This window comes from Argiope bruennichi, chromosome X1 (assembly GCF_947563725.1).
Source record: "Argiope bruennichi chromosome X1, qqArgBrue1.1, whole genome shotgun sequence".
NCBI classification, from domain to species: Eukaryota; Metazoa; Arthropoda; class Arachnida; order Araneae; family Araneidae; genus Argiope; species Argiope bruennichi.
Genome location: NC_079162.1, coordinates 18,259,521 through 18,403,699, shown reverse-complemented (window position 1 = coordinate 18,403,699; position 144,179 = coordinate 18,259,521). Strand labels below are relative to the sequence as shown.

The 144,179-nt window shown below is 30.5% G+C and overlaps 4 protein-coding genes across 4 annotated transcripts in view; 1 reads left to right on the top strand and 3 right to left on the bottom strand.

Annotated features, from left to right (window-relative positions):
* Positions 1-33,893, top strand: part of LOC129958569 (inactive tyrosine-protein kinase 7-like) — an 85,222-nt gene extending 51,329 nt beyond the window's left edge. The window contains exons 2-12 of the mRNA XM_056071131.1: positions 7,112-7,393; positions 7,757-7,898; positions 9,086-9,222; positions 9,777-10,073; positions 12,847-13,128; positions 13,232-13,501; positions 14,945-15,217; positions 16,773-16,967; positions 18,869-19,030; positions 21,700-21,932; positions 25,330-33,893. Of these exons, the coding sequence (XP_055927106.1) occupies positions 7,112-7,393; positions 7,757-7,898; positions 9,086-9,222; positions 9,777-10,073; positions 12,847-13,128; positions 13,232-13,501; positions 14,945-15,217; positions 16,773-16,967; positions 18,869-19,030; positions 21,700-21,932; positions 25,330-25,905 (2,849 nt within the window). The 3' untranslated portion in view covers positions 25,906-33,893. The remainder of the gene's footprint in view (positions 1-7,111; positions 7,394-7,756; positions 7,899-9,085; positions 9,223-9,776; positions 10,074-12,846; positions 13,129-13,231; positions 13,502-14,944; positions 15,218-16,772; positions 16,968-18,868; positions 19,031-21,699; positions 21,933-25,329) is intronic.
* Positions 33,894-40,485: 6,592 nt separating this feature from the next.
* Positions 40,486-45,302, bottom strand: LOC129959145 (uncharacterized). Its single transcript, XM_056071968.1, has 3 exons — positions 45,131-45,302; positions 42,496-43,270; positions 40,486-40,563 (listed from the first exon to the last, which is right to left on the bottom strand). The coding sequence occupies exons 1-2, from the start codon at positions 45,140-45,142 to the stop codon at positions 42,509-42,511; spliced, it is 774 nt and encodes a 257-aa protein (XP_055927943.1). The 5' UTR covers positions 45,143-45,302; the 3' UTR covers positions 40,486-40,563; positions 42,496-42,508.
* Positions 45,303-56,515: 11,213 nt separating this feature from the next.
* Positions 56,516-58,046, bottom strand: LOC129958511 (uncharacterized). Its single transcript, XM_056071037.1, has one exon. It carries the CDS (start codon positions 57,644-57,646, stop codon positions 56,516-56,518), a length of 1,131 nt encoding a protein of 376 aa, XP_055927012.1. The 5' UTR covers positions 57,647-58,046.
* Positions 58,047-68,197: 10,151 nt separating this feature from the next.
* On the bottom strand, positions 68,198-137,399 carry LOC129958806 (uncharacterized). The gene is made up of 6 exons (XM_056071495.1): positions 137,311-137,399; positions 94,914-95,223; positions 88,583-88,841; positions 83,222-83,802; positions 74,622-74,761; positions 68,198-68,646 (listed from the first exon to the last, which is right to left on the bottom strand). Exons 2-6 carry the CDS (start codon positions 95,202-95,204, stop codon positions 68,457-68,459), a joined length of 1,461 nt encoding a protein of 486 aa, XP_055927470.1. The 5' UTR covers positions 95,205-95,223; positions 137,311-137,399; the 3' UTR covers positions 68,198-68,456.
* Positions 137,400-144,179: the final 6,780 nt, after the last annotated feature.

Genomic DNA, 144,179 nt, shown 5'->3' with positions numbered 1-144,179 from the left:
ATGTCCATTCTTGTGCCTTTTAAGGAGGAGAAGAAGGAATTTCCTATTCACAAAAGAACATTTACACAAAGTTTCATTTCACATGTGTTGTTTTTTACCAATAATACAAAGAAACCCATGTTAGGACATGTGCATAACATATATTATATGTTTAGAAAGCATTTTATGAGACATGATTAGGCTTTCACACTGTAATTTTATCTTGCATTAAAAACGCTGATACTAATCTCTCTTAAATATATTATTCTAGGGTGATCCGAAAGACTTCAAAGGCTTATGTATTTTTTTATTCCAGATTGTTTGAGATCACATTTAAAGCTTAATTCTTATACTAAATTTTTAACTTCAACATGCAACTGAAAATTTCAATTTGGCGCTGCCTCTTTTATATTTGTTTATATCTGGAACAGAGAATTTGAAACTATCTGCTATACTAATTATGAGCAAAACTTTTTTTTTCCTCGTGGAAAAATCAAGCTACATATCTGGGCTATATTTATTTGTTAATAGTATATTATCTTACTGCGAGATATAATATTTGTATTCTTTAATAAAAGAAGTTGCATTTTAATTTCAAGTTTATTAAGTTGCAATCTCAGTGCCCTTGGTTGCCTAAAACAACAATACAAAGCTAAAAAAATGCCAATTTGGGCAGTAAAAATGTTAAAAAATTTATTATAGTAAATTAAAATTGAACTTTAAAAAACTCATTAGATCAAAAATTTTCAAAAACAGGAGTTTCGTTTAAATCGAATTTTTTAAAAATTTAGTTTTTTGCTTTACAATGTATATACGTAAATTAATTTTAATTACAAAATTTAGACTTATAAAAACTTGTATAGAAAGAATGAAACAAAAAAAATGTTTGAAAAATTATGGCAACGTTCGAATTAAATATATTTGCTCTGAATTTCAAACTGAAATGTATTTTTAATGATATAATAATAATATTTTAACTGCACCGTAATTTCATAATTGGATAAATGCTATTTTTTAAGATTTTTTAATTAAATAATGTTTAACATTTTTTTCTGAACAGATACATTTAGAGTTCAATTATTTGTATGATTTCTAAATGTTATTCTTAAAAGTATTAAAAATTTTTACAGAACTGCTTTATCATTATTTCTGGAGGATATTTCGCTTGTTTAGAATGAATAAAGCATAAAAAATATTGCTTGAATTGTAAATATAAATGAAATAATTAAAAGATATATAATTCTTTAATATATTTAATTGTAAATTTGTTGATGGTATCATTCCGTTAGGGAACAAAAAACAGTTTATTCCAAAACGACATATTTAAAACAAGTGTTTCTATATATCAGAATATGGCAGTATTTATAGAAATATTTACAAAAATTAAGTATGAAGGTGAAAAACAATGAGGAGCAACAAAAATAAACATTAACCGGAAACCGAAACGAAATCGATTGTGAATATCGATTTATTCTATCGTAATTCATTGTGATCCATGATTCATGATTACGATGCCGATAAATTGATATTTTTCAAAAAATGAAATCAAAAAATCGATTTCTCAAAAATATCGATTTTATTTCTTTCAATAAATCGAAAATTGGCACAGCCCAAATTCCAAATCACTTCAAAGAGGATAAATTTAATTCATGACTGATTTAATGTAAAAATAATGTGAAGCGTATCAGGTGGTAGTTAAGCATAATTTTTATTTTTAATTTAGTACATACATCGAACGCATCGTAAAGTGTAATATTTTTTTATTTATTATCAGTTTCGCTTATATATTTAATACCTCCCGGAGTACTGTCTATTTTTATGCCAATTGATATTCCTGTTCTAAAATTTAGATCACACTTTATCAGTTTTAATGCCCCCAAAAATATAATACATATATTTTTAAATGAATTTAGGAAAATAAAAATGAAAAAAAGTCGCAAATTTTTGAAAAACAGACGTGACAAAGTTATATTTACAAAATATAAATACTCATATTTAATATATATAAATATGTGACTCATGTACAGGGTGTTTAAAAAAGTGGAACAAACATTTACTTCCTTAAATATTGCCGTCTCCAAAGTGTAAAAGGGTTTGTTATTAAAATATTTCTTTTGCATTCATGTATAAACACGCAAAATTTCATACTTCTGTCTACAAAAATTTAGAGAAGCTTATCAGAAATTTAGATTTAAAAATTCATTTCAGAAATACAAATTTATTCAATTCAAAAGAACTGCCTTATGCAAGTACTTGTCTCTTGATGTATCATTCAATCATCATAATTTGAAAGAAATTTACGAATTACCCGTTTCTTTTCTTTCTTTCTTTCACTCTCTCTTTCTCTCTCTCTCTCTTTTGCTTTGATTGTTCTTTTAGTTGCATTTTAGGCTTTATAAAGAAATTTAAAAAAAACGAGAAATTAAAAGCATCTCAGAGAAATTGTAGAATATCGAAAAAGAAACTACAATTGTTTACTTGCAATTATGTGCTTGATATTAAGTTTTCGAAAAGAATGACGTATTTCAGTAACAAGGGACGTTTTAAAACTACAGAAGTTTTACTTCCCCCCGGGGAGGATGAGGCGTTATGCACGTGATAAAGGAATTTTCATTTTGATTTATTTACTTTTCAAATAATCCGCATGCCAGTATATGAACAACCAGTTCAGAACTCAACATTTAAAAAGGTATTACAGTGCCATAAAAAATTATTGTAATTGTTAGAAACTAAATTATTGTAAGAATTCATTTGAAATTTTTTTGAAACCCACTCAAAAAATAATAACAGTTTTTCTTAAATTTTTAAAAATATCTATAACAATAGTGTTATGAAAAGAAAAGGTAAAATTCATGAGACCTATCGAAATCGATGAATGCGCAAGGGACACGTGACATGAACAACACCGACAGGTAAAAGACAATTCATTAGTGTCTTCTTCATTCCAGTAAATTTAATCAGTGTGTGCACAAGAGGCTTGCTTTCATTTGTTAAAATTACATAGCAGTCAGTTTGAACTGGGGCCCTTGTAGATATTATTTTACTGCAGTTATTTTGTGATGGATACGTGTTTTTCGCATATTTCGAATTTTCAGCTCGTATTTCATTGATTTAAACACTGACTTAAGAGAAAATAACTGTGCATAAGTTAAATGGATTTATTGCATTATTCTGTTGGAAAATGTATAAGGCTTCAAAATAGGTAATTCATTAAGAAATTCTGATACTTATTTGATAGAATACGCGTACAAAATTTAGCTTTAATATTCTTTTTTGACGCCTTTTCTTTGATGCCCTGATGATACTAATAAAGGCATATGTAATCGTTTTCCATTCTGAGTCCAGACTTGGGAGCTCACGAATCGAAAACTAATTCCACCAGAGATTTGTGGAACGCCTAATCAGCGTGAACACCTAGTCACGCTAATTTTGCCATCGTAGACTTGCTTAAATCCATATTTATTGTTTAGTTCAGTTATATTAACATCTCGTTTTAAAGCAACACTAGGGCTATTTTGAAACAGACTTAGTAATTTTGAACCGAGGTCAGATGACGAGGACGACACCTAAACTTGTACCCCCTCTCCAAACTTCCACACCACACCAGCTTGAGAACGTTTGACACCGATGGATTTAGCGTGCACTAGATACGCTTACTCGACGGTTCTTCGGTGGAATCGGGTCTCGAGTCTGAAACCCTCCGGTTACGACGTCGAGACCTTATCACCAGGAAACCACTGCCCTCCATGTTTGTTGAAGAACCTTGCTTTTTGCACTCATTAAAACTATGGAGTGTTGTTATTCCGTTGTAACTAACACACGAGTACTGTTCGCGCATTGCCTCTTACATTGCATATATGTACAGGAAAAACTATGGGGAAATTTTTTTCCAGTTTTGAGCGACAACCCTGTTATTTTTTTTCTTGATTTTTTTTCTGACTCTCAGATCCCGTTTTTAGTATTAGCTGTATAATGAGCAATAAATACTAACGGCTGTTTCATTTAAAAGGCATAATAATAATATATCAAAAAATGTTTTTAAAAATTTTAAAGTCGTTTTGAATGTGTTTAAGAAAATTTTATTCCTTATACTCAAGGAAAATTCTTTTCGCAGGAAAGGTTTGATATCTAAATAGTTTAAGCCACTAAAAAATTAAATAAGAAATTCTATTATTTGAGTGAAAAATCTTGGTATATTATAAAAATATGAAAACAATATTTAATCCGTTGATCTTGATAGCTCGTATGCTTGCTGAAAGCCTTTTTGAAAAAAACAAGTATAATGAATATTTTACTTTGTTAGTCATTACATTTTAAAATATAATTTCAAATACTTTTGCACATTTTTACTACATTTTTGTTATTAATTGCATTTATAATTGCTATATTACTTTATAAAAAATAAGAGTTTAATTAATATATTTGAATAATTAGTCTGCATTGACCAGTTGCCTTAGCTTATTTTTATTGGAAAAAAGCTTTATATTCTATAATTATTTAGATTTAACTTCCAGCTCCCACATAAGTATAACGTTTTTTTAGAGGGAATAAAGATTGTAGTTTAAGAAAATTGAGTTGAAACTCAGTTTTGGTATTTGTACAGGCCCCATTTTATGTAAATATGTCTCTGATTTGGCAAAATTCATTATTTTATGAAGTTTAGCTTTTTTTTTTCTTTTTGTTTCAAGCCTCCCTCATGTCTGTAAAACCCTTGCATAGCAAAGCAAAACGTTAATCTAATTAAATAAAACGTAATCGAACCATATTATATGACCCAGTCGTTGAAGAAATGCAGCGCTGAAAATCTGAATTTCAAAATATGATTTTCCATTCTTTTATTTTTTCTATGTTGCCATAACTCATAAATAAAAAAAAGAAACATTTATGCAATAACATTCCAAACCTTTATCCAATAACTTTTTTACCTTCAAAAGGAATTAATTGCTTTATGTTGGTAGTCTTGATTTTTGACTTTCTCGTATAAGAAGTATAGAGAAAAGTACTGTAAGCCGGCTTCCTGGCATAGGGGTTGCGCGTCTTCCTCGTGATCTGGGCGTCTTGGGTTCGAGTCCCGGTTTGGGCATAGTTTTTCTTCCGTTGTTCTATCTGTGAGATGTGTGAATGTGCCCTCCTGTAAACAGGGGTTGTGCAAGCGAATGAGTGATGCGTGAGTAGCAAAGTCGCGCTGTTGACCCTAGTTGGGGCTACTAAAAATATAAGAGACGGTCCCCCACCGGCTTAAATCGCCGTCTTCGTAACAGCAGGCTTGTCCATGGCAAATGCCATAAGAAACAACAACAACAGTACTGTAATCGTCAGACAATTTGAACTCGGGATTTTTATAAATCTCAACGTTTTAGAGTCTCTGATTTGGCCCTGAGTTCAAAAAACGCATTTTTGGAATATGTCTGTCTGTGACGTAGATAACTCAAAAAGCTGTGAACTGGACGGACGAAATTTGGTGTATGATCATTTCACTAAATTTGTAGATTTCTATCAAATTTAGAGCAAAATCTATTCAAAGGAAGTCTGTCGGTTCGAATGTAAGTTAACACGATAATTGCAAAATAAGAGGTTAAAATTCGGCACATATATATAGCATCTATACTGTCAAATTTTGAGCCAAACGCCAACAAGGCACTGAACGGCTTTCGTCTATACTTTTAGAAGCATGTAAACGCGATAACTCAAAAACTTAATGACTTTTAAATATATCAAATTTGGTATGTGAATTTGGGATTTTATTTGTAGTTTTGTATCAAATTTCGGTTTCTGTCCGCGTCTAAAACACAAATTTGATTTTCGGATACTATTAACTGCATACTAGGGATTAATTGCCGAAACTCTTGCTAAGGATCACACAATAGATTTAGTAAAGATGTGAAATTCGCGCAAAAAGTTAAGATTTCATAACTAAAGTACACCAAGGGTATACAAGCGATGCGCATGCCATTGGGGACTATTGAGCATACCGATTACCCAAGATCCACAATAAGGGATAAGTTTCACTATTGTATATGGATATTCACATACTTATAACATCCAATGCACATTTCTCTTTTTTTTAAAAAAAAAAGAAAAAAAGAAACCTTACCAGTGAAAGAAGGTATCATTAATGGTTTTTGGTGTGGTGTGGCTTATTTACGGGGTTTCTGGCAGAAAATCCTTTTAATCCTATTTATTTATACCTTCTTACAGTAGCTTAATACTAGGTGCATGACATTTAAATATTTTTGTATTTGAAAAATAGAACTTTTGCTGATTTTTGTTGCAAGTGTTAGAGTACTATTAGTGGCGGTAACTGAAGAATGTTTACTGCAATCGAAAGTTCTTTTCTAACATATTGAGAAGCCAAGTAGAACAACAAGTTAGTTACCTAGTCTGGTACAACAACTAAAGGCGTGATATCATTCATTCAAATATTACATCATAGCTGAACCATTTAACATTTTCCTGTTACCCCCTTTTTTTGCTGATTTTTTTTTGTGGTGTAGCCTACCTGTTAACCATATAACTACTATCTTCGTATAAAATGTGGTCTATGGTTAATATAAAACGATTTTAAATGTTATTTCTGCAACTTTTGGAAATTATAGTCAAATAAATGTTGAAGACATTTATTCTCTTATAAACTGACATACTCTCTGGGTGTTTTAATCTTTCTTTGCACACTTTTATTTAACTTGATTTGTTTCATGTTTGTAATGATAAAATTTTGTAATCAATCTGTCGCTTACTTCTTAATATTCCGAAATTTTTCAAAAGCATAGTTTTGTGTCTCGATGGCAATATACTATTTTAATAGTTTTAGACCTTAATTAGCTATTAAACAATTTATATAAGTAAATTTAAGTTTTTCTTATGTGTTACGCCATCTAATTGCGAGTTTGAGAAAAAAAAAATAATTTCAAAATTCCATTATATCTATAGTAATGAACCATAAATTAAATACTAAAATAATTATATTTTTAATCCCTTCATAAAAGTATGTTTTTAAGATTGTTTTTATTTCAATTTCAATTAAACCATTTTTTTTCTTCTTTAAAACTGTTTTACAAATTTTATATTATTAGCTATTCAATGTAGAAGGAATGTAAGTATGAAAATTTCAATGTGTATCTTTTTTGTTTAGGGATCACAGACTCGGTGAGTGTTATCGCAGCAGATTCTTCCGATGATCTCTCAATTGGTGAAGAATTAGTTTTGCGTTGTAAAGCCGAAGGCAATCCAGAAACCCAAATCACATGGTACAGAAATGGTGTCCGTTTATTTCGAAATGAAAAAATTTCTTTGAAATCAAATAAACTGCACATTACAGATTTAGCGTTAGAAGATAATGGCATTTATTCATGTAAAGCAGTTAATGACGTTGGCTCTGTGAATAGCAGTGAAAATTTTGCTCTCAGATTATCAGGTATGGTCTTTTCCTCTTCTTATTTCTTAAGATATAGCTACTGATCTAGATTAAATTTTAAATGCCAAAGTTTCAAAGATTCGTCCCCACTGACATGCACATAAGAATTTTTTTTGAATTAATATTTAATTCTCATTTTCTTCCTCTTTTTCGGAAATCAGTATATTTCTTCCCGTACGATGCTATTGGCTGTTACTACGAATGCGTTCAATTGAGACAAAATCTTGTTCCGACAATTTCCGATTTCGAATCTAACGTTGCTGTGTAAACTGAGCCTCTTTCATAATGTTTAAGTAACTGTGTTGGTGTAAATAGATGCTTTCTTTATCAAATTAATCTGCAATATTCATTTTCCTCTTCTAGATGGTGAAAGTCCTTTTATTTCTGTCGTACCACGGGATGTCATAGCGCGGGAAAATGGAGCTGCCTATTTTGAATGTTCTTATGAAAATGCTGCTTCTACTCAATGGTTTTTCCAAAGTGAACCACTTGAAAATAATAGCAAGTTAGTTTTATTTTCTTTCCATTTCTATATAATAATTCGAGAATGGTTTTTAACAAAAAAAAAAAAAATCATTTTTAGAAGAATGTCATTTTTTCAGTGAACTTAATTGTTGTTTGATTAAGCACTTTACTGTAGAATTCCAAAATAGTTTTTTTTTTAAATGGATTCCCAAAATCTTGTTTAATTTAAGTTGCTTGATATAATACTAGCCGTGGGTATTCTAGCGTAATCTTCATATTCTTGACGAAAAGTTATGTATCGTATTCTTCATATTTTTACAAAAGTCTGTGTTATTCTGAAATGCCACATTATACATAAGATGTTGATGAATTCTTAAGTCATATTTTTAACAGATTTCTTCTTTTATTAATGTTTGTGATTATTCTTTAAAAAACAAGTTAATGACTGTCATTCGGAAAGATTTATACTCATTGTACTCCTTTGCATTTTTAATGTATATAAATATGCGAACTAATTTCAATTTTATTCGATTATTTATATGTTTAATTGCAAATATCATTTCACATTTGCCACATTTTCTCAACTTGTATATAAAATAAACGATGATGGAATTCTGCTGCTAAGCATACTAAAAACAATTGTCTGCTTGGTTTATTATTTTAGATTTTTAATTTTGTGCAGAATGTCCACCGGCCACGAAAAAGTTGCACATTTCTGTACAAATTTGTGATATTACTTTAGTCGGCGATAATTGTTAAAAAATTTTGGGCTATGCCTTTTCAAAATAGCTTTTTTTGTTTGTTTGTTTTAATATGAAGCTGAAAATAAATGATAGATGTTTTCTTAGTTTTGGGCGGTTGTTAAATTTTCTTTCTTCTTTTCTGAAAGAATATATCATTTTCTTTCCTTTCAAATTCACGATGTGTTGCTATGCATTAGATTCCTTCTTTTAAATAAATTATATTAGCAGAAAGGAATATTTTATAATAGATGCGTTGTGCTTAGTTGTCGTGTCTCTGAATTATTAGCTCTAAATAATTATTGTAAATTATTTCTTGATTCGTTTCTAAATTATTAGCTAATTACTTATACTAACTACTATATAATAATTATTAATATAGGCATATTACTCTGTTTTGTATATTTGTTAATGAATTTCCTATTGATTTATTCCAGAAAGAACGAAATCTACTGTTTTTCATTTTGAGGTTTAATTATCTTTATAGGTATACCATTTTTCCAAATGGAAGCCTAAGTATCTCTTTTGTAGAAACTGAAGATGCAGGTATTTATGAATGCAAAGGTGAAAGTGCTGATTCAGCTTATCCTGATCAAGTCTATGCCGTACAGTTAAAAATAGCATGTAAGTTGTAGTAGGTAAAACGATTATTAAACTTTCTTTTTAAAAAAAGTTTTTTGTTCTAAATATTTAAATAAATGTGGCTGTTTTAACTGTTTCGCATTGAACTTTATACCTTTGTTTTTTTAATGAAAAGAAGACCCTGAATACATTTAGACCTCTATAGCTCTATTTTTATAAGAGTTTCAAATCTTTTTATGAGAATAAATTTGTCTTTCGCAATGTGCCTCGTTTCTGAATATGTGGGATAGGATCAAACTTAGATTTCCATATAACCAGAATTAAAAAAGAAGTAAATTGCATTCTCTACTATTTTCTTTTCATATTTTTTCGACATCTTTTCATAAAAGTGACAATACGTTAATTTCAGTTTGAAAGCATACTGTGAATTGTAAACATTATTTACTTTTTGAAATAAGGTTAAACATAAGACAAATTATTTCCTTTAATAAACCAGGCATTTCCGACAGTCTCTGCTGTCATTAAAATTTGGAAATAATATTTAAAATGTTGTTACAATAAAAGGGCTTGAATAATAACATTCAATAAAATTCCAGATATTGACAATATGACTTCAGAATCATTAGAACCTCAACCCCGTGAAGATCAGACTGCTGTTGTCACGGTTCATGATCCATACGATGTAACTTGCCTTGCTCCAGATGGTCTGCCTAAACCAAAAATGTGGTGGGAAAATGCCAAAGGTCATGTGATCAACGATAGCGGCCGTGTATATGTTGAAGATATGAGACTCATTTTTTCAGAAGTTGAAGAATCTGATGCTGGAGAATATGTTTGTGTGGCTGAAAATGTGGCTGAGAAAAGGAAAGTCGGTTTTACTCTAGTTGTATCAGGTAAGTAGGCTGGCATATATGCAATCGATCCTCTATATAGCGGGACATTCGATACCCAGAAATGCATGATGCAAAATATTTCTTGCAAGGTGTCAACTATGCATAGTGAATTATTCTGGAATTTAAAAAAAATCTTTAAAAAATTATACTATCAAGGTAAATGAAAAAAAAAAAAGAAATATGTCTGTAAATTTACTTGCAAATCACTAAAAAAATTCATATTCATATTGAAAAACGAAATTAGATTTTTATGTATCTTTGTATAAAATTGTCAGTAACCTTAAGGATAAATTTCAAGTCCTGTCAGACTAATTGAAATGCTTCCATTTTTTTTAAAAAAACATTTTCTAAATGTTTTTCTTTTTTAATAATTTGTCTTCATTACCATCGTCATGTTTGGGTTCATTTTGATTTAAAATAAATAAATAAATAAATAAAAAAACACCCAGTATGTTTAAAGCGGTGTTTAATTCAGATTATCACCCCGAACCCGAATCAAGCTCTTTGACCAGGCCAAATTAAGCTTTGTAGGTGCCCTTAGAATACTTAGCAGAATAAAATACTTTCGAGAATTGAGGTATTAACAAATTAAAAACGTAAATTTAAAATATTTTAGTTACTCACAATTTCCAGTTCATTTGTTTAAGTGTAAATAAAAATTTCTTAATTTGTATCTGTCTTTTGCGTTCGTATTGGTCATAAGAAAGGTTATTCTTATGACCTTAAGAAGATTCTTATGGAATCAAATTTTTTTTAGTGAATTTTGTGTTTCGGTTAAAGAATGAATTCGTTTGTGATATCAGCAACCTTTAGCTAGAGTGAAACAGCTTTTTTTAACTGGACTAAATGTCCATCTCTATCGGTTTAGTATTAGCTAGTTCAGCCATTCCAAGAGTAAACACATTGTATGTGTGTGTATGTATATGTGCATATATGTGTGTGTATGTATATGTGCATATATATGTGTGTATGTCTTTGTGCAACTATATTTCTTAATTTAATTTAAATCCTAATTAATTTCTTATTATTGCTTAAATTTTTCATGACTCATGATAAACAGAATAAAGTAGTGAATACCTCAGAGGAAACTTTCCACGTCTTGATTGTAATTAAATTATCCTCTGTTTTCTCTTGTGTCAGAACACATTCATGTTTCAATGTGCATACACAAATGTTTTATTTTCAAGCCCACACTTTATTCCAACCCACACAAACAAACATTTTAACACCATTTATTTGACAACTAATATTTATTAAAAGAGTATTAAATCTTGTGTCTATTATTTTCATTTTCAAGAATTCTATATGAAATTTTTAAATCTTATTTTTTTTTTCTCAGTCGGAAATGTTTTAGATGAAGTCATAACTATATTGAAATTTTATTTAATAATTTACTATTTGTTTTCTACATTGATAATTTTGTTGAGTCAAATTTCGTAATATTTAAGAATAATGTAGCCAAACATACTATAGACTGTCCTTCTCAAGTAAAGATTATCAGCTGAACTTCTACAGAAAAATGGCCAGGATCCATCTATGTGCTATAATTTTTAACTTATTTATATTTTTGTTATTGTTTATTGTTGATTTTCTAAGTCTAAATAATATTTTTACAAGTTTAATTCATAATTATATTTTTATGTCATTAGTCTTGTTGAAATGATTTTTATATTAATGTAATGGTAATAGAAACTTAGATATCTCTTTTAAGATACTTTTAAATTTTAACCTCTTACTTGGACGCCTCTATGTGTAGGGTAGTCTGCCTGACGCACTTCCATTTCTTGCGGTGGGGAGGGGAGGGGAGGGGGGGGGGGGAGAATTGAAATGATAATTTTTATTCTATTTCAAATCTTAAATTTCCTGATTTTTATCATAAATTAGCCCATATTACTATATTATAAATTTTTTTCTTATTTCTTAATCCAAATTTCACTTTTTTATTTAATTATTTCTAATATGCGCTCTAGAAAATTGACGAATATTGCAATTTCTCATATTCCAGTGAAGGGGCAAAATCCTTACACTTACGCGTTCCTTTCAAATGTACCTAAGATTCCCTTTCCTGCGTCTACACATGTGAAAAGGGGGGAAAATCCCTAAAAGAATTTCTTAGTAAAATCACCGAGGGAATTTTTATTTTGCTTAATTTTACGAGTTTTATGAATTTGTAAAGTTTTTACGGACTTTTCGTCAACCCGGTATATATATATATATATATATATATATATATATATATATATATATATATATATATATATATATATATATATATATATAGTCCGCACGGCTGATTAGGAGGGGAGAAATTATCGTAAATCGTATTTTCCTTCAGCAAAATGTCTACATTTTAGCGGCCTTTAAAAATTCCCTATTAAAACTGTGGCTAATAACCTCTGTAATATGCTAAACACTGCGGTGCAGGAAACAGAAGATATTGTAGAAAAGCATTCACAGCTTATTTACGTTCAAGTTGGGAATTTTACCGAAATGTAGCTGCACTGTTTATAGGCGCATGATTTTCACATGTTATTGCACTATAACACTGAACAACTAGTTATAGTAATTAGATCCTTAAAAGCAAGGGAAAGGCCAGAAGACCATGCAATTCAGAAGTGTTTATTTTTATTTATTTTTCATGATTAAATTTAAATGGTTAGAAAGCTATTTTAAGAATGCAGTTCTGATAAATTGAATTTTCTAAAAGCATCTTTTGGAAAGAAAATCCAAAAATGTATTAGATAAGAATACATTTTGTTTCTTTTTTTTTTAGTTGCACCAGTTATTGTCAAACATCCAGTGGATATTACAGTTGATGAAGGTGAAACTGCAAGTTTTCAATGCAATTTTAAAAATTCCTCTTCAGCTGTTGTTTACTGGTTGAAAGATGACAATTATTTAAAGGATTTAGGGAACCATATAATTTTCAATGAGCAGAATAGTAGCTTGACAGTTCGTAATGTTGTCCCTTCCGATTCGGGTATTTATCAGTGCGAAATCAATAGTGAAGGATTTCCACCAGTTCTTTCCGAAAAAGCTGCCCTTGTAGTTAGAGGTATGTTTATCTAATATTTATATTTTCTCTTTATCTTTTTGTCAAATCGTTGACATTTCCCCTGAATATTATTACTTTAAAAAATATTCTTTGTTTTATATAGAGAAGTTAAAATTCATGCCCGCTCCTGTCAACAGAAAACTTGAGCTTGGTTCAAATGCCAAAATATACTGTAAAGCTGGAGGATCAACCCCTCCTATTGTTAAATGGAGTAGAATTGATATTCGTTCTTCAGAATGGCCTCCACATATTAAAGATGATAATGGTACTTTGCACTTCAATCGTGTTCTGAGCACTGATACAGGCAAATACATGTGTGTTGCTACCAATACTCAAGGAATTATTAATGCTACCATAGATGTGGACGTTATAGGTAAATATTTATAAAATTTATTTTCTCTACCAACATTTTAATGTGTCTCCTAGATTTATAGTAATAAAAACTTAGAGTTTCAGTATGCAGTTTCAATATGTGTTTCTTGTTACAGATTTTTAAAGATATGTATAAGCGTTCATATTTACTGCTTTAATTTTCTGTAATCCTTACATTAAAAGGATATAATTTCGGCATTGCTCAAGGCAAAAACGAGATTTCTTTGGGGATAATATACAATAGAGTATATTTTCTAGAAGACAAATGCAAAAGTGGGAAACCATCGTACATTTACAAGCAGGCAAAATTGCTATTTATATTCATATTAAGATTTTGTTTTCTAATTATAAATCGCTTCCAAAGCTATTTATATTCATATTAAGATTTTGTTTTCTAATCATAAATCGCTTCCAAAGTAATCTTTGATATTAAACTTGGCTAAATTTAACTCGTGTTTCGAGAATTTCGTTACTTCATAGGGAAATCAAAACATTTATTCATTATATGTGAGATAAAAATTTTACAGCATGTATTCCATAATTATTATTTTTCTTTTAATATAGGGTTTCATTACATCTGTTGTTCATTATGAAAATTAGATTTTCATTAAGAACTACTATCTTCGTATTTGTAGCAAATTTGAATTTCTTTTTACTGCCAGATTTTTGATACCTCATGAAATTTCCGTTCAGTCCAAAAGTAAATTATAATCTTTAATAAAAGAGTAATCTCAAATGAGTTGAAAATAGATTTTAAAATGGGAAGAAAGTATTTTTTTTTTTATCGTTTGTTCGGTATCAGTTTACACAGAAACGTTCTACTGGAGATATTAATAAAATAAAAGCATTGGAAATGTGATAATTTTTATTTATATATTTTATTGTGTTTGCATTAGAAGGTGTTAAAATTGTTTAGAATCATAAAAATAAAAATAGAGAGGAAACCATCAAAAATATGGAGGTCAAAAGGAAATCATAAAAGTGTGGGGCGTTGATAAAAGATATTCTTAAGAAAAGTGGAAATTTGATAATAATTAGGATATATTCTTAATTTGTTTAAAACGATCTCCTTAGTTTTTGACAAAAGGTTTTTTCCTCCCTATATTTTAGTACATCAATAAAGGAGTAATTTTTAAAGCTTTTATTATGTTTTTGTCTTTTATATATCTATAATTCACCATTATAAATATTGCGGAGCTTGTACGCAATTCTGACTCACTACGAAACGACGTTTTTGGCTCGAAATCAAAATTTAATCAAATTAATCAATTAACTGACAACTTAGCTTTGAAAATATTGAAATATGATTTTAAGCTTTGAGAAAAATGAAGTCAAGATTAAAATGTGTTTTAAACATTATTAATCGTTTTTCATATTTTTCTGAATTCCCTGATTAGCTATTTAATTTTTTTTATTTCTTTTGAATTGTGTTTGTATTAAACAGTTATGCCGAAGTTTAGTGTACAGCCATCAGATACAGTTGCTAATGAAGGAGATCCAGTTATTCTCCACTGTTTGGCGGAGGGAGATCCTATTCCTATCATACAATGGGACAAAAACAATGAGCTTAATGGTTTTAACCACCAGAGATTCAAGGTTTTAGAAAATGGATCCCTGTATGCATCTGAAATAAACGCTGATGACGAAGGAAAATATGGCTGTACGGCTGGAAATAGTGGAGGATTAAGAAGACACGAAGTTAGCTTGATTGTTAAAGGTAAGTTAAGTTTATAAGTTTTTATGAAGAAAAACTCAGCATTTTGTGCTGCTAGAGAAAATGGTTTGTAATATTTAGTGAACAAATGTTTCCGTTCTCTGCTATTAGATTGTGGTTAACATTTGTAGTATTCTAATCATTTTTTTATATCAAATGAGTAGTATTAACAGAAAATTGCCAGGTCTTAACTTTTTTATATTTACAAATTATGACAGAATATTAAATAAAACGCGAATGTACTAAAGATGCTTCAACTGTTCCAAATAATAGATAATTTTGTTTTAGCAAAAAAAAAAAAAAAAAAAAAAAAGACTGCAGACTCTTTATATTCAATTTCGATCTCAGTTTGCTTTTAGCTGAGGCTTACTATCAGTACTTCAAGGTTTTTTTTTTAATCTCTTTTTTCGCAATATTTTTGTAGTATTTTTAATAAGCTATTTAAGACCGAATTGAATTATATTTTACTTCTACAAAATTTCAAAATAAGTTAAAGGATAACATATCATTTATAAATTTTTTCTTAGTAAAATTAGTTTTCATTATGATTTTGTCTTTAATATTGTTTCTTATTTTACTCTAATAAAGCGAATATGTCTAATTAGAATAATAGAAGAATAACGTCAATGTAATAAAAGAAGAATAACATCAATGTAATAAAAGAAGAATAACGTCAATATAATAACAGAAGAATAACATCGACACACATAAAAAAATATTGTTTTTATATTTATGAATAACAATATCTTTTTACGTTATTAATTTATATAATCTTATCCTATATATACTTTTTGAAATTAACATTCTAACTGTTATTTTAAATATTTGAAGATTTGTTTGAAAAAAATATATATAAAAAATATTGTTCTTATATTTATGAATAACAATATCTTTTTACGTTATTAATTTATATAATCTTATCCTATATATACTTTTTGAAATTAACATTCTAACTGTTATTTTAAATATTTGAAGATTTGTTTGAAAAAAAAATATATTTAGTGTTGTAAAAGTCATTACCTAGTAATCAATGAAAACAGTTTTAACTTCTTTTCTGTGTCTTCTTCTTTTAAAGTGTAAAATTATTTTTATTTTTGTCATATAAAAATTTCTGACAATTCTTGAAAAGTTTAAAAGAGCTTTTACTAGATTTATTTAAAAGATTTCATTGTCTATATGTTTTGAATATTAATTACATTTTCATTTTACTGCTTTGTGTAACTGAATAAAAGTTAGTTACATAGTCAAAAAAATTGCTGTGGCATTTTTGTTTAACATATTATTGGATTTCCAGGCATAAATTATGATTTATATTTTGAAAATTTCCATATTTCGGTACACAAATACAGATATTTTATGAATTTCTTTTCTTGCTTGAAAGAAACTGATTGATCAAAGAAAAAAAAAAGCTTGATTAGTAAGAGCTGAGGAGCTAATACTTTTGAAATAGATGATTATTTCCTAGATAATATATTAGAACTATTTTTCTATTTTAGGAATTACTTGAATATGTTACATTTTTTTTTCTTACTTTTTTATATAATGGTCCTTTCTGCAGCCAAAGAACTGAATACGAATAGAATTGGACGTGGTGGATTCGGAAATGAGGAAGAAAGCACTATGACGAAGACGGTTACAATTACTCTTGGAGCAGCTGGTGTTTACATTATCCTTGTAGTTGGTTTAATGATGTGGTGCAGATATCGAAGAGCTAGAAGAAAAGCTTTGATGCTTGCACAGGCTATTGCAGATGGTAAAGAGTACTGCATTTATATTTTATATTCACTGTACTTTTAAAATTTTTGTTTCAATCATATAGTACATTTAACAGCTATACAATTAATTTAACGCATACCTTTAAAATTTATTCAAGATTATATGCTGTAATATAGAAAATAATATATTTTGATCATCGGGGGAAAAAAAAAGTACCTCGACTCTGATAAAATTTGCAGATTAATTGATGTGACTATTTTTTAATTAGGTGATGCCGTGTTTTAATTTGATTATAACTGAAGAATCTCCTTTTCTTCCTTTTCTTATACAGCATACCACATAGTTTTTTATGTAATAATAAAAAATAGAAATGATTTCCACAAGAGCTTTTATGAATCACGTCTTTCATACAACAAAGTGCATAGCGTCATTAAAAGTCCTTAAAATCTGCTTATTTTTAATGTTTCTTATATAAGGACCTTTAAAGTGCTTATTTTTTTAAGAGGAAAAAAATAAAATTTCACAATATTACATAATCATGCTAAGTCTGCTGATTATATGACTGCAGTTTCTTTGCGATGAAAGAATATTAATGAATCCAAAAGTCTGTGGAAAAGGTTTTTTTCAGTTTAGGGAAATACTGATAATAAGGAGAAAATATATTTCTTGTATTTGTTTAAATGCCTTTTTTTTTCATTTCCTTTTCCTTATTTAGAGAGGCAGAAAAGTATTCATTTTTAGGGTGGATTTTATGTGTTCATGTAAAACCATATGAATTCATTTTTAATAGTGATTTCTGCAAGTCATTATATGCTTTTTTACAATTGTTGTTTGTTGCTTTGCATTTATTAGCTTTAGTAGTTTTATAATCAAAAATTTTATATTAATATTGGTTCTTACTTTTCTCTAAAGATGCTTAAAAAGTGCCGATAAAGTGCTTATTTTTTAAGATAAAATTTGATTATACTCTGTACCAGAAAGAAACCCTACATATGCCAAAGCCAAAACGGAAAAAATAGGCTGCTATGAAGCATCCCATCGGGTAGGAAAGCATCAAAGAAAATAATAGGTCACATGTCTTTCATAAAAATAAAGATTCTTTGCATATAATATTACCAGAACCCTCACGACGTTTTCCAATAATGAATGTTAGCAAAACTAAACCGCAATATTTCCTTCAATTTTTCCGTTCCATCAATAAAATGTTCAATCATATACAGTGTAACAACAAATCTTCCACTCAGCCCAATTTTCCTGTAAATCTTACTGTTACCAACAATTAGTTGTAAAAAGTATAAAATATATGCAATCATCTTGTCACTGGTGCAGCAAGGATAGGTGGCGTTGTGTGTGTGTGTGTGTGTGTGTTGCCCTTAATAATAATTGGGGCCTTATCGAAAAAGGTGGTACCCCGGATACTTTTCGCCTTTCATCATGTTTTATTTCAAAAAATGGAATAAATGCACAAAATACTTTGTCTCCATGCCGTCCTCGAAGACTAGAGCTTGAAACAGCTATAACCCCCTTGTTCCCACTGGTCGCCATGAAGCTGCATTGTTTGTTGAAAAATTAAATAAAGGGAGAAAGAAAACACAATATTTTTCAATCAAGTACAACTCTCAAATTAAATACAATTCTCTTTCATTATCTAAAAGCATGCATCTTTTGCAAAAGATCTGTCATAACAAAAGCGCAACATTCAGTCGGCTAACCATGATAATAATGTCTGATGATATTATTAAAAACATTCGCATTTAACTATGCACATCGCAAAAGATACAGCGTTTTTTTTAAAAAATAAATTTGAGTAATTTAATATTAATTCTGCACACAAAAGAAAACATTTTTATTCACACGCATGTAAACACTTCCTTTTATAAGTATAGATTAAAAAAGTTTTGTATTATTATTTTTTTATGTAAAATATTTTTCCCACAGCTGAAAATAGTGATGTTCATGACATGGAACTAAAGGATCGGAACCCGCAAAAAACATATAATGGTACAAATCCAGGCGAAGAAAATGCAGAACTGATGAAAAATGCAGATTTTAATAAGCTTCTTTTTCCAAGAGAAAAGCTTTCTACTGTGATGCTTCTAGGTAAGCTGCCTATTTCACTTTATTGTGAGAGTTATTGATGTTACTTATACACAATACGCTCACTAGCTCATTTTACTGTTTTTAGGTATTTCCAATGATTAACAATGCAATAAATAAAACGGTCAAAAAGAACAAAAGATGGATCCCCCCTTTTCTTTATGTGTATATGAATTTGTCTACGATTCATCCTTCTATAAAAAAATGTATTTAATGTGAGGAGAGGTTTTCCCCCTCTTTGTTACAATAATAAAGAACTTGATATTGGCGAGAATTTTTTGAAATGAGTCATTTTAATTCTTATCCAGTAATATAATAATGGTGGTGCATAGAGGACACAAGTGCCGGTGGTCCTATGGTAATAAAACGTTAGTGCATATTTTCAGCTTTTAAAGAGAAATATGTTCAGGGGCCGAAAAAATGTTTTGCTCTGGGCGCCATTTATACTCACAAGACATTGCATCGGCATTTCATTTAACAGAATAGTTCAGTGGCTATCCATAGTTTTGAATAACTATCCATAATTTTATTTAATTAGAAATACGTATGTCTATCAAAGCAAACGAATTGAATAGTCTTTGAAAGTAATTTGATATGTAGTTATTTGCCACAATTCTTCATCAATATTTATCGTTTCTGTCTTGAACATGTAGTTAATGTATGTAATTTTAAGTTTACTTTATGATTTTGTTGTTAATATTTTTAAATATTTGTAATAATTCATGAAAATGTTACCATTTGCTGCTTGTCAATCGATATCACATAAAAGAGCCAAATATATATTTTTAGTGCTTTCTAACAGATGTCAGTAGCTTGAAATGTTTGTCTATTCTTAAAGTTTATTAATTAAATTTTTTTTCATCTAAATTTCAATAAATTTTTAAAGTAAACTTTGCTTTTAAAGTTAAAAAATAGCTTTCTATTGACAAAAAGTTTGTATGAGTTAGTGTTTTTTTTCCCCCTTTAGTTTTAATAATTGTTGAGAAATAAGTTTTCGACACAGTTTATAAGAATGATTTTTACTATCATGAAATTCAAAATATCATTGCTTCTTCGAATCGTTGAATTACATTATTTTGTAGCTGTTAAAGTTGTAATAAAAGAAAAAAATGTTTTCTTTGCTTTTATTTAAACATAAAAAAAAATTTAATCATTGAATAAAATTCTTTATTTGATGAGTTTTGTTAAATCTTGAAGCAATGATAGAAGCTAGTTAAATCTTGAAGCAAGCGATATATAGTCCCGGAATGGCTTCAAGAAATACTTTTTTAAAAAAATGCTTCAATTGTCATTTTTTCTTTCAAATACAAATTTAGAGAAAGTATTGCAATCATCAAAAAATTCGAACTCGAGGTTTCGAATCTCCATGTTTCAAACCTCCTTAAATTCGAAAAATGTTTGTCTGTAACAAAGATAACACAAAAATAATTTGAGCTAGACGGATGAAATTTCGAACGCGATCTTCATACCAAATTTGTAGATTTCTATTAAATTTTAAGCAACACCCGTTTAGAGGAAGTCTGTTTTCTGTCCTTCTGTTCGAATATACGTTAGCATGATAACTACAAAACGAAGAGTGCATGAATTTTATCTGGGACAGGCCTAAAATAGTTTAGTATCCCTGGCTTCTTATTGTCAAACTTCGCAACTAATTTTTATCCCCTTTGATTAGCGCTGCTATTTTTTTAATAATTTCAGATCACAAGAAATATTACCAAACTCTTTGACTTCATAATAAAGTTTTTAAAATAAAGTGGATTATTATTATTATTTTGAGACAGTAATGTGCCAGCATTTAATGCTGAAAGGAAGGATGGTATAAGATTTTGTCAAATCTTTCAATGGAACATTAATATAGTTATTTCAGTTTCTTATCATGAAATTTACAAGGAAATATCTTGATTAGTCAATTAGTAATTAATTAATTAATTTAAATAATGATCGATTTTATGTAATATGCTGAATTAATTTCTTTCCTTAAATCAATCTCAGTTCCAAAATGAATGTATGTTACTAAAAAAATAGCCCTTTAAAGGCTTAAGTTCTACAAAACAGGCTAAGTGTTTAGATTTTTTTTATGTATGCAGTGAGAAATGTAATTCCTAATTGTATCCAATTTAATTGTATCAAGTTTAAGTTTCTATACTAAAACGTCTCTAATTTAATTAAAATGCAAACAGGCACATTTATAAGAAATTTGATGTATACAGATATGATTGTATTTTGTATACATCAAATGTAATTTGGTACATATGAATACATTTGAATTTGATACATTTGAATGTACATGTAAATTTGATATATTTGATTTGATACAAATGATTTAGTTATAAATCATTTGTATTGCATTCCTTGATATAAGTTGCACAAATCTGAATATAATTTGTCGTTTTCTGTCGTTGTCATTGTAACTTCAGATGCAATGATTCCTATCTATCCATGATCTGTGCGATCTATTCATGAAATAATCACTTCAAACAAGAGAAAAAAGATTGTCATAGAAGCTAAATTTGCTTTTCAAAAATACTATTATTGAACTTGCGGCCAAACTTCTAAATCTGCCTTCTCATATCTATAGCTGAGTTAATGAATTTTTAATAATATCTTTGAATTTTACGTAACATTGTACCATTATTTCGTAATTGCATGAATTTTGTTTGTTTATCTGTTAGGTCATGGGGAATACGGGGAAGTATTTCTTGCGAAAGCAGAAGGTCTGACAGGAGACAATTCAGATTCTGTTGTAATGGTAAAAGCTTTAGAAAACAAGAGTGATAATATTATTGCTGAATTCAACAAGGAGTTAACAATGTATTCAAAAATGAAGCATGAAAATGTTGGAACTCTTCTTGGAATATGTCAAGATACGAAACCACATTGTCTGATTATGGATTATACTGACTGGGTAAGCCATTTTACCTTGTTATTTTCATATTTGTAACTTTGCATCTAAAATCACCAATCTAATTTGAGTAAAGAAAGTTCCGGGGGAAAATATTTCAGTTCAAATATTCTTTAGTCTTTACAACTGAAATAAATTGATAAAATCTTTTTCGATTTTAAAATATTCGCAACATATTTAACTTATATAGGAGTAATGAATTGTTGCGCGTATTTGTAGCACACATATCACTATGAAATGCCCTGCTTTTAAGTAAATGTCGTTGGTTGCATTAAACGATCATGATTTTTTAGTACATTATGTGATTAAAAGTATCCAGACACCTTCACATTTAGGAATTTTTCTCGAATTTCTCTATAAAGACTATGTAAAATCTACTTTGACTAACATTTAACCAAGAAGGCTCTGTCCCGAGGACATTTAAGGAACCAACTAGAAATTGATAGAGAAGATAATGGTTTTGCTTCACCCAATTTTGCAGAATCCAGATAATTATTTGAAACTTTCAACAATGGCTATATTTGCCATGAACAACATTTACAGCCCTTTGTGGAAATAACATTTATATACTAGCAGATATAAAGATGTTTTTTTTTTTAATTCCAAGTTGTCCCGCAAATATTTGCATATAAAATGAAGTGTTTTCAACCAAATTATTCAAAACCCACAGAATATGTGCATCATTATTATTAAAGCATCAAATTAATATCAGAAATGAATTCTACAAATATAAAAGGAAATATGAGCGATTTCAGTAAATAAATTTTGATTGCATTTGCGCGAGATATAGCATATTTTTGCTTTCATAATATAAAGTCAGATACATGAGACAGATATAAAATTTTACATTGGAATACCATTAAGATTTATAAAGATAACAGCATTGCAATACGTGGAATTTCTGCGACCCTCTATGAGAAACTAAATTACGTTTCTCATAGAATGGATATTCTTTAATCTTAAATTTTCTAATAGTTATATTGAATTATATAAGAGGTGAAAAATATATTTAGTGTTCCTTCTACTCAAATTATAAATATGAAAAGATATTTAATATATATCAGATATAAATTACAATAAAGTTGTATATATAAACAGTAAATTAGGCGCCATAAAGAACGGAAAAAATTTCGTAACAGTAAATTAGGCGCCATAAAGAACGGAAAAAATTATTGTGGTATTCAGTTTTATATCCACAATCATTAGATTTCTAACATCATGTAATTTGATTTACAATATAATTAAAAGGCTCTCGATATCTTATGTTTTTTTATCCCCCCGGGAAGGCACGTCGAAAAGAAGATGAGATGCTTCCGATATGGTGGTTGGACCTCGCCACCCTGGTGGGTACATAAACAGGTGTGGGATCTGGCTCCTCCCATGGATGACGGGACATACTTCCTTCGGGATGGATTGTACTGTGGCCGGTGATGTCCCTTAGGACTTAACCACAGTTTCCTTCGATGTTGTTGTTGCGGCGGTCCGGGAAATCAGTTTTCTTTATCCGTTTACCTTCGGGCGGTTCGGAGGGTCAGTTATATGACTATGACTTATGTTTTGTTTATTCTAAAGATGTGCCATTTTACTTATGTGAGGTAGCACCACATTTTACCTCATTAATGTTTGCTTCTTTGTGGAAGATCACCCTCTAATTTTCGGAATGTTTCTGTGAGAAATGCACATCATTCTTGTAAAAGAAAACTGGAATGTCCTGTCACTGATGTGGAATGGGGTGGTCTGGACTGGGTTAGAAGTTCCAATGTATTCCACTGGTGTTAAGAAATTTGATTGACCTGAGCTCCATTATCCGTACCTGAATCTCTTTAACATATGTGAGATTAAATATAAATCTTCCGTTATTCCCATAGGAATAATTCTATGTGATATTAGCATACCTTGCATGCAATTCTTGCGGAAACATTTCAAAAACTATTGGATTGCCTTTCTCATGAAGTAACAACCGTCGTTCTTGCAAAACGTGGGCTCATTTCATAACAGTAAATTGGTACATCTATAGGATAAGCAAAGCGTAAAGATGTTTGGATGCCTTTAATTATATCGTAAATCAAGTTGTATGATGTTAGAAGTGCTAACGTTTGTGGAAATAATAATAAAAACCTGTTTTGGGGGTATTTAAGGTGGCTAAATTACAACAATTCGTGCTATGTACTTTATTAATGATTGTAAAAGGATATTTATTTTAAGCTTTAATAATATTAATTAGTGGAGAATCCATATCGTTTAACTTATTTTAGCCAATAACTGAAATTCAACTCAATGCAGTGGCACTATCTTTCTGAATCTTAACGATGTTATTCTGAAATTTTACTATAGATAGCCTTATATATTTTGCTGTAAAATTATGAAAGCGAAAATGTGCAATATCTCATGCAGCCCAGTTGAAATTTATTTATTAGAATAATCATAATTCTTTGTTTATCAGTAGAATTAACTTCCCATTATAATTTAATGCTTTAATAAGAATATGTCGCATATGCTGTAGGCTTTGCTTAGTTTGGTTGAAAACTCTTCATTCTATATAAAAAAAATTTGTCCGAAAATTTGGGATTAAAAAAAAAATTACATCTTACTCAATGTGATTGCTGTTTTTACAAATGTTGTCCATGGCCAATAAAGCCATTATTGTAAATTTGAAATTATTATCTGCTTTCTGGGAAATAGGGTTAACGAAAATGTTATTATTATTATTATTTTTTCATCAATTACTAGTCAGTCTCCAAATACAGTGCCCTCGAGACCAAATTTTCTGAGTAAAATATGAATTAAATTACATTTTTCACATCGTTAAAGTTCAAAGAATCTTAGTGTTTGCAGAAAAATTCAGAAAAATATGCAAATCCTAAAGTGTACCTATATCATACAGCATATTTCAGAAATGTTTATGCTTTTGTTGGTGTGCCTTTTCTTACTTTTCTTGGTCCCCTTACCTATTTGAACATTAATTTAAAAAAAATATTGATTTCCCCTGTTTTTGGATATTTTTGGTCAATTCCAAAACAAAAAAAAATATTTCTATTTGAAAATGCACAATTTTTTCATGAAGATTATAAAATGAGAAGCATATGTAACTTGCTCTCTTATTTACTTCTTTCGAATCAAAATTCTGGCCCCACAGAAAAACCCTTTTCTTTGATATGTTTAAAACCTGAAGTTTGAATTTTTTTTTTAATGTAATGCTAAACATTTGTTAAGGTTAATTTACTGTATTGGTATTTAGAAAAAAATAAGCTTCTCTAAGTTAAAAAATTATTTGTTTTTAATTTACTGTCATGTAGTGTTATTGTTTATATGATAGAGGTATATATATATATATATATATATATATATATATATATATATATATATATATATATATAATCTTTTCTTCAAATTTTTTTAGGGAGATTTGAAGCAATTCTTATTAGCAACTAGACCAGAAGAAGTTTCAAAAGCACCCAAGCAAGCGCCTCTATCAGTTCCTCAAAATTTGATCATATGCCAGCAGGTAGCTGTTGGAATGGAGTATTTGGCTAAACAATTTACTCATAAAGATTTAGCTGCTAGAAATTGTTTAATTTCTTCAAATATGAAGATTAAAATCAGCAGTCCTTGTTTATCACTGGATACTTATGCACAAGAGTACTTTCAATATCAATCAAAAGTCATTCCACTCCGCTGGGCCCCTTCAGAAGCCGTAATGGGAAATAATTGGTCGGCCAAAAGTGACGTATGGTCCTTTGCTTGTTTGGTGTGGGAAGTTTTCAATAAAGCCGAATTGCCGTATTTAGAAATGTCTAATGAAGATGTTTTACAAAAACTCCAAGCTGGTAAACTTAAACTTTCTATTCCTGAAGAAGCACCTGAAAGCCTAGTCAAACTTTTAGAAAGATGTTGGTCCCAGAATCCAAGTGAACGACCCTCTTTCTCTGAAGTGGTGGCAGTGTTTGTAGAACTGAGTGTTGCTGTACAAATGTGATATCTTTCTCTACATTCTTCTGTAAATGAGATCTGATTATCATGCATAGGTAGCTGCATGAGAAATTGAACTCCCTCTTTTGATTTGAAAATCGATGAAGGAGAGGACTATTTATTTCTGTCTAGCATTTGTGAACAGTTTTGCTATTGCTCTGAAGTGTCTGCTTGTATACGTCTTAAGTGAATGTGATGGAGTCAATTCATCTGAAATTCCTTTTTACAAATTTCATGAAATGTCATTTTCTTGTCTCATATTTTTTAAAACATGCATTTTATAGAAAATTTGCAGCTATTATGAAGACGTTTTGTGTAATTTTAATTAGGGAATGTTAGATTAGTATACTATCATATGCATATGTAGTTTTAAATCGATGCATTTATATATATTCATTTGCTTTTTTCATTGTAATTTTCTTTATAAGAGCCGAAGATTTTTAAAGGTGCAGAACGAGGATTTAAATTAGAATCACTGACTTTTGTGAAATACAAGTTTTAGATGAAGTTTGATATTAAGTAGTGTAGAAAAAGCCAAAATGCGCATAAAATAATATTTATGTTTGGAATACTTTTCATAAAATTAAGTAGTGTAAAAAGAGCCAAAATGCTCATAAAATAATATTTATGTTTGGAATACTTTTCATAAAACCTCATAGATAAATATTCTTACATTTTAGAAATATTCATAAGTCATTTCTTGGATCCGATACGTGTTAAACATTCCTCACAATTTCGTCAATCGAAATTGTTTTCAACTTAAATAAGTATACTTTTGGAAGATATTTAAACAGTCATTTCAACAAGTATATTTCCTTTTTCTCAGGAAATGATTTGTTAATGAACATTATTTGAATATATAAAACAGCTGATTATTTACGTTGAACACAAACGTGATAATAATTAATTCTTCTCTCTCGTTTAAATTCATGTTTCAATTCATAATTCAATTTATTCATTCAATTCATGATTCAATTTTCAATTCAGTGAAACCTCGCTTTACGAGCATAATTCTTTCTCGAAGCAGTCTTTAAGTGGGTGATTTTTTTTCCATAGGAATCTATGTAAAATAGGACAGCATACTCCCTCAAACAAATTTAAACAAATTCATAATGTAATTTATTATTTATAGTGCATGCCTTTTTACAAGAAAATTGTCTAAAGATATGTGTCTTTGGTTACGCTTCAAAATTTGGCGAAAATGAGACACAGCATTATTTCTAAAGGAGTAGCATGCATAGCTACTGCGTTATCAGAATGATACTTCTCAGCATACAATGAAATAATTGTCCATACTTTCAGCATTTCCCTTATATTTTCCCTTCAGCAGTCTCCTTCACAACTCTGTTCTTCCACCAATTCATCGATTTCGTTGCTATCCAACCTGACCTCAAAATCTTGTCCGAAGACAAAATCTCATGGATTAAGGCACCATAGGCACTTGTTCAGAACCCCTTGACGTCACGTTCGAGCCGTTATACGGCCAAAACTTCTGACTGGTAGATATACAGTTTTTTTTTTTTTTTTTTTTTTTTTTTTTTTACAGTAGTTTAAGTAAAAACAGTTCCCAGAAATTAGTTTTGCAAAAATATTTATCAAAAAATGCTACTTTACCCATAAATAGCATAAAATTTTTAATTTCGTTACTCGATATGAAATTTGCTGTTATGTTGCTATACCTGTTACATTCCTTAAATCTCTCACCACTAACTCGGCTATGAAAGTTCTATAAGTCTATTTCTAGTTTCTATTTCAAACGCTGGGTGTAGAATGTAAAGCAAGGGTATCCGTGGTGATAACTTATTTTCATCCTGCACCTCTGATTTAAAACAAAAAACTGGTCCACCAGCTTAAAACTTACATGACTGGGATTGTAGTGAATGGATTGATTTTTTTTTCAGAATTTCTATATTTTTTTAATCATTTTAGATTTTTTTTTTCATTCATTTTATGGTACAAATGATTTATCATCAGTAAATCATTCATACCATGAACAGTCCATGCATCGTCTCTTCTATGAAATAAATATTTGAAACAATATAATGCATTTTTTGCTGTATAGCCGTATGACCAACCATGTTTAGAATAAATATCGCTGTAAATTTTTCGCTGGTACGTGGTTTTTCTTCAAGGAGAATTTGAAACAAAGCTCAAATCCGACTTAGAGTGGCTGTATTTTTGTATATTCATTCATTCTCTCAATGAAAGCTGCGAAAACAGAATTTTTTGAAGATAGGTTACATTCATCGTTATTATATGTAATAATAATAATTGATCCCTCTTTATAAAAATTTTCACCTAGATAACATTTTAAAAGTTGTCTACACATCTTTTTTTTTTTTTTTTCAAAGAACGATCTTTTATAAAAGATGTTTATTAAATGAAACAAATATGTTTCAACTAAGACAACCAGAAGCAAAATCGAAATTCATAAGCAGCATGTGAGAGAAAGTAGAAGGAAAGAAAAACGCTGAAAGAACGAATGTGAATTTTGGAGAGGGCTGGAAAAAGAAAAGGATCAGAATTGCAATTCCACCAGACCCGCGCTTCAAGGCGTGTCTGATGGAATTGTAGCTCTAGATATTCTTTAATTCAAAGGGAGAAAAGGCTGGTTTTAGTCATCAAATGAGTCAATCAATTGTATACGCAGCGGATTCTCATAGACTTCAAAATAATTATATCCGACCTGCGTTTTTCTTTCTTGTTGATTTACTTTCTGTACTCACGTTTTTTCTTCCCCGTTGATTTTAGAACTCTTAGAATAATAAAATAAGTTTTAAACAACGAACCTTCGAGTAGGGAAATGTTCTTAAATTTATTTTTTTCATATAAGCGAAAAATGACACAAAGAAAATATTGTCGGAGTCAGTTGCCACTGGTTCCATATTTATTGATTTTGTTTAAGTCACATTCTTGGGTACGAGGATTAAAAGTAATACGGTAAGCTAAGAAAGAATTGTAAATCAGAATAGGAAGATACTAGTATCTTGAAACTTATGCATATAAAATTTCAAGAGAAGTTTGTTATATTAAAAAAATAAATTATTCTTTTTTATAGATTTTCCTGAAACAATATTTCTAATAAACCCTATGTTCTGAGGGCTTCTGTAAATTATAAACCTAGTTTGAACGACGTGCATAGCATCTGCATAATTATACTCAAATTTTAGCTCAGGCAGTCAATTTCATAAAATGATTATATAACCTCTCCCAATTCATGTATAAAATTCCGTCGACCAGGAAATTTGGCGCAAACTCCACCAAAATGACAATGACTCCTCCAGTGCTTATTTAAAAGAATTAAAACTAAAAATTAACTTAAAAAATGTTGAAACTATTATTTTTAGAACATACGATACACAATTTGTGGCAATATTTATTAGCAGAAAAAAATAGCTATTTAAACATAAAAAGAATAATATTATATTGGCGGCCAAAACTATCTTATAGCATTCAAAATCACTATAAATTAGTCTTCTTCTTTATGAAGACGGACGGCGTCACATAATTATTTCAAATAAATACGAGTCTAAGCACCATTATTATTTGCCATTTTGCTGAGCCGCATAATCTTTCAGTTTGTGCATCAGTATCCTGGTCGACAAAATTATAACTGATTCACCTTGAAATGTTCGAAATGTGCAGCTCTTAATTCATTAGTCTTGTATGCCTTCCATGAGTCAGAACAAAACAATAGATCCTTCTTCAATATTTTCTTTAATTACTTTAGTTTGACCGTCGTTCTATCAGGAACTCTTATGGTGAAACTCTCGTTATTCTCTCCACAAATTCCTCCAAACATCCATTGTTCTGTAAGTATACTACCTACTTGGCTTTTGGTATTGTGAAAAGACTTATTTCTACTATGTCGTTAGGTTATCCGATTGTTTTCTTCTTTGGTCTTGACAAAAAGTTGTGAGGGCACACTTCTCTTAGGTAACTTTTCCAGTTTATTACTGTCTTGTTACTCAAATCTAATAGAACATATCCCTATTCAAGAATTGTTAGCTCTTCGCATTAACAGTAAATAAATCTGAGTGCAATAAGAGAAGTGTCAGAAAAGCAATATTGGAACCCTGCAACCAAGTTCCTTTTCGAATAGATACTCGCCTGGCACAGTTTTTAACGTCACAACGCCATTATTTGACACAAATAAAATTTCATATAGTGCTCGTTGGCGCATTTTTTATGCCAAAATTCCATAATGTTGAAAATACTCAATCGCATTCTGCTCTGTAGTAGGTAGGTCCCAAATTTTTATCATTTTATTGTGTAAAAGCAGAGAAATAACTACTACACTGAACTCTTGTTTAAAGAAACATAAATGGTTTATCATATTAACAACCATATATTTCGAAATAATTTTCCATTATTGGTGAAAATCATGTTTTTTGGCGTCATTTTTTGGTTTTAGCGAAAATGATAGACGGGATTTTACACATATGCCCCTTCCTCTTTCTCTTATGGGAAAAGGTTACTCATCAATGTATCTTCAAACAAAAGGCTTATTTACATATTTTTCAAAGATGTTTTGCTTGAGCATATATGTTTATCAACAGTTGAACAAATAAATAAATTTTTAAATAATATAAATAATTTTACTTTGTAAGGATGGTGTTAGCACTTAGGCGAGAATATAGGAAATGAAAATTTAGAATATCCTACAATGTAAATATTCTTCCTTTCACATCTTTAGTAACTAAAAATAGCTGTTTCTTCTTCATTGCATTTGAATTTCATTTGTATTTTATAACAATTTTTTTAAAGTTGTATCAAATTATGTTTTCATAATGAATTTAGAAGGTTTTTGATCATGCTGCATTTATATATATATATAATTTATTAGAAGCGAACTCATTCAACAAAATTTCATAATTTTCGTTTTTGTTCTAGAAGTAGCCTTATTAAATTTCAGTTTTAATACAACATTATTCAATTTATTTTCGAGGAAAGAAGAAAAGAAAGTTTCGAGAAAAGAAATTTTTTTTTAATCCCTTGGTTTTTCGTTATGATATTGTTTTGTCTTTTAACATGTTGAGTTTATGAGGACAGTTATTGTGCAATGTGTTTTAGTTGCTGAAGAAATGTCAGTGAAAAATAAAAATATTTTACATACAGCATCATTGATCATTATATCAGTACTGAAATTTTTGTTTAGATAACCTACATGAGGAATTTTAAAACTTATGATTGAGAAATTATAATTTTCTCAATATATGCAAGCTCTGTTGTCATGTGAGTTATAGCTTACAATTCAAGCGCGTTAATTTATAACATTTTCATGCTATGAAAATCTTTTACTTATTAATTATGATTTTCCTATTCTTTTAATGCATGTTTATATGATGTTTTAATAACAGTTAGTTAAGGTAAGTTCACTTAGCATTCTTTTTGAGCTTTTCTACATTGTGTCTTGGAACTACGAAAATGATTTTTCAGGATTCTGAGCTCAAAAAAATAGTGTTCCTATTTGATTCAGGGTTGCCACGCCAGCGGGAGAGCAGGGAAAACCGAGAAAACACAGGGAATTAAAAAATCATCTAAAAAAACCGGGAAAATGCAGGAAAATTCGAAATTTTTTATAAAAACCAGGAAAATTTGAAATTTTTTTTATAAAACCTGGGAAAATACAGGGGATTTCAAGTTTCTTAGTTATTTTTTCCCATTTAAGAAATGCCGATTTCTAAAGATTGCAAGAATAAAAGATTGTAGTTATAGCTTCCAAAAACGAAACCATACCATTCGTGATTGTGCAATACGGAAACTCACCTTTTTTTTTCTATTCTCTCCCCTTTTTTTCCGTTTAGATCATTCCAGTTTCGATTTGCCAGGCAGTTGTTCTTCTTCCATGCGATTCCCGAATTGAAGCTAATGAGCATGCACGAGACATGTTTTAGACTACCATACCTGAGTTTATTAAATGATTTGTTTATTGTTTGAGAAACTGCGAGCTTGTTCAAAGCAGATTGGAGATTTTTTTTTTAAACAACTATAATCGGCTCAAAATTTAATTCGAATTTAATACGAATTGGATGGATTAAAAAAGAAGATTAATCCTGATTTTCCTGAATGGGCTCGGGAAGTTCCGCCAAATTCATTTGTTGCGCACTGCTTCATTTATAAAAAAATAATAAGCTTAAGTAATATGGGAAAATATGCACTTACTAGTCATGCTAAAAGAGGAAAACATACAAGACTGCTTGCCCGTTCAAAAGTCATCATTGATGTTGGACTTAGTATCTAAAAGGAATACATGAAAAGATGACATGTCAAATCCGTGAATAAACCGGTTTCGAACTTTTTAGTTCAAGAACAATAATTTAAAGCTGAATTTTTATGAACATTAAAACTTGTTACGTCACATTCGTCCTTTAATGCATTCAATGATATATCGAAATATTTTCACATAGGTTCATACGAAAATAAAATTGGTGAAAAATATACATTAGGCCGTTTAAAAATGTCGTACCTTATTTATTAAGGATTAGCTCCATGAAACTGATTTCTGAAAAATCTGATGAAATTGATGCACAAATACATGAATTTGCAAAAATTAATTTAAAAAAAAAAAGAAATCTTGCTTTGTAATGTTTTGCGTTTTATTTCACCCGACTTCTTAATTTTGGGGGGACTTAAAGAGGATGAGAGGTAATATATCCCCCTTCCCTACTTAATATATAAATTTTGTCTTGCTAAATTCTATATAATAAATAATGAAAAATTGTCTTTTTTTTGTAAATATAAATCTACTTTTAATTTGCTATTATTTTGTATAATATTAAATTGTTGCTTCCTTTCCGTGCTTTTTCCACTCATTAAAATCATATTTCATTATGACTAGCACATGAGTGCTATTGTCTCTTTTTCTCGTAATCCTGAATCTGCGTACAGGGAAAACACAGGGAATTTTTTTCCCAGCTTTGAGTGGCAACCCTCTGATTCTACATTGTAAAAAAAAAAAAAAAAAAAAAAAAAAGATCATTCTTATCGGATGATAATAATTTTTCATTTAAATCCCTGCAATTAGACAAAGATTTAAACTAAAAGTTTCTTACGGCATCCTTTTTACAAATAAAAATAAACATTTATGCGCCATGATTCATAAATGGATAAAAGCATTTATTTTTCCTGTATAAAAATAATTTACGATTTGTATATATTTTTTACATTGTTGTAATATTAATTAAAAGTATGCATTTTTATACAATTTCTCTATCCAATATATTTTTGAAGTTATTTCTTTTTGAAATGTTTGCTCACTCATGATTTTAATACATGTTACATGAAATTTCGGTATTTTTGTAATATAATCTCTATTAAGGCTTATTTTTGTTTTCTTAAAAAACTGTTTAGATTTTGCTAAGAATTGACGCTGTTTTGAGTAACCTACTTGATGAAAATGCGTAATAGGAAATTTTGGAAAGTTTTATGTAATAGTAATCTGATGTAATTCAGTGTGAATACACTTGTTGATAAACAATTTATAATTGTAATTTTGACTCTTAATTTGTTAAAATATTGCATTCTTAATAGAAGATAGGATTTAATGTTTGAAAACACCTGTTTTTTTTTTGTTGTTAACATGTGATATTTTTTAAAGTTTTATTTATTTTTTATATTGTTAGAACTGAAATTTCAAAAAGAATTTTGATATTATATTGGTTAGCTGAATTAGAATCTAAATATTTTATATTTATTATAATCATGTGCAGACACATCAGTGGTCAATATTCAAAGTAAATACATACTAGTGTAGGTTATAATGCAAGATTGTTTTTAAATGTTTGAATCTCATGCTGATGTTTATATATTATTGACATGCAATTAAAATAAGTTTAAGTGCTGTACTTTTTCTTGTTTGGGCATTATATCCAAATAAATTAAGCAGTATTACAGATGTAAAGCACAATATTTATTTTAATGTATTTTGCTATACAAACTTTTTTCTTTAATGTGTGTATACCTAACTCGCTTCCATATGATCCTGCAACATGTGTTTATAAACCATTTTTTCTGTAAATAAATTCTCTAATTTAAAATCTGCCTCGTTCTTTTTATTTGTGATTTTACTAAATTGTATTGTATTTTAGTATTTTATTTAAGTATTACATAATATATTATAGATTTTAACCACTCAAAACTTAAAACATTTAACATATTTACCCGAAAACAAATGTTTTTGTCAGGAATTCTACGCTATTATAAATCTAGAAATTATTATGCCCAGGCGGGTGATTCTGGGAATAAGCTAAATCTCAAATATGGTGTATTCCACTAATCCGTTTCTTTTCCCATTTTTTTTTCTTTCATTTTTAAGCATTCAATAATATGACTATATTCATAGAAAATGTTAATGCATCATAATTTAACATTAATGCATTTTCCTTCATTTATGAAAATAAGTGCCATGTAACTCATAAAAACTTCTGATTTATTTTTACAGATTAATAGATTTCTAGATTTATTATAGTACAGTTTTAAATATGTAGATAATCACTTATAAGCATTATTATGTACAATAATCCCTTATTTGAGGCACACCATCTTTTAATATACACTAATACCTTAAAAGTGGTATTTTTCGTTTTTATATGCAACGAGCAAGACAAAAAGAATCGACAAAAGAGAAAGAGAGACAGACCTAGATAACCTCCTTTTTTTTTTTTTTTTTCCTCCGCAACAGTACATTTTATACATCAGCAATCTATGATTCAAGAGGAGCAGAAAAAACTAATAGTTCTGAAGAATTTAATTCTCCTCTACAGCAATCTCATAATCCAACACTTTTATATCTCCAAAAGACTTCCATCCAATATTCATCTTCACGTCCTTGTTTGCGAATTTCCTTTAAAAATGCTCTCATTAAACGAATCCTTGGAAAGGAAGTAAAGTGCAAGTCACCATCATTTGAGAGGCCATCAATTTTTAAATTTTTTTTTCAAGCATAGCTATAATAGAACCTGCTCCGAAAAAAGCGGAAATCTGATGAACAAAAAGAAGTTTCTTCTTGTTAGAAGATAACGAAGAACCTCCATAAGTGTTAATTGATCGATATCGTAGCAGTGGTGGCCAAGAAGTTAATGATGCCCATTGTTCAATTTGTGCGGGACTTTATTCAAATGATTAACATGAAAAAACATGGCTAAAATGTAGAATATGCAACAAATGGTCTGATTTTAAAAAGTCGGTGAAAGGGAATTTAAAGAAAGCAAAAAATTAATGCGTGTGAAGTATGTTCCAAAGATCTTTGATTGTGCACTTAGAAAAGGCGTTAAAGAGTATGTTAGCTATATTCTTAAAAATAAAAAATAAAAATCATTGTTTCTAATTTTGTTCTTTATTTTCACATTTAACTAAGAAATTATGATCATAACATCAATAGAACTTTATTTGAACAAAATTTAGATGTAGGCGATGTTAGAAACATTTTTAATAGGAATTTAAATTTTTTGGCGTGTGTGTGTGTTAAAATAATGTGTTAGTAATGAATTCAAATTATTTTTAGATAATAGGTTAGAACTATTAATAAGAAAATGATACATACTCTGCCTCTTTGATTAAAATAGCCTAAGTGGGATATTTTGACTCCCAACTTCATATGAATAACAATGATGCTTTAAACCTCCTTAAAATAATAAATAAATAAACAATTATTTGATATTGAATTCACCTATCTGTGAAAATGGAAACTCGAAAATGGAGATAGTTAGAGCAATAAAATTTCATATGTGGTCTTTTCACCGAAAGCATCATTTTTAGACCTCCCTGGAGGGAAAAAAACTCATTCAAATTTATGTTTGCCTCTCTCTACCTGTGAAAATGGAAATTCAAAAAAGGAATAAGTTAGAGTTATTAAAATTTCGTATTTAGTCTGTGCATCAAAAATCATTGGTATCATGGGTAGTGAGTCTGTATTGCATCAAGTTTTGATAAAATAAAAATAACGGAAGCTATCATGTTTCTCTATACGACCACGTGCATGAAAACAAGACTAGGTGGATGATATCTAGTATAAGGTTTTATCATCAAAGATCGGTATAAAAGTTTGGACCAACTCTATCAAACGGTTGACTGCCTGTTGGTCTGCCAATTCCTGAGTGTTTAAACGAGATTGCTTAAGGATGTAATAAGCTAGATATATATACAATTTGGCATGTCATGTGTTGAATTTTTGATTCAATCAATTTATGCGAGAACAATATTTTTATTACTATAAAGTAACAAGAAAATCAATTGCAGTTTTAAATATTTTCAGTAACGGTATTCATTTGCAATACAGACACAATATGTATATAATGTATGCAGTCGTAAAGGCACTCGCAGTGAAAAAATAATAAATTAAAGGATCAAATGGCCATTAATTTGCTTATGAATGCTTATGCTTATGATTTTACGATATTTTCTATTTAAAGGGAAAATAAAATTGTTTTCCCCAACCCCATCAGATTATGTAGAACATGCCCCTAGAAAGGTGTGCAGATTGAATACAGTTCTTATCATTGTGAATTTTAATTTGTATTTTCATGTATTACAGTTTCATGTGTTTAATGATAATAAATAACGGAAAAACGGTATCTGTTTTACCCATTAAAACTAATTCAACACAGTGATGACGCTACATCCAATCAAAATATATTTAAAGTGACATACTATGTATAAAAAATACAATAAAATAAAAGGGTATTAAATGAATAAAATTGAAGAAAGAAACGATAAGTCATAATAAATGGATCGTGGCATTCTGAATATAAAGCAATAAAAGAAAGATTATTCGAATCCTGACTCTGTTATGAAAATTAAATTAATCAAAAGTCAGTGATAATTTTCTGTGTACAATTAAAACTAAAAATTGGAATATCTTAATAATTGTAACTTTTAGATATGATCATAATAAAAAATAAAGAAAGCACCTGAATTATTTTTTTTTCGCTTATTCAACCTGAAATATCTGTTCATAGTTTCTTTTTCCTTGGAAACTATATTTTTCTGTTCTAAATCTAGTTTTTTTCAACGTGCATTTAAGTTCCGAACTCTGATAAACTAAACATTGTGCCTCTTCACTTTTGTATGTATTTTCGAGATGCAATCATCCCTCAAATTACATAAAAAATGCATTCTGGACACTTTTGAATTTTGCGTAAGGTGGATTTGTACACGCAAACTATGTATGTGCGAATATTAATTTTTACATACAATAAATTACATTAAATATTTTAATTGATTTGGATTGCCTATTAAAAGAAATCCTCTTCATTAGATGTTAATGCTGTAATGCCTTTCACATAAGAGTCAATTATTTATATTTCATGTCAATCCATTTAATACGGTGTATTGAAAATGTATTTATCTCTAATTCAAAAAACAAACAGTGAAATGAAAGAAAGATTCGCTCCATTTCTTTCTCGGAAACAACTATGACTAGCTTGAAATGCCATCTCGATGTCTCTGAAACTTTAGGTAAAGATCTCGGATAATCAGAAAACTCAACGGTATCGGTCTTTGTAGAATCAACCATTTTCCCATGTCAGTCTGATGGGCCGCGGTGGCCTGTTTGTAAGGTCTCGGCCTCGGAACCGGAGGGTTTCGGGTTTGAGACCCAATTACACCAAAGGGCCGTCGTGTAAGGGGGTCTGTTGCCCGTTAAATCCGTCATGACCAAACGTCCTCCCGCTGGTGTGGAGAGGGGGGGGTGCCAGCACGGGTGTCGTCCTCATCATCTGACCGTGGTTCAAAATTGCGAGGTCCGTCCCCAAATAGCCCTAGTGTTTCTTCAAACGGGACCTTAATATAACCAAACCTAGCCAAGCCCATTTCTGTCTGCTTTATTGCAATGCGAACTTGATCCTTCACGAACTGTATGCACGGTAGATATCCCAAGCTATACTGGATAGAACTTTCTCCTCATCATACATACAAATTATTTTCAGTTTTGAAACGCTTTTGTAAGTCTTCATTCTGGTTACATTTCTATTTATATTTTCTAAATAAAATTTAAAAAAAAACTGGACAGATGATAAAACAATATTATTGAGAATACCAAGGGATTTTTACCATTTTGAAATTCTTCTTTCTCTTATCTCATTGTTTTCTCATTAAGAGCATTTAACACATTTCAAAGTACAAAATAATGCACATATTACTGAATCAACAAATAAAATTTCATTAAAATATGTTTTTTGTTGTATTATATGTCTGTATGTGTGAACTTTCAAGTTTCCAAACATTAAATCAGCAAATCATTGAAACAACTTTACTCTTATAGATATTTATCTTTTTTCACAACAACGCAACTTTATCAATGGAAACTGAAATAATAATAAAAAAAATTGATTCAGAAAAATAGTTAGTGATAAGGCTTATAACGAATTGTTCTTTGATGTTTATAACGAATTTATAATAAATTCTGAAACGGAAAATACATGTTGAGACTATGCTTGTTGATGTTGGAAAATTTTCTGCACATAACTGCTTTTCTGTATTGTTTCCGTACCCTAAATACTTTTCTTCCATCACTACATGTCCATTGCAGAATTAAAAAAAATGATAATAAAGTGATTGACATATAAATTCTAATAAGTCAAAAAAGTGTAATCAAACACAGTTATTTGAAAGAAAGTTAGCTAAAATAATTGATAAATATTCTAAAACAGTTAATGATAGATATTCTTAAAATTTAGCAATTAATTATTTTAACTAATATCATTAGTTAAGATAATTAATTTATTTTTGAATAAGAATGAATTACTTGTTAGCTGGAGTAATAATTAGCTTTGCCGTAGTATAATTTTTGAGATTGTTAAGCAATCTCCTAACTTTGTCATTCGGGGACACTTTAAATTGTTTCATCGAATAACTCATTATTTCCTTTTTGCAATCATAGCTGTCTAAATTCAAAACCTACTGTGGAAGAGCCGTAAATGATCTTTCCATTCTGAAATATTTTATTCCATTCTAATGCATTCTTCAATGAATGCATTACTGAACATTTTTCAAATTTAAGAAGAGTTAATAAATGCATTATTACTTCCCGATTCATCTCTTTTAATAAATTATTTTGATACGTGTATTATCCCTTATATAAGAGTCATTTGAACACCTGTCTGGAACCAGAAAAAAATAATTAATTTGTATTTTAAAAGCTCTGAAAATTTTACAAATAGAAGTCTTTGTATGTGCATAGTTCAATGCAAGAGAAAAATTTAGTAATTGACACTTTTACACTATGGATAAATTATAAAAAATAATTTTGAAACTTATTACTATCAACCGCCTTAGAAGCCAAAGTATATTCATACAACTGCCCACTTTATTTAATGAAACTTTGTGCAATAGTTAAGAAAATAAACGGGCATTCCCCTTTTTGGGGTGTTTAGCATAACATCACTGTTTTAATATCTTGATAATATTGATTTATTTTATTGTTGATTCTTTTTCTTTATTTCAATCACTAATATTGCAAAACATTTCATTCTTTAACTTGCATACGTTCTAAGTTTCATGTGATTTCTGCATTGATTTAATTTTAATATGGACTTACTATTAAAACAGTTTCAATGAATTTTAATGGTCTTTACATATTACTAATGAAATTTAATTTAAACTTTGTCTCGAAAATCAGAGCCAATCTTACAATAAACAATACCATATTCGGAATCAACACCATAAAATATATTCTATTTGTTCTTTTAAATTGGAACCACTGAAGAAATTTCGTCTAATATAAGAAGGCGTACACCTTTCAAAACCTGTCTTCTTTATACACACTTTCATTTAACTTCACTTGTTTCATATTTATTTTCACTCCTTTTATAATGTGTTGGAATTTTAAACAAAAAATACTTTTTGTGCTTTTGATGACGAATTATATCCATTATAGTTCTGTGACGTTGCCAATAATTACAAATGTAATGAAAATAATTTCATAATTAAAAAAAAAATAAGAAGAATCGTTCAGTATCGGATTTGGGCATTACTGCTAAATATTTGTATAACTACTTAATAAATTGAAGGGACCTTGTGTACAGATTCGACGGAAACAACCTCAAGTTAATAATGCGATGATGAGTATTATTATATTTAAAGTTATGTGGCAGGATAGAAAGTGGCGTTTATAAACGGAAAAGCAATTATTTTTAAAAATGCTGGCTTCAGAAACTAATCACCAGGAAAGAGAGTCAACAATAAAGAAACTATTCTATAAAAGTCACAAATAATTTTAGATGGAAAAAATTGATAATTTGAGAAAAAATTTGAAGCAAAGACAAATCTAAGATAATTTTGCTTTTTTCATTATTTCCAAAATTCGGTGGTCTAATTCTCACTTTCTAAAAGGCTTTCTCTTTCTGTTGGAATATAATACAAAAATTTTATTGTGGAAGGTGAAATGGTATTGCATGTTAAATTTTATTTCATCATCAGATAGTGTTTTGAAAGAATAAGAATAGAGTATTTGAGCTCGCACAATTGTCTTCCTCCACTGTTCAGAAAACGAAAATAAAGAAAAGTCACCATTTTTTTTAAATAATTTATTTTTAAATTTTATATAGAGGAAAAATGTACATAAAAAAGACACGTTTAAGGAATATTTGGAATGAGACAACAAGCATAAATAAATAAGTTTCCAGATATTTTCTTGAGGTAAGTCTTCATCTGTCATAGCTGCAATCTGTCAAAAGAAAAAAAAACATCAATTAAGAACCATACCTTTATGAAATATTTTGATATAACTTCGCAATTGTTCATTCCTATTATATGTCGGTCAGTGTAAAGTAAATTACTTTAAATTGGCAAAAGAACATTTGATTTCAAAACATTTCTAATACTGAATTCTTCATGAATTATGTTTATAATTTATGTTGCATGCATAAGGATTTGATGTGATAAAGCGGATAAAGAGTAAAATAGAACCAAAGTATTTTTTGTGTGGTTTATTACGACAGATAAATCTCGTTGTCACTTTTATTTCATGACTTTTGAATAAAAGTGGTCTTAAGAAATCAACGTAAAAATAGGATAAAGAAGCATATTTAATGTGTTGGAAATTTTTACAATTATTTATCCAGTATTATGATATTGGTTGCAATTTTTTTAATATTCTTTGAACAGTATTGTTAATCACTATTCAAATAAGAAACAAAGCTGATTTTTCACATCATAGCATCCTTTTTCCACATATCTTCAGAGGAAGTGAAAGAAATAAGACAAAGCCTCCTAATGGGTCGATTCGTCATTAACCCATTCATTGCCCATTTTATTAAAAAAAATTTTTTAACTGGATAAGTTATATACATGCACAAACAGTTGTGTAACAGTATAATTATATTCAAATTATGTTATATTTAATTATTTATTATATTCAAATTATTTATTTTTGAAGAAGTGTATCATTATAAAGTGATCAATAAAATTATTTCAATAAAAAATAATATACTGAGGAAGTAACAAATCGTTACTATAAACTCTAAATTACATATTTATATACGGAATTTCATTATAATGTAATCCAAAATATAAAAATAAATCCAAAAATATAATGTTTCAAATATGACAGTTTTGTTCCGTTCAACTTAAGACGAATTTCAAATTTAGTCGTTTGTTGTAAAGAAACGAAGCACAGAATACACACTTTCTGCTACACGCAATATTGACTGATATATATAGAACGGAACTAAATTAACAGGGGTACTAATTATATTTTTGGCACCGAGTGGTATATATAAAATTCTAAAAAACACCAAATGGGGATCGTGGCAGCCAATGGGTTAATCAGAAAAGCAAAATATCAAAAAGGGCAAATATGTTTTTTCATATATGTCTGCACAGAAAAGAATTAAAAGCTGCAGCACCCTCACAATCACATGAAATAACCAACTGCTGAGTAAATGTAAAAATACTATTTATCCATGTCTATTCAATTCCTAAGCACATACCATTAGGAATAATTTATAATTTCAAATTAATAAAATGCAATCACATCTTGCTTAGCGAGCATCTTTCATAACGAACAAAATAAAATGTTAAAAAGTGAATCGCTTAACAAGCATTATTTCACAGGACGAGCAGCGAGGAGATATCATCATGTCACATGCTGGATTGGATAAATCAAGGGCTTTAAATTCCTTTTTACTTTATTATATTAATATCTGCAAGTAAAATCAAGATGCATAAAAAATTGAATTTTTCTTGCACTTGTTAAACATTGCAAGAAATTGCAATGTTTAAGCAATGAAATTGCAATGAAAGTGCAATGCAAGAAATTGCAAGAAATTGCATTTTCTTGCACTTGTTAAACATTGCAAGTAACAACATTGTTAAAACTGAAATCGACGAATTACTTAAAGAATTATGTCAAGAAATGATATGATAAAGTGACAAATTTTTTAGAAGATCTTTAATCTCCTTTTACGCTGATGATAATTTAAAAATGTATGAGTTTCTGAAATCATTGAAACTTCAATAAACTTAAGCTATAAGTTTTTTTAAATATATATGTATTTTGTAATGCTCCATTATTAGATTAATTTTTAATATAGAAAATAAATATCTCAAAACCGAGATAAGTAGAAATATGAAATGAAAGTATTCCTGATCTACTTACTCAAGTTGTGTTGTCAGTGATATCCATATCCATAAACTGGTGAATAGCTGTATCCTTGCTGCTTACTGCCATTGTTTGTGTAGCCATATTTTTCAAATAAAGATTTAGTGTAAGATTCTGAGCTGCTCCCTTCTTTATTGTGAGCACCTTGCTGCTCCCGAAGATTAGTGCTGTGAGACCCTACATTATGGTGTCCCTGCTTGGCTTGGGAAGCATATTCGTTGGTTTGGCCAGCGTTATGTGCATCGATATCGTGATAACCCATAGCTCTGTCATAAGAATAGGATTTTTCAAATCCGCTGCCTGTGTCACTTGAATAAGATCCGACATTACTATAAGCATCTTGTTGGTTGGATTTGGCTCCTTGGATTCCGTGTGTTTGATGTGCTCCAGTGTTGTGCTGCCCGTGACTCTGATAGCCTCTTCCGGAGTGTGTAGCCGAATCGGCATATTCACTTGCAGCATGAGAATTGCTGCCAGATGACTGTTGACCGGAGGCTCCGTGAGAGCTAGTGGCTGCTAATTGATGGATGGAAGGCTCTACCTTTGCATAAGTTACTGGGATATTTTGATAGTGGGGTTGTTGCAGACTTTGATGCTGAACGGGAGCAACCTGAACATGTGATGGGGCACTATGATATTGCGTGGGTGCAGCTTGATATTGTATTGGTGCATACTGTTGTTGAGGAGCTGCATGATGAAGGTACTGTGGTTGATTATAAACGGCTGGATAGGCTGATGTTGCTCTGCTTAGTAAAGCAATAGCAAAACACACCTGCAATGAAAATAACATTATCAAGAAAAGAATGTTCAACAAGAATTTTGTATCAGGGTTATCTCTAAAATTTTAAGTTAATCTTAAAAATAAATGAAATAAATATAGCTGTACACGAGTTTCCTTAAGAATTATCAGGCTCCCTGAAATTAAAATGTTACAAATCTATTAAAAAAATTCAGTTAGAATCTATACTACAGCTTAAAATGAAAGGGTTAAGATTTGAAATGAGCTCAGTTTAATAAACAGGAATAATACTGTGACTTTCAGGTAACTACAGTTAGATAGAGGCATGATTTATTAATATTTCGATTTAAATTTGTTGATAGAATAATACACCTACTCTACTAAGAGTTTTAAAAGAAAATTTATTATTTTCACAATTCGCATTTAATACTTATTAACTGAACTGCATCATGTATAAAACACGAAGATATTTTAATGATACATAAATGATATTTGATTTGCAGTCTATCAAAAGGCTAATATAAAAGGCTAGTCTCATAAAGGCTAATAATCGCAGATTAAAATCAATGTAATTCTAAAAAAATTATCTCTAAAAGTGCAGGCAATTTTTGATTATGCAAATTCATCCTAACTCGAGCTTTTCAAATTACAAAATCAAATTTGGATTGCAAATTAACATTCTTCAGATTTAATTAACTAAAAGAATATGTAAAATTGTACCATTTCAAAAAGAGGAATAATGAATTACGGGCAGTTGGAATATAGGGCTCTCTTTATTAAATGAAGGCTACGGTATTTTCGACGTGTTTCAAGCTATAATGGATTTCTTCTGTAATTCCTACTTTATATTAAATTGATACCTAACATGAACCAAAAAATTTCTATCATTTTGATTCGATACACCACGAAATTATATTCCACGAAACTCCCCGAATATAGCCATTTTCATTTTTTTTCTAAGGGTTGTTGCAATTTAACAAAATAATTAACAGGGATGAGAGAAACTTTCAAAATTCCTGTTTCTAAGGTTAGGATGGAACAAGATTTTCTTTATAAAGGAATGTTATTAATAGTCCTTGTTTTAGCCGGCGTAGAATGGAAAGTTTTTCTGCATGATTCTGCCTCATTTCCTTTTTCGTTGATGAAAATAAAGGTTGCCTTTTTCTGCCGTTGCTAAAAAATGCATTAAAAACATTAATGTTTAGTATTATGTTCCATTATTATAGCTATGATTATGATAGCCATTAACCCTACTAATATTGCAGTACATTAATTAAAAATCAAGCGTAGTTTTAAAAATTCAGTATGTTCTAAGTATTTTTTAGCGTCAGTTACCATACTCCAATGACTTCCTCAAGAAGTCATTTGATTCAAAAGATGTGGTATTAAAATAACCCTTTTGGGCAAGAAAAAAAATGTGTTTTAAATTTAGAGAACTTTCTACTGCTTCAAATATAAATAAACAAAATTCTAAAGAACTCAAGATTACGAAGAATGCATATTAGTGTGCAGTTTGTATTGAAGTGCCTATATCTATACGACAGAGGCGTTATATTGTACGAAAGAGAAAATTAGTTCGAACTTTTTGATTGAAATAAAATTTACTTATAACAGAACTGAAGTTTTAAAGAATTCCGACAAATATTTAAAAGCTTTATTACTAGAGGAAAAGAAAAGGAGAAATTATGAAAATAAACAAATATTTAAAGTCCATGTGTTTACATGAATTTTTGGTAAAGAAAAATGATTCATCCCTGAATAATATTTCCTTATATTTATCTTCTAAGCTTCAGCTTTAATTTAAGAAAAAATGACTCAACCATTAAATGAAAATACACACATATATATATATATAGGAAAATCCAATTCTACAAGAAAGAGATTTCTACCTACCTGAAGATACATGTTGGGGAAACTACAGATTGATCGACTGTGGCTGCATCACTTTTCAAATGTAATTTATACTATAGAATTTTACCTTGGAGAAAACTCCATTAACATCAAATAGGTTAATTGAGCCTTGAACTGTTTAATCAACTTGGGGTCATTCTCTCTCCAAAGTAGTTTCTTCTTACTGACTGCCCTGCAATCATGAAGTGAAAACAGGAAATGTCTTCATTTCATTCTTGATCTGTATATGACCTTGCCAAGGGTCGTTTACAGATCTTATTTGCTTTCGAAAGCTTACAGAGCAAAGCAATTTTTAAAAATCAGTTTGCAAAAAACAAAACAGAATAATAGCTTTAGTTATTATTATTATTATTTTGATATCAATGCGAACTAGGGAAAATATTCATTTTACGTGGTAATACGTAAATTTAATTTTTTTAATAAGTGCCTCAAAGAGTTCTAGTTTCCAACTAATTTTTTTTAGGATTATCTCTTATGTAGAGTAATTTTTGTTTATTCAATTCTTAGGAATCAAAACCTTCTTTGACTTTCAATGCAATGGTTTAAGTTAAATCAGATAAAATATACTACTTAAATAACGTTATTTTTATTTGGGGGGGGTCAATTTTTCAGATTTGGATTTTGTAGCTGGTTAAGTAAGTTAATGTCTAATTTTGAACTAAACGAAGATTCATTTGGAATGAATTTTGTAATTTAGAATCTTGAAACATATTACATAAGTTTATTCGAACCATCCAAAACCTGTAACAAAAACAGAACAGAACAATTATTTAAATGTTTAGTTGGATTTCTTCTGATCTTAGTCAATTTTTGCAGTCTTCTGTGAACCCGTTTTTTCTACTAATTGATTAGCCACTCTTCTTAGCCGTCCAAAAAAAAAAGGAAACTTTTTTTTTCGCTCTTTAAGTGGCAATTTCGGTTTTAAAATCAGTGACAAGTTCTGGACTTTGTGATAGCTACTACAATACTTTTATTTGTTTTTCAAAAGCAGTATTCGGCATTGTGTATTTGGGGTCGTTACCTTATTAAAAAAACATATCGTCGATCCATAAACAGAATCGAAAAGAATTTTTCAGATTATAGAACAGGATATCGATCTTTCCGATGTCGATCTACTTCCAATCTTTATATCATCAGTTACCATAATTTCACTAGCCACTTTAGAGAAAAAATACTCCTCATATCATCCGCTCATTCTAGGATATTCATTTGTTTAAGCGCCTCATCTGATGTCCGCTACACTTTTTATGCCATTTATTTTAATCTAAATATCTCGCATTTTCTTTAGATTGGGCATTTAACATTGTCTCAGAAAGTCCAAGCATGCTCAATGAAGTCCAAACACTTTGCCATTTTATTGTTTTCAGATTTATGTTTTTTTCTCTTGGTAACATCTAATGAACCCTGAATTTTTGATTAGACACTGCAATGACCTGACACCTTCAATTTTAAATCTTTCACAACCTCTCTTGAAGGCATGTTGTTCTTTCATTGTGTCAATCTTTTAGTCATAGGGTCTTTTTTTGCATTTATTTTCAGCTTATTGCGTCTCTCTGTCTGGTTTTCGACTGATTTTATCATCTTGTACTTCTTCTACGAATAATAAATACTCAATTTTGACAATTTGTGCTTTTTTACCATTAGTTTTTTCGTTTTTCAATGAAACGATGGCGAAGATCTTTAATCCCTAGGACATGGATTTAACTGTCTCACAAACAAAAAATTATAAAATAAATCCATCTTTTAAAATTTATAAAATTTACTAAAATAAAAATAAATCCAATTCGTACTTGCTTTAATAAATTTCGTCATCAAACGTTCGAATAATTAGGAAGAGATAAAATATACTATTTAAAAAAATTACTATATTTCTAAAAAATGTTGATGCTTTAAGATGAAATTAAAAATTTATACACATTTATGGAGGGCAAAATAGCTTACTAACAAATCATAACAAAATCCAACCCATTAATTTTTTGGAACTGTATGAGCAAAGATGAAATTTTAATAGACCTTTCTAATAAATATGAACAACGATTTATGAATGAGAAAATACAATATCATTGCCATGGAAATACAAAAAAGTTAACTTTTTCTCTGTGGAATCAAGAAGATTTAAATTATTTTCTAAACAAAAAGTAATTGCTGTTCCTAGCAGTAATTCTGTTGTGTTATATGACAAATGTTTCAAATATTATGTTACGTCTCTTATATTACTTCTTATTTTACTTTAAACTTATATAGCTCATTCTTAAGAAATTTCAATACTGATAAATATGCGCTGAATTTATCTGGAGTTAGAACAAAATTTCTATAAATTTTTATTAATAGAAGTCCATAACACCTGCAAGAATCCCTCAAACAATTTTCTTTACATTTCATGGATAATGAAATAATTCCAGTACAGATATCGATATCGTTTCAACGTCTGGATTTTTAATTTAATACTCTATATGATTCTTTAAAAATTTTCTTTTCAATGAGCCTGAGAAGAAAGACATATCATATCTCCTTGGAGAGCTGTTTGTTTTTGTATCATTATTAAAGAACTTTAAGAAGGACGAGGAAACAGAACTGCGTTGGGCGAGGGCAACCAATGGCCTCCTTTTTTCTTATTATAATATTTGAGAGGTCATTCATTATCTTTCTGAAAAGAAACACCGTTTCTCAAATTCAGACATATAAGAATAAATGTATCAACTTTGCAAGAATGTGCGGTTACTTCGATGTGAATGAATCATGAATCATAATGAAGTTTGGCGCTCACATCTTTCATAAGTCTGATCTCTTTAAAGTGTTTAAGAGGAAGAAATTCTTATCGCTTCAATTTTAACACCATTCTTTTATGAATATATACGTGCATCGAACTATAGCTTTAAAAAGTTTCATTTGAATACTCATTCAACAGTTTGATTTTGATCTGTTTCTTTCAATATTAAAGTGAATTAGAAAAGAATGAATTTAGACCATTATTAAATTAAAGCCATTTGCATTCTTTATTCCAACCTAGAACACTAAACTCCGTTCGACAAAACGCTGAATGTATTGGTTTCATAAAAGTAACTCAGTTCTGTAAACTAATTCGCTGATTTTTTTTTTTTCTTTTTTTTTCGTACTTTCAGTTTTACTCTGAAATGGGAATTTTTATATTGTTTAATTCAAATTTTTATAACTTTTAAAAAACTCCAGAATAAGTAGAAATATTTTTAAATATATCTTAGTTGACAATTTGCTGGCTGAAAAATTGTCTCTATTTCTGTTAAAATATTAGATGTTGGACAAGTTTATTTAAACAAAATATCAGAAATGAATATTAAAACTGAAATAAGAGAAATTAAATTTGAAAAAAAATATCATTACCAGTTCGAAATATATCATTCATAAAGTATCTTTATTTTTATGAAAATTTTTTAATTAAGAATTTTTCAGGGAACGTTTTATAGATTTTAAAAGAATTTCCCCTTTTTTTTTAAAAAAAAATGTTCGACCATCGAATTTACTTGTGAAGATCAATGAAGATTTGTAAATTGAGTTTACGAAGTTCTTTTATATACCTCTCAGTTTACTGAGTTGTTTTAAAAAGTTTAGAAACAAGTGTATTTCCTATTCCTCCTTAAAGCAATTCAAATGATAATAGTTGCTGCAAACAAGAATGCCTTTTAAGAGTATACAAACTACCATGATAAATGCTCCTGGAGCTCATCATCTGCTCCAATGGATGCCAAAGAATGAGAATCAATTTTCTCCCCAAATAGTACTTTTCTTCTTGAATGCTTATTTTATCTCAAAATACTGTAAAAATTACTTCCTTTCTCACTTGTTTCTTACCAAAAGAACAAACAACAACAGGAGACGATTCAAGAGAAGACAATCTTTTTCTTTTCAATTAAAAAACAAAAACACACCAAAAAAAAATCTCTACAGAATATTAAGCAGCGAGAAGCGAGAAATAATTCTTTCGAAAAATAGTGGCACTTTAACAATTCAGATGCATGTGTGCATGCATTATACGTATATAAATACAAAAGGACATAAACAATAAATGCCATCTGCCGAACTCCGAAGTTAAAGTTACAGAAGTCAAAATTACAGCTTATCAATATATATATATATGTGAGGGGGTGGGGGGGGTGCGCGTGAGAGAGAGAGAGAGAGAGCACAATTTTACAGATGTGTGGCTGGGATTGCACAGGAGGCGTCTTAGGTACCACGGAAAATCGATGAGACAACGTGACAATTTGCATCGTGACACAAGCGCAAAAGAGGAAGAAATTTGTCCCTTGAGTGATTTTACTATGAGATTCTGCTATTTATTTCTTTGCCAAGTGCCAACTTAGGTAAGGTAATCTGAGGTATCTTTTTAAAAAGATGCGTAGGTGTTAAGGATTGTTTTCCCTTCGCTCCCAGCGTGGGAACCACGGAATCAACAATTTTGTTAAGCTCGAGCATCATAAAAAATAATTCAATAAAAAGTGAATTTGGATTAGAAAAATAAGAAAACATTTTAGAATGAAGTTAACATGGGCTTACTTAAAATAAAGTTATTAAAATAGTTGATTTAAATTAAATTAAGAAATATCATTATAATCCTCCCCCACCGCAAAATGTGGAAGTGCCGCGGGACCCTTCTACACACAATCCTGCCTTACAGTGGCTTCTGCCCAAGCAAGAGGGTTAAAGGTGTATTGAAAGTGATACCAAAATTTCCTTTACCTTTACATTGATATAAAAATCCATTTCAATGTGGAAATTAGATATAAAAATACAATAAAGTTTTATACTTGTGAAAATATTATGTAAACCTAAAATACTTGTATCTTTTTTACTTGTATTCTATTGTGTAAATTCATATTGTATCTTTTATACTTGTTTTGTATTGTGTAAACAGTAACAGAAATAATAATATGTAATAATAAATGTGTAATGTAAAATTCAGCTAATAATCTTTACATGGTGAGGATTGTCTAGTGGGTACGCTTGCATACAATGCCCTTTAACAGTAAAAACTTGGATGCAAAATGATCAATTTAGAAATAAAAGAGTGGAATAGTAAAATTTAACTCATATTTTGATAAAATATCAACATAAATATGATTTTATATAAAATATTTTGGTATGAAGATAATAAATATGAAATTCAAAACAGTCTTATAATAAATATTAACACTGAATTAAATGGTATAAAAGTGTAAAGTATTTGTGTAAGTTTGAAAAAACATTTATCCCACTAGGTAGCTGACTAGCATTTTTAGTAGTGGGTAATACTCAATAGTCTAAAAATTAGCTCATCAAGAAAGGGAATCTAATTCTTGTTCTCTTTCTACTCTCATTCAGGAATATTCGTTTCCAGAGAGGAAAACAGAATATCTCGGGTTAAAATAGAAGGGGATAGAAACTAATCGGGAAATTGACCATATACTCACACCTCAATAAAATACTCACTCCTCGATTTGCTATGTTTAATACTTGTTGTGATGGCATTTATCACAATTACGTCATCATCATGAAGAAAAAGAAAGCAAAACTCTTAAGAGCGGAGACAACAGGTCAACCTAAGATGGGGTATATGTGAAAAAAGATGGGAAATAATTTTTTTTTTTAAATTTAAAGTATTATTCATGACTTAACTTTAATTTTTCTGGTGGATAATAGGTTCTTTATTTTGACACATTGAAAATGTCAGTATCTTTGTTTGTTAATGGATTTGGTTTAGTTATTTCATAATTTACATCTGGGAGTTTAGTTACTCTTTTGTATGGACCTGAAAAAATTGGAGATAATTTTCTGCGATTTGAATAATCAAATTCCTCAGAAATTACTGTGTCACTAGGTTTGAATGGAGAATCAACGAATCTAGCAACATGTCTTATTTTATTTTTATCATGATATTTTATGGTATTATCTTTGGCAAATTTTCCAGCTTTTTCTACTGGAGGATAGAATTGATTTTGAGTCAAGAGGAGAATAAGGTAAAGAGCAAAATAGCAAATATGTAGGAGGAAATCCTGTAACTGAATGGGGTGTTAAATTATATTCATTGATTACTTGTTCTAAAAGTCTAGTCCAAGGAATTTTAGTTGAAGAAGAATTAACCTTACACTTTAATTTAGTAGCTATTGACTGGTTAACTCTTTCACATTTCCTATTAGTTTGTGGATGATGTGAAAAGGTTAACAGATGCTTGACACTGTACTTTCTGAGGAAATACTTGAATTTAGATGAGTTAAAAGCATCATTTCAATCAAATAATTTCGAAATTTCTTGAATTTGGAAAACCTGTTTTAATATATTAATATAAATTTCAGAATTTTCATTTTTGAAAGGAAAAGCCCAAACATATCTATTTGCATGATCAATTACTATATGAAGAAATTTTTTTAGCTGAATTGTAATAATTAAATCCACCAACAGTATCGACAGAAAGGCATTCAGAAGGACGATCTGTGGGGGGCACTGCCTGTAAAAGGCCAAATCTTTTTTGCCTTATCTTTTTATTTAGTTGACAAGCATCACAATGATTGACAAAAAGGGAAGTAATATCTTGAGTAATATGAGGCCAATAATATTGAGGAGTAATTATATTAATCAATTTTTTAGTGCCTGGATGCCCAAATTGTTCATAAGAATTTTGTAAAACTTTTCTCTTCAGAGAAAAAGGTACAATTATTTTAAGCAAATTTTTCTTTTTAACTACAAGTACATCATTAATATTCTTATATTTAGTATTATCCAAATTGTCTAAATTTTGAAATTGTTTTATCTCCTTCAATTCCAATAAATGAGCAGAATGCTGGAGATATTGAGCAGTATAAAGGGAACATCTAATATTAACTTCAATATTAGATGTTCCCTTTAAATATTTTACTTCATAATCAAACATGCTTAGTTTTAAAGACCAACGAAATAGTCTTCCCCTTAAATTTTTAAGTCAAACAACAGCAGCATGATCAATATGAATTATAAATTTTTTCCCATGTAAATAATAATAAAATTTACCAAGAGCATCTACTATTGCTAAACATTCCAACTCAGTTATAAAACTTTTTTTTTTCATAAGGGCGTCAAGTTCTTGAATAATAATATACAGGATGTAATTTACCAGAACACTCAGGCTGTTTTAGAACAGCTCCAATGACTACCTGAGATGCATCACAAAAAATATGAAGTGATAAATTAGAGTTATATAGCTGTAACACTGGTTTAGTTATAAATTTATTTTTTAATATTTCAAAAGCTTTTTGACATTCTTCTCTCCACTGCCATGGTGTATCTTTTTTAAGGAGTTTATTTAAGGATTCTCTACTTTTGACATACGAATCAAAAAGCATTATAAACACTTAAAGAACCAAGAAAACATTGAAGTTGTTTAACATTTTTTAGAGGTTGCAATTTTTTTATACTTTTGATATTGTCACGAAGATTGGAAATAACAAGGCTGTTAGGTTGAACAAGTAATCAGATTTATTCAAGCAAAGTAACTCTCAAGCGTACAGGACCGATAACTCGATCACAACTGGTGACACTTGACTTTATATACACTCTCAGAATGTTCGAGAAACATCCAGATAGAACATTTAAAGAAAGATCTAGAATCAACTAGAAACTAGAGAAATAATAAATAACATTTTAAATTAAAATTCCAGTCTTTGGATAAAACTGACTTGGCTGGTATTCGAACCTGGGTCGTGAAGGTCTACAGTCTCGTGTCTTGCCAACCAAGCCACAGGAACTGATATCAGTAGTTCATTATGCGGCATTACTCCCCTCCAAAGAAAGACAGCGCCCCGCTGTCAATCAGGTTAAGGGCTTTTACTCTGGAACGTGTCATGGGACCCTTGTAAATTTCTTGATTTTCGGCAGGTACGACATTTTCATTTTGACTGTCCTCAATTTCAATTTGCTTGTCGGGATCATGGTATGGTTTCATTCGCAGTACATGGACAACGTCTCTTGGTCGTCTTCTTCGGGATTCAGGGTCAAAATCTTGCACCTCGTATGTTACGTCTGATAAACGGCGTAAAACCTGGTAAGGCCCAAAGTACCTCCTTAAGAGCTTCTCGGAGAGTCCAACTTTTCGGACTGGAGTATAAATCCATACGAGATTTCCAGGAGCATAAGATACCATTCGGTGTTTGGCGTTGTAACGTCGACGGTCTTTATCTTGGGCACTCAGGGTTCGCACTCGGGCTAACTGTCTTGATTCTTCAGCCCTGGCAACAATCTTAGCGACGTAATCATCATCTACATCATTGGGAGAGAATGGCAACATTGTATCTAACGTCGTTTCGGCGTCGCGTCCATGAAGTAAAAAGAAAGGCGTAAAACCTGTCGTCTCCTGTTTAGCGGTATTATAAGCAAAGGACACAAACGGTAAAATTTCGTCCCAATTTTTCTGCTCTGTATCCACATACATAGACAGCATGTCGGTCAAAGTTTTATTAAAGCGTTCTGTCAGTCCATTTGTTTGAGGGTGATACGCCGTCGTGAAACGATGATCGATATTGCACAGGTCAACAAGGGTGGAAACAAGTCTTGCTCGGAAAACGGCTCCCCGATCCGAAATAATTACTCGTGGAGCTCCATGCTTTAGAATAATTTCTTCGAGCAAGAACTTTGCTACTTCTTCGACTTCGGCGGTCGGCAAGGCTTTTGTTATGGCATATCGTGTCAAATAATCTGTGCAGACTATGATCCATTTGTTTCCCCGACCAGATTTTGGAAATCTTCCGAGGAGATCAACCCCAATGCGATGGAAAGGTGCTATAGCTGGAGGGATGGAAACTAATCGTCCAGGTGGTCGTTGAGGAATAGGTTTTCGTCTTTGGCAATCCCGACAATGCATGACATATCGGACAACATTTCGGTACATCCCTGGCCACCAAAATCTTTTGCGGATTCGGTCGTAAGTTTTTGCGAAACCAAGGTGGCCTGCCGTAGGAGCGTCATGGAAGTGTCGAAGTATGTCGACTCGTAGATGTTTCGGAATGACTGGTAGCCACTTTTGTCCAGCTGGATCAAAATTCTTTCTGTATAGAACCCCGTCAATTAATTCAAATCCTTTCTTTTCTATGGATCGGCTGTTGTTGTCAATGTTAATTTTTACAAGGTCTGGATCTTTTTTCTGTTCTATTGCAAGGTTCATACTCGTGGTAACGGCTAGGGATTTGTCTGTTGTATGAGTCTCATCTTCCACTGGATTTCTCGAGAGAGTGTCGGCATCCCTGTGCTTCTTACCGGTTTTATATTGAATGGAAAAATCATGTTCTTGAAGTCGAAGGGCCCATCTTGCAAGCCTTCCTGAAGGATCCTTTAAACTCATAAGCCAGCACAACGAATGATGGTCGGTTTTAACTGTAAAATGTTTTCCGAATATATATGGCCTAAATTTGTTGATTGCCCACACAATGGCGAGGCATTCCCGTTCGGTAGTGGAATAATTTCTTTCGGCTTTTGTCAAAGTTCTGGAGGCGTATGCGATTACTTTTTCAGCTTTATTCTGGATTTGCACCAAGACAGCTCCAATACCATAACCACTGGCATCCGTATGAATTTCTGTAGGGGCATTTTCGTCGTACATTCCTAATACAGGATCAGACGTAAGCGCTTTCTTCAGACTGTTAAAAGCTTTCATTTCTTCATGACCCCAATGAAACTCCGCACCACCTTTTAGCAGCATCTGCAAGGGTTCAGCGAGATAACAAAAGTTCTTGATAAATCGCCGGAAGTATGAGCAAAGGCCAAGAAAACTCCGTATATCATGTTCGTTTTTGGGGGTAGGAAAATTGCTAACGGCTTTCACTTTGTCAGGATCAGGACGAACGCCACTACTAGATACAAGATGGCCCAGTATTTTTACTTCTCTGGCCGCGAAAAGACACTTCTTCGGGTTGAGTTTAAGACCAGCATCTTGAAGGCTTTTTAAAATAAGTCTTAATCGAGTGAGATGGTCATCAAAAGTTTCCGAGAACACTATTATATCGTCTAGATAACAGAGACACATAATCCATTTGAAATGGCGCAACAAATTGTCCATCATTCTCTCGAATGTCGCGGGGGCATTACAAAGTCCGAACGGCATGACTTTAAACTCGTATAATCCTTCGGGTGTTATAAATGCCGTCTTTTCACGATCAGCCTCGTCTACTTCTATCTGCCAGTATCCAGAGCGAAGGTCCATGGAAGAAAAGAACTTGGCGCCCTTCAGACAGTCTAATGTATCATCGATACGAGGAAGAGGATACACATCTTTCTTCGTGATCGCATTGAGCTTGCGATAATCAACGCAAAAACGCCAGCTTCCATCTTTTTTCCTCACGAGTACAACGGGTGAAGACCAGGGACTTTCAGACGGCTGGACGATATCGTTATCGAGCATCTTTTGAACTTCTTCACGAATGATGCGTCTTTCGGTCGATGAGACTCGGTAGGCTCGTTGGCTGATTGGAGTATGATCACCCGTGTGAATCCGGTGTCTCACATTCGTCCGTGCAGCTGTCTGCTTGTCAGTCTTCGTGAAGATTGCAGTAAAACGTCGTAGCAGTTTAGCTAGTTTGTTTTTCTGTTCATTGTTCAACTCTGGTGACAACATCGGTGAACAATCCATTTCGACGTTTGGCGTCTCTTGCTGTGCATCGATGTCATCTGACTTGCTAGAAATTACACATAAATGTCCCCCATCCAGTGGTTCGGCTTGGCCTATGCACATTCCTCTAGGGATTACTCTGTTCGTGGACTGCAAGTTGGCAACCCAAATTTCACTTTTCCTGTTATGGTATAAGGATACCATGGATGGCACGGCGATGTTTCTCTCAAAGAGCAGCTGCTTATTACCATCAATGACTACGTTTAGGTCTCCTTGAACATGGTATCCTGATACTGCTACTTTTGTCACAGAATGGGGTTTAAGTGTGTAGTCTTTTGTGGCATACAATTTCCATGTGTCTGGTGTGGCAACGTCTTGGCAAATGTCTTCTACGTATAGTTCACTTTGACCACAGTCGATCACGGCTTGCGAAGCTTTTAAAAAGTCCCATCCAAGGATTATTTCGTGACTACAATGCGGCACAACAATAAATTCAAACGGCAGTTCTCGGCTGTTTATCCGAACACGCAGGATACATTTTCCGATCGGTCGGATGAAACTTCCATCAGCGACTTTCAGTACAAGGTTTTTGGTGTCAGAAAACAAAACCTTCTTTAACGACCGTCGATACTTATCGGAAATGATCGAAAATGAGGCTCCAGAATCGACTAGAGCACGTATAGGTTTCTTATCTATAATGACGTCCAGTTGATTTCCCGTCATCTTGGCGGCCGATGGAGGATTTCCGTTGCATGCGGCCTCACCTCCTAGGAAGGTCGCTCCGTTCAGTTTTCCTCATTTCTGCGGCTTGGCGACTGACTGGATCGACGATACGGTGACGGTGATCTGAAACGGCGTGTAGGGGATCGGCCTCTAGATGGACTGGGTGTGGAACGGCGGATGGTATTTGGTCGGCGGTATTCTTCTTCTTCAGCGTCAGTTTCGAAGTTCTGTTGGCGGCGTCGATAATTGTCAAATACAGCTTTCCGTTCTCTGCAATAGCGCACAACATGTCCTGGACGGCCACAGTGGAAACAAACTGGTCTATTGTCGGCAGTTCTCCAAATATCAGTTTTTCTTGACTGTACGGGCAACCTCTGAGCAGGGGAGCTGGTTCGTCTGGCCACAGCTGCATAAGATGGTCTTGGTCGAGGTTCGGTTGGTTTTGCTGAAACCGGTGCCAAAGCTTTTACGACTTCGTCTTGCACCAGGTCCTCTAACGACTGGGAATATGGTTCTGAAGGTGCTTTAAGTTCGGTAACCAACCGCTGAACTTCCTCCTGCACTATTCTGCGAATGAGGGACGTCAAATCTGGCTCGTCCTCCATGGATGCTACAGGTACGACGTTTGGTAGCCTCTCAAATCTCTGTCGTTTTACTCTCTTTTGCTTCATATCCTCTATATAGTTGCACCATTTTGTGAAATCAGCTATAGTGGTGATTTCTTTCATTAAAAGGGCCTGATAAATGTCTTCGGCAATACCTTTCATTAGGTGTGACACTTTTTCGCAGTCAGACATCGATGGATTAACCTCTAGGCAGAGACCTAATACGCTCTGAATATAGGACTGCGTACTCTCCCCTGGGCGCTGGGCTCTGTATTTAAGTTGTTCTTCGGCTTTCTTGGTGTGTTTTTGACGGTCACCAAAAAGTCCTAGTAATCCATTTTTAAACGCTTCCCAAGAATTCAAGTTGTCTTCGTTGTTTTCAAACCACTGCTTAGCAGTGCCATCTAGGAAGAAATATACATTGGCGAGACACACCATGTCATCCCACTTGTTGAAATGGGCAACTCGATCATACTCCTTTAGCCATTTAAGAGGGTCCTCTCCAGGCGTTCCGGAGAATGTCGATGGGCTCCTCAGTTGTTGGGGCGTAGGAACAGTCACTACTACGGGCTTGGCTTCTACCGACATTTTTGTCCTTTTTCTGCTTTCTGGAGAGTAAAATCCAAATTCGGGAGATAATCCTCTCAATCGAAGGCTCCTCCGTAGGTTTTCGCTATCGTCCACGGTTGCAGGAATAAGTACCCGGCGCCTCCACCAAACTTGTCACGAAGATTGGAAATAACAAGGCTGTTAGGTTGAACAAGTAATCAGATTTATTCAAGCAAAGTAACTCTCAAGCGTACAGGACCGATAACTCGATCACAACTGGTGACACTTGACTTTATATACACTCTCAGAATGTTCGAGAAACATCCAGATAGAACATTTAAAGAAAGATCTAGAATCAACTAGAAACTAGAGAAATAATAAATAACATTTTAAATTAAAATTCCAGTCTTTGGATAAAACTGACTTGGCTGGTATTCGAACCTGGGTCGTGAAGGTCTACAGTCTCGTGTCTTGCCAACCAAGCCACAGGAACTGATATCAGTAGTTCATTATGCGGCAATATTATAAATATCAAGAGAAATGCATTCTTCTTTGGCTTTATACCCTAAGAAATTAATTTTATCTTGAGCAAAGGCACATTTAGAAAAAAATTTTAATAAATGTTTTCTTTTTCACACTGTTGGAAAATCTCTTTTAAATTATCATAGTGTTCCTCTAATGAATTAGAAAAAAAACTACTATGTCATCAAAATAGTGACATGCAAAATTTGAAAACTTATGTTTATTTAAAATTCCACGAATAGTGCGATTAACTATTGCAGGTGCATTTTTAAAACCAAAAGGTAGTACTTGAAGTTCGTATAAAACTTCAGTAGTTACAAATGCCAATTTATGTTTTCCGTGTGTGCAAGATAGATGCAGGATCCCAAGTTGAACAAATTTTAGTAATAGGTACTTAATTTATCTTGTAAAATGTATATTCTAGATAGTGGTTCTGCCTCAGTTTTACAAAGGGAATTAATTTTACGATAATCGATACAAAGACGATTTTTTCTATTTTCATCTCTTTTATATGCTAAAGTTACAGGGGAGGAATAATTGCTAGTAGATTCTTTTACTAAACTGGCTATTAACAAATTTTTGATTTGCTTATTTATTTCTATTTCATCGGTAGCAGAGGTTCTATAAGCCCTTTTTGAAACTGGTAAATCAGATGTTAAATTTTTTCTAGGGGTTCCATTCTTATTCTGCCAACATCATATTCATTTTTTTCAAACACATGAGAATATTATGACACAAGAGATAACAGAGGTTCAGACAGTTTGTTTACAATCAGAAATGAAAAAGTTTTCTCTGAGGCATTCACTATTTTATCCTGATTATCACCAGTATTGTCATTATTTTCAACAATATGCAAAGATATTGGATTATTATTGGTATGTAAGTTTATAGTAATTTTTTTTTTTTCATTTTGTCTAGGATAGAACTCAATCGCAAACTTCTAGAAGTCGATTGTGTAATTGTTCATGTAACTGTTATATCAGTTCTTGAACTGTATGAAAGCCAATTATTAATTTAAAATATATTCTCGGCATTGTCAGTTTTTGACAATGTTGAACTATAGACTACCTGTTAGTTCACTAGCAAGATGGTAACTTGAAAAATAAATCAAAATTTCTGCATCGCATGCATAACGCTTCATCTTTCCCTTCTCTCTCCGGAAAAGTAAGGGTCTTGTAATTAGTGATTGCTAAACTGTACTGTAAACATATTTTCTATAAGAATGCCCGGAATTCGAAAAACGACGTGTATATTCTTTTACAACTAGGCCGTCATTACGATTACTTATTGCATGAATTGTATTACTTTTTGCATGAAGGATATTCAAGCTTTCGTTGCTACTGAAATATCTTATTATTTTAGAAAGCATCAAGTGCGAACGAAGAATTTTTTTTTTTTTTTTTGTTCTCGCATTCCAGTAATTCTTAAATGTCCAGTTTATCAAGTTTCTCTTCCCTTATTTTCTTCTTGAAGTTGCAACTACCGACCATTCAAAATGAACAATATTATGCCTGACAAGCAATTTTTTTTTGAAATCATTATGATTGAATGATATACTATAGGACAATATTTACACACAAGAGTTTTCTGTATTGAATAAATTTGCAATTTTTTAATCAATGTTTTAATCTAAATTTGTTATTGGTCTCTCTTTAACTAAAGATAACCAAGTCTCCGAAAATTTTATAAATAGAAATGGGAAACTTTGTGAGTGCATGGATGAATGTAAGAAACATTTTATGATTTGACCCTTTTACACAACGAAGGACTTAAAAAAATTAATTTTATAACTTTTTATTAAACATCTTCTTAGAAGCCCCAGTGTTTACATACTATTTCCCACTTTATTTTATTGAAAATTTGTATTTCGAAACATGTGTCTATGTGCAACATTTGTAGAAATAAACGCTAATTCCACTCTTTTGGACATATATTCGCAGTGATTATGATTTAAATTGTCCTTTCAAAGGGCATGAAAAGAAGAACTACTGGTCAGAGTGACCTGATATTTCATCTGATTATATGTGAAGCAATGGAAATTTCTTTTGCGGAAAAAAGAAAAATAGTTTAAAGGTTGTCCGATAAATGGCGCTGTAGTCGCCATAAGATGCTCGAAAAACAGTTGCTTTAAAGATATGTTAAATTTAAGATGGAGATTAAAATACATGCTCACGGCACATTACACTTGTGATAAGAAAGGAGGGGAACATGCAGTTCATATTATTCTGCCTCTGAAATGGTAGTCATGACTCTATAATTGAAGGATGTGAAACTTTTTTACAAGAAGGATGGGTGTGCAGCAATGTATTGTAGAAATTCAGGACATTTAAATAGCGGCTCGAGTCCGGTAACTACATTCGGTCTAAAGACGATGATTGATTATTCGAAAAGATGGAATAATTTGACGTGAAATGTGGCAAAGGGAGGAAAGCAATTGCTTCTGTCATGGAACATGCTGTTTTGTGCTTTCTGTTAGCAGACGAAAATGGTGGACAGCATATTGAACATTTCTTAAGCATGTCGTCGACGGCTTCCTATTCTTGATGATTTTTTACTTTTTCTACGGTTTCTGGCCTAAGGAATATTGAAACCAATTTTTTCCTATCTGCAGTGGCACTCGCCATTTTGTTATGGTGGATGGGTTTTGGAAAAGAGTGCCGCAGCAGCATGTCTTTATGACCAGTGGTTCTTTTTTTACAGGCCTTTGAAAGGTAACTAAAATTATTATCACCCTATATATATATATATATATATATATTTCTTACTTTGATTTTTCCCTTTCAAAACTTTTCTGAACAACATACAGATTGAAAGATGTCTAGATTTTTCATGGACGGGAAAATCGTCTATTTCATATAAATGCTACAATTAGCTGCCACATGATAAGAGTTACTTTTCTTATTTTTTTTTGTTATTCATTGTATTATTTGTGTTCAAGCACCTCAAAGCAATATTTCAATACAACCTTTTTAAATGTACATATAAAAAATTGTTTCTAGTAAAGGTAGCAGCTATAATTTCTTCAAAAGAACTTTATTTTTCTCATTTCTTGGTAACTCCAAGATCAGGGAAAAGTACACTTCGAATAGAACAGCAGAAGGCGGGAAAAGGAAGGTGTTAAAATGTATTCAGAACTTATATAGCTTCAGAAAGGAATTTTCCTCAAATTTAGGTGAGACAGCCTTTACTTTACGATCATAGACTGAAGACCGTGAAAAATAAAACCGTTCACAATTCAGAAATACAAACTAAAATTTACTCGATTAGAAAAATATTTAAAGTACGCGGGTGAATGAAAATGATTACAAATATATTTTTTAACGTTATGTTTCTCAGAGATTTATTCAGAATCATGCAAATTTTTTGAAAAACTATACAATTCCACCAAAGAATTAATGGCCATCCTATAATAAAGTTTTACTATAAGCGTCATTAAAAACTAGTAATGTCGTAATCCAATATATTTTCAACAGAAGATACCTACCAAACATTTAAAAAAGTGTTTTACGAAGCTTGAAAAACTTCATTAGGAAACCGTAGAAAGGCAGGGAAAAAATCTTTCAAATAGGTCTTAATAATTAGCAGGCTATACCTTAATATAAATAAAAGTTATTGTGACTGTGCATTTAGGTTCTAGATAACTTTCTAAACAACTGGGTCAAATTCAACCAAATTTTGCAAACTTATTATTCAAAATATAATTTGAACATTGTTAACTTTCTAAAGGTATAAATTAATTAAATATCTACTTAATTAGAATTTTACCGAAAATTTTCAATTTTTTTTATTTTTATCATTTTTTTTTCAATTTAATTTCCATTTTTTTTATTTTTTAAAAAATTTAACTTTGGAGCAAATAATCTAATAAAAAATATTATTATATCATCTTGAAAATCAAAATTTTATCTTTTCAGTGATATCCATTTCATAAAAAATTTTCTACATATTTTGTTAATTTTTCAAAATCTAGTAAGTAATTGAAAAATTCAGACAAATTTGAAGCAAGAAAGTTTATTGACTCTCCGTTGCTTGGTAGCAGTGAGATTTTGAACTACTTTATTTCTTATGTTTCTTTAATTTTTAAATACTTTTTTGCGATGCTTTTTATTAGTTTGAAAAGAATTTATACCAAGAACCGATATAAGAACACATAAGTAGAATTCCGGAAAAATACTAAAAGAAACCATTAAAAGCAGAAAATTAATAGTTTATATCAGGAAAATTAATGATTTGGTGAATTTTCATGTTTTTTTATTAATGGAAAATGAATAATTTATCTTAAAACATTCATTAAAACCTTTCTTACATTTGTGATCAAAATTTGAAGCACATATTAATTTATCAAGAAAATTGGTTATTGGTGGCTTTGAAAAGAATCATCTTACCCATTCATATTTTCATTTTAAATTTTTAAAAATGCTTCGGACTATAAAAGGTATTTGTATATTAAAATATTTTATACAAAAACAGTTCTTACATTAAAAATATCGGACAGGAAAGAATTTTAATCCCTAACAAAACCGGATATGTATGTTTGTTAAAATAAATATGAATGACCTCTATCTGGTTTCAACTTTTCTTCCTCAGCAATCACCAAACCACGACATTAAAACATTCTAATGGTTTTGTCGAATCACATTTCATATTTTGAGGCTCTCCAGAAAAAATTCTTCTTAGGATAGCACCTTTTTTAAGAAGCATCCGATGATTCATAATTATTGCTGATTTTATATATTTTTCATTTGTCAAAAAGTTGGGGAAGTGAAGCTAGGAAAACAAATAAAAATGTTCTGAATTCTTATTTTATAGCTTCCGATGTTTAGAGGAAGAAAACTGTTTTTTGAATACTTTAGAACTGACGAGGTAAGCTCTAATGTTATCGATCGAACTGAAACATTGCCAATCTCGTTTTTATATTAATTACAATTTTTTAGAAATTCTTGTCAAAGAATTTCAGACACTGATTTCTTGCAACCACCCTAATGGATAATCATAACTATGGGATTTTAATAATCTTTCACATGAAAAAATTTATGATGAATGCATACAAATTTCATTTTATTTACAATAAATAAATACAATAATATTGAAATATAAATAGATGTCTGAAGGCCTTTGTATTTTTTAGAATACAAAGTAATAAGTAAAGTAAAGTACAAAGTTTAATAAGAATAACTGTTACACAAATAATAATAATTGCAAAGTCATTTGCATTATATACCTAATCCATAATATTTGGAGAAGTTTTAACTAAATGTTTTTATAGGTTACCATGCCAGCACAGCTCAAATGCTAAAAGGAAATGACAAAAGGCAAATAAATATTTAAAAATGGAAATATTAAACAATTAATTGCTTCCATTGGCAATATCAACTTCTATTAAAATAAATAACTAATATTTTATGCTATTTTGTTGGTATTAAGTATATGTTAAAGATTTCATTTCTATTCATTTTGGAAATTTCGATTTTCTGTTGTAAAGCGGCATTTTTGCCAGATATTTTATAGACAGTCATGACAATACACTGAAATTCTGGTAAGTAATAGATAAATTGTTAAAGTAATGTTCTGATAACAGATATATGATGGAGATTTTATTCTTGAATACAAAGTAATTATAGCATATATGATCAAGATCTGTGGTGACTTTTGCTGTGCATTTCGACAATTAGTGTTACATTCGAAAGATTACAGATTGTATTAATGTACATTATTCAAGACACAGATTAGATTTCAGCGCATAAATACAGGAATTAGAACTTAATTATCTGATAAAATTAATTATTATATTTCCTTGGAAAGAATAACTTGCGTATACAAAAGAAAAATATTGAAAACACTGACAGCTCATAATCCCCAATGCCCTTTTAAAAGATTAAACATAATTTATGCTTGCTATTGCATTTATTTGCTATTGCGTGTACATTTTCCGCACACGATTTTCACGCAAGAGACACACATTTTTTTTAGTTGTATTTCCATTACACTCTTTAATTTTGCTCTTTTGGCGTTTTAGTGAATTTGTAATTCCTTTAAATTCAGTATTTATTACTGGAATATTATCAATTCCATCTGCACTTTCTTCAGACTCTTCGCAGTCACTTTCACGTAATCTTAAGTCTTCACTGGAATCTAAATTAGAAAAAGACAGCTCACCACCATCCGATTCATTCTCAGAAAGCTCTAGTAACAAAGTAACAATTTCATCAGGACTTAGACCTTTTCTACGAGTTTCAGGGTGCCTGCTCAAGTTTCTGCTTAAGGTTCGAAAATCGAGTGAAATTAATTTTTTTTATGAGCAAATAAGCAAAAGCTATGTAATGAAACACTTAGACACAACAGTTTTAGTATAATTGATTCATTTCCGCTGTGAACCCAAAAACAATACATTCAAGGTCAAACAAATGTGCGATAGTACTTTGGGAAGTTTGTTTTACTACAGGTATATGCTTTTTGTTTAACGACAGGTCTTTATAATGATAAATTGCCTTGGGGTCGAAACGACACCACCGGACGTTAGCGGTATATTTAGTTGTAAAATATCTCCGAATTAATCTCCTAATTCACAAAACTTCTTCTGTGTAATCACCATGGAGAAAATGATTAAAAGTTCCGAAAAATTTTCAAATTCTCTGCATAAATGTGGAAAGAAGAACAAACTAAACAGGCTCCTGTGTCCAATCAACACCGACGGACGTTCTAGCGTTATACGAAACTATGGCAGAAGGCAGATAGGGGTACAAAGATAAAAATGTTTACTAACATTTCCAGAAACAGCATAAGTTGTGACTTTTTTTTATTGCGAAAGGTGGCTTGTAAATATGAATTAATTTCATAACACTCCAGAGATTCTGCAATATAGTGAATAGTGGTGTTTGTGATTCTCATCCTTGTCATTTCATGATTTAATTTATTTTATGAGTAATTAAGTTAATTAAACAACATAAATACATTTTATTATTTTTATATATTACATTGATAAATTACATTGATGAGCTCTTTTCTTACACATTCAGTGCCTAGCATTGACTAAAATAATTCGATAAATCTTTAGAAATGAACAGGAGACGGAGCTTCAATAGTATATAGATAGCTTCGAAGCTATACTACGGTCTTTCTACAAAGAAAATAAAAACAATGACGTATCAGCATGCAGTTAAAAATCATCCCAGTAGAATCGAGTCAATGAGTAAAGGCTTCAAGTAATTGGCTGCTAGATTTTCTAAAACATAAGAAGTCTCTACAATTCGCACTCCGCAGGCGACTAGACACAGTGTGAAAATCTTCTGTAATCTTACTCGTGTCTGTCATTGAAGGAAATTCCAGTGATCGGCTGCATGCCCGAAATATTCTGTCGGGTGGCATCGATGGCACGCGTGCCACTGGTTCGCCATCCCTGACCTATATAATAGAAGATGAAAAACCTGAACTTGTTTTTGATGATTCCGATGAAGAATATGACGGAGGTGCTGAAGTCAATGATTTCGGCTTAAGAAGTATAAACTGGGAAATATAATTGACTTTCAAATACATTCTGTCCAAAATGCAAAATTTCCATTCTCTCATAAAAAAAATACGAATTGTAGCTAAGTTGTTTCGCAAATTATTAGCAAAAAAAAAAAAAAAAAAAAAAACGATGCATTAAAAAATAACATATAAATGAAGAAATGGAAGGAAAATTCCTTAATTCTAGACTGTAAAACGCGATGGAATAGCGTTATGGCTATATTTTTTATAAAATTCGAAGTTGTGTCGGGATCTGATAAAATTGGATATTAATTTTTACAAATGTCAGCTTTAGTTGTTATCTGATGCAATACCATTCTTGTAACCACTTAAAGTTACTGTTGAAACACTTTGCTTTGGAAAAGTTTATTTTCTTCCACAAAATTAGAATCTTGACACTATAAATAAAGGATCAGTCAAAATGGCTGCTCGATCTCTGATAGAATCTATATCTATGCCCATCTCTGGTAGAATCTATATCTATGCCCACCTCTGGTAGAATCTATGTCTATCTCGGTCTCTGGTAGTTCTAGTGTTAATGTTTAATATATTTGTTCATAATGTTGATAGATTTACTCACATCCAGAGAGCAGCACTAATCACCCGAATATAAATTATGTAACATCCTTCTTGACTGTCCCTGCGCGTGTGTTCTTAACACTTTCAACGCTACCAAAGAGATATCTCGTCTTTCAGACACTTTAATTACAGGTTTCTGTAGGCTAAAATTTGTCTCTTGTGTTAATTTAGATAGGTTGAACTTCCTAATACATATGTGAAGAATACCTTTACTTCTATCTATAAAAAAAGATAAAAGTCTATAAAAAAACAAAAGTCTATAAAAAAGATAAAAGTAAAGGTATTCTTCAGATATGTATTAGAAAGTCCAACCTATCTAAACTGGCAGACCAGACAAATTTTAGCCCACAAAAACATGCAATTGAAGTATCTGAAAGACGAGATATCTCATCGGTAGCGTTGAAAGTGTTAATGCACTAACGGAAAAAGCGCAGTCAAAATTTAATTTCACTTCGAAATAGCCGCACGCCCGCTTTCCGATTTCCGTTGGAATAAGAGCTATTCATTTGATTTAAATATGCTCTAATATTCCTATATAGATCTTTCTTGCTTGTGCATAGGTTGTTTATTACTGATTTCTCGATCCTATACAACCAAGTTCATAAATATTCAACATATATTATGTATATTACCTAAAATTCATGCTAGACGATCTAACTGATCAGAATACGACGTTAACTTTAAGTTTAGGAAAACTTGATATATAGTATAAAAAATGACAAACTGTTTATTCGGATGCATTTTTTTTCTATACTGATCTTAATAAGCGGAAACTTGAGGATTATGGATTTTTTAATTAAAATAAGTCCAACTGCAATCAAAAATAAATGGAATTTATTAATACCATTACAAATGATGAATGCTGTGGTTTCCGAAAATTCAGTATGCAATTCCTTTGTCATTTGCAATGATTTTATCCCATGAAGGAGAAACTTATTGATTCAAAGAAAAACGTAAATGCAACATAATTCATCTCAAAATAATTGTTATTATTTAACCAACAAATATGGAATTCGCAAGAACTTTTTTTATGTATTTTGTACAAAATTAGACCATAACTGGAAGATCAAAGAATTTATCAGTTATGTTTTTACAAGCGTATTTTTTAAAAACATATTGACAAACAGATTGCATGTTTAATTATGTATTTTATAATTGAATAATTATTCATGTATAAAAATTCTTTTTAATATGTTGTAAAGTTATTGAATTTTCTTCATATTATTCATGTTCAGAGTGCGATTTACTTTTCACATACTTTGTCACAGCATACATGTATCAAAAGAAATGTCTTATTAATAGGAATTTTATTTTATATTCATGTTTTAAAGTATTCTCGATAATTTACGACTGGTGTTGATTGAAAACATTACTGATAGTAAGAAATGTCGACACATTTGTAATTACTAGAATTGTTTACCATTTTACAGCTTAAAGAATGTTAGACATTTTGTTCATCTAAATATTCTTCAAATATGTTTAATTAAATTCACCCTTCCAGAAAATTCTACAAATCATGAAAAAATTTAATTAATAGGTGTGCGTTACATGTGCAATATCCAGTTACATTTTATAGGTGAGGATAAGTCATTTATATCTGAATCTAATTCAATTTTGAGTAATTTGCTTCTACATTTGTGAATAGTGGTATGATAACACGGGCATATTTTTAATTCACAATTTGAGAAACATGAACCATGTACTGGTGATTTCAGTTTACGTTCTTTCAATCAACTTTAAAAAGAAGACTGATTTTTGAAGTATGATAACCAGTTACGTACTGTAACGATGTAGATTTGAAACAATGAAAACTTCTCTTAATATAAAGTAAAAATAATATGCATTTTATTGAAAATTGTCATTTTTTTCCTTTGTGTTTTTATGGAAGATTTTTTAACAAAATGTTTAATTGTTTCTTAAAAAGACTGCGATAAAGATAACACAAGTAAAATTAGGGAAATAGGAATTTATTGAAATGTCAGGAGTATATTTTGGTGATAAAGCAGTGATTTATGGTACAGCCAGTAGCAAAAAAGAAGCGCAATGCTCAAAAATCTTAGCACATACACACGGACGCACATATACACGCATGCACACATACACACACACATACATACACATACACACATACCTATTATATATATATAAACAGAGAGCGGAAAAATTGCTTGATGTTTTTAAAAAGTTCCCAAAAAATTGCATCAATAATGGTAGGCACTTCATAAGAGATCTGTTTCCTTTCTCAGATATATTTGACTTCGGGAAAACTCTCCCCTTGCAGAGGGGTTCGGAAGGGCTCTTCCACGGCGTCTTCTTGGGGCAGACCTTCTGGAGGTTGGCCACGCGAATTCACGATAGAAATCGACTTTTGATAGCTGAACAGCTGCCTCTCTAGGCTATAATTCTCCGCTTGCAATGCCATGATCTCTCTTCTGGAAGAAAGTACAGGAATTCAATCACTTATTTTCTATAATTCTGAAATCAGTAGGATAGCGGTAAATTAAAGAAAAAATCATCCAAATTCGCTTCAGTACAAATTTTTCAATGGTTACATTTTACATTATTAAACGATCACTTCTGTGCTTTAGTTGTGAATAATAGATATTCATTATCTAGATAATAAATGACATTTCAAATTTATCGCTATATGTATTTGTTGCAAATAGGGTTCACTGGTACATGAATTTCAGTTGACCTTCGAATTATTTATTCTTCTTAAAATTTTCAAATAACTATATACATTTTTTTACGATAAAATAATTCCGATGATAAATTCCGATGAGTGTATATTATTAGGCTACCCTGGCGACTTCCATCCAGACGTTTCCGATTCCAACCAGATAAGTGAAGCAAAGCTTACTTTAAGAAGGCGGTCAGGAGCGCCATCTAGAGGAAGAGAAATTTGTAACACTCCCCACCTGAATTCGCAAGAATTCACTTATTTTAAACTCCATTTGAAACTTGTACAGTAGAAAGTACAAAGAATATTGTATCAAACATCAATCAAAACAAATCAGTAGAAAATCTTTTAGAGCATTCTTATATAAACAGTTACAATATCAATATCTTAGAAAGAAACGGAAGTTTAGCATTTCAGTTAAACTTACATAATTAGGATTTATTTCAAGATTACCAACAAGTTAAACTAATCGTTACCTTTAGGAGTTTTAATAAGAAAGGAATGGGCATTTCCATCTTGTCGCGGATACAGTTCCAAAATCTTTCCCATCATCTATATATTTCTGGGATAGCGCTCATCATTCATCAAAACAATATCATTCACCTTAAAGGAAGAAATTTTGCCTGGCTGTGGAAAAATATAGGCTGATCGCAAATTAAAGAAATATTCTTCCCTATCACCTGCTTCAGAAATGATGCTGGTATTTAAACCTCTTTGCAATAGAATTTCTGTTTATAATTAAATAATTTCTATTTATATTTAAATTCTTACTGTTAGGTTGGATGACAGGTAAAGACAATGTTTTCCTTACTAAAAATGAGGATAAGGCTACGTGATAAGGCTAGAATTAACCATGCCTTCAATTTCTATAAACAAAATTTTCAGGCCTCCAAGAGAAAGAGAGGATTTACCAATAATTTTCTTTAAACAAGTTTTAATAGTGCGTCTGTGTTTCCCAGAAACCTCCCTATTATTTATTCTTTTTAACAATACATTTCCAAATAATAATTTTGGAAGTAAACATAATTTTAACTTCAAGATGATTCATACAACTTCAAAAATTTTTCAATTTATGATTTGCCTTTTTAAAGGTTTTTGCATTATCAGAATATAACATAGAATAAAAACCTCTATGAAAATTGAATTGCCTAAAACTTTATAAAAATGCATCATTAGAGGAGCATTGTAACACGCGCGCACGCATTGTAACACATAATTGTAACACGCCCGCAAAGCGGTGGATTTAAAAACTTTTAAACAGAAGTAAGCTAAGCGCGATTTTTATGACCTATCTTATTATCAGCGCCCAACCAAAATGTGTACTGAGAAGCTGTGAACACACGCTAGTAAATGGAAAACAAAATATTTCGTAAATTTTGATTTAAGATAATACAAATCCTCTTTTTAAAAATGTTTCTAATTTTTTACTTTTTCTGTATCTTATAACTTTAAACTAGCAATTCTTGTATATATATATATAAACACAATTTTTTTATAATTAGCTATTAAAATAAGTATATTCAACTTCCGCTCCGCTATATCACTTGCTTGAGTTAATTGCAATTCGAATTCAGATTGACTTTTATGTTGATTGGCTACAGAATTTATTTTTTAATTTTTTTTTACTGTAAATTACTTGATAACACTTATTACCATTATGCTAAGTGGTAATAATTATCAAATATGTACTGTAATTAATAAAAAAAAATGGTAACAAGAAAATTATAATGAATTTTTCTGTTTTTATTGTTACAAATTATCCCACGATTGTTACAACTTGCCCCATATCCGAGCAAGTTTTAACAACCATCAAGTTTTGAAAGAATATTTTTGATGTTAAAATGAACGAATTCATTATCAAACATACATGCTCACAACTTTCGTCTGAATTATTCCCTTTCCCAACCCCACCGAATAATCATACAAAACAACAATTAGATATTTTCACTCATTATTATTTTTTCTTCATAAACCACATCCCAAAATGAGTCACTTCCTACAACAACAAGAAATTAAGTCAAGAGTATTCTTTTCGCAGGCATCAGCAAGTTGTATATTTTTTGCTTCCGCGGCATTCAAATAGAGCCGACTGGCATATGAATTCTGGAATATTCAAGGATAAATTGAATAGAACTTGTATTATGAGTGCTTCGAACTGATAGAACTTCGAACTTTCATGCCTATAGAGTTTTTCTTTTATCCGAACCCGCATTAATAGAACACGCTTGCAAAAAAAAAAAAAAAAAAAGTTTTATTTTTTGAGCAAATTGTTGAAATATGCTCAACAATAAATAATACGAAGGGCGTTTTTTAGAAGCGTTTATTATTTCTTCTGCAGACGGACTCGGTGAAGGGCATCGTTTACAAAGAATCTATTCGTGTGATTTTTCTTGAAACAGTTCTCTTCTACCTTTAGTTTATTTTCTGTGCAATATTCAAAAAGTTGGAATAAAAGGAATCGTGACCATTTATGAAATTGCACTCTTTATCTACGTATGTAATGACACAGCGGTTGATGCATTTTTAGGGTTTAAATAATTTCTCTAATTCGTTTGATTGCTGTGAAAATTTTGAGAATAAGTTTAATTCCACAATTTTGAGGCTACTGATAACAAACTTGCAAATTTCCCTCGATTCTATCCCAGTCTTCGAAAAGGACATTATTTCCGAAACTTCACAATTTGCTGCTCTATTTCGTTTTTCGTGAAAATCCAAAACCAAATCTTGGGGTAGAAATTTCAATAATAAAGATCATACGATCCCTCTGTAATATTTAGAGATTTTAATTTTCTTATGTTTACATCAGTCTCATCATATAATCTGTGCAAACCATTATTATTTCTTGACGATTCCTATCAATTTAATGTTAGAATTTATAATAAAGTAAATTTGTCCGTAACGCTGTTTTAAAAGTTCTGAGACAAGAATAGTAGTTTCTCAAATCCAGCAAGTAATATATAAATATCGAATTTTTTCTATTTTAGAAAGAGACTCATTAGAACCAATTGCACTATCAAAGGAATTCCATGAAATTCAAATCACTAGTAAAATGTGGAAGTTTATATTTTAACAATACTAGAGCCGAAACAAAATTTTGTGACAAATTAGATTTGTTAAGGCTGAAATGGAATGCTTGAAAAGTTTTTTCTGCAAACTGCTTGAGTATATTTTTGAATTTTACTTTAGAGCTTAAAATTTTACCATCGCATTCTTCTGACCCATGTAATTCAAGTTTAAATTTTATCTGGATCATATATAAGGTCCTTTAAATCTGATTTTTACCAAAATTTCTTCTTTCATTTGAAAAGATTTGAAACACAGGGAAATAGAAATGAAATTTTCAGTTTCTTTAGCTGAAGTTTGAAGACTGTTAACTAAGTTTGTCGCACTGCTTCGAGCACAGCTCTTTTTTTCAATAACCTTTTATAGTTTATTTATTATTTTTTTAAAAATATCATAAGAACCTTACCCTGCAAATAAATTAATCCAATCTGGAGATGTGTCCAGTTACATGCACCAGAGGTTGCACATATGATTCAACGATACATGAATTACAGATTGAATAAATTATTTATTCTTCGTAAAAGTTAATTCAAACTATATAATTATTTTCACTAAAATAATTCCTATGTGTATAAATTATTAAGCAGCCTTCTATCTAAACGTTTCTTATGCCTACCACACAAGTGACGCAAGGCTTATATCAAATTTTAGAAGACACTTAACTTGCAGGAGCAGAAATCTATAACAATATGTGTCATGTTAGTTATTTTCTAAAGAGAGATAGATTTTAGATAGTTATCTTCAAATAATGAACCTTGGGCCTGAATTTCGAAAAGCAGGGGAAAAAAAGAGGACATAAACGTAGCAATACAATTTGATAACTGAAATGATTTTAAAAAAAATTTAAACCAAAATAATTAAGCATACATTCAGGTAACAAAAAATAAAAAGGCATCTTTATACATATTAAAAAAATTAAATTGCTGTTAATTACTTGAATTTTATTGGAAGGGAGAATTGTGCCGTGGTGATATGGAAAATCGAGTTATAGTATTTAATATCTAAGAACTACAAGAGCGATAAAATATATGGAATAGTAGATGAAGTATTGATGTTAAGAATTTCATAAATTGATGCTCGATAAATTTCAGTTGGAAGTTATATTTGTTTAACATAATAGATAAAGCACGCTGCAAATAAAATCCTATTTCTATTTCTTATTTTTGACAATCATAGTTTAAAGCTAGTATACAACATTTAAAAATAAGTTGATTAACTGTTTAATTTCTTGCACACAAATTTAAATAGTTCTTTAATCTGAAATCATAGGTATAAAAACGCGTTCCGCGTAGTCATTGACAAATGCCTTTATGAAATGAAATGATTTTAAGGTAACACTGACAAAAATTAAAAACTTGTGAGGATATTCTGATGAAGATGAAATGGATGAAAGGAATTTGGTTTGTCGAAAGTGATAAAAAAGAATTGGTAAATGCTCTGCAAAGGTAAATGCCAAAAAGGGGTGGGGGCATAGTAAAATTTAAGAAATTCTTTTCAACTAAGTAACTTAGCTGAAAAGAATTTCAGCTAAGTTAACTTAGTTAAGTTAATTCAGCTGAAATCCTTTTCAGTTTAAATTCTGTTCCAAATTTTTTCTGATATGAGTTATTCTTAGCAATCTTTAGAATATAGAATTTTTTTTTTGTTTTATTGAATATAGGAATAAAAATAAAAGGCCACAACTGAAGTTTCTAAAAACATTTCATGTTTGAAATATATATATATATATATATATATATATATATATATATATATATATTCCAAAGAAAAGCTACTTTACACTTGAAACTTAGAGGCAGTTAAAAGAGACCTACTTATATGACTTCACCATCTACTGAATTCGAAACAAATTATGTCTTTTTTTCAGAATGAGACAGAAAAAAGTTTCTAAATTTCAATGAGTTGATGAAAACATATTGTCAAAGATTGAGAAAATCTCAGTTTATCTTTTTTTTGTCATCATTCGAGCGATGGTAGCCTGGTGATTGGGTCCTGGCTTTCGCACTGGTGGTCTTCAAGTTCGGAACATCATTTCTTCGGAGAATTAAAGTGTAAGTGGACGTGGCACAATTTAAATAATTTGGAGTCGAATGTCCTCGCGCTGATGGAGCACATAAACATGGGGAGAAAGGAAGTAGCTCATGCGTCAGCTTCGTCATCTGACCACGATTCAAAATCATGGGCTCTTTTCCAAGAGTACCCCTGTGTTGCTACTAAATGGAACATAAATATAACTGAACTAAACTTTTCTTCATTCGGAAAATCTTGAAAATTTATAAGTAACATTGTTTCAGCCTGCAGTGATTTCTTTATTTTTAACTCACAAGCCGCTACTCTTCGTTCCCTTTTTGGGCGCATCAATGTCTATTTTCTTCAAGAGCGTTTCTTTTGGAAGATTTGAACAGTTCTATATAATGTTGATATATAGCGCTGAATTCATACAACAAGCAACAAGGAATTCATATAACAAAATCATTATAGGTGTATTTACTGAAATTGATCTCAAATTATCTTTTAATTTCTTCCTAAGACCTATTTTCTTTGTTTCTGAATCCACTGAGGAAAACTCGTAAGGAATTAATATTTAATAAACTATATGTTATAAATTTTCATCTGAATTTTTCAGCGAATAACCTGTAACTCTAAAATCTTTTTGACACTTACTTCATCTGGTGACAATGAAGACGACGAATGTCGTCGTATTTGTGATAGATGGCGCTGAAAAGAAGAAGTGAATCGAGCCACTCGATTTCTATGGACACGCTCTTGTTTGTCTCCTTACAGTTGATAGTCAGATCATCTACCTAAGAGGAGAAAATAATGCAATTCATTCCAAATCGAAATCAATTGAGCTTTAAAAAAAGATCAGACTGAAAGATGCGCGAAAATTAGATCTTTTGAAGTAAACACGCATTTCTTGAAGGAAGAAATTCGATTAATAATTTACGAATATAATCCTTAACAAAATTATAAACTACAACACATCAATAAACAAAATACGAAATTCATGGCAAGCTAAGAATCTCACCTATCTAGATGCCAAAAATCTCACATATCTAGATATTTAGGGTATTTTTTGAGAAAACGTTTTTACAAATGTTATTTTACCTATTCTTATACCTTATTTATACGAAAAATAATAAATGTATATAGTAGTTTTCAAAGTACAGAGAACGTTTGCTCATTCTTACATAAAATTCTTTCGTTTTAAATTATCTTTTTGACATTCTTAACTATTATTTCATATCTTAATTATTATGATGATAGCGTTTATTTTGATAATAAAATGCTTTCTCATATTTTTCATTTATAGTTTTAACAATACTTGCACTACATACTTGTTACTTGCACTAACCCAAAAGGCTAAGCCAGTGTCCTGAGAATTTCTTCTATAATAGAATGCGACTCATTTTGTGCATTTTAGACATATTTCTCTCAACCAATTTTGTTCGCAATTTAAATACTCATCTAAAATTTTGAAAACATACCGATTTTTATTTATATAAGTAATTGCTCTCACATGCACACAAATATATAACCGACTGACAGAGTGGGTACAAAATTTGATACAGATCTAGAATTCTCAAAATAAAACCGTATGCGAAATTTCATCCAACTTAACTCTACATTTTTTGGAATTATTACATTCGCATACAACAAGAATTATACAGTCATAAGTATAAGTATATAGTTTCATTATACAGATTTCGTTCAAAATTTAATGGAAATCAGGGAGCAAGCGGAACATTTACCTCCCCATCGTAGAAAAATTAATAGTTTTCGTCGATGTCACCGTACCGGAAGTGAGGTATGGAGAACTGAGTATCAAAGATACTGATAATTTAAGTTTTAATTATATGATAAACAATCGAAAAAAGAGATATTTTTTTCCGAATTTTACAATCCCACGAGCAATAGATAGGTCTACAAAATATCGGACTTCTGATTCTGCCTGTTCAACACATGTTGTCGTCCGTTCTGCCTGTAGTGGACACTACTTGACATAACGACAAGGTGAATCAGATATCGAGTTCAGCCGATTTTTTTTTAATCAGTTGACGGAAAAATCAATACGACGGGTGAAAAATTTGCATACATTTTAAGATTTAAAGACTATTTAGTTCATTAGGTCTTCGTTTTTGTTAGGGAAAAGGGGTACATCAGTTTTATACAAAATCAAAGCTTTCGGATAATGTAACAAATGGATGGACGCCTTTGGACTTGTTTTTCTCCATTTAAATTTTACTGAATATTTAAGAAATGATATTTTATTTATCCAATTGTTACTTTTTATTGCAATAAATTTTCAATGTTTTATAATTCATTATATTTTACTTCTATATGATATTCCCTTGTCTGGTGAATGGCTAAAGGCAATCTAATATAAACGGTAGCAACTGCGGTCACTAGTCTCTTGCAGCGTAGGCTTCCTAAGAAGAATTGCTTTGTTGTTGTCAAATAATATGAATTCAACATAAACCAATGATTTAAGTTAAATGTCTAAATGTAAATTAGATTTACTTAAATATAAAATACCAGTTTTTGAGTTTTTATTTATAATATTACAATTATTTCACTAATAAAATATTATTAATTGCAATTTGACGACAAAAAGTAAGTATATATAATACGGTAGACTATTATCCACTGTTAACGAATTTATACAAGAACGCATAAATTTGTTGAAGACATTCAGATTTTATATTCACTATTATGAATAATAAATCTGAATTTTTTTTCCTTCTGTCTATTGCTTCTTGACAAAAACTATATTATTCCAAACGTTTCTTTTATGGATAAACATGTCTTGTTATACTGTTGATAAATAATAAAAAAAAAGGTTGATAGAATGTCCACGTCTATTACACAGGGAAGATTGAACAAAAAAAAAAAAAAAAAAAAAAAAACACTATTTTTAAGAACATTCACGCTAGCAGTAGTCCCATGAAAAGTTTCTTAAAGATGCTTAAGAAATTTCCGTCGTGTTTAAAAGAAATGACAAGTGTGGTCAAAATTAAGACAAGAATTTTTTTTTTTTGAATAAATTTATTCCAGTTAAAAATTTTTATTTAAAAAATTATTTTAATTAACTTTTAAATAAAATGCTACAACATAATCCATAACATAAAGCCCTAAAAAATTTTTTGAAAAGAAATACAAATTAAAGTACGAAAATAGTTTTTTTTTAAAGAAAATTTTCATCAAAGATCCGTTTAGAAAAGCAATTAGTGCTTCAAGAAGCCAGTCATTTCCATTACTGATTGAAGAGTTCTAAATTCCGAATTCTTGCTACAGAAAATTCTAAAAAAGTTATTCTCAGAGACAATTTAACTTTGTTCAGACCTTAAAACCGGTTCGAATGTTCCAGGCACACTTGGTCACTGTTTTTCGATGAAGGGGGAAAAGAAAACACAGTGTTGCTGTCCACTATTTGAAGAAAAATTCAGCTGATAAAATTCAATATATTCCTTGTTTCAAAATCTATTACAATCAGGGTAAAAGATTTCAGTTGCGAACTAACGTTTCTATTGTGATTCTGTCTATATCTCAATTTATATATGATGAATTTTTTTTTCACAAGGAAAAGAAGTTTCATAAAGATAAAACTGAAAGCCATTCATCGTACAATCTGACATTTCGATAGACATATAATCAGAGTGCATCAGTTTTCAGGAAATGACGGGATATTTTCGCTTTTCTTATTAAATGTGTGAGAACTTTTTCCAGCATCTGTAAATTAATCGCAAGTACTTATTAAAAAGTAGTCTGTTACATCTGCCCTTCATTGCTTAATCAATAAATTTGTATCTAGGACATTAGATCTGTGAAACACGACGGGGAGCTCAAGAAGTCTTTCTGAAAACTTACTTTACAATTAAAGAGTTATTTCGTACACGGAATATTAGCTTTGATGCAAAACAAAATATTCTGTATTTGTAAATTTCATCTATGTCATTTCATTGTCTTTTTTATATTTGATCTCTGATATTTCCAAGAAGAATATTCAAATATTATAATAGATTACCAGTTTTATAAAAGACATCAAATACTACGTGTTTACTCTTTGCTATAGTATTCTAATATATTTGTTATTCGTAATAATAACATACATTTCAAATAAAAGATTATTTCTAACTAAAACAGATTTTGCTTTCTATTCTTTCATTTAGTTTCTTTTTTTTTTCATTATAAAATGTCAGTTATTTCGAACATTTTTTTAATTGTTTCGAAACAACATTTTAAAATTATTCAGATGAATTATAAAATATGTTAAGTATTTTGGAGACTAACCCAATTTAACTGTCCTAAACCGAAAATATGAGCAAGGGTTGTATGATTTTAAGCAAGTTTGTGATAAATTGAATATCCTTTTAAAAATTTTATTTCCTTTGAATAGTTCTATAACACTAACATTTCTTGTTTTTAAATATAAAAGAAAAGAATTCATTCAATTTTTAAGTTTATTGTTATATCTAATTGCGAAGAGCACTAAGTACTACGGCATGAAATGTTATAAGAACAATGAACACCATCATAACTTGGCAGAAGATGCGCTAGGGAGATTATTATAGTTAAAGGTAATTTTATAATTTAAGGTAATAAACCTGTATAATTGAAGATATTTTTAAGTTTCTTCAACTTCAATGTTTTGAAACTGTTTTTGCATTTTATAACAAAATTTTAACACTGTAATTTATGTTCTCAAACTCAGTCTTTTTTACTGTTACCTTTTAACTGCCATCAAACTAATTTATAAAGCATTGAAAAAAAATTGAAATGTTTAAGATTCATATGGCTTTTTCATTATATAAATATTGCTTCTTTACTACAATTCTTATTTTTAAAAGAATTTACAGCTGATTTTGTTTGAGGGCTTAAAAAATACAAACTTACCATTAAAAAATATTTAACGTTTATCAATTTATCAGAAAAAAAATTATTCTCTCTAAAATAATTTTCATTAAAAAATTTGGCATTAATACTCTGATTTTAATTAAGAAATATGATTTTTATTTTAAATAGATTAAAAATAATAGCAGTAACTATAATTAATACTTCTTTAACAACCCAAATTTGATTTTGAGAAGTTCGTTATCTTTGATTTGATTGATTGACTTCATATAGTGTCAAACAATATCACTATAATTAACATAATTTGAATGCTTAACATATATCGTAATATTTATCTTCCAATAGGCAAGTTTAATAATAATGATCTTTTGTTGGATAGTATCTTATTTTGTTATCAAATTTAAGTAATGTGAAACATTATTTCCAGTATATTCTTCGTTTTCTTGTTCTAATATTCTTATTCCATGGCACAATACAAATACTTAATTACTAAAAATAATTATATATTATAATTAAATTAGATAATAAATACTTAATTACCTTGATAAATAGGAAATTAGTTTGTTTCATTTTGAAGTAAAATGAGAGAAAATTACCAAATCTCATCAGCATGTCATTGGAGTTATCATCTTCACAAACAGACCGACCAATATAGTTTCAAAAATGATTTTTGAGGGATGTCAAAAATGTGGAAACTTATAAAAATCATTAAGTCAAACTTTTTGACAATTTCAATAATTTATCTTTGTTTACTTTGTGTATAAGAGTTTTAAAAAAATAAAGGATAAGGCACTTAAAGATGAAATTAAATATTCCTTTATGTTCAGTTCCTGCCATTTAATTATAGTGACATTTTTCAACCTTCACTTTTCAGTTACGGCGAATTTCCATTTTTAAATGTCCACTGTATCCAAATGGGAAATGAATATAAGAAGAAATTAAATGCATATTGAATTTCCGCAATGATAAAGGAGATTATTGTTAAATATGACAACATTGTAAACTTTTCTTTCGAGAAGTAATTGTACTTTCATCTAAATTTATTTTCTTTAACCCTTTAAAGGGCCATTCTTTTCTAGTCATATTAGGTTAAAATATTTTTAGGCTTGAAATTAGAATAAGAAAAGGGATTCATTTAGCTTATTAGATAAATTTAATTTAAATAATTAATTAATTTGGTTAATTAATAATTAAGTAACAAATCAAGACACATCATTTTGTCTGAGATAAAGAACTGAAGCATCTAAGTTTCTGACTTACTAAAAAAATTTGTCAGAACTTATGCCAACCTACATAATTTCATACAAAGATTGATAAATTTGGTGGGAAGCATACTTCCCACGGCCCTAGAAAGGGTTAAATCGAGATTGATTTCTTTTCACATGTATTCAGTTACTGAATTGAACTAAGGAAAAGAGGACTGGTCAGCATTTTACATTTTCTTTCTTGCAGTTTGATGTTTTCGCCTGAATGAAATCATTCACTTTCGCAGTTCAAGGCGTATCATCGAAAAAAAAAAGGCGTGACCTCAAATTTTCGGGAGTATCGTATGATGACTAGATGTTAATGAAACAGTGACCCTTAGGGCAGGCTATCATCTCAAGGATAGACAAGAAGAATTTCTTATTTCGATTTCTTTTTCTTTAATGAGAAACTTGGATTTCTTTATACATTAAAAAAACATTCTAATCAATTCTCTTTCATTATAGATTTCTCGAAACATATATATATTTCCACACTAATAGATTTTTTAAAGAATTATTCAAATAGTAACAAGAAAATTTACAATAATGGATCTAGCACGAATATTTCAAGACATATAGTAAAAAAAATTAGTAAAGTTACTTTTGCTCAGTTCATTTAGCAATGAAATATCGATAGTTAATAACAAAATTTCGGTTCTTGATAATATATCTTTAAAATTAGATCTTAGAGCAATAGTGAGAATAATCTTGCAATGCATTATTTACTTTAAAAACTCTTTCAATTAGGAATTGTTTAAATGTACTGGTACGGGAAAAAAATGTCACTTTTAGCTAGTTTAAAGTTCTTTCCTAAAAAAAAAGTGTGTAAAAATATACAAGACTTATTGCATATATATGATTAATAACATGCGTAATTCAAATAAATATATGTATTTTTTCAGTTATCATTGGACGAATGGTTCTTCTGACACAAATATTACTTGAAGCTTAAAAATTCCATCATCATTTATCAGCTGTTTGAAATGAAACGAATTATTCACCAAGATATAGCTTTTTAAAAATTATATCACGAAAGAAAACATCATAAAGGAAAGCATTTCCAGATATTCAACATTACAAAACAAGTGATTTGTTAAAATTTTACAGCATGGAAAATCATGCAAGCGAATGATTTTATGTTTTCTAATTTTCCCATTCAAATATTTAAGCAAAGAATGATTTTATGTTTATTTTTCTGAAACGGTTTAAAGCCACAACTTGTTTTTTTTAAGACTTTGATATTAGATTCATTATAAAAAGGACCGGTAACATCATATGGATTCTATTCGCCTCTTGATAGTGCAAAATAATAACCTGCAGTGCTCGAATGGTAGAATCTTGGCTTTGGGGCCGGAAAGTTCCAGACACGACACCCATTTCACTAAAAACACACCTGTATTGTTAAAGCTAGAGTAAATCGTCTTTCCGCTGGTGGAGAGCAGAAGATTGCAGAGAGACAGATATCGTTCGCTGACCGACACAAAACAGTTGTGTTGTTCGAAGTAGGACTAAATTAAATTGAGATCATTTCATAATGTTCCATCCCATGTATTCTATTTCATGCATTGTTGATCAAAATTGAATGCAATCTTGCAAGTCTTTGAATAATTCCATTATCGAATTTATCTCTCAACTGCTAAGAAAATGTAGGCAATATACTAATAAAATCATTATAGATATGTATATATTTAGTCTCTTGAATTGCCATTATTTCATCCAAGCTGTTATGATTTTACATAAGCTTTCCCATTGAATATAATTTCTTTTAACCTTTTGACTTCTTTTTTCAATTATTTGTTCGAATAAATGATGCAATACATGAATTATTTAAAGTTTGATAGGTTTCGTTTGTTAGATGAATGCCAAATTTTGAAACAAAGCGAAAATCGTAATTTTTTAACTGTAGTCGAATAATGAGGGCGTCTCTCCTCATTTGAAGCCATAATTTGCAGTTGCTTGTTAGATCACAAACATATATCAGTTAATATCGTATAAATATTCGTCTCAAATAATTTACTGAAAAGCAATTCATCACTGTAGATAGTGAATCATGTCTCTAGTATATCCAAACAAAGCAACAAAATTATATTTTATTATGCACAAAACAGTAGATAATATCCTTTAGTTTTTCAGCAAAATAATTCTAAGAGGTTATTTTGCATGGAATTCTATTTTAGTGATAATTCCAAAGCATATCACTATATTGAAAAATTATGACCATTTACAATTATAATAACTTACATATAGCTTACGTATAGAAAAACGTAGCATGGCAGAATTACTAAAAAAAAATTCCTAAATCTGGAATTCAGAAAAACTGGTTCTAAAAATGAGAATAGTAAAAGAAAATTGCGATTTTAATACTAAAAAAGGTAATTAAAGATTGATTTCTTTGTTAACGACGTTTAATAAATAAATGAAAAGTAAGAAACTTAAAATGGTAATAATTAGAATAAAAAAATCATTAATATGCAATATAATCATTTTAATAAAGCATTTACTAATAGATATAAGTTATTCTAAATATCACAGTTCGGCAAAAGATTTCAAATTGAATCTTACTATTCGCATCTATCATATTTAAAGCATTTGAAAAAACGAAAGAACATTTTATTGGTTTTTGGCTGAATAAATTGCCACATAAAATAGACGATGGATAAACGGTATGATCGCATTTCACTAACAAAAGTGAACTAAAGGAAACTTAAAGGATTTTTAATAATTTTTAACATTTGGTTAATTATGAAGTAAAAGGACTAAAAAAAACTGAATTAGCTCTCTCTATATAAATAATTGTGATTTCACAGCTGGAAAACACAAGCTTAAGTTGATTTCACTTTAATCAGTTAATTTTCAGTTCTATTTTATCCCATTATCCGTTAAAATAATTCAAAATTTTAACATCTATGACATGGGGAATATAAAATGCCGGCAACTTAAAGGGAGCGAGCATATTTTAAGAAAGTCGCATAAAAGTGATTTACTAAAGATAAATATGAAAAACTATGGCGCTTTGGCATCAGGTAACTACTTGAAAATGTTTAATTTCTAGAAGAGGCGGTAATTTTACTACAAACACTGTAAGAGTTATCATCATAACCCTTTGAGCAAAGCTATGACATTTTTAATCGGCATAGTATTAAAACTAAGCAATAAGTGGAGCCTTACCACGGACACAGGAATGTCTGTTTCCATCACGATTCCCATATCAACTCCTTCCTGAATATAATAATTCCAGTGGGGTGCATTCAGAACCATCATATTCTTTTCCTTGGTCGCTTCGTTGTTATCATTTCTGACAACGTAGGCATTCCATGAGACGTACCTGAGATGATTTCGTGGTACGTGATGCAAGTCCGAGCAGAAGAGCTTCAGCTTGAGACACTCGCCCTCGATGTCCCCTTCAGCTAACCAGGCATGTTTTTCCCTGTCGTAACAATTGGGAGTGGTGTCGCTGGGATCTCGATTCTGTAAAGGAATGAGCACTTCGCTGATGGCATTGGCAAACATCATTTCGACATAAATTCTGAGAATACCGCGATGCAGGAGGTCAGGGAGGCCGCACTTGAGAGGAAAGCCGCGGATCTTGCCAGTGACATCGGAGGTCTGGCACAGGACACCAGAATCGAACACTCGGTCCGCGTCACCCAGAACAATACGGTATTGAACACGGACAGCATGGTCGAAGCCAGTTAGACGGTTTAGGAGTATTTTAGGACGGTTGCTGGTTTCTTGGTCTTCGGGAATGCCTACAAGATAAAAATGTTCTACTTTTAATCGTAAATGAATTATTCATACTTGAAACATTATCAGAAGGAAGCGTTTATTCACTCTTCTCTACTTCATAAAGACAAGCAAAAGCCCAACTGCAATAGAATTTCGGGAATGATAATTCCCGTCATTCATTACTTATTATTTTTAGAGATAAATTTTTTTTTTTCAATAATTCAAATTTCATTATTTTTCCTTTTCTTGTAACTGAAAGACAACTATTCTCATTCTTTTTATTCACATTAAAATTAATTTTTCCTAGTTTGCTGTCATAAACATCTTTTATTGAATCTTAATTAATACACATTTTTCCATTTTCTCATTATTCGAATCACGTAAACAATGAAATAATCTTCCGGTTACGAACTGCAATTCAGAAAAATGGATCCAAGCTGTTTCAAACTGCCATTTGATCCAATTAGATTTTTAATTTTTTATGGGTGCAAAAGCCAGATTTGACTATACTGCGACGTACAAAGGATAAAAACAAATGTAAAACCATGTAATAAAATTTATAAACAGAGGAGGATGACGCAAGATAAAACTGTAAAGCAATCGTCAAATGGTTGCATGTATGACAATAAAAGAACACGAATAATAAAATTTCAAGGATGTACAGCTTGTAAAAACATCTTAAACAGACAAAATAAAATGATAATTGACAAATCTTTTTTGGATAAAAAGCCGATATTTTTAGGAAAGGCAAACACTTTTTTTCTATCGTTTCAGTCTGTTTCTCACCAATTCCTTCAAATCTAAAATTATTGTATTAAAAAATCGTAAACGCAAGGAGATGAAATCAAGACATTTTGTTAATATATGATCAACTATTTCTGGAACTCTGCAAGAGATATTCGTTGGAATTGAATTTTTAAGCAGCAAATATTTATGACTGTGACTAGTGACCCAATTAGGAAGAGAATTAATTCGACATCGGTTTAACGGAATAGTAAAGTCGACCACATGACAATAGAAAGTTTAGTGCTATGGAATTTGTTATGTACTTGGCTATTCCGAGATTCTTACATTGGCTTATGTTAGGAAAAGGAACACTATATTGAAAAGATACTGTTGTCAGTCCAGCTACGCTATTCTTTCGTTTTATTACCATTAATGCCGTTATGCCTAGGGAACTAACAAAAAACTATATCGAATCCTTTCCTTTCAAGTGAATGGAAGTTGTATTAAATATCTAAAACAATAGGAAGATAGTGAAAAATAATATGGTTTCATTATTGCAAAACACACTTGCTATCACCGTAAACGCAAAGTTTTCGGAACTGACTATTAGAAATGTGTAGTGAGGCATCAAAGACTGCCATTGCTTCTGCACTGAAAATGGAGAAAAAGGCAGGAAGATTATGCTGTAAGTGATACCGTCAACAACATCAAAACTTACTTAGAGCCAGCTTTAAGCACTGTAATATAATCAGAATATTAACTTTGGTGAGAGAGAAAGATTTTTATGGAGAACAATTGCAGAGGTTTAAATTTTTTTCAAAAAAATTACAACGGGATTTACATGTCCTACGGATATCATTTCCCAAGGTAGACGAAGAAACGTATCTTTCATCTAGACCTGCAATCCATCGAGACGCATGTCGTTGATTAAAATTTTTATGTGGTCGAGAAAGGGGAACTCACTGGATAATCAAGCATTATAAAGTTTGTTGAAAAAGTAGTTCACATTTATACGTCTCAAGGGGTGACTAGGAATTGAAATTAGTTTAAAATGATATTTGATCAACAATTTCTGATGCTTCAAAATTAGAGACATTTGACTACATTCCATACAAAGACTCACAAACAATGAGGGATGTCCGGAAAGTAGGGGAATATTCTTAAAGTTGAATGATGAATAGGTCAAGTTTCCTTAAGGCAGAGTAGCTTTCAAAACCAATGCAAGATAATATCACAGTTTTAAAATATTCTGGGCCGAGCCCCAAAAAGTGCTTAATAAAACTTTTAAAATGTTCAGTGTTCTGTCCCACTTTTTACCCAACTATAAAATGTGTCTCAAGTAAGGGAGTTTAAAATCGAAAGTGACTCTCAGGAACCGTACTTCGTTAACAACTGGAATAAATTGATTGTGAATATAAAGTTTGGGACCGGAATGCAAAGTCGCATCAAGAAAGGATACTATTGATAAAAAAAACTGTCACTTTATTGAATCCATACTCGTTTCTTGATTAAAGATTAGTAACTCATCCGCTAAGAAACTGCCTTGAAATGATTACGGCAATCTTAAATGTACATTTGAAATGTGAAGAACAAACAGCGTCACACTCAAAACGCAGAGTTGAGAGACAGCTTTAGACTGAATAAAAGAATTAGACAGTGTACCTCCAGCAAGAACATTAAAAAGAACGAAGTAATAAAAAGTTTCTGATAAAAATCGGCAAGTTTCCATAAAAACCATAAACCTATAAAGTATATAGAATTCTGTGATACCATGTGCGCTCATACACTTTAACAGTGTCAAAGAAACCAGATAACAAATGTGACTTTTGGAAAATGTATCACGGATCTATGTTTCTAAATACATATTATTGTCCAGAGTACAATGTCCACCATGGAATCCACTTAGATACGATGATGTAAGGTTATTCAATTCTAATTCATAAATTAACCTGGAATTATCGTCCTTTCAAGCGTTTTAGATAGGTAGATTATGAGCGCTATAGAGTGACAATAGAGTGGAACAGTGCCATCCTTTCCCGATTTTAAATTTGGAATTATTTCAACATTTTGCCATTGTATTAGCCAGGTTCATTCCAGATTCAGTTAAATAGCTGAAAAACATTAGAGAGAGATTATTTTCAAATATTGAAACATGCAATTTTTAACTCCTTGTATTTTGATATTTTATGTCTTTTTATGTGTATTTTTTTTATTTTAATAAATACTTCCACGTATATCCTTTCAACCGACAGGGAATCTTAGAGATTCCAAGTTCGGGGATATTCTGTGGTGAAAGAAAGAAAGAAGAAGGTACTGGGAACGAATTATGACACTTCAATGGAACCCTCTATAACTAAAATATTTTAAATATTTCTTTGCTGCCAAACTGAGTCTGGTTGTGGTTCAAAGCGTATATTGATTTCCTAGAAAATCGCAATATAAGAATGGGAGTTTGAAATCCCAGCAAAAATCTCACCGATGACATCTTCAAGGATAGAATAAACATATCTGAATCTGAATTCCAACTGAAGTTTATGGCAGTGGAATCTCTTTGTGTTTTGCGCATTTTTCAACCGAATATATATTATGCATAAAAACTTAAAACAATAGTAAATTTCAAAAAAAAAAAAAAAATCTTCTGAAAGACAAAAGAATTATGAGTTGTAAGTAAAATATTTAATTTTGATGTTTTTTCTTTCTCTTGAGTTATTAAACACTTTTTGAAAGTGTAGTGTAAGAATTCGTAAGTAAGAAATTCTCTGAGACCTATTTAAATAACGCACTCAGTTATGAGGTATGAAAAAAGTTTAGCATCAAAAGATTTTATTACCATAAGAAAAAGGAAACACAAATTTTATTCAAAATATGAAACACTTTTTCTATTAAATAAATATTCGTGGTTGAAAAGACAAAGAAATTTTTTTTCGACTATTTGGAATAATTCTTGTATGAAGCACGCGACAAAACACCATTCCCGCTACTATAATCAGTCAGATTACTGATTTCTTGAAGAAGTAAGAAGTGGAAAAAGCAAGAATAAAAAAGAAGGTGAGTAAAAAGGCTCAAGAATATAAAGCAAATAATACTAATGACAAAAGAAGCAAGGATAAAACAAAAATTCTAGCATAAAAGGTATGTATGCATAAAATACAAATGAAAATAAGAGAAAAAATACAAAAGAAGAAAAAAGAATTCATGATATGCTAGAAAATAAAAGTGTAAATTACCATTAAGGAAGAAATATGAAAATAATTACGTTTAAAAAATTTTAAAAAGAAATGCATTGCTGGTTTTCTAACCAGGTTGATAAATTGTCTTTTATAATGTAAAAGATATCTGAGAAAAAAATTTACAAAAAGTAAGTTAAACCTTACGCCAAACGTTAGGTTTTAACAACTAAAGATTATAGAACAGGTAATGTTACTTTTCTCAAGAAAGAAAGGGGGGGGGGGATCAGAAACGCAAAGTTTCGCTAAGGTAACCCGATGTACTGTATCCGTACAAATGGTATACTTTTTGGATTCCTATGTACTTTTGTATTTGGATACTCGTATTCATTTAAAGAAGACGAATCACTAAGAGAAATAATATAATAAAATCTTATCTGTATGTGAATAGCATAAGGCGTAATATATGTAGTGGAAGTGATACACAAGGAGAAACTGAAAATGAATTGAATCAAACTGAGTTATTTTCTCTTCACTGAACTAACATTATTGTCTTCCTATTACTTGAGTTCATATTAGCACACAAAACCTTATTTTAAAAAAATATACAACTCAACCAGAAGAAAGCACAAAAACAATTTAACTCTACAGCTTAAGCAACATCGATGAAGGAGGGAAATATCTCAACTCGACAGATGATGTCACATCCGGCCAGAAAAAAAGGCTCGATTAAATTCCGGGTTAATCCTTCATCTGGTGAGTCACTTCCGCCGCAGATATTACGCTTTGTACTATGAACATGAATCCCCATTATACTTGATTGTTTATAAGATGTCAGCAATACAGGCAAGAGTGTACTAATGTCTTTCCATTTCTATCAACTATGCTTATTAAAATGAAAAGCAATTGCCTTGAGGATGAATGCCTATGTTCCACTCAAATCCTCCAAATGCGAAATATGGAGTTTCTGCGTTGTTGAGCTTGTGATGATGTCCAAAGGGTAAATGACTCATACGAACATCCACCTCGTAAACTGTTAGAGGATTGCTCATTGTCAGATCCATTAAAAATTCTCCGTTCTCATCAGAAAATTTCCTTGAGTGCAGTTCGCTCATGAGGATCCATTTAGCTGGGCCCTGAGCAGGCTGGTCTGCATTGAATCTACATTGCTGCGAAAGATAACAAAAATAGACATGGATTTTGCTTACAAACACATATGTTTTATCTTGTAATTTAATGTCTCAACAAAGCGATAATATTGCGCACAGTTGAGGAAATGAAGAAATTCTTTGCAACAATATTGTGAGAGTAAGTAATCTTTATACAACGCGGGATGATATCAGAAAGAAAACTTATCTTTTTCTTCATTTCAGTTTGATACTTATATGATATGATTATTAAATATTAAAGATTTATACATTTCCATTTTCAACCGGTGAATAAAATATAAACCATGTGCAATTTTGTTTTAATAGTGTAGTGAATGCCTATCATAAATCATATATCAACATGAATCTGTAAACTACAGGCTCCGTCGAGGCTGTGTGTGACGTAACAGGTGCGCTGCCCATCATCCGGATATTGACACGCTCGATGCTTCTAAAAAAATTATTCTCTTCTTTTTCTTCAGACCGCTCGCGCACTCGCCTCGGTGAAGCTTGTAGTCAAAATCAAATGCTTACTCTCTTAAGTTTAAAAGTAAACAAAATTATTTTTCTAACATGTCGCAATAATTGGAGTCAACCACAACTACACGCAATCCTAATTACGACATGGTGACATGCGGACGTTAAAAATTTTATCATCTGTCATTTGATTTTAAAATCTTCCGTTTTTAAAAAATTCCGACAGGGATGAAGTATCTGCAGTGAAGATACCCCCCCTTTAATTCTGCTGATCAGCAACTTTGGTTTTTTATGGTGGAAGCTACATTTGAATTAGAGTGCCAAAGCCGATACTTTGGCACTCTAATTCAAATGTACTTGCTGATAACTGCAAGTAAAACCAAATTCAACTACTGTGTTATGCATATTCCACCTGAAGTTGCTTCTATTGTTCGTGACATCATAATTAACCCTGATAAAGAGGATTCATACCAGCAATTGAAATCGGAGGTAATATAAAGATGCAGAGAATCGAAATCTCAAGAAATAAGAAATCTCCTCACAGGTGAGGAGATCGGGAACCCAGTAAACTACTTCTTATTATGCAAAGGCGTACGGAAAGTCACCACATTTCAGATGCCCTACTGTTAGAACTCTTTCTTCAAGAAATGCCAAGTGGCGTGCAATTTATTCTAACAGCTATCACTCCTCTCAATGCCACTAAAGCTGCAGAAATGGCAGATAGAATTTGGGAAGTGACGCCAACCGAGGTAAGCAAAATTTCAAGCCCTGATTCTGGTGAAATTTTCAATTGTACTAACTCTCACTCAGATCTTCTTGAGGAAATTAAAGCACTTCAAACAGAAGTTGCGTCTTTGCACGGATCAAAAAAGAACAGCTGTTCTGTGTCCAAGAACATCTGTTGATATCATGAAAAATTCTAAAACAAAGCCAAGAAGTGTGTTCAACCGTGTTCCTTCTCAAGAAATGTCGGTGGGCAGGAGTAGAGGCAATCAACCTCCTGCCCGCTGACACATCACAACATTATCGCTGATTCATATATGATAGAAAACTAAAACTTTCTTTCCTTATAGATACTGGAAGTGACTGTTGTATTTTCTCGGCAAATAAAAATGAAAAAAAAAATGCATTCAAATTTTTCATACTGTAAATGGCTCACCAATAAATGTTTATGGAAAAAAATTGTTATCCTTAGATTAAGGATTTCGAAAAAAAATTTATGTTTCCATTTTACATTTGTAATGTTTCTAGAGCAATAATTGGTGCTTATTTTCTGTATCATTTTAACTTAAAAGCTGATTTCACAAAACATTGTTTTTATGATAACGGTACAAAATTAAAATCTAATGTTGTATTTAAAAATTACGATGTTGTATTTAAAAATTCCAATGTTATATTTGTAAAATTATACGTGGCAATGATCAATATACTAAGCTATTAAGTGAATTTAATAACTTAACTAAATCGCCTGTTCAGCATAAGGTAATACATCATATACAACATTTGTTACACCTGTATCTGCTAAAGCTAGACATCTGGCACCTGATAGACTCAAAATTGGCAAAAGGGAATTCCAAAACATGCTTAATTTAGGCCACATATGTCCGACAAGCAGTAACTATTCGTCTCTATTACATATGGTTCAGAAAAAATGATCATTAGATTGGTGCTCAGTATGCGATTATCATTCCTTAAATGCCCACACGGTCAAAGATAAATATCCAATCCCATGCTTAGTTGATTTTACTAGTGAATTGCATGGTAATAAACATTTTTTTACATATCGACCTTGTAAAAGCATTTCACCAAATTTCCATAGCTCCCGAGGATATTCATGAAACCACAGTAATTACTCCTTCGGTCTTTTTGAAAGCACATGAATGCAATTTAATCTATGCAATGCTCCTGCCACTTTTCAAAGGTTTATAAATGATATCACCGATAAAGGCATATACACCCTCCAAGTCTCAATAGCTTTAAATACTCATCATGAGCATATGCACTATCTGAGAGTTCTTTTTACTAAATTGTCTCATTATGGATAGATAATTAATAATTCAAAACGTAAATTTGGTGCATCTAGTTCAGAATTTTAAGGATATCAAATTTCAGGAAAGGTTTTACCAAGGTTTACAACCATTACCTTATCGAGTTGAAGCTATTCAGAAGTTTCCCAGACCACAAATTTTAACTCAATTGCGTAGATTTTTGGGCATGTATAATTTTTATAGGAGATTTATTCTAAAGCTGCTCAGATTTTAGGCCCTTTGAATAAATTCTTAGAAGGTCACAAAAATAAAAAGAAATCCTCTGGTCCTTCTGAAAAGCCAGAAAATCCACTTCAGTGTTCTGATTTGCAGATAAAGCATTTACTTTGGCCAAGCAGACTCTTGCCAATGCTACCTTATTAAAATACCCCATTCCTGGTGCTGAAATAAGTCTTTGGTCGGGTGCATCAGATGTAGAAATTGTAAGCTCTTTGGTGCAATTGCGCAATGATAAATGGAAACCAATTGCCTTTTTGTCAATGAGATTCAATAAAAGTCAAAGAAACTGGTCCACATAAGATCGAGAATTGTATCCTATTTGTACATCGATTATAAAATTCCGTCATGCTTGAGGGTCGAAATTTCTCAATTTACACCGATTAGAAACCCCTCATTTTTACATTCAAACAAAACCTGACAAATGTGCACCACTTCAGCTCCGACATTTAGATTACATATCACAATTTTCAACTGGCATTCGCTATGTTAACGAAAGAGATAACATAATGGCTGATGCTCTTTTAGGAATAGGAATCAATGCAATCACAACTCCATCAAAATTGGACTATAAAAAAATTTCTCAAGAGTAATTGAATGACTCTGAGTTGCAGCAATTATTACAGTCAAATATATCTTTAAAATTACATAAAACATTATTTTCGCCTGGAAGATATCCATCAAATTAGTGATATGTCTCCAGCCCAACCCAGACCTTTTATTCCAAAGGCATTTCGACAAATAATTTTGAAAATGTCCATTTTTTATCTCATCCTGGTACAATAGCTACCTCAAATTTGATTTCTAAACGATTCATATGGTCAAAATGAAATCGGATATAAGAAACAAGAGTTCGTGCATGTGTCAAATGCCAACGTGCTATGGTTTTTCAGCATACCAAAGCTCCTATTAGCACCTTTGTTGAATCGGATGCTCGATTCTCTCACATTCATCTCGATTTCGTAGGACCCCTTCCCATTTCTGAAGGCAATAAGTATTGTCTCACAATTATAGATAGATCCATCAGGTGATCTGAGGTGATTCCAACACTTAATATGACAGCCGACACCACTGTACGAGCACTTGCGCATAGTTGGATATCTAGATTTGGAACACCAATAACAGTCACTACAGACGAAGGTCGAAATTTTGAATTCACACTTTTTGTGAACTCACGAATATTTTAGGTAGTCACAGAGTACATTCAGCTGCATATCATCCACTATTAAATGGTATGAGAGAAAGACTACAAAGACATCTTAAAGGTTCTCTTATGGCTAACAGAAATATAAAGTGGACAGAAACTTTGCCTATAGTTTTGCTAGGTTTGCGTATTGCTATTAAAAAGATATCAATGCTACTAGTTCTCGACTCGTATATGGCACTACATTTCGTTTACCATCTGACCTTTTTAGTGATGATTCTATTGTGAATGCAATTGTAATACCCACTTATGTGACAAATTTAGTTTCAATAATGAAAAAACTAAATTCCGAAATCCTATTCTTCATGGCAATTCTAAAATTTTCGTAAATCCATCCTTAACTTCATGTAGTCACATATTCCTTAGAAATGATAGTGTTAGACCATCATTGACTCCTCCTTATTCTGTATCTCACTTGTTCAAATCTCGGACAGAAAATATTTTGTAATAGATATAAAGGGTAATAATGTAACTGTCACCATAGACAGATGCAAACCTGTCTATGAAATTTCAGGAAACACTACCAAAAGTACCTTTGCCAAAACGGAAATTTGCAACAAAATGGTAACTATAAATATATAAAAATAACCAGATATGACAGAGTTGTTCATTTTCCAAAGCGACTCAGCGAGGATTTTATATTCTATAATTCTTGTTCTATAATATGTAATTCATTTTTCAATTCATATGTAATTACTTTCTTCTTATGATTGCATTCACTTCCAAGTAATATTCGTTCCCTTCGTCACTGGAGGGATACTTTGTAGTGAATGCCTATAATAAATCATATATCAATATGAATCTGTAAACTACAGGCTACGTCGAGGCTGTGTGTGACGTAATTGGCCCGCTACCCATCATTTGGGTATTGACATGCGCGATGCTTCTAAAAAGCCATTCTCGCCTTTTTCTTCAGAACGCTCGCGCACTCGCCTCGGTGAAACTTGTAGTTAAAATCAATTATTTTATTTCTTAAGTTTAAAAGTAAATAAAATTATTTTTCTAACATATCGCAATAATTGGAGTTAACTACATCTACACGCAACCCTAATTACGACAATAGAAATAGGTCTACAGTTCATCTATGGCATTTTTAACCATACTTTTTTTACAAATTGACAATTTTTAAAATAAATTGAACAGCATTTTAAAAAATGAATAATCCTATGGCAATACCATTAGATGAAACAATGTAACATCACACTTCAGTACTCTTTAAATAATTAAATACAAAAATTAAGGTAGCGTAAAATTCAAGATACCTTCATTCTTCAAAAATGCATATATTAAAAAAAATTTGAAGTGTTACATTTAAGATATAAGAGTAAGCTACAAAAAATATTTATTATTTAAAATTTTTCATGTTTTTATGACTTATCGCCTATAGTAAGATGACGAGCTTTTAGTAAAAAAAAATTAGGAAATTAATTCACAAACTAAAATTTATTTTGTAGCTTATTTTAAGTCAATGAGTTGAAAGCTAATCGCGCATCATGAATTTAGAAAACGGGTTAAAAAATAAAATAGGAATTAAATTCTTCAGTAAAGTAATTCTTAATAATCATTTTTTAAATAACTAAAAATGTTGTTCCTTAAAAAATGCAATAAATTCTAAACGATATTTTTCATCATTAATGTCTTACCTGGGCTACATCAAAAAAGCAAAACGAAAATACTTTAATTACTTGACTGTTTCTTCAATTCTTCTTCTTCTTGCTACTTCTTCTTGACTGTTTAATGACTTGACTGTGCCTTCATTTCAAAGAAATCTTTGCTTCTAAATAATATCTTAGTTTTCATAACTCCAAGAGTATCTAAATTTGGTTGTTCACTTTGAATTGGCAGACTAGAATACTAGAGTTGTCTTTTGAAAGAATAATTTCAATACATTCACAAGCAAAAAACGTCAAATTATGCTTTCATTCTTTATAATCTATAAATTAAAGTGCCAGCGTTTTCTTTAAGTAATTTCTACTTCCACGATAAGATCTATTTATGATATTTTGCTAATTATTTTATTTTTCGAAACTTTACTCTCATATAAATATTTACAATTTCCCGCAAATATTTTTTTCAAACTTAAACTGATAGGAATGCATACAAAAAAAAATTCTGAAGCAGAATATTTGTGCAAAAATATCAACTTACCTTTTCAAAGTAGATTTCATTCTTGCTAAAGTGCTCTCTATTCAAAAGCGAAAATGTATAGTCTACATAGCATCGAGTTCCAGCCGAGGCATTTCTTAGAATAAGGTGCACGCCGAGCATCTTGGCATCCGATCTGTTAAAACTCACCACCCATCGATGATAGCCGAATGTGAATTCTTTGGTGGTCGCATCCCGGTAGAAGTCGCGAGTCACAGATCTGGTGACGATGAATGTGAAAATGCCTGTCCCCGCGCGGTCTTTGGCCCGCGTGAAACGATACAGAAGCGCCATTGAAGCATCGGGCTCTACCCTGAAACAATACAAAGAATTGTATCTTTTCTAGAAAGATAATAATAAACTTTTTAAATGGCTCTATTCGATGTCTGAGAAAAATGTAAAGGAACCGAAAAATGCGAATTTTATAATGAAATGGTATTCTTGTTGTTAGTATATACGAAATGTAAATAAAACAGATAGTTAAAGAATGAAATAAAGTCGAAAGAAAAACTTCTTGCAATAGGCACTGACTACGCGATCAGTTGCATGAAATTCATTACAGAAGCATGTAAATTGGCGTACACTAACAAAATTCTCTTGCAGTAATTTACAATTTGACCACTGAATTCTGTGGGAATTTCACAGATTATGCTCTAAATGTCCGGGAAAAAACTCATACAATTAATGATTATGGTAGTCGCGGCTGAAAATATAAAAACTGTAGGAACCAATGACGACCGTAAGTAGAGCTGAGGTAACTTCTGATGTTATGGCTGAAGTGAATGAGCGCTTCATCATGCTGAAACAAACCAGGTAGCTGAACATAATGATGGATTTTTAATTTTTTAAGTTTCCAAATTTGGCTCAAAAATATTTTGGTATCTGGCGTTCGATAACTCTTCTTTTTCAAAAATTATCGTTTAAAGTACTGCGGCGTATAAATGATTTTTATCAAAAAAAATCTGTTACTATATTAAATAATATCAACCTTTCAATTATTTGAAGAATTATTGTCCTTTCTTGAAGTTTGTTTAATTTTTGTAATTTGTACTCCATAATGCATGTTGTTCAAATAATTTCTAGACTAAAATAGGAAGCGGGTCAACGTTTCATTTTTAATTCTTTCACTGTTTATTGCAGCTAATTTAATGAAAAGAGGTTTAAAAAAGGGAAACATGGAATTGAAATTTACAAGATAATGAAAAATTAATTGAACTGACTTGGAAGAGAAAAAAATAAAACGTTCGACTTAGTTTCATCATGATGGTTCGTCTTTTATGATTGCATCGATTGAATATATTTCGGAAATTGGAAACGTTGGCCAAATAGCGGGGCATGATTGTATGCCGAAAACAACACAAAATAAGGATCAGTACTTAACACTAACGGTCAAAAGAAACCATACTATGAACGTCACTTTCAAATGACTATTGGTATCAGAGTTTCGAATCAAACTGTTCGAAATCGAATGTACATGTGGGTTTGTATGCTCACAGACCTATGGTTTGTGTTTTGTTAATAAGGGGACCACTATGCTGCCCAGAAGATGGGCACAGGAGCATCTCAGATGGGGACAAGATGAGTGAAGCAGCATGCTTCAGTGTTATAACCTGACAACAGGCGGATTTTCATCTGGAGAGAATCTTGTGCTCAGAATAACCTGCATTTGTACATTTAAGTGTCCGATTAAATCCATGACCTCATTGATTCCGTACTTTGTAGGTGTGCAACATTGTTTTTGGTAAGGGGAAACCATACCCTTTATTGAAACTCATTTTCATCTGAGAAATTGCATTTTTTAAAAATTTATTTATTTATTTTTTTCGTTTACAAACAAATATGGTCAATAAAATTTAATTATTCATCGTTTACTGCTTCTTTTTCCCCCTCATATCTTTCCCCTACACATTATATATAAGTCACCAAAATATTTCCTCACAGTTTATATCCAAAATCATAATATTCTCTATTGTTTGAACAGTGTATTTATTGTATTACTATTAATTATAGTAAGTTTAAACTGACTAAAATAATTCTTACTTTTCTCCAAACATAATATTTCTCTGAAGCAGGGAGGACTTTGAAGTCAGGAGGTTTTTGAAGTTAGTATTAAATATTCAAGTCACAGTGACCAAACACCAGAATGTTTCATTCGCATAATAGCAGTGAAATGAAGACAGAGTTAAACTGAACTCTTACGTCTTTTCTTGAAAATAAATTTTTCTTTTTGTATTTCAATGATATAAATGTATTGATGTTTCATCCTCTATGATAGTATTTTAATTCTTCTCTCCAGCTGAATGAATTTTATATAACAGTTTAGTTTCTTCTACCCTTCCTAGGTTTCTCAATTAACTGGTTTTTTTAGTCCATTCCAAGCTTGTTTTTACAGTTGATTCAAAATATATAAATACCAACTCTTTGGGTTAGATTTTTTTAATTGAAATTCTTTCTTTAAAAAAAGTGAACTTTTTACTCGATAAATATATTAAAAATTAAAGTTTAAAAAATTAAAACTTTTTTTTTTTAAATATATGGAATGCCCTACTTTTTTGGATATTCAATTTTACAATTTCTTTCCATGACATTGGAAACAAATGGGAAATCACAAAAATTTGTAAATATTATTTAAAATGGATTTGAAGCGATTAAAAAAAATTTATTAGTAAACAAGAAAGTCAGAAAAAAAAATTGCATGCCAAATGATGTAGATGGGAAGCAAAGTAGTCATCACGACTGAATTGGTGGAGAAACATTAGTGCGAAAATATTAAATTAGACGAGAGTATCTCATATTTACTTCTCAACAGGATTAACCACGACTGTTAAAATTCATTGACATAGACATTGACCAAAATCAGATTATCCAGCACTTTTTATATGCCGTTCTTATTCGGGAATATTTCCAACTCTAAAAGAGTTGAGGATCATTGGGTAGTTTGATATATATCTTTTAATTGCATTATCGAACAACTGACATTGACTTTTCGCTTGCTTTTCTGGTGCCCTCATTTAATTTTAAAAAATCAAATGCTTTTATTTTTATTGGTTTGAATTCATTGATATGCTTTGAATGGCAAAAATTGTTTGATTTTTAGTTTATAACAGTCTTTATTTGAAATTGAATTTATATTCAAAGTACAGCAAAAAATAAATGTGGATAATTCTTCATCTCATTTTATTTTTCTAAGAAGCATAGGTTATTTGAATAAAACAAAAATATTTAGAAACAATAAAAATAATGTACAATATTTTGATTTCCATCTGACTGGAGATTCTGATAAATTCTACTTTTAATAATTGAATTTAAACATTGTTCTCATAAAATAAAAAAGTATCATTCAAGACACGTCTTTCAGCAGGGTAATTATACAGCCTGAGTAAAAACTTTAAGGCCAGTAAAAAATTTTGAGAAAATGGAAGCATATAAACTGAGGAATTAAAATACCATTTGATTGATAATTGCTGAGCTTAAATAAAAGTAAAAAAAAAAAAAAAATTAATTTGCAAATATTTTATTATTAGAAAATATTAAAGAACACACAGATGAATATTTGAGCCTGAGTAAAAACTTTAAGGTCAACATAGAAAATAACATATAAGAAAAAAATTACAAATTCTTAGAAGGTTGTGTAGGAGCCATTTCTTCGAATTACTTCAAATATTCTTGTTTTCATGGATGAAACGAGTTTTTGACAAAGGGTGGTATCGGTTTTATACCATTCATCTTCGATAGTAGATTTCAGCTCTTTTATTGATGTAAAATGTCTCCCATTTGCATAAACTCTTCTTGCTAAGTCGCCCCAAAGGTTCTCGATTGGCTTGAGGTCAGATTATCTAGCTGGCCATTTCACACTTTCAACATTGTTGACTTGGAACCAATTTTTTGTGCTGTTACTCGAATGGATCGATGCATTGTCTTGCTAATATTTCCAATTTTCTCCAGCAAGACATTCAGCATTTGGCAAAAGATGATTTGTTAGGACATTTTGGTATCCTTGTGAATTCATTCTACCTGAAACGAATGCAATTGAGCCCACACCATTGTAAGCAAAACAGCCCCAAGTCATGACAGACACTCCACCTAATTGGCGCTTGGAGAATATTTCTTTTTCATTTCTTATATCATGCCAGTAGAAATTTGAGCCACCTAGTCCATCCAAATTCAATTTTTTTCCATCAGAAAAAATAATTTCTATCCATTGGTTGTCCCAGGTCATGACTTTCTGGTCAAAGTTCAAACGCTCTATTTTGTGTCTCTGCAGTAACTGAGGCTTAATCAATTTTGCTGTATAAGTGAACCTTCCAGACCTTCTAATTGTGTTATAAATCGTTTTTTGACAAACTTTTAAACCTGTCATCAGAATCAGTTTCCTGGTTGAGTACTTTTCAGTAGATGCAAGTTGGCAAACTCTTCTTTCATCACGCGAGGACAAAGCTTTAAGTCTTCCCCCAGTATTCTTTTTACCATAATTGTCTTTCAATTAAAAAAAAATGTTGACTACAGTCTTTGATCTTCCTATCTTTATCGCAATAGCACGACTACTCATTCCTGTTGAAGACAAAGCTTCGATCTGTCCTCTTTCACGATCAGTTAACTTCTTACTCTTCGCCATCTTCACAAAGATCCCCAATACTTCGAAGAAACGTATGAAAAATATGAAAATTGCAGCGTTGTCATAAGCTAGTAGTTGCAAAGGTAATTAATTACACGATTATATTATATTTATTTTAAAAAAAATGACTGGTGGCCTTAAAGTTTTTACTCTGGCAGAAATACTAGCTTTTTAAATAACCACATGTTTCTCATAATTATGTATTTACAAATTATGTTTATTGCATTTATTTCTTATCAATGAACTTTAATAATTAATATTATTTGAATCCCTTTTATTTCCTTTTACATTTTCTCAAAAATTTTTACTGGCCTTAAAGTTTTTACTCAGGCTGTATACTCCAGATAAATTGTAACGTTAAATAGATGACTGTACAGCCAATCTAAAAAGTATGCGAATGTTGCTCATTATTCAGGAGCTATTTTCGCGAATTAAAACCGAAATTCTATGTAGTTTAGATAATTAGTTTCTAAAAATTCATGCAGTTTTTGTTTGTGCAGGTGTTTATCTCCACATTAAAATTCGTACTAAATCTATAATATAAATAATTTTATTTTTCAAATATTTTGTTTTTTTATTTTTTATCAAATATTTTTTTTTATTGAGTATCAAAATCTTTTCGCTTATATGATTTCGATAGAGGATACAACTTTTAACTTTCTCATACTGGAAAAAAAATGTTTCGATTCTCTTAGAAAAATCAGTACCTACCCAACGGAATATATTAGATAAACAGGCTACGCCATCTAGTGTTGCATTTAGAAGTACAAAACTATTTATAAGAATAAGCCTCACTCAGCGGAGGTATTATTTGAAGTCGGGATCAACAGAAATCATTTTGCAAGAAATCTTGATAAAATGGTAAAGTGTAAACAATCACGAAAAATCAGTAATTCAATAAAACTTTTGATCATTTTATTAGTTCTTCCAATTGTAAAAATGAAAAGTTAAATTTAAAAATATACTCTCTCAGTTTATACGAAATCTATCATCATCCCTCATTTCTTTGGATTTTTTTCTGGGCGTATGTCTTGTCAGTTCTCCAACTTCGAAGTGAAGTTTTTTGTAATTATTTTACCTCTAATAGTTTTCTAAAAAATAATGGCTAGAAAAAATGTTTTTTCTTTTGAAATTGATTTTATTTAATAGGATAAGCAACAAATAAAAACTATAAGTAGGTTCGTTTTAATTATAATAATAAGGATTATGAAAAAAAAATAGTGTTTTCAAATCCATGTCTTCTCGAGTATAGAATTTAGTTTAATTCGCTTCTCACCAGAAATTTCACAAGCTTACATTTTTTACAGTTCATGTTTACTATCAATAAGCACGCCGGCTTAAAAACCTATTATGCCAAAGTTTATAAAACAGCCTTCATTTCATAAAAATTTTAACTATTTCCTTGCCAACTTTTTATTGAAACATCAAGTGAACTACAATATTATAACAGCTAATTTATACAAAAATACAATACAACACAAACGGACACAATAAACCTCAATACTATCCAATTACCTACTTGACAATGGATTACAATATACAGTATATTTATAACTCTTATTCAAATAGTTTAGATTGACCTCCTCTACCCTGAAACTAAATAAGAAACATTAATTTAATTTTTGTAGTAATAGCTTCAAAATACAGCAAAATACACTAAAAATATTGAATATGTATGTGTGTGTGTGTTCCAAAAAAGGTGGTAACAAGCGTTTATTTCCTTAATTATTGTAATTAGAGATCTACTTCGAGTTGCCAAGTTGCTATTCTTCTGGAAATTTTGTCTTCAACTTAATTTTATTTTGATAGAACGATATATTAATAATAATTTTATTTTGATAGCACGAGTGTTTAGATTATTGTAGTGTGCCACTAAAATAATCGAATGTATCCCATTTAGGGATTGCAATACCGGTATACCGGGATACCGAATACCGGTATTTTGAGCCATTTGTACAATTTTGTAATACCGATATTCACAAGTTTAAATACCGGTTTTTCGGTATTTACTAGAATTTTTTTAAATGGTTCCCACTATATGTTCATGGATCCCAACATAGCAAAATAGTACTCGTTTTTGTTTTTATGTCTCATAACGGGCGAAATTAATTAGCTAATTAATGGCTTAATTAATTGCTTAAATCTAAATTAGCAAAAAATGTATTATCCCTGAAAGATATTGTATCCATAACGACTGATGGAGCAACAGTTATGAATAAAAGTTGGAAAGTTGATTGGTGCAAATCAGCAGTTGTGCTATGCACATGGAATTCAATTAGGAGTAATAGATGTATTATACCAAAAAAATAAAGAACAGAAGAATACAAATACTGTGGATATAGAAACTTCGGATTGCAACTTTGAAGAGAGTAAGAGTGTGAGTGATCTTGACAATGAAGATAATGACAATGTAAATGTTGAAGAAGATATTGTTAATGAGGATGAAGTATTAACCCCTCAAGAATTGCTTCCTATAATTTACAAAGTTCGAAAAATTGTTAAGATATTTAAACGTTCTCCTATAAAAGATGACATATTACTAAAATACATACTAACTCAAAATAAAACAGAATATATGTTAATATTAGATTTTAAAACATGCTGGTACCGTTTACTCCTAACAGCACTCATCACACTAGAACAGCACACATCACTATCTGAAGATTATATATTACATTGAAAAATTGCTCAGAAAAAAAGGCATATCGAAATAGAAAATGTCTTACGGTATTTACATAATTAGAATGATTTTAAAAATGAAAAAGAAGAAAAGAAAAGAACCAATTCAAATCTGATTAAGTTTATAGTAAATTTTCTTAAAATGTTTTACCCACAAACCTATCCACATTCAGAAGAATTCGGTTCAGTTATCGAAGATTATGATGACACTCATGTCGATAGTGAAAAGGAATTGTCTCTTGAACAAAAATTAGAATTAGCGATAAATAAAAAAATTCAACGAACCAAAATACAATACAGAAATCAGCTATATCCAAAACAATCCGATAAGAAATCGATTTATTTGAAGATGAGGGATTTAGAGGTAAATACTTGGGAAAAGTATATCGCGCATTGCTAACAGTACCACTAACTATCGTAGATGCCGAAAGAGCGTTTTCGACTGCTAGTAATTTTTGCACAAAATTACTTTTCAGGCTTCATGGCAGTACAATTGATGCATTATGTTTTTTAAGTTCACATTTCAAAAATTTGTATTAGTACCACAGACTGAATAGTGATATTTACAATTTTTTGTGATTTAAATAAATAAGTTGTTAATTTACTTTTTTGTGATTCTTTATATATTGTTATAATTTATAAGTTATAAATTATTTTTTTGGGATATTTACCCTTACTAATAAAACTGGCAAATAAAACAAAGAAACACGTGTGTTTTCTTTCTTTTTCTAAAATTTCTAATACCGGTATGAAAACCGGTATCCCGGTATTAAGATCTAAAAAATACCGAATACCGGTATTGAAATTTTGGTCCGGTATTGCAATCCCTAATCCCATTGCTTTCAAAATGTTATATACTTTATGAGATTTTTCAAAATAAGGACTGTAACATTATTTTTTGTTGGATACAAAGTCATGTATTTTGGGCAATGAAGCAGCGGACTCTTCTTTCTTGTCCTTTCTACCAAAAGAATTTCCTTATTGTGATATCAGGAAGTTTCTGGTTAGAAACTTTAATTCTACTTGGCAATAAAAATTGTAACAAAACATTCATAGCAACACACTCATTAAAATTACATATCGTGAATCTTTCATTGTTTTCTAATATGTTCTACATACACGACATTTGGATGGCGAATTGACTCGACTCCGTATAGGATACACATCTTTCATCCATAAGTATCTCCTTTTTGGAGCGAAGACACCCATGTTCTCTACATACCATATTTATTTTACTGTATATTTACTGTATTTTGTATTTTATTAGGATGTTTTTTTATATCCGTTTAAAACACTTAATATATTTTAGCAATTTTTTTTGTATTCAATTTTGCAAATTTTTGCAAAATGTTTTTGAGTTTTAAACTGCTTTATTGATGCCACTTGACTTCCCCTTAACCATATGCATGGCGCAGATTAGCCAGGAATGGCTTGGGCCGAAAGAAAACCCAAAATACCAAACTAAATTTCTATTAAAATCGGAGAAGATTAATAACTCCTCTAGTAGACATTTGTTACAATCAGTAATTAATAACCAATTTTTTAAAATTTATTTTAATACTAAGAAGTATTAATGAGTGTCTCTTACAAGTGACTGAGCAAGTTAACTAGGGTTTAGGTCATGCTTGAATAAAATGTTCTCATATTCCCTTAAAGGGCAGATTTCATTTTTCCTCAGAAATATGTCATTTAATTTTTTCACTTTGAGTGCAAGGAAATACCATTTTATATTATTGCAGTAAATTACATTTGACTAAATTTAAATCGTTCAATGGAATTCAGTCTTAGAGCGTTTAAAATTATGCGTAGATATATTTCTCTTAGAATATGGGACAATTTCTTTCAGAAGAATTTCCACGTGATTATTTTTCCTCTCTCGAATCATTAAAAAAAGAAGTTAGCGATCAGAGTGAAGTTAACTTAAAAATTATTTTATTTCTTAATAATAAACTCGATAAACTTTCATACATTCTAAATCTTTACAAAATGGAAGGAAAATTCATTGAAGATTTGTATAGAGCTGTTGAAAATAATGTACAGGGTGGTAATAATTAAAGTTCCATTTTGAAATGGTCATAAAAGGAAAACTACTGGACCAGATGTTATCAAACTTAGTAATAGTTTAAAAGAAAACATGTGGAGTTCTTTTCCGGAAAAAAAAGTTCAAAAACTCACCATCAGGGGGAAAATGCCGCTGTATGCAATATTGTTAAACAAAATAGGACATGAAGACATCGGTTTAAAATGTGTTTAACCATTTCTGAAATGTGTTTGAAAATCATGTTCAATGTGTATTATCTCAAAAAGCACTGTTTATGGTGATAATCTGAACAATTTGATTGAACACCGGCATGTGCGTGATATTCCTCCTGATATGCTAAGACTAGTTTTGAGAATGCAGTAATGCGATTTAACTTGGTTTCAGAAAATGGTGGACGCCACATTGAAAATGCTATGTAACACGTTTTAGAAACGGTTAAACATATTTTAAACCGATGTCTTCCTTCATGTCCTATTTTGCTTAACAACGCCATTGCATACAAGCCATTTCACCCCTGGTGGTGATTTTTTTTTTTTTTTTTTTTTTTTTTTTTTGGCAGAAAAGAAATTTTTATGAACTTCTTTAAACTATTACCAAGTTTGATAACATTTGGTCCTGAAGTTTACCTTTTATGACAATTTCAAAGTGCAACTTTATTTATAACTACACTGTATTTCGAAATTAAGAATTAGAAAAGGTTCTACATTGTATTGAAAAATTTGGAAACTTCGAAAATTAGCAATTATTTTTGAAATGGCATCTGGGATGGCAGGCAATAGTACATTGAATTGTAACATTTTGAGAGGAAAAATAAATGCTGGATTATTTCTTTGCGCAGTACCAAAGACTTTCTTGGAAGCTATGGTAGCAACCGGAATAACAGGAGAGGCTTTCTGAAATAGAGGAAAAACAAATATTTATAATTATTTATTATACGTTTGTCTTTTCACGCACTGGTGAACACTATCATCCAATAGTATCGCTCATTTCCATTAACAAGAGTCTACAAGCTAACGCCATAAACATAATGAAAACCTGGCTTGTCAAAATACAGTCTCTTCATCATTCGAAATTATAATAAGATGAATGGCAAGAAAATACTAGAAATTAAAAAAAAGTATTTTATGTCCCTGTTATCGTGAATTTTAAATGATTAATATTTAAAAATTCTTTCTTTGTATTAATCATTTAATTTCAAGGTCTATTACATAAAAGTTTTTCTTTCAATTAAATCAGATTCAAATTATTCAACGATTCCCTATATTTTGTAAATTTGCATGAATTAAAATAAAATGGTTATTTGCTCAATAGCTTAATTATACTGAAAGCTGTTTTGAGAACTAATGACAGACTTACGGCCATGTATAGAAATTCAGCATTATTGATAAAAAATTGGAATTGCTAGAATAATGGCAATTCTGAAACAGAAATAGAACTTACAATTAAATGGAAAAAGAAATAAAATTTCAGGCTTTTGATGTTCCATATATTAAAGGCTACTTGTAGAAATATTATTAAAAGTCGATTGAAGCATTTTCTCAATCAAATACTTTTTCTTTTTGTGTACAGCCGACAACCCCACCACTACTGAAAGAAGCAGTATTGATAGGATTTGTTGTGGCCGACTGCTGTCTTTATCATAATCCATCTACATAATTGGCCGATTCCCCGAATTGTGGTTGGCCACCAACCACAAGATGGTCAATCTCTGACCTTCTTCCTCATCTTCCCCTACACCTGTCATCCTGTTTTATGAGGAGCAGGCTACGACTTATCTTCTTACTATCTTCAGAATTCTCTACGTTCCTCCAAATGTGCATTCCACAGTAAAAGAAGGGCAAACACGTTTAAACATTTAAACAGATTTCCGTCAATTTTCAACATGTCTTTCAGTGTTTTAAGATTTTCTGGCATCCTTAGTACTATCCTTAAGTCATTGTTTTCAAATTTTAGATTATTTATTAGTTCTGAGACTTCTTTACATTTCTTTAAATACTAGTAAACTGTTCCAAGCACTGCACAGATTCCCTCATCGTTCCAAAGATTTGGAAGAATGCGGGAAATCTCCAATACTCTGATATAATTTGAATTATTAATGGATGGTATCTTCTTATTGTTATTTATGGGTTAGAAATGTCAGAAGCAACTCTTCCTTTTTTGGATATATACCATATATCAAGTCATTGTAGCTTGATTTCTTCTCTTAATTTTAATTTTAAGACTTTATTTGATTTCGGGACAATTATGTCAATATTCACTTTCTGAGCAGCCAACTTTAGACACTGGTTCACCCTGTCCTTACCATATATTCTAATACAGGACTTAACCCAATTTAATTCTATTCACTTGTTTATTTTTTGCGGTTTTTTTTAATCTTTTCTTTTATGGCCCATATTTCCCTATTACTGTTGTGAGAAGATTGTATGGCTTGCAGGACTGACAGAGAATCTGAAAAAATTCAGTATTTCTGCCCGCCTTCCATCCTTTCCCAATACTCAGTGGTCATCCTTAGAGCTTGCACTTCTGCCTGGGAACTTGTGACGACGTTCGATAATTTCACAAGAATTTTATCGATATCTTCCCCTTAGTAGTGAACTACTATTGCAATTCCTAATATGTTATTATCTATCGAACCGTCCGTAAAACATCTTATTCAATGCATTTCTGGAATTTTTATTTGATAGCCCATTACTTTATTTCAATAGACACATTTATATTCTTATTGCCCATTTTTATTTAAGATGGATCTGTTAATTTAAAAGTTCTCCAAATGTAATCGGCATTTGAATTGTTTTCCTTTCAATAAATTCTAGTTTATAAATTTTTTCCCATTTAATTATCCTATGAATTTTTTCCCCTTTAGTTTCCAGTTCATCTTTTGTTCTTCCCGGGATCATTAATAACAAATCTTCCACATTTGCTTGTATAAAGCAATTAGTTCTCTGGAGAATTGATCATTAATGCGGAAATAATAACCTAGTTCCAGAATAATGATCCACTGCATGAACCTTTCAGTACTCTTCTACCCATTCTAAATTCCCAATTATTCTCTCCATCTCGTTGAATACATCATCTTTCACTTAAGTAAGCACTTTTAATAACTTCAAAAAAGTTACTCGGGTGATTATTATTAAGGTAATTATTATTTTATTAAGGCATGTAAAATGCTTTTCCTACATACTGAGTCAAATGTTCAAGCTATGTCTAAAGAAAAAATTGTTGTTTTTAATCTTTCATTCAAAGCATCCTTTATTTTACGCCATAGTTCATTTTGAGCTGTTTCAGAAAAACGATATTATATCTGTTTTGCGCCGTAAATAAGTGCTGTACTTTCATAGCTTTCAGTTTATCCAACATTTTACTTGCTGTCGCTGGCAAACAAATTGGTCTACAGGACTCAGGGTCCTCTAAATTTCTATTAGTTTTGGTAAATAAAGTCAATTTTGCTATTTTTCCATTGTTTAGGGAACGCACCTAAATTGGAAAGTGGTTCCATCCAGGAATTTTCTTTTCAGAAATTTTTTAAATCGTTGTTCTTATTTCATTTATTCTTGCAATTTTTTCGTTGCATTTTTTTTTCTTGGACAATTTAGCTATTGCACTTTTCTCTGAAGAGATTTCTAATTTCCAGTAATTACACCACTTGTGAATGTTTTCTAATGTGTTTTGAATTTTTTATAATGATTTCCCAGTAATGATGGCTACAAAAAACAAAGATATCATCGGCAAAGAGAATACATTCAACCCCTTCCTCTATGGTTTCATAGATATCCTGCATCAAAATGACGAATCGAATGGGTGAAAGAACATTTCCCTGAAGTAAGCCCCTGTTCAGTGTTTTGATACCATAAAGAAGCTGCCTCCAGCGAATGAAAGCAGTTCTGGGAAAGGAAAGTTCTGGATTGAAGGAAATTGAACAATCACTTTGCCATGTTGCCTGTTCTACTAAGTTGTAAGCATTTAAAAATAAGGCTGTCAATATGGACAGAATCATACGCACTTTTGATATCAAGATTTACACCAACGAAGTATTTGTTTGTTTGTGAGCTTCTGCGATGTTTGCCTAATATTGTAAATAGCAATTTGGTTATCTCTGATAGGTATGAAACCATGTAAGCTATTGTGAAGTTTTTTGTTACAAGTAAAATAATAAGCAATGCGTTGAGTGAGGATACGTTCAAAGACTGCAAAAAACTGAGGTTAGGGCGATGGGTCGATAGGAAGAAACTTTGTTTTTATCTTTGTTTGGTTTCGGGATCGGAATAATTAGATCGTGTTTCCATTGTTTGGGTATGTCTGCCGAATCAAATGGGTTTTGAAATAATTTCAAATCTCCAGCTCAGGAATAGAGTTTTTAGTTTTATAGATTGCTTTCTTAAGTTTCCAAATTTCAAATTTGCTGTTGAGGTAGGAATTTATTGCAGAGAAATCTAAGGGAATAAGTTCAATACTTATATTTTGATTAGAAAAGTTCTTTGCAAATAGTTCACTTTGATGTGATGGATCACAAATATAGAGATTGTTTGGTATAATATTGTTATTGTGTTTAGAGTTCAGATTTGTGTAATTCGAAAGTTTATTTAGAATTTTTTAAAAAAACAAACCCACATATTTTGATTATGGGATACTGTGCAAATTTTTGCCCATACATTTATTTTCTCCTTCCGTTTTATAGCCGTTTGCTTTGACGGTTCAGTTATCGCATTTGAATCAGAATCCGATGATTTTCTTAAAGTTTTTATATACAGTGAGAGTCAAAAGAAAGTAAACATGATTGATACAGAAAATGTTTTATTTCAAATATATTTTTGAATTATAATATAAAGTAGATATATACAATTGTTAACTTATTCATGTAGAATGTAACAACCTGTAAATGTTTAATTAAATCAAAATGCTAAAAGAAATAATTCAACTAAAACAGAAAAGAACCATATTTCACGCGTCAAAAAAAGTAAACAGTGAACACTGATGTCGCAAAAACAATGAAAGCTGTAATATTAATATTTTGTCCACAGCCTTTCAGATTTTATCACTGCCTTTAATTGTCTAGGCATAGCTGTGACGTTTTTTTTTTGTTTTTTTTTTGTTTTTGTTAGTTTGTGAGGGATTTTTTGCCATTTTTATATGACAGTTTGTTTCAACTTTTCCTTATTAGAAATGGTTCTTTGGCATACATTTTCCTTCATATATGCCCATAAATTTTAAATGGGATACAGATCAGGTGACTGTGGAAGATGGCTTAAAGTCTCTGCAGTACAATAGAGTTACTATTCTTTCAAAATCTTTGATGTGTGTTTCGGATCGTTATCATGTTGGAAGATCTAGCTTTGTGACAATCCCGAATTCACAACATTAGAGGCCATATTATCTTCTAAAACATTTAGGTTGTCCATTTTGTTCATTGCAGATTCAACAAATATTAAATTACAGACTCCTGTTGCCACCATACATCCCCAGATCTTAACGGATATACCCCCATGTATAATTGTCTTAACTGAATACTTATAACTGGATTCTTTATTTTTTGGTTTCCATATTTTTGCGAGCTCCTGTGTGCCAAATAATTCTTTTTTTTTCTCATCACTAAATAAAATATTATTACAAAAATCTAAATCCTTACTAAAGCAGTTTTTGTCAAACAGCAGACATTTTCCCTGGCTCGATTTCGTGATAAATGATTTCTTACGTGGAATCCTACCATGTAACCCATGTTCATGAAGATTCCTGCTTACAGTGCTTGTACTTACTATCTTCATTGAACTTTGTGAGTTGTTTTGAGATATTTGAACACCACTTGCAGTTGGATTAGCTTTGATATCTCTTACTACTTTTCTTACTTCTGTATCACTAAGTCGTCTTGGTCTTTGGTCTCCCTGTTGTCTGAAAACTCTTTAATCTGTTTGTATTTGGAATATTTGCCAAGAATTTTCTTGACTCTACAATGGCTGCTTTAAACATTTTTTTTTCTATTTCATGTAAGGATTTACTATGGTAATCCTTACATGAAATAGAAGTCTTTTCCTTTAAGTTTATTATCAATTTTCTCGTTCCTAGTGCTATTTCTTTCCCCATCACAAAATCTTCCAGATTTTTTCTAGAAATTTGCATAAATTGAGGCAGAATATAAGACTTTAACTTATATCAAGATCCTCTAAGAAAAAAGTGGTAATATCTATAAAATTAAAACATTTGAAGAAGAAAGCGTTATGAGTGTGTGGTTATAAGTTATTCGATTCTGCTTAAATAACGTAATAATTGTATATATCTACTTTATATTATAAATCTATAATATATTTGTAATAACACATTTTCTAAACCAATCCTGAGTGTTTACTTTCTTTTGACACTCACTGTATAATAATAATAATTTCCCCTCCTTTGGGTGAGTAAAACAAGCTCTCATCTTCAGTTAAAATATCACTATCATCAGCATAGTTTTCCTTGTTCGTCTTATTTTTGTTTGATTCACTAAGTATAAACTTTCTGTGCAACAATTTTAACACTAAACAATAATTGTAATGCAACAGAAATTAAAACTTCTAGAATTTAATCTGGCGCGATTTATTGGTTCTAGTGTGACTGGAGAAAAATTTTTGAAACCAGGATCCTTTAATGAAATATTTGGTAAACTTTTCCAATTTTTATTTTAAATCAATAAAGATTGATTAGAAAATACAGAAAATAAATTACTCAAAAAAAAATTTTTTTCAACAAAATATGACCTAAGTGATATCAATATTTTCTACAAATTAGATGCACTTATAAAAAATAAAAAATTTCAAAAAAAATTGTTGGCAACTAATGCTTAACACATTTAGGAAACCTTCCCATCAATTAGAATTTAAAATTGGCAATAAATTCGTAAAATATGTGCATGCACACTAATCAGATCAGCAAACATTTCATGCACTGATCGCTGATAACGATAATGGTTTCTTATATGGTAAACACTCAACACAATGGCTATTCAAACAAGCGGGCATTTTTGCAGTGACAACACTTCAAGAAGTCAGTAAATTCTAAGATACCAAAAATTTTGAAATAAAATTCAAAAGCCTGTTACTCCAACGTTTCAGAAACTCTTTAGCGTCATATTCAATAGAAATTATGCATAATTTTTCATTTAATGGCCATATTTTGAAGAGCACAATAAAACATAAGTTACAGCAATCATGACGAATCTGAGCCTCTCAATCAAATATTGTATGAATTATCCATAATTGCCTTGGAAAATTGAAAAAAGAATATATTTATCTTCTTCGTTTTTGATATTATCTCATGGATTTTAAGGAATATTCTATAAATGAGTCAATAAAACTAGGTCAAAAAATGTAAAAAAAAATATTTTGATAATTATTGAAATAAAATATCACTTGATTAAATATTTATCAATAAATTCCTTAATTGAAATGGAAGTTATAAGTAACCTTCCTATCATGAAGCATCTTTCTTGCCTGCTTTGGCTAAAGATATTAGCAGCTTAATTTTTATCTAAGGATATTTATATTAAGGAAAGCATACAGGGTGCCGCTCCCTAAAGTTTTTATCACCTTCATATTTCAGTTTACAGGAGTTATAGCCATAAAAGTGGTAGGAACTTTGCGTTACGTGATCAGAGCTCTTACAGTTCTACTTGGTGATAAAATAGCATTCCTATCTAAAAAGGTTCTATGACTTTTCCGTACGGAGCATTTCCGTACCGGTCGTAAAACTGTCAATTAATGGTCTTGTTTACAAGCCAGTTGTGTTACTGATAAGAACGAGTTCCATAAGAAGTTGCAAAATTTTAAGCGTTATCTGAAAATGTCAGATTTGGCGAAATTTTACATGATTTTTAACGCAGTTTTGAATACTTAATGACATGTTCTTTAATACAATTTCATGCGTTTTAATTCAGTCTGAATACTTCCCACTTTGTCTTTTATAAAAGATAAACTGCTTTTCAATAAATGTATTCAAAAAGGAATAATAAAAATCAAGGATGAATGATATTTCTTCTCATATAAATACTGTATTTACTTCGAAGCAATAATCATTTCTTCTATATTTTAGATAGTAAATGCATTACTTTACACAGATATAAAGATCTTCATTAAACGAAAGTGTTTTGGTTTCATCAGATTTTTTTTTTTTTTTTATTTCTTCAAGATTTGTTTGTTTAATTCAATAAGTTCGAACACTGAAACATATGTTATTTAAATATAGGTACTTAAAAAAATTTGTTTCTTAAATTTGAAGTACAATTAAATGAGGTAGCTGGTATTGGAATGATTTCTAAGGAGAGAATAGTTGCAAAAGCAATTCTTGAAATGCCCTAAGTAGTAATAAAATATGCCCTAAGTAGTAATAAATGTACGGATGTTGCATTTCCATGAAATAGCGTGTTATACCGGTTTCAAAAAATCAGTTTCCAGAGTAGAAGCACTTTACAAATTTAAACCTTTCTGGTTATCATCGTAGATTTATTTCAATGTTCTTACCTTTTTTAAATTTGTACTCTGATAAGGATAAATTATTTGTTCGTTGACTTTTCATTTTCTATATGAAATATTGAAAGTATAGAGTGTGCAAAAAGAAAGAGCCTAATGACATTGAAATATATTAATATTTCGCTATATGATTATTTACTGCTGCGAAAATCTGTAAGAGATGTTAGCTGAATTCAGATTTAACTTTCTTGTAGATGCACTACTAAATGATAACTGAAATTTACAACTGAAAAATAAAGCAGAATGAAAGAAAATTATTTATACGTTATACATGCAGGACATATATTTTTAGGAATTTAAATTTTTTTGAAGATCCTTCTTACATGTAAAATGAGTCGTTAACTCGTGCCGAATGAAGCTCTAGAAATGCACTCTTCAACAATATAGATCTACACTTTTACTATTACTCATAAACGATTCTTTTTTCCCATAAGGCTTAGAAAACAAGAGATCTGATGAATTTACACTGGATTTAATCACTCGCTTTCCATATTTCAAATAATGTCATTATTTCCAATGTCAAAAGAATTCAGGATCGAATTAAAACTTACAGGGGCCCTGAGGTATTGCAAATCTTTAGGTCCCTTTTTCTCTCCAAATTTTTAAAACCCAATATTTTTTATCGATAAATTACTAACCCTAAATATCATTTGCTCAAAAAATTGCTTACTTCCTTTTTTTTATGAGGACACAAAATGAAATAAATCAAAATAAACCCAAAAAGCAATTATACGTAAAGATTATTTAGTATTTAATGCATTTCTTTTAATATAGAATAGCCTTTTATTTAATGTTGATTGCTCGTGAGCAAATACATTTTAATTTGCATAATATATACTTTTCATAGAAACTCCATTGTTTTGACGATCTATTTTACAGGATAGACCATTGTACATAGAATTACTAATTTTAGCACAAATATATTTGGGAAGTAAACCTAAAATATTAACTCACAAAAATAATGTTATATTCAACGCAAATTATCATACAATTACATTACATAAATTTTATTGTTTCATCAGTCTTTAAGTTACGTATCTCAATACTGTTAAAAAAATATGTGTAAATCTTAGATATCATATACGTTTTATAGTCAAGATCTTCCATTCAAAATTGATGTCTGAAAAGATAAAGTTTTCATATCTAAATATAAAAGTGAATACTAGATTTTTAAATATGAGATGTGGTGCATTTTTATAACTATATTAGGTTTGTTAAGTGATTTATTTTATATGTATAGGAATTATTTATTTGATTACTAGAAATTCTAAAGCTTTGAATAAATTTTAATTCAAATAATAGGAAAATTATCAGCTTTTAAATTCTGTTATAAATTAATGTATTATTAACTAGCTGAAATGATCCAGTTATCTTAAAACAATTAGAATCGTCTATGTCTGTAATAGTTAAGTTCAGATGTATTTTTTTGAGAATAGAATTTTACTATTTTAGATTTTCTTTTACAATTTATTGATTTTCATTTCAGAGCTATTTTTAGTATTCTTTGCCTGGAATGAATGTATCAGAGAATTAATATGATTTCCAAACGTATATTTTAAACTTGCCGACCAGTTGATTCATAGTGATTAATGGTTGATGAAAATGTCAATTGTTTCCACAACAAATCATTCTGAAACTTCAAATTTTTATATCTCTCTGTATATATATCTCTATATATAACTTACATTAGCCTTACACTGTTTTTTATCATTGTGCTTTGCACTTGCCCAATTTTCTGTCTATACTTTATACACATAATATTTATTTTTGCAATTAACCACAGGAAAAATTAGCAATACTTTAAAATGGAGGCACTTTAAAAAAATTTCCAACATGGCTTGATTTTGAAGTTAAACCTTATTTGTAAATACGAAAAATATTAACAAATTTATTTCAAGCATAGCTAATATTAAAACCTACTCGACATGGAAAAATATACCTAATCTTCATATCCTGGTTACAAGATAAAGAAAAAAAAAAGCAAAAACGAAATATTCGTAATAACATTGCGAACGGTTTTATGTTTCTTTTCAACAGTGAAATATTTTGTTGCAAAATAAGTTTTTCATAAATTTATTAATTATAGAAGAAAAAATTGTATGGTAAAAAATTTGGCATTATTAAAAAGATATTTTTTTTATTTTTATGATGCTGTGAAGACTATTTTTCTACCGTAAAATTTTGAAAAGCTATCGCGAAAAGCGACAATTTTTCGTTTAATTTTTGATAAATTAAAATTATAATTCAAAATTCCAAAAAAATAGCTCTAAAAAGTATATTTCTATCCTCCAAATTATGCATTTACCAAATTAGATAGGTATAAGTCAAACGATTTGGTTTGTACAGACTGAACACATGCACACATAGACAAATAAACAAAAGATTTTTCCTTGTGTTTAAACATCAAAATTTAGTTAAAATACTTATACATTTTCTCGCCAAATATTCCTGCCAACAGCTGAAATGTTTTTAGCAAACCTAGACTAATCACTCCCTATCCCCTTTTTTTTCAATGAGTTACGAATGATTTATTGGACGTTTATGACCTGCAGGGATGAGTCCCAATACCATCTAAAAAACAGTACCATGAATGGGGGGATTAAAAATATGGAGCATTATCGATTTTGTACAAAAGATAATCTGAAGATGGGGCTAAAACAGAGAGCTTAAATCATACATTTAAGTGTTCACAATTTTCAAACTTGTTTGACGGAACATGTTAGAAAACGAAAAACAAAAGTAACAACAATTGATTATCATCACAAGATAATTTCAGTGTTGAAATCTTCATCAGCTACAATGCATCTTTGGTTTGATGCTGCAATTTCACGTTGCATTCGCAGCATATCAAGTCGCACATCCCATAATGTTGGCGGAAAGATCACACACACGTTTTGCTTGAGGTATCACCACCGGAAAATGCTTATTGGAGTCGAGCCAAATGAGCTTGGAGGCCACTCTTTGAAATCCCGTAATCGATTATTTGTAGGGATGTGTGCTTCAGGTGCTGCTAGTTTGCTGTCTTTTGCGGAGTAGCTCCGTCATATTGGAATCATAGGTTTGTCTAAAAGAAAACATTTTCTTCTTCTGTTCACATTGCATGATGTCATAGTTTCACAACTTCATTTCTCACAGAAAATCACGATCAAACAAATGGACACTTTTAGAGTTCAGTTTTTAACATTAATGCCCACAAAGTAATTTTTGTAATTAATTGACTAATATTTTATAATTGACTTTTTTATCTTTTATCTCCTGCCACTTTCGAGAAAGGAATGCTTACTCCTTAGTTTGTTGCAAAGAAGTGTTGCAAATAGTCTCATTGCTTTGGAAGTAGACACTGTACTATACCTAAATACCGTTTTAATGACTGTAGCTGAAGTCGTTTGGAAGCTCTGAAGAGGGGTAAAGGATTTAAAACAGCTTTCTTTACATTTATTAGTATCATAACTTTTAAACGGATGTTAACAAATTTTAATAAAAATCAAATATGCTTATAGATACTTCCACTAAATTTGTTTGGTACTGAAGTATTTAAAAGAGTCATGAGCTTAGACATTAGATAAAATGTAAGGAAATTTGACTGCGGAAAATAAAGGGCAATGATTGCATCTACTTAGCGTTCTTATGGCCGACATTCCCGATCAAACCAGTAGTTTGATGGCAAACTACACCTTCCCATTTTTTTTTCGCCTATTAATTTAGCCTATTCCCTCTCGCACCACTACACGCGAATCTGTCTATTGCTGGTTGCTCCGATTCCCTCCAACTCCTTCAACACCGCCTGCTCCGATAAACTCGGTAAAACCTACATCATTCTTACTATTTATTTGTATGGGAAGACAAAGAAGAAATGACGTGAACAGTAACTCTTAAATAAGAGTCGCTACGCCCAGACGATTTTATTTAATGATCTACCATTGGATTGACTGTTCACTAACGAATATTACCAGAAAATGGGCGATAATGCTTACTTTCAGTAGATTAAATTTATTACTGATTTAGTTCAAACTGATTTACTTTTTTGAGAAATCTAAAAATATTTTCAATAAAAACTTTAATTTAAAATTATGCAGAATAAAATAGAAAAAAATGAATGGGATTTTATATTTAAATAATGAATTATACTTCACATATTTTACTTCATTTGTAATAAATTCCTGAAAGCAAAGGTGTTTTTTTTTTTTTAAATAAAGGAATAATCTATGTGTATGCCACAGTCATTCATATGTGTTTTATAGAAATCAATTTTGATTGTGTCATTATTGCAATTATTATTATTATTAATAATTAATTATCATCATGAAATTCTTTCGGAAAGAAGGCTGATAATATTCCCATATCTTTGTTATTATTAATAATTAAAGAAAGTTTTTATTTTAAAAATATAAATAAAAATATAATGTCTAATTCCCAATATAATTTGAAATTTTAAATAGTATTACTAATGTATTAATTAAATAAAAAGAAATTTTCCCAAAATTGAATTTTAACTTAGTTATACGGAAGTTATCATTTGCATTGAATTAAAATGGAAGGATGGAGTTTCCGGCCCCAAAAAGTCTGTTTCCTTTTAGAACGTTTTTTTACTAAATATGCTTGCATATGTTGATTTACTAGAACTTTTATTATTGGTGCTATTGAAGAGTTTTTACGTTTTACTTTTGCATTTCCCTTTTGAAATCCATTTTGATATAATTATGCTGTAAGGAACAAACTTGAAATTATATGTTTTGAAATAAAATGAGGAAATATGGCCAAAAATTGCTTATATATTAATTTTTTTTATAAATGTCACATTTAATATAAAATTTGTTGTGCAATGAAGTAGTTTTATATGACAAACTGCACCGACACACATTTCTCACTAATGAAACCAAAAATCAATAAGTTGACAGCTGGTTCTTTATTATAAAATTTCGTTCAATTTAGATCATGCATTTAAATTGACATTTATATGGTTTTCATATTTAGTTTTGAGTTTGTGTTGTTGTTTCTTATGGCACTTAGACAAGCTCGATGTTATAAAGACAACGAAGTTTTGAGTTTGTGAAATTATATGAGATAATAAATTTTTTTCTGGTTATACCATTTCTTGCTAATAGAAAAATTAATTTTAAAATTTTATGCACATAATTATATTTATTACAGAATTATTTTTTAAAAAATCAACAAATTTCTTTACCCTTTTTGACCTTGTATGCATGTATACAAAATTTAGTTCAGTTTTTCGTTTTTTTAAAAAAATATTTAATATATCTCCAATTTTAATGCTCACGTGTTAAAAGTATAAGGTTTATATTTTATTTATTTATTTATTTATTTTTTGAGATAAGGTATAAAAATTTTCGGTAAATGTTTTATTGACTTATTAGCAATGATGAAAGCATAAGTACAAAAAAATCATAATAAATTAAAATTAAAATTAAATTTGCAAGTTTACTTACCATTTGATGAAAAGTTTTATTTCAGATCAAATTTCAAATGCAGGTCAAAATTTCAAAATGAGCTTTGAATTATACCTTAAGATTTTTGCCTTCTTAATTCATTTTCTTTTCCACAACATGTACTTTTATGTTTTCAAAAAAATAAAATTTCGAATTTTTATTTCTAAACACCTTTATTTCTTCACTTCTATTTCATAATACATTTTTCATTAAATTATAAGTTTTTAAAAAAAATTTATGATGAAGATTACTTTAAGCTGAAAATTGGCTCACCCGTCATTTGATCTCCATCTAAATTTTTATGCTCATCAATCTAGATATAATTTCTGATTCTTCTGAACGTATATGCCATCGGTAATATCTTTCGATTGAATTTGGAGGCATCGCTTAGGAAGCATTTCAGGAAGGATCATATATATTGTTGGAACCTTAATAATTTGATTTATTTCAGATTGTATATACATTTTTTTTCAATATGCTTCTATACACTATCAAAAATAAATAATTTTTCAGAACTTTATATCTCTAAAAATATTGTTTCATTTCAATTTCGTAACATATTTCTTATTTCTTAATTTTATTTTGCATTTATGATAAATATTATTTTTAGTGATAGATGTGTCCACCCTACATTAACTAACTATTTTAATTTTGATGTTTATCGAATCGAGTTTGTAATGCTCAAGAGCAGAGACAATTTATCCTGGAGTATTATTTCCCTGCTCGTTTCAGTAGCCTGAAAATGAAACTGGTTCTATGCTAATAAAATGGGCGATGTTAATGGCAATATGTCAATAAATATGGAAATATGGTGGATTGATAGAGGTTTTTTCTTGGGTTTATTTCAGATTATATAATTTGATAATATATTGCACTTCTTTTACACCTTTTCAGAATTTATAAATGTTTTTCTTTCCCCCCCCCTTTGAATCTGCAGTCCCTCGAATTGCCTATAAAATTTTTCCAGTTTAAGTTATTTAAAATATTTTATCTTATTTTTCGTGCTAGTTTTTCCATTTATAATTGTCTTTTATATAATAATTTTTAATATTCTAATTTTCAATTTTATAATTTGATGTTCACAACATACCGAAATTTTGATAGAATAACCAGAAGTTTTTATTAATATTTAGAAACATATGTGATTTATTTGGAAGTTATATTTTCGATAAATTTATATTAATAATGACATATATGGACGCATTTTTCTTTTATTTGTCCAAGTATTCTAATTGCCTCAGAACTGAAAGACTTTTCAAAATATTTTATTCTTCCATATATATGCTTACACTTCATAATCTTTAATATCCATACACGTTTCGGAATTAATATTTCGAATTTATGAAATTTTATGTTCAAGCTTCTTGATCTGGAATCATCTAACCTAAAAATTGAGTTCAAATTATAGTTTTCATATTTAAACTAAATCTACCACTAATGCGCTTCATATAAAAATTTAAGTTATTTCCATATCGGATTTATGTTTCACAGCTTTGCAATTTCAACTTCCTGATTCATTGAAAGTGCTTAACTTAGCGCGTGAAATATTTCAGTACTTTGTGTGGAGGAAGAAAGAGACTGAAGTTTCCTAAATTAGAATTAAATATTTTAGAAATTAGTTCATTATTGTGGAAATAAAATATTATGATATACTGAGAAATAGCTAAAACGAAATGCTATTATAATATCTTCTATTGGAATTATTATATCATTATATTTTAACTATTTTATTAGAAAGGAAAACATGAATATTTGTTGTTGCCGTTTATAATGGCACTTGCCATGCACAAGCTCGCTAACGAAGCCAGCGATTTTAAGCCAAGGGAGCGTCTCTTGTTTTAGTAGCGCCAATTAGGGCCAAGAGTACGTCTTAGCTACTCACACATCTCATTTGCTTGCACAACCCCTTTTTACAGGGGGGCACATTCACATATCTCACAGATAGAAAGGAGGAAGAACAGCCATGCCCGTACCGGGACTCGAACCCAGGACGCCCAGAACATGGGGAAGACGCGCTACCCCTATGCCAGGACGCCGGCACTCAAATATTTTTATCATATAAATGAAAATTTAGAAAGTAACTAAAAATTCCTCTTTTTATGGAGAAGTAATACAATTCAATGTGAAGAGGGGTTATTTATATTTAATTATTGCAATAAATAAATAGTAAAATAGCTGTATATCAAGAAATATCAATTTATGTTGCTCGATATATATATATATATATATATATATATATATATATATATAGAGAGAGAGAGAGAGAGAGAGAGAGAGAGAGGGGGGAGAGAGGGGGGGAGAGGGGGGGGAGAGAGATAGATAGATAGATAGAGATATATAAACATGCATCCAACATATAACATATGTTGATGTAAAAAAACAAGCAAATACTCATCATTAGGCGATGGAAAAAATCCCTTCAATTTTATTTTTAGCAATATATTACAGATATTTTCATAAGAAAATTACCTGCATAATGTGCTGCGAGAATTATCCTTCTTGATGTAGCAAGAAGGATAAATGAGGTAGGTAAGTGTTCTGAATTTCAAACATCAGAATTTAGGAAAATACCATCAAACAAATTTTCTTTTTATGGTATCTGTTCTTAACATTAAGGGCTCTCTTCTCACTAAATAAATGATGCCGCATAATTTTGCAGTTGCTTCTTATTCGTATCGCATTCTGTTTTCTATACAAAGACACCAACTCCGAAAGTTTTCGGAAAATGACGCCGTCATCACACAATCATTTTACTCCATCTAAACTTCAATTTTATGACCAAAACTATTATCGCTCTGAAGTACGTTTGAGAGGTTAAGGACCCTCTACATAATATACCGCCTCAAACAACTCCGACAGAAAATATTGCCGAATTTTAAGAATTAATTTCTTTATTTTTCTTAAAGCATTTCTCTTCCGATTCACTGCTGAATTATCTCATCGCAAATGCAAATACAAAATGATACAGCTACATAGATATATACAATTCTTAATATTTTCCTGGTCTTAGATTGAATAGAGTTTCATACAAATATGAGCATTTATATGTTATTAAAATGTCTTATGAATTGTCATATACATCAATCATTACTATAACTACGATATCTTTTTTATATGAATTGCTTTCATTTCACTTTAATAATATTTACTTTTCTCTTAATAATATTTGGTACAATAAAAAAAATTATATTATTAAAATTAACCACAATTTTTTTTTAATTCGTGACTTTATAGTTCTTTAAAATGAAATAGAAAGTGAAAGGTAGAAATTGAGAAATTTCTTTCCGCGCTATTTTACAAACCAACTTCAAAGAAGTCCAATTTAAAAAAAAATGAAAAGGATGAAAGGCTTTATTGCTATAAAATGATCACACCCCAACTTCTCGATCATAATAAAAGTATAATATGAAGGCTAAAATTAGATATGAGATGAAGAATTAATACCTAATTATAATAAATAATTCAAAATAATAAAAGAAAAGTTCCAAAGGAAAAATAAAATATAATCGTAAGGAAATTTCCTAGGTATTTAAGAAATGATAAAAATAAAGATAATAAATATAAAAGATAAAAATAAAGATATTAAATCGCATTTACAAATCGTTAGATCTGGAAATCAAACATAAACTTTAAGGACTTGTGCAAAATGACTAAAATATGCATCAAAAAATAATGAGAATGTAAAAGATTCTAAGTCTCATGGAAAATGATTATATTTACGAAACGATGAAAAATATTTGTACACGAAAATTTAATAAAAAATGGATTAACGGCATTGATTCAAAGTTATAAGAGGAATAGGCCTTATAAAGGGAATAGAGTTAAAAAAGTAATTATCATATTAGGTAATAAAAGGGAATTTTTCGAATTATGTTTCTAGCTCTGTAGCTGATCGCTGTAGCCTCATGGAAGAATCTTAGAGTCCGAACTTGGAATTGCGCGAATTCAGTTCTTCATAAAATCCGTCCGGTGTTATACACACTTTCGCTGATGTTTAGAAAAAGGGTGTCTGCTTAGGTATTATCTTGTCAACCTTCAGCTTGGCATCTGACCTTTGATACAACTAAACTAAATAAACCAACAGTGCTATACAAAGATACATTTAAATACTTATTGAATCAGCGCCAAAGTCGCTCGATTGAAAAAATGCACAATATTACGAAAGAAAGAAGATTCTTTTTTTTTTTATATATATTTTACTGAAAAAAATGAATTGATTTTATGATGAATGAGAGTTATTAGGAAATACGTGAGGAACTGACAAGATTTTATTTTTCTTCATGCATTTTTGTAAAAAGTAAGAAAATAACATATTTGAATAAAAAAATCTCTCCGAAAATTACTTTAAAAGACATTTCCTGCATTCGTTTATTTGGCAGTGTAAAAGAGTGAGAAATAGAGATATATTGAAATTTTGAAACATATAGAATTGTATTTTTACTTGAATGAGTATAATATTTTAAATTTTTTAAATAGAATTTTATAAAAAGAATCAGGCATGAATAAACTTTACAGATTAAAATACAATCTGCTTAAGTTTCTCTTTCATTTGTATTTTACTCTTTCATTTCACTTTGCTTGTTTCAGATTTGTAGAAATAGAAACGATTTTCCACTCACTGAGTTCTAGAATCAAGAGTTCTTTATACAATTTGAGTATTTTCCAAATCAAATTATTAGTTTATCGATTCCTCTTTATACAAATGGTGCTATCTGATAGCGAATATCAGAAAAATTGATTTCAAGATTCAATAATATGTATAATAATAAATTAGAAATTAAACACCAAAAGAAAAAAAAACCCACTTTTTAGTACACTAATAAAAGAGTGTTTTAAAAAACTATTTTCATTAAATTTATTTTCTATGGCTTAGTTTTCTATATTTTGTAAACACGTAACAATATCACTACCATTGAATTATAAAAATAGATTCAGTTTTGTCTTCTTATAAGAATAAAGAGTCAAAATATGCTATTATAAACATATTAAAGGAGCATAAGAATAAATGTACAAAGTATAATAATTAACAATGTAGTTTGGAAGATGTCTCATTCATTTTCATTCAACAATGAAAAAAAATTCGGAATTTCGGTGGTTAATTTATTCAAAATTATACAACAAAATTCATCTACAATTGTTACCAAGATAAATATAATTTTTTTATCTTGCTTGTTAAGATGAAAACAGATAATATTTTTTAATCACACACAGATCTTTAAAGAAATAAAATGATAAAAAATTATCGCTACGCAACCTCTTATTAAATATGTAGTCTTCAGAGCTTCAAGTGAAAAAGGAAATATTTTTATAATTAATATTCAGTTATTTTTATATTTAGGAGGGATGCCTTTTTCTGTAGAAAGTCTTTTCTAATGATTTTGCAAATAAAGATGTTCCTTTGAAATAATATAAATAATTTTTGAAATAATATAAAGCATCTTTCTGCTTTATCTACTACTGCTTCCTGCTTCTGCTTCTATACAGAACTCTACTTTCATAATTATATTGCTAGGAGATAAAAGCAAATATTAAAAATATCTAAACACAAAATACATGATCTGGTATCGAAATATATCCGAAGAGAAAGCAACAACAAAAAATTGTAAAAATCTTTCTAAACGGAGTTCCATAATAAATAATAAAAAATTTTTTAAATACCACTATGTTGGGCACTAAAAGGAAAATATTTGAACATTTTTAACTCTTTAACTTATAGCTCAGTCTTTTTAATATTATTAATATTAAAATCAATTTTCTCTCTAGTTTATTACCAACTATCGTCACTCGAATGGAATTAAAATTTCATTAAATGAATTGACAAATTGATAATTAAGCTTTAAAAATATTAAACGGAGCATTGTGATCAAGAATGCGCCAGTTTGCAAAATTTCAAAACAGGAAGAGAGTGAAAAATCGATTCTAAAATTCCATCCAACCAATTTAAATAAAGGTGTGTAATACAATAAAAATGCTTTCCATGTTTATTGGAAAGTTCATGATATAATACAGTAAGTTACTATAAAACAAAAGAATTTCGTAAAAGTTTAACAGTATGGATAATTAGCGGATCTCATGCTTTAACTACGAAGGATCCAAAAAATGTTGCAGCTGTCTTATTCGTACTGGGGACTGTTATTGACTGTCTTGTTCCAAAATAATATCAATTCTGTGAGAAAATTCTCCGTGAGTATATCTTTCAATTGCTCGCAAACACTGAAAATATTAAATGGTGAATTAGAAAAAATAATACATTGTTAAGTATCAAATGATAACACTGTGTTCAAATTAAATCCTCCCCTTCTTCCAGAAGCGTTTTTCTCAGCAATGATGCGGAACTTTGCAAAAATTTTGCATCTGAGGGGCAAGAAATCAGAAGCAAATATTCATTTCAGACAGTTTCTATAGTTTATGAAACTCAGTTTTTCAACGCTATTTTATTTAGCTTTCTTTTTACAGCGCAGACGCAAAAATAATTGAAGACATTTCACTTATTAAAGAAATTATAAAAACTGATCAAGAAAAATGTTAGGAAAATTTAGCTGTGATTGTATTTAAAGATAATCTCAGAATTTGTAATTTTTAAAGATTTTATTTTTTATGAAAGAATTTGAAATATGGCTGAAATTACGAATCATTTCATTCTTATGAAGCTTCAAACTTAATTGCATGTAATGGAATTAAACCATATAATGATTTCTTACATCCTTTTCAAAACATGAAACGACGAAATAAAATGCAATCTTGTATTTCAGTGTGTAACAAAAATACACCCTTCTGAAAACTATTGCACTGAACAATTATGTCATAATTGTTCTGAACTATTGTTATTTCATTCCATAATTCTAAACGCAAAGATGAGGTTAAGGAATATACGATTATAACAAAAAAAACAACTGTAATTTCAAAAATCTAGTATCTGGGGCAAAGAGTAGAGAGCAAAATGCCGTTATTTAGGTCGAAGAATGCTCTTAATAGTATTTTTAATATCATCTTTAATTATATCTGATTCTATTATAAGGATTATTCTGACGTGATTATGCATTAACAATATAAATATTCATATCCATCAATATTCAGAAAAGATATACTTTTTACAAAACTAAAAAAAAAAAAAAAAAAAAAACATTAAAAACCAATTTACTTTTAATACTTTTTTTAAAGCTTTCGGTTTTCGTACAAGTAAAAAAAGAGTTGTTTTCTCAGTATTTACAAACAATTACTTTGTATGCGCTAATAATTTTTTTAAGTTCATAGAAATAAAGAGTATTAAATGAAATTTCATTTTGCTACAATCTTCTGTTCTTGATTCTTTTATAAAAATCTAAATCTTATTTATATTCCCATAATAATTTAATCCATTTATTTGAAAAATTCAATTTTAGTGCAAGAAAAATGTCGTTAGTGACTCGGTTCAATATTTTTATTTAACAAACTATCTGAATACACAGAAGTGTTTCTATTCAGAAATAATTTTAATGAATTTCATTTTTCTTCATATTATGTCCATTGATTACTAAATGAATTAATTTCTCCTTCACGCTCGAAATGCTTCTTCTAAAATGCTAATTCATTTTATTTTCGTTTGATTCACAATTATGTTGTCAATAATAATATAAGTAATCCTTACAAAAATGAGTCATTTTAATTCCTATTTTTAGGGCCTCTTGAGTTTTTTCAACGTTGTTTCATTCATTAAATAAATGCTATAGATTTATATGCATCCTTTCAGGACACAGGATAAACAGAGTTTGGAAATTAATTCTAATACTTCTTATTATATTTTGCAATATCAAGAATATTTTTGGGGCTTTTTAAAAAAATACATGTCTATCTAAGATAAAATCGAAGAAAAAAAGTCATTTCAAATCTCATATTGCTTTGAGATGATCTTCATTTTAAAATAAGCTTCCGCTCTTTTTCTTCTTATTTTTAATGAGAAGCATACTCTTTCATAAAGTATTGATAATTAAATACTTCGAAATGATGCAGGGCTCTTTAACAAGGGAAAAATTTCTTTCTACAATTTTTTAACCCAATGAAAAGCCTTTTTTTTTCTTTGATGAATGTAATAAATACTCTGCAAAAACGAAATTTGCAATTAGGAAAGTTACCAGTGTCTTGGAAATTTCTAAAATTACTGCAAAAGAAGAAGACTTACTATTAACAACCTAATCCTGGAGAATGGACTGGCATTAACTGACCACAAAAACTCTTTTTTCCTACGAAGATAATAAAATAGCATTAAACGTATTTGAAAAAAAGTAAGTTTTTTCATATCAAGGAGGTTTTCAGCAAAGTAAAACCTAAGAAATTCTAAAAGGAATATTTTTTACGTTATACAATGGCATGAAGCTAATTATATCATAATATAGATAAAAGTAATATTGGCTAGGTAGGTATGCATAGATTCTCCTCCTAAATAACTGGAACGAATTCAATCAAATTCGTGCACTTATTATTTATGATGTGAAAAGGAATATATTTCAAACTTTAAAAGTTAATTACATATTCAATTAGCGAGAAATGAACCCGTCTTTTTTGCTTTCTCGTATACGAAGTGCAATCCTCAAAAAACTCCATCTCGAAATTTCGAAGAATCTCCGCGTTTTAAACCTCCCTGAATTCGAATCAGACATTTGTGGAAAATGTCTGTCTGTGTTAAAGGAAACTGAAAAACGTTTTTTTTTTTTTTTTTTTTTTTTTTTTTTTTTTTTTTACTAGACGGATGAAATTCGGTACATGATCTTTGCAGTAGATTTTTATCAAATTTTGTGCAAAATCTATTTAGAGGAAGTTTGTCTGTCCGGCTCTTCGAATATAAGTTAAAATGATAGCTACAAAATGGAGAGAGCTAGATGGATGAAATTCAGTACACAAATTTAACATCTTCATTGTAGATGCCTATCAAATTTTGAGGCAAATCCAACAACGGGTTCAATGTTTGTCCATCTGTACTTTCAGAAACGCGATAACTCAAAAATGCAATGACTTAAATATATCAAATTTGGTATGTAATTTTGTGACTGTGTAAAATTCAATAGGAAAAAACGCTTCTAAAACCAGACTTCCCCTTTATTAAAGAGTTTGTGAGAAAGTTTTGGGAAATCACTCCAGCTGATGTTTTAGTAACTTAAGAAAAAATTAATCCAGCAGAAATATTTTAAAATCATCAAGTATATAAATTTCGTTTCTCCACACAATTTCTTTCAATTATTATTATTATTTTTAAATAAACGCATTAAAATTAATGACAATTTTGAACTACTGTACTATTAATTTTTTTTAACTTCTGCTTTATTTCAATATTTATCTTTTTTGGCTGTATATATCTTTCTTATATATATCTTTCCGTTTTTTAATCGCTTCAAAGAAATTATTGTAAAAACAGAAAAATCAAGCCTAAAAACAGAAATAAGTCAATCGATCTAAACAGTCACACGATATGTAAAGCTCTTGTGATCAAATAAAACAGATGTTCGTTGATAACAACTGTGAAAAAGTAACTAATATTTTGTTTTTTTATTTACATAAACTTCGTAAGAAATTATATCGAAAATAATTCAAGCCATCCTAAAATTACAAATTTTATCTTTTCAATGACACCAATTTCATTTTGAGCAGTTTTTCTTTTACTAGTTATGAATTTTTTAGAAAAATTACTTTGAAATAAGGAAATTTATAAGTATTCCATTTGAGGGCTACTTTACTTCTATTCATTTTAAATTACTTTCAATACATTATTCCATACTTACTTTAATACATTTATTTTAATACATATGTCTTCTAAATTATTTACATATTATAATATTTTATACATAAGTAGTTTCAACCTCAAAAGTATTATATAGGAAATGATTTTAATCCCGAGCAATGCCTTATATATATATATATATATATATATATATATTCTTGAGGTGTCCGAGGGGACACCTCGAAAATGAGGATGGGAAATTTCTCCACCCTGGTGAGAGAAAAAATTGTGTGAGGTGACTACCTCTTACCAATGACGGGACGTGCGTCCTACGGGAGGGGTTGTACCATAGTCGGTGATGGCCCTTAGGGATTCAACCATAGTTCCTGTCTATGCTGTCGCGATGTTCGATCAATCAGATTGTTCCGTGTACCAACGGTTGGGTCGGAGCAGTCGGATATAATATATTAACTAGTGTCTTTAAACAATCTCAGAATACATTATTAATCGAATATTTATTGTATTCAATCGAATAATTTCAAATTATTAAAATTTCTAATATTAAGGACAAACTTTTGTTTTTAATGAATATAAATACTTGATTCGTAATTTCAATAACGTGATATTTTCTAAGGAAAAGGAATATTAATAATAAATTTGAATGAAATGAAAAGCTCCCTCTTCACTTTGAAAGAAAAGTGTTTTTTTTAACTCTACAATGTAAAAGTAGCACGTCTTCTAGAAGTTAGCGAGGCGTCCTATTCAAGCAGGGGTCGTTTTTAAATTTTTCTTTGCCAGTTTAAATTAAAGTCATTAGTAACGTAATATGACAAAGGTCGAACATGAAGAACTCCTGTCAAACATATGTTTCTGGAGAAAAAATCTCTTTCACTCGAGAGGATGAGTCAAGTATGCATCTTAGTTCTCCCATTTTTAATCAAGGTCACATGAATGCGAAATGATTTTAAATCTATTTATGGCACATTATTGATCTACATCAAAATAGATCATTTTATTGTAAAACGTTATAATTATTTGATACGATGATATTCATGATTTTGAGCAAATCACCACGAGCACAACTTATCATCATTCCTTATACGAAATAACTAGATTTTTGAAAAAATTCAGGTGAAAGTTTTGCATACCTAATTCAAGTCTAAGAACAAAACCACGATTATGTTAACTTTCTATTGCAAATTGATTCATTTTAATCAGTTAACTATCCTGATTACGTGTGTACTCACACAGAAAAATAATGATGAGATGCAAATTAATTCTTAAACTCTGTGATAACTATCACTACTTTTAAATCTAGCAAAATACGCAGTTCTGTTTTGAGATAATGATAATCACCACAGCTTTGACGAGAACAACACCTGAGCTGGCAACCCCCTCTCCAAACTTCCACGCCACACCAATGGACGAACATTTGACCCTGACGGAATTATCAGACCCGCTTACACGACGGTTCTTCGGTGGAATCGGGCCTGAAACTTGAAACTTCCGGCTCCGCGGCCCATTAGGCCACAAAATGTGAGAAAAAGATTTTACATCTTTATTATTCTTTATTCTTCTTTATTATTCATCTATGCCAATGATATTCCTGCGATTTTAGAGTAATTTTGTTAATTTTAAATCTGGCATTGATTCAGTAAGATTCGTTACATTTTTTTGAGGTAGAGCGAAAATTACATTTCATTTAAAATATACTTTCAAATGACATTGAAACTGACAAATCCCAGTGATTGACTTTTTACTAGTTTTTCATTTTTTCAAGGCAGTGATCTAACGCAATGCCTAAAGACAGTCCATCGCTTTAAACGATTCCACGAAACGTAAAGCTCTTGCGAGCAAAACAATGTTCTTCGACAACATCAGCTTCAAGTAATGAGAAATTTTGCAACGAAAACTTTGGAGAAAATTTTTCCGAAAAAAATGTACATTAACTTAAAATTAAAGGTTTCGTCTTTACATCGATATTTCTGAGAAATTTTTTCTTTCCTTAGCTATTAATTCTTTTAGAAAACTTAATGTTGCTGATTTTCAAATAACGAAATTTATCGGTTAATGAAGTCATCTTCACGCCCCGTTTTAAAGCAACACTAGGGCTATTTGGGGAAGGACCTCGCAATCTTGAACCGACGCGGGGATGACGCTTACGCTTGGGATGGCGCTCCCTCTCTAAGTTTCCGCACCACACCGGCGGGAGGGCGGGTGTTGGAACCGACGGATTTGGCGTGCGCCAGGCGCACTTCTATGACGGCTCGTCGGTGAAATCGGGTCTCGAGTCTGAAGCCCTCCTATTCCGAAGACGAGACCTTACCATCAAGCCACCGCGACTCCCGAAATTTACCGGTACTACGTTTTCAGGGCTTTCTACCATTATTCTTAAAAAATTATCTTTTATTTCAATACATATATATTTAAAAGGATTTTCATATTATTTTGTACATAAATAATTTTGACATTAAAATTATAATATATGAAAGGATTTTTGATCTCAAGCAACGTCGAGTATATGAAGTAGTCAGTAATAAATTAAATCAATACAATAAATCCATTTAATCCCAAAGAATAATAAATACATAAATCAGAAGACATTCCCATACATGAAATGTATTGGATCACGTGTATTGCAATATTAATGAATGAAATAAATAAATATTTTTTTACAAATTAAAACAGATTATTATTAATTACATAAGTATTCAAATATAATCATATATTAAATGATACATGATGATGTTACAATAAATTAAATAAAATGAAAACTGAATAAGTTAATTCAATTGATTCATGAAAAAGTAGTTCTATAATTTCTTTTTATGAGTAGTTGAAGTCTCAGGTTGGAGACTCCAGCAATAATTTACCGTTAAGGCTTACTCAAAAACACAATTATCTATATGTGTGAACTCAGAGACGTAAAAAATAAAGTAAATAAAATTTGAAATTTCAGATATCAATTGGTTAAAAGAAAAAAACATTCACAATCGTGTAGATATACCCAGAAAATCGTCAAAAAATTAATTAAAAAATATCCAACAATATACAATATTTATCCAACTCTTGGGGTTTGAAGTTTCCTTTACAAAGCTCCATCTCATTCCTCGTTTTGGATAAAATATTGACTTCATTCCTGAATGTGAAGGGTTTTGATCTTGAAGTCCTATTTTGCAAGTGTTGGACTGATAAAAGAGGGAAATTTTGGAAAAAGGTTGTTACAAACAAGATAATAAGAAGAAATGCATCAATTGTAAAAGAGGTTATATTTCATTCTTGCAGATCTTGACGACTCAAAAATCCTGACTGCCTATATGAAAAGAGAACTATTCGAGTCTTGAAGCAAAATTTTATTTTTAAAACATGAAAAGTCCCTTTCAGGATTTTTTTAAGATCCTCCAAAATGAAAGAGAATGTGGTTCTAACGGTGTTTTTCCACGTGACAGATTTATCTGATGGTGAGAAATTTGATGTAAAGCAAACAGCAGCAGCGTAACTCTGCGGAAACAGAATTAACGTCGAAACAAGATTTCTTTTAAGCTGAATTCTATCAGTGGAAAACGTTAGTGGAACCAACATTTACAGTTTTTGAACCGATCGATTCCGATAGTTGGATAAAAATATGTACGAAACTGACAAGAGGAGGGTACGGGTTGGAAAATTTTCGGGCTGGGATTCAGAATAATGGTAATATACCTTTCGGATAAGTATTCATTAAAATTTTAAAGCACATTAGCCAACCAATTCCGAGAAAATTATCCTCAAAATTTTCAGAATGGCGTATGTCCTAATAATTTAGGAATGTCACTGAGCATATTCGTGAATGGTTTAGCACCTTAATCGAGAGATCAGGGGTTTGCCTTCGATTTGTTTTTTCTTTCAAAATGACAATTTACACATAGTTTTAATCAAGGATTTTCGTTTTGGATGCAAAAAATGTTCATTCTCCTCACTTTGGACTGCAATTTAATTTTTAAAATAAAGGTATTTATAAATTAAGGCAAATATTTTAAAAAAATTATCAAATTATATAAATTAAATTAAAAATTTACTGATAGTTCCGATTAATATGTTATCCGTTTTTGTATCTAAAGATTACTGTTTTTCTCTTAATGCTCGAATTATAATTTAATTCTTAAAAGGGTAATAATTATAAATATAAATGCATTACTTTTTAAAAAACTTTTTATTAAAAACATTACTTTTTACTTTTTATTACTACTTACTTTTTATTAAAAACATTTAAATCAAAGTAACAACATACTAATAGTCTCAATTAATATTACCTCTTTATCATCTTGCACAATTAATAAAAAGTGATTGTTTACAAGAGCAACATTTACTATTAAAAATATTTGTCTTTCTTCAAAAAGCTGGGCAGTCTACTAAGCATACTGTACTGTAAAATTTTCGACCATCTGCCAATGCATTCCATACCTTAGCCTTTACTTTCCATTTCTTTCAATTATGAATATGGGAAACCTTTGCTGACATAATTAATAAATCATTACCTGCTCTTTAATTTCCGATATTAATACGGTTTTGTAGAATTAGGACGAGCAATTTGACATTATTAAAATCCAAACATTTAAAACTTTTTATATTTTAAGACAATAGATCTTTAAATTATATATAAAGTTTTATTCATAGATATTTTAAAGTTGAAAAATTAAATCAGAATTATAATTCAAGTACCATAAGAATGAACATAATTTTACTTAAAAATTAGTAACATATTAATTGGAATATCTGGAAGTTGCTGATTTAATTTAAATAATCTTTATATTTTTTTTAAAAAAAACCCACATTTGATTTATAATAATTTTTCTCTTAAAGATTAAATTAAAATTCAAGAATCAGGAAAATGAACATGTATTTTTGCATCAAAAAAGGAAATATATACTAATTAAATCTATTTTAATCTATTAATTTGAAATAAAGGATATTAAAAGAAAAAAAAATCCAAGACAGAACTTTTGTCTCTCGGAGAGGCAGCAAATGCTGCATCTAATGGGGGGGGGGGGGGACGGTAGCCTGGTGGTAAGGTCTTGGCTTCGAAACCGGAAGGCTTCAGGTTGGAGACTCGATTCCACCCTAGAACCGTCGTGTAAGCGGGTCTGGTGCGCACTAAATCCGTCGGGGCCAAACATCCTCCAACTGGTGTGTTATGGAAGTTTGGAGAGAGGAGTTGCCAGCTCAGGTGTCGTCCTCGTCATCTGACTGTGGTTCATAATTACGAGGTCCGTTTTAAAATAGCCCTAACGTTGCTTCAAAACGGGACGTTAATATAACTAAACTTAGCTGCACCTAATATATAATCCATACATTCGGCGATGCTCACAGTTTATAAGGTGTTCGAAACGTTTCAGGGCTATTTTCTCGGAATTGGCTGGCTATTGTGCTTTACAATTTTAATAAATGAACATGTTAATTTTATAATTTCATTATATTAAATCAAATCCCTAACTCAATTTTCCACTCCGCGCCCTCCCCTTCTGAGTGTAAATTAGGTAGCACAATTTTCTTGTGTTATAATGATTTTAATCATGGACTTGGTGCACAACGAAGATGCCATGAACAGATCAATCATGTTTAGACTATTGGTCACCATATCATCAGAAGACTGCATTTCGTGTCATTCTCTCAGTCCCATACTCATTTTATTCTAAAAGTCGGTTTTACTAACGGCTTTTTCCTACAAAAATGTTGGATAACAAGCCATGGTTTCTAGTTTTGAATTTTCTACAGGAGATCAACGCTACCACTCTCCCTTTCATTTTGATACGAGTGCATGCTGAATATTTTTTATTCCATACTTATTTTTATCTTACGGAGTTGGTAAATCATTTTAACTCTTTAGTTCAATTTAAATTTATTTTAGTTATTTCATGCACTATCTACCAGTAAGTAATTGAACACCTGTGATAAAGAAGATAAATATAATTTATTCATATTCAATAGTTGGCAGAGCATTCACCTGTGGCAATCACAGTCTTAAGCATGAGTGCCATGCTTTCCACAAATATTTGGATGTTGGAAAGTGGTATTTTCTTCCATTCGGCTTGTAGAAGACATGCAAGTTATTCCACTGTTTTTGGATAGTTTCTGCACCCCTTTATTCGGCGATCTAACTCGTCCCAGAGGTTTTCTATAGGATTCAAACCTGGAGCAGGTCAGTCTAGTCCGTTCACCCCATTATCATCATGCCAATGCATGGTGGATCCCTGCAACATGGCGTTGTCATCCTGGAAATAACAATGATCTAACCCGTAAAATTGCCACAACGTAAAATTGCAATGTAGTTGCAATGTAGGGTTTAACATTGTTGTGTAGAATAGTAGAGTAGAAGTCGGCATTGAGCTTACCATAAATTGGGATGAAGGGTCTCAGTCCATACTATGAGAAACATCCCTACAAATAATTCCACTTCCGCTAAACTTTATTTAGACGCAATGTATTATGGCAAAAAGCGTTCTCCATGCATGCTGCAAACCCAGACTCAGCCATCTGACTAGTAGAGATTGAACCTTAATTCATCACTCCAGAGAACTTGTCTCCACTCATCCACGATTCAATTTCGAAGTGCCTTGCACCACTTCAAATCAAAGCCTTATGGGCGGTAGCACGACCATAGAAACCAAGCAAATCTGCTTCCTTGCGGAGAATATTTATCAAAACAACAGTCCCAGATGCCTGTTGGAACTTCTGGACTATGAGGGCCATCCGTTTAGTGCGGTTTTTCCGGATTTCTTTAGACAGCACAAGTCGGTTTCTACATTTTAGTTTCGTGGGTCTGCCGATTCGAAGCACATTCCGACGATCATCACTCACCTTCTACTTCTTAATCACAAAAGCCACTGTCGATTTTGGAATGTTTAATTCACTAGATATGTCCCTTAAGGATCGGCCGTTTCTATGTTATCCAATAATTACGCCTTTCTCGAGGTCAGACAGCTCTAAATTTCGTGGCATCTTGCATGCCACTAATAACAGTTATGTTTTCTACACGATATTTAAATACAGAAGGCATGACATAAATCAGGACCACAGATATTCTTATTTGCATTGGTGTCCAGATACTTACTTGTAGATACTCTACAACATAAAAATAAAAAAAATTGCTCTCTTCGCTTCGTCATTTGTAATTTAAGTATAATTACGAGATAAAAAAATGATGCCAGCTATTCATGATATGCTTGCCCTATATTTTCTTTGGTATGTTAAGAGCTTCTAATTTTGAAGGAAAAAGATTAATTTTCTGAAGTTTGCCATTCTCAACACATTGAGTTTCTTTCGAATAGATTTTCGGTTTGATAGAAAGTATTTTGTTCTTTTTAGTTGATTCGGCAATAATAATACAGAAAAATTTTAGACGATACTCAAGAAAATAAGCATGTGGAAACATTATAATAGTTTGGAACCTTTGAACTGTCACAACTTTTACCCGTTAAACTACTTTTTATAAAAATAGTTTTTGTTTCAAATTATCGCAAATTTTGCAACATCGTTTGTTAAAAAATTATATAAAATCAATATTCAAAGAATTTTTTTTTCAATTAATATATATCTGCATACTGCATTTACAGTTACAAGCTGAAACATGAATATTATGCGTTACTAAGAAACATAATTTAAGTAAGACAATTTCCCCTATTTTCTGAATGCATAGAATGTACATGAATTTTACGAATACTGCAGGCAAGACATACATTCTTGTGGAAAAAAATGTTTTCCTTTAAATATGCTGATATAGGACAGAACTTGGTTTTATATATCAATTTAAGAATAGGATTAAACGAATTATCCCATTTGAAGGCTTAAAAGGATACATTTACGGCGAAGTTGTTAAACAGAAAAAATGTCCATACATATTTTTAGCTTTGAAAAATTTAATTTCCTTCGTACAAATTCAGAAAATTGTAAATTTAGCTGTGCTTTAAGATTCCATAAAATGCAAAATATCATATTTTTCAAGAATTTAAATTTTTCTGAACAATTGTACTACTCCCTATTTACATTTAATCTTCTACAAACATTACTATTCATTGCAAAAGCTGGAAGGAATTCTTAAGTATCTCCGGTGTTCGATACTCTCGACTAAATGAAAACGAAAACACATTCTCAAAAGGGAAAGAAACATCTCGAATTAGATTGTATAGAAAACGGAGCAGTCAAGTGTTTAAATGTAATTAAATAACCATTTACTATATTGATTTCTTCTTGATGTTGAAATTATTACGGAAATGCTAAAGTGATGAATATAGATTTACTAAACTTTTTTTGCCTAATTTAATTGAATTAGCCAATTCATTTAAGCATTTTTTTTCACAAATTGAATAAAGGAGATTCGAAAAGGCATCTAATAAATGATTAGGATGAAAGGTTATTGAGCTATTAATTGGCTGAGGCAGAAAAACACCATCAGTGTTCAAAGAAAAGCCACAAACTTCATATATTTTTTCAAAACCCACTGAAAAACAGACATCTTAACTGAAAATTTAAGTTTGTAAAAACTTTCTGTGTAGAAATTTAATTTTAAAAGAGTGATTTTCTATCATAACAAAGCATGAACTAAAAAATATTACAGTTTTGCGCATTTTTGCATTGTAACAATTTATTCTAAATTATAAAAAAGAGAAAGAGAACTAAGAGTTATTGAAACAGGCATTCGGACATCATTCTTTCTAAGAATAATTAATTACAGTTTTGATATGGCTTATTCAGTATCGGTTTTTAACAGCAAATTTAAAATATTTTGTTTAATTGTGAAATTCCACAAATCTTATTAGTCATTAGTTACATTTTTTTATTATTATTATTATTTGTCCAGTTTGAAATTGGAAAAAAAATGAACGGGCTACTGAATATTAGTTTTCAGTTGAACAAACACAAATATCAATTTCCAATTTGAAAATAAGGTTTTGATAAATGCAAACTTCTTCAAGTACGTTTATATACTGTAAATATCTTGCGAAAAATTTTAAAGGAAATATCATTGCATCAACAAGAACATGCAACGTTACTTCTGCAACGGGACAGGCATTTTAAATATTCTTGTTTTTATTTTATTTTATTTTTTTATATATAAAAATACTAGTTACTAAAGTATATATTGGTTTCAAAATTTTCTGAGTCTCTTGCAAACAATTAGAAACCAAATGCAACCAATAAAATTTGAAGTGAAAACAGTATGCAAGATCAAATTCCCACGCATCTCAAGGAAAAGCTTATTCAGCTAAGAAGGTGCTTATTTCAATTTTGAAGCATGCTCACAAAGACAATTTTGTAAAATTCGTCCCAATGAGAATATGATTTGTCAATAGTGGAGAGTTAGTCCGACGTAAGCAACGGGGAAGTTTCATGTGAAGTAAAGTTATTAGCTGCCTGTTGCTCTGGAGGCGCGCAAGCGGGAGAAACGGGAAAATATCCTACCTGTAGAAAGGAACGTCAGAAGCTCATAGTCCGCACCTATCCGATGGATTTGTAGATATGTGCGAAGAGCCTACCTCACTGACTCTCTTTATCAAGCCATGTGACTCTCGGGAGGGTCGCTCATTGGTCAGAATACAGCAGTTGACGTCATAGGCCCAGGATGCAGACCGAAATGAATCGTTACGCGGATGCTCCAGCAATGGCTACGTTCAATGAATAACATTGAATAAAATCTCGTTTTCTCTCTTTCTCTTCGCCACCTACAAGTTTTTGCTATCGATCCTGTCAGGCATGGATAGATTAAGAGAAATGAAGATGCACACTTTTTTTACAAAAATAACAAAGCGATCAAGAAACGTGCTCCGAATTTTTTTCTAAAACATTCCTACACATTGAGATTGATAAATAGGCACACCGATGCGGATGCGCTCCTTTTGAAATCATTTTTTTTTTTTTTTGTAACTGATCTCAATTTTATAAGCACTATAATATCAATTTCCGTTTGAGAAAACTAAAAAAGAAATTTCTAAAAATACAATTTTTGAAGCAAATGTTTGAAATAGATACGCATCACTTTTGTTTAGTTTTCAATGCTAATGATGAAATGCAATGTTAACGTTATTTTAAAAATTATTTTTTATTGCAAGTTCTTTTTATTGCAGTCTTCTTATTTTTAAGCTACTTTAATAGTTTCAAGCAATGAATAAAACTTTTCCCAAGAGATGGAAGCGACTTCAGAAATAGAAATTGTAAATAAAACTTTCATAAATTTAGTTTAGCTTTGTTTAAACAAAAATTTTATTTCAAATCATTCGTGTCATTTTTCAAAGATCTGTGCTTACATAAATATAAATTCACATTTCAACGTTTATTACAGAAACGTCAAAGATCTCAAGAAAGTGGATCGGAAATTTTCGCATAAATGTGACTCGTCATTGCTGAAAAAATTTTATCATCACTAAAAAAGAGAATTCTATGACAGAATGCCTAGGATGAGTAGAAACTAAGTCCTCATTTATCCAATGCACCAAACTTCAGGTATGTAAACATCACAATAGACGTCATATCTTTCTGTGAAGATTTTTTAACGAAATCCCATAGGGGACCGTCATTAAGTTGAATCTCTTTTGGATAAATATGCAAAAACTAATGATGCAAAAGCTTCCAAACTTTAGAATATAATTAAGAGGGCTTTTGTAATAAATTGTGTTCATTTTTATGAGAATAGCGCGTATACTCGTGGAGAAATGAAAGTTTTCATAAAAATAATCCCAAATTTCACCAAGTTTTTTGTTTATAATTTGCAGAGTTATCAATATAAAAGATTGTTCTTTTCAGGCACTATGACAAATTTAGACAAATGGAATTTCGAATATTACGGTATAAATTTTTAAAAAGAAAAATTTAGTTATTAAAATCTTTGATAGTGTTGTAGGTGGTCAGAAATAATGAAGGTATAAATGTACGAATGAAAAAATTCATTTTTTGGAATAAATTCCTTTGATTATTTAGTTTTTAAAAGTAATTTTTAAAAATATGTTTTATATATCCCGAAAAAGGGAAACAATCTTTTATTTCCTAAATATTGCACCTAGATATGCACCTACTCTCAATTACAACGTTTCACTAAGTAAAGTGGGCAATTGTATGAAAACAGCTTGGATTCTGTATGGGGGATAAAAAAAAATGAAATTTTTATACGGCCCTCATATGGAAAAATTCTCATTGTGCAAAATGTTTTTCTTACATTCATCTATCAACACGCACGTTTCACGTTTCTATCTACAAAGTTCACAGAGATATATTTACTTTTAAATTTAGATAGACTAATCACAAATAAGATATACACTGTATAATTAAATACTGCTTTGCTTTTCTGGAAACTTTTTATGCTATTCTTGCAGATATATCCATTATTAATATGTAGTAGAATCACATTTTGTTGCAATGACGACTTCTACTCTAAAAGGAAATCTATCCACTCATCATAGAAATGTTCTGTTGAGGAATTTGACTGCTCCCCCCCCCTTGTAGGGTAATCAGAACTTGAGCAAGACCACAACGTCTCACGTAAAGGGCAGAATTTAGAAGTTCTCTTTTACAAGAATGACGTGAATTCCCATAGAAACATCCCCAAAATTAATTTACAGCGTTTTCTGTAAATCTTGCATGATTACGAAAAACAGGAAGGAAAATTTGGAATGTTCTAAAATTATATTTTCCCAAATATGCATGCATTTTGTGATGTATATTTATGATCACAAAAATGCCTGAAATATTGTTTTCATCAAACAAAACCATTAATGAAAGTCCCAAAACATCACTAGCTTTTTTCTAAGACGGGGCCAGTTCAAATTCTTTTCTTTTTCTGGTCGGTCTCCTGAAAACTTTGAGGCTAAATCTTCACTGAAAAGTGTGAGTTCAATTATATTTTGTACATACGTACATTTTGTGTAGGAAATGCGGATTCAAAACATGTGAGAATCCGGATAATTTTGATCCTGCAGTATGTTTATCTCAAGCTATAGCAAATTCTAGCTTTGTTTCAAATGCTTTAGTAAATAATGTCCTCTCATGAATTCCCCCAAACATAAGGTATTATTATAACCAACATTTGTTTAGTGACTGAAAATACTCGTAAGTACAATTTTTCAAACTTTTTACATTGTGATTGACCTTGTCGTGCAAAGTAGCAATATTCACCGTATGTCCAATACTTCTGACAAAATGATACGTCTTCATTTTTTTTTTTTTATTCGTGTGTAGGGTTCAACAAAACTATCATGGGAAATACTTTTTAGAGGAAAGAGGAATATTTAAAATAAATTCGACCAGGAGTGAATTCTTTAAATGAATCATATCATTCTTCAGTTATAAAAGTAAATGTTTAATTTAATTAATGAGCTATAAGCAAAATTTTTACTTCCAATGTATGGACAGCATATTCTAGAAAAATAAAGACAGAAGGAATGTGGATGTAGCCATTAGGATTATACTGTATAAGAATACAAGAATAACTGTAAATAGCTGTATGATGTCACGCTAATCTTATCTTCAAATAATCCCACTTTATTTAGAGACCTCTTTCCTAAAGAAAGATTTTAATTGAAATTTGGAGTTTCTTTGCGAAAGAACCAGAATTCACTATGCTGCACCAAGGTAAACAGTACGAGTAAATTCACAATAAAATTCATTAACAAATAAAACAAGATTTCTTCCGAATTAAATTAAAATGGGGAAAACGATTTATATCTGTCTAAAAAATTAAATATAACTATAAAACAGGATTTAAAAAATTTAAATTTCTGAATAGGGAAACTTATAAGAAGGAAAAATATTTTTAAAGTTTGAACGCAATGATATTTATATAAAAAATAATAAAAGTTGTTCTCTCTCTAGCTCGAGCATCTGTATATTATTAAACCGCAGTGAATGGTCCTTTTCAAAACTTTCTCGAATACTCTCCAATAAAGGTATTACCTTCCACCACCACCACCCCAGATAAAATTGCGGGTGAGTGATTGCTTTGCATGATATTGGTGAACAATAGTTAGGAAATACAGATCTTTGGCATGAAGCATTTGCATTTTACCTGAATCTATCAAGCGATCTTTGAGGATTATTTTGCAATGAATCTCTTTCTGGTATAATACATAAGCACCCGAATATGTAATTTGGAGGTCTTTTTCTCGACAGATTTGATGCAAAATTACAACTGTAGTCACGTGCCAAATTTCATTTATTCGAGTTGGATACTTTTAGTTACTGCGTTTACGATAATCCCTTTGTTTGTTGTCATTGTTTCAAGATTTGATAAGGATGTACACTTTATATGCTAAAGCTTTGAACGCAATTTTATCTGCCTAATTACTGAACTAACATGTTTACACACATACAAAAGAATAGACTGGCAGATGATCAACACCTTGTTGGACTTTCTTCAAAATGTGTTATTAATCTTCATTTTAGCAGCTAAACATTTATACCAAATTTAATTTATGTAGCTTTTTACGTTTAGTATTTATAGGGTTCAAATTGCAAAAATATAAATCTTGGAAAGCCGGACACACAGAATTCCTTGGACGTGGAGATTCATCAGAATCTTCAGTTCGATTTTTTTGACGATTATAATTCCTTCTCTTTGTATACTTTATATACGAGAATGTAAAAAACTGGTGCACTGAGAGTAAAATCTAGGAAATTCTACTAAAATTAATCTGTAAGATGAACTTTGTAGTCTGAGACGTCGGTACTCTCTCAACAAATAATATATATTTGTGAAAAAGGTGAAGGTGACCAACGCGTAGTCTGGTTCATTTGACAGTGGTCCCTCTAACCGATACAAAAGGCCACTGCTAACTGTCGATTTAATAAAAATGCAGTTAGTTTTATTTCTTTTGATACCAAGATGTTTACCAAACTAAAAGTATATTTCTGCAATAACAGAGTAATGTGTGTGCATGACAATGGTAAAATGCATAAAGCCGCATCGGTAGTGCATTCTACCATCTCATTACCGATTATATCTGCATCACTAGGGATCCAGCAGAATTGGATGCTAAATTCCTTAATCGGAGAATCTCAAGCAGTGGTAGTTTTAGTCAAAGTTTAAAAATGAATTAAAATATGAAAAGTATGAATAATCTGAAACTGCAAAAGATGGATAAACCTCAACAGATTCAAAGTTTGAGAGTCAATTTTCATATACTTTTGAAAGCACAGTCTATTTCGAACCGGGTGGTTGGAAAGAGATAACGTGTAGCAGAAGTTTCAAACAACTTTCTCTTCCGTAGGTAAATGATGATATAATATGAATAAACAGGCGAAGTCCTGATGGCTCCAGAATAAATTCGCAATGCAGTATGATGAAATGTTTCGAGTTTCCATAAAATGCCAGAAGAGCAAAACCATAAATTTCGTAAACATAGTCGATGAGTGAGAGCATTAATGCTTAATAAATGCGAAGTAAAGAAGAATTTTCTCTCCAAGATGTCGTTAAAACGCTTTGAGAATATTGAGAGCTTTTCATCAAATGAAGGACGTGCCGTATGAGTTCCTCCATTATTAAAAAGCGTGTTTCTTCATCAACAAGGGTGGCTATATTGCAGATATAAACCACAGGATTTGGGTGAGTGGCTTCATTTTGCTTCATATTGTATAGAAATGAATGCCTCTTTTCTCAGGAGAAAGTGGATGTTCATTTTCGTCACACTAAAACTATAAATTTATCAATGGCAGTTTATAGTTGTCTCCTAATGGCAAGCGTATGTGATCCATGGCAAGATATTTGCAAATCATCAATGTATAAGGTTCTAGTAACAGTTGTAAGTGATTCTTGAAGAATTTGGCATAAGTAAAGAATAAACAAGGTGATAGTTAAGACGTGTGCTTGAAGAATAAAAGGATATGAAAGGAATGAACACGGAATATGTGACAAGATAAAAAAGAAATTCTTTATTAAAACAGCCAAGTTTCCTTTCAAATTTATTTCAGGTAAAGTATGAAGGATCCCGTAGTACCACGTACAGTCACACGCCCTATTAATATTGAAAAAGATACCAACATGATGATTTCAATGAATAAAAGCGTTACGAATATAGGTTTCTAAATGGAAAAAGTTACAAAAGAGCGTCTGTTTTTGTGGAAATCATTTTTAAATGAAGTAATGCATTTATCTTTTCTTAGAAAAGTCTACCATTGATCAACTTGTCAAAGCGTCTGTTGTGCAGAGGGTTACAAAAATCTTTTCTTTGGCTTCAGAAGTGGTATCATAACTTTTTCATTCACTGGGATGGAAAGGTTTGTTTATTCCAAATTCTGTTAAACAAACAAAGGATTATTGCCAATCTTCATCCAGATTGCGGAGCATATTGCATGTAATTCTATCACGCCTAGGGCGAGTTTCAACTGAAGCTCATTTATCATGTACAATTGCACGGGAAGAAATTGAGGATTTTGAAGTGGAGCTACACAGGTTCAGCACGACGAGAACGATTTGGTATTAAATAAATGCATTTAATTTTCATCAATAACCATTACTAGAATGAAATACTTACCTCCTTCTATGATAGCAGCTTAAACAGAAAATGTTGGCTAAACATATTTCTCATAAGATCGTTATTTGTAAAAAGGGTAAAGAATGTCACCAACAATAAGAGTTGACAGTATGAAATCAAGTGTAATTATTTTTTACCTTTATATCTTTACTCCAAGCTGGAAACTGCCCAAAATTTAAGCGTTAAGGCTCAGACAAAAGGCAACACAGGCTTAACATAGCTGAAAATGTTTGATAAACAAGGGGATCCTTTTCCTTGAATTTGTTGTTAAAGCTTCATTTTATATATTACTTTTTGAATCAATGGCATATTTTACTGCGTAACTGAAAAATTTCAGGCCAGTTTTACGGAATAATATTGATTATCCTAAAACAATTATCAAACACACAAGCAAAAATGTAGGCAGGCATGTGTAGGCTCAATTCGTTACGCAACCACAACAATGTACGAAAGGTTTTTTGTTCATTAATTTACATTCTACAATAATTTAAATAACATAGAAAAAGTATTAATAATTCTGTAAATACTCTTCGGCCCAGACTTCCTTCCATGAGATTTCTGGCCCTTCTTGATATCCAAGGAAGAACTGTGTAGTATGCAAATAATAAATAATATTGAGATACAGTTTGCAGGACAGTCTTTCTTGAAAAGCGAAGAATGGAAGATTTCCGGAAAATGACGATGCAATAGCAAAAGTGGATGCGTTTGAGTGTCAAGAACAAAGGGTGTTAATATTAAGTCATACAAATTTAAAATAAATGAGTGAAAGGGAGTCAAACGATCGGAAATAAAATTAATACAGGCAGCATATGG

Bases quoted from the DNA above. Each gene is read 5' to 3' on its own strand.
- LOC129958511 (XM_056071037.1), bottom strand. From the start codon at position 57,646: ATGTCGGTAGAAGCCAAGCCCGTAGTAGTGACTGTTCCTACGCCCCAA.
- LOC129958806 (XM_056071495.1), bottom strand. From the start codon at position 95,204: ATGGCGCTTCTGTATCGTTTCACGCGGGCCAAAGACCGCGCGGGGACA. The intron at 88,842-94,913 runs GTAAGTTGATAT...TATCTTTCGCAG, and splicing joins ATGAAATCTACTTTGAAAAG to CAATGTAGATTCAATGCAGA. The intron at 74,762-83,221 runs GTAAGGCTCCAC...TTCTCCTCTTAG, and splicing joins CAGACATTCCTGTGTCCGTG to GTAGATGATCTGACTATCAA.